Genomic DNA, 109,722 nt, shown 5'->3' with positions numbered 1-109,722 from the left:
AAGGCAAGCACTCTGCCCCCAGTACTATCTCTACGACCCTTTTATTTTATTTCAGGGGTAGAAATTGAACCCAGATTCTCACACAATTTAGGCAAGTGCTACCACTGTACCACTGGACCACATCCCCAGCCTTTAGTTGCACATTGTTTTTGTGCAACTAATATAATCCTAATCCTGGGGGCTCAGAGTTTTCCTTGTTTTATCACTGAATCCAAATAGGGAGGAGTAGGATGGGCGCATAGGTCCCCAACTTCACAGCAGAGCCTCTTGGCACTATAATATATGGTTAACATACACTAGAATAAACGAATTACTTTTATAATTCAAAAGTTAAAAATAGACTCTATGGAAAGGTATGGAAAGCCGTTAAAAAAGGCGGAGGGAGGTCATGGGACAGGGAGGAGTAGGCCCTTCTCCTTCCCCCGCCTCGATAGGACTCCGATGACGCCACATCCGGCCACTGTGTACTTAAACTCCCACACGGCCACGATCCAGAGACACACAAACGAATCTCAGACCGAGCCACTTGCTGCAGTGATCTCTTCAGATCCTAATGATTAAAAGTTTAGAATTCCTAGAGCCACACAACATATTGTATCCATAACAAGCAATACAAAACACATTGTCTAGCATTGCATTTTCGGCAGGTATGTGGGGTAGTGGGACTGGTCTTGAAATATCTAAGGTGGGGCTGGAGTGATAGCACAGTCCCCTGAGCTCTGCCAGGAGTAATTCCTGAGTGCAGAGCCAGGAGTAACCCCTGTGCATTGCCAGGTGTGACCCAAAAAACAAATATATGTATATATATATAAAAGGTAACTAAAATAGAGAAAAAAGTATTATGCAAATTATCTACCACCACAGGCAGGGGGAGGTGTGGAGGGGGGAATATTGGGGATTTTGGTGGTGGAAAACGGGCACTGGTGAAAGAATGGGTATTTGATGACTGTATGAAAAGCTCAAACATTAAAGTTTTGTTACTGTACCAAACGTGTAATCAATTTAAAAAATAATAAAATTTAAAAATAAAAAGGGGGGGGCGCTGAGACAGGAGTAAACCCTGAGCATAGCCAGGTGTAGCCCCAAAACAAAACTATTTGCTCCACTAAATTAAAAAAAAAATAGAAAGGGAAAAATACATGCTTCATCAACCACATTCTGGAGTATATTGCCAAAGGATATGAAAAAAGATTTGAAAGCATATTTGCACCTCTGTGATCACAGCAGCATTAATCACAATACCAAAACATTGAAATCAACCTAAATGCCCATCGTCAGCTGACTGGATAAGGAGATGTGATATATATCTATATATATAGATAGATATGTAAATATGCGCAGATATATGCACACATGTGTCTATATAGTGTGTGTGTATATATATCCTGTACAGTGGGAAAATGCTATATAAACTTACATATAGGACCATGGAGATGACTCAAAGGGTTTTGCATAGGGGAGCCCTGGGTTTGATCCCCAGGACAATATGACCCGTAGCACTGTTGGGTGTAGCCAGTGTCCCCCCAAAAAAATTATAGCATATAATATAAAAACATAGCATAAAATCATCCTTGATTGAAAGGAAAAGTAGAAGATGAAATACTGTTAAATTGGTTGAATTTATGTTTATTTTAAATGTTTTTGTATTTGTGGCCACACCAGGCAATGCTCAGGGTTCACTCCTGTGCTCAAGGATCACTCCTGGCAGTTCTCAGGAGACTATACAGAGTGCCAGGAATCAAACTTGGGTTGACCAAATGCCCTTCCCACTGTACTATCTCTCCAGCTCTAAATGCTTATTTTTTGCGTGGCCAAACACAGGAATTCACATGCAAGATCTATGCTCTTGAATCAAAGTATATCTCCAGCTAAACACATTTTCTCAACCCCCATTCATTCTCTCACCTCTCCCCAAATTTCATATATAGTCCTAATCCTACCTCTGGACAAAGAAAAAACAAGAATTGCCTCCCTCCTCCTAATGCCCACCCAGGGATCCCAATTTTCCCTGAAAAGCCTCCTTCCCTCCAACACCCTGAGCAATCTCATAGGGACCTCCAGGCAGGGCCCCCTTCCTGGGACAGGAGTGAAAAAGCAAAGAAACAGCAATTATCACAGTCACTTTATTGCACCCAGAACATGTGAGAGTCCAAACTACCTCTAGCTGCAGCCCCACTGAACTTCATATTGCTAGAGCTTTGCAGTTTTCCCCTCTGCCTGTAATGCCCTTCCACTTCACCATCTCTTCACCTTTCCCAGCCCAAGACCCTGAGCATTCCAGGCGGCACTGGTCAGTCCCTCCTCAATGTTTCTCCCCTACTAGCCATTTCTCTCCAAAAGCCTTTATCATTCTGCATGAAGCTGCAGCCCCAGCTGATGGCCTGCCTCTGGGCAGAGGCATGGAAGACTGTCTGGATAGCTGAATGGGGTACAAGGGAACCAGGAAGAGGGCTGGGAACAAGATATGTTGGTTGGAGAAGCCCCAGTGAGGAGATGTGGGGCCCACTGGGCTAGTGGCTAAAGAAGTACAGGGCACCGGGTAGGATCCATTCCCTCCTGGCTCACTCCTACCCTTGGGGACTATAGCTTCGAAATTCCAGACTGCAGTTCAAGAAACGGTAAGATATTGTACATATCTGGGGCATAGCAGTGAAATTTGGATAAAAGGAGGTTTGCTGAGGGGGCTGGAGCGATAGCACAGCAAGTAGGGCTGTGCCTTGCACACGGCCGACCCGGGTTTGATTCCCAGCATCCCATATGGTCCCCTGAGCACTGCCAGGGGTAACTCCTGAGTGCAGAGCCAGGAGTAACCCCTGTGCATCGCTGGGTGTGACCCAAAAAGCAAAAAAAAAAAAAAAAAAGTCTGCTGAGGAGGGTTTATAGTTTAGCTCAACTATGACTCTGGCCTAAATCCCACTTTACCCCTTCTAGATAATCTAGAAACCCAAACCCTGGTATCCTTGCCCAAGCAATACCCCCATCCTCACCCTGAGTGAGAAGCAATGAGGGGAAGCAGACAGGGTGGCCCAGGTCTTTATCTCTTTCCCTCTCCCAGAACAGGGAGCTGAGGCAGGCCCAGAAATGGACGCCAGCAGCTCCCAGCGAATTCCCAGCTCCAAGGACTGGCCATTGCTGCCCCAGCCACTGAGGAGTATGCAGTCATCTCAGGCCAGGCACAAAAAACTTAACTAGGCCTTCCCATCTGGGGACAAGCCCAGACCTGTGTACCCCCTCTGTACATCCCTCCCTATCAGCCCCCACGCCCATTCACTGGGTCTTCTGATGGAGCTTGCGTCGTACCAGCTGGCTGAGAAGGAACGCGGTGAGGACACTGCTGCCCACGGTGAGCAGAAAGAGACCCGAGAAGTTGTGAGGCCAGCGGGTGTGCAGAGGCTCATAGATGGGCCGCCGGGCCTTGTAGTCCAGCGCCACCGCCTCCAGCTGAGCCAGTGTGCACAGCACCAAGAAGACATGGAATATTTGGTGGCCCTGCCCAAAAAGGTGGCAACTGCCAGGGAACCAGCGCTCAGGCATTAAGGCTGAGAAGAAGGCGGCAGCCATCAGGAAGAAGACCACTTGGCACTTGTGGTAAAGAAGAGCTGGGTCATCTGTGGCAGGGCTGGGGGATACCAGGATGCGGTGCACCACGGGACTGATGTCCAGCGCATAGGCCAGCGCCGAGGGCATCTCCTGGCAAGTGCGACCCAGCAGGCCGGGTTTCTGGCTATATTTGCTGTAGCAGGAGCCAGCGCAGGAAAGCCAGGCGAGAAAGGCAGCCATAGGCAGGAAAATGGCCTGCACCTGAGCATGCCAGGCAGGTTCAATGGCGTAGTAGAAGTGCACCAGGGCGCTGCCAAACTGGTACACAGCCACGCCCACGTAGTCCAGGAAGAAGAAGCAATAGTGCCAGAATTCGGACTTGGCCTGCAGGAGGTGAGCCAGGGTACTGAAGGAGAGGTAGGTGAAGGAGGCGAAGACAATGATGAAGAGGGGCAGGGCATGAGGGTCTCCCCAGAAATCCACGGTCCCCACAAAGAGGACCAGCCGCAGCAGCAGGATCAGTGCCGCCAGCAGGTGGGTCCACACGTTCACCGCCTCATTGTGCTGCTGGAACAATGTGCGGAAGTAGAAGCGCCAGGTCTGGTGCAATGGCCGGTAGCCCACGTAGATGTAGGGCTTCCAGAAGAGGGGAGGCACCGCAGCTCGGTCCACTGTGAAGACAGACTCTGGTTGTGCGGGTGGCTGGGGCTCCTGGCGGAGCTGCTGCAAGCTGAGCTTCTGGGCCACCCCAGTGGCCATAGCTGTGGATCAGGGAGGGAGCTGAGAGAACAGAGCAAAGTCAGGTGGCTGGTGTCCAACCCCCTCCCCCCCCAGAAACAACCTCTGAATGGTTCTGGTGCCAGTTCTTCTCTCTCTGTCTGACTGTCTGTCTGTCTGTCTGTGTCTGTCTGTCTGTCTGTCTGTCTGTCTCTCTCTCTCTCTCTCTCTCTCTCTCTCTCTCTCTCTCTCTCTCTCTCTCTCTCTCAGCTTACTCCTGGCTCTCTCTCAGCTTACTCCTGGCTCTGCACTCAGGAGTCACTCCTGGCTTGGGCCTATATGGGGTGCCAGGGTCGAACCCAGGTTGGCCACGTGCAAGGGAAACACAATGCCTGCTGTACTATTGTTCCACCCCTCTGAGGCCAGTTCTTTCTTCTCTTCTCCATGTTGAGTTTAAGAGGAGGGGTGTCAACCTGAAGGACAGTTTAGCAGTCACCTCAGGACTGCTTAGCCCCTCACACATCCCACATGCCTAGAACAGTGCCTGGCACATAGCTGGTGCTCCACTGTGTGGGGATGCATTCACCTATGGGCTCATGACCCTAGTCATCCCTCCCCAGACCTGATACTAGGCCAGCAAGCCCTGTTTTTCTCTTCTATGTTCAGGCTGTTCACCAGTGTTCACCTGGGGCAGCACCAGCAGACTTCAGGCCTCCACCTTTTGACCCTGCAGAATGACCAGGGTCTCTCACTGCCCTCCATTACCTGACAGGGTCTTCTTCCAGTGTTATTACTCAACCACAATGCACTTCAGATAGAGCCACAGTCTCATCAAACACCACAGTATTCTTTACACAGCTATTTCCTCTGCCTGAGACATGTCCTTGTCTATCTTGTCTATCTGGCAAACCCCTATTCATGATTCAAAACCCATTTCTTCTATGATATTTTCCCTGGCCTCCTGAACCTCCAACAGGAAGTCTTCTGCTTGGGGCTAAAACAATAGTGCAGTGGGTAGAGCGAGCATCCCATATCGTCCCCTGAGCACTGCTAGGAGTAATTCCTTAGAAAGCAAAGCCAGGAATAACCCTGAGCATCAGCAGGTGTGGTCAAAGAAAACAGTCCTCTGCCTTACTGTCTGCCTTCAGGTGCCCATCCTATGACCATTAACACTTCTCAACCACATGGCATTAAAGTCGTTGATGTGAACTCACAGGAGGTAGGCAGTTTATCTCATTGTTTTATGAGATAAACGATGTGTGAAAGCATTTGCTGAATGAAAGAACATATAACAGCATCTCAGAACATTTCACACTTAGGAAGGCTCACTCAGAAAACTTTTTTTTTTTTTTTTTCAGAAAGCCCCCAGGAACAATCACTTGAGTCTATAAAAGCAGCCCTTTCACTGGAATGTGGTGTGTGTGTGTGTGTGTGTGTGTGTGTGTGTGTGTGTGTGTGTGTGTGTGAGAGAGAGAGAGAGAGAGAGAGAGAGAGAGAAGAGAGAGAAGAGAGAGAGAGAGAGAGAGAGAGAGAAATAAATTCAGGTTCAAACAAAAAAAAACCGTTTCCCTCAACAACACCCCCTCTCAGGAATGCCCCTTTCCAGCCTTCCTCCCACACCCATAGCTGTGCAGTATTTAACCAACTCTTAATTCCTCACCTTAGGGCATAAAAAGAAGAAAAAAAGACCTACTCCCACCCTCATTTCCTACCTAACCCAAACAGTATACTCATGCCAACTTCCTTTCCTCCACTGAACGCTTTTAAAGGCAGTACAAGCTGCCACCACCTCCAGGGGACTCCTTAATGCTCCCAGCTACCCCAACTTCCCTATGTGGGTTTTTACAACATAGCACTGGAAACAAAGTCATTCCTTCATTTAACAAACATTTTCTGAGCTTCCTCTCTGTCCTGTCCTATTCTAGGGGAGGACAGAGGGAAAGGGCGTGCTCCCTGCTCTTGGTACATCTGCTACGGTAGGGAGTATAGAGAAGAAAACCTGCTTCCATAGTACTTGTTATGTGCCAGCATTTGATTGTAATTGACTCCTTTATGCTTCATAATCCCCTGTGAGGTAGGTACTAGCATTATTCCCACTGGGGGGGAGTGGGCGGCTCCTCCCACAATTCTCAGTCAACCAGGTCAAACATTTAATATGAAGGATGCTCAGGTCCTGTGCTGTGGGGATGACCTGGGTCATGCATTTGATGCTCAGAGTGTCTGGAGCTACACACCTTGCCAAGTATGCTAGGCTGCACCTGGCAATGTACAGAGTACCACGGTGCAAAGGTGTTAAACACCCGGCAAATCATGTGCTTTAGCCTTAACCCCTATACTACTTCTCCAGTCCTTATTACTATTTTTTTCTTTTTGGGCCACACCCAGCGATGCTCAGAGGTTACTCCTGGCTCTGCACTCAGGAATTACCCCTGGCAGTGCTCAGGGGACCATATGGCATGCTGGGAATCGAACCCGGGTCGGCCGCATGCAAGGCAAAAGCCCTACCCGCTGTGCTATTGTGCCAGCCCCTTATTACTATTTTTTTGAGAAAGGAAACTGAGACATAGTGAAGTTAAGTACTTTGCCCACCCACCCAACTAGGGAGCAGCAAAGCCACCACCTCATTTTTGTAATTTTTTTTTGGGGGGATGGGGTGATGGGCCATACCCAGCAGTGCTCAGGGGTTACTCCTGGCTTTGGCTCTGCACTCAGGAATCACTCCTGGTGGTGCTCAGGGGACCATAGGGGATGCCAGGGATCAAACCTGGGTCTGCTGCATGCAAAGCAAGTACCCTATCCACTGTACTATCACTCCGGGCCCCCATTTTGTTTACTGTTACCCTAAAAAGCCCTCTGAAAAATGATGTGACCAGTGCTATTAATCATTTCATAATTCTATAGTTGTTGTCTAGTACTAGCTGCTTAATTAGATTTTCATTACCATGTCATTCATTAATTATCTACTATGGCTTGCTCTTCAAGCCTGTCTTCTTCCTTGAACACATACCTTGCTTACTCATCTCTATTTTTTTGCTTGCCTATTTCCACTCTGGAGAAGGCTGTGTTTTCTCTGGAACACGTATGTCTCTCTCTCTCTCATTCCCCTCACATCTTTCTAAGCAAGTTTCATTCAATAAAAGCTATCTTGCTTCACTAAATAAATATTTACTCAAAAACTAGGACCTGCTGGGCTGCTCCCCTTCCTCAAATAAGCTTAAGGCCTAGGAAACTAGGTTTTCTGTCCTTGGTTCATCATATATTTATTGCAACTACCTTTATACCAATCACTATCAGAGGCAGGAAGATCTAGGCAGAATATTCTAGCATTCATGTTCCCTGATACAGAACCAGCCACCCAAAACACACAAACACACACACACACACACACACACACACACACACACACACCATGTAAATGAGAGGTACTTGCCATGCAAAGACAGCAGGCATGAAGAAAGCCCTCTGCCCACATTCCTCCATACCCCCAGTGTGATTTGCAACTCTGTTTTGCACCTGATCTCTGGCCTTTCACAGAGAGAAGGCAGGAGTTATGCCACTCAAGGGATCTGGGCAGATTGCTCTAGCAGGCATGTGTGGACCATCTCCTTCCAGCTCCAGACAGCCTATCTCAGGGCAGGGTAAAGGAGCAGGCTGGGACTAATTAACAGGGCCGTTTCTGTCCAGACCATGGGATTCCCTAGAGTTACATGCTGGCTGGGGAGCCAGCACTGGATTTCTCCTCCCCCAAACCCTGAACTTCAGCAGCCTCAACTATCTGCCCTCCACACTCATCCACAGCTTTGTCTTTCACACTCAGAACCTCTGGGGCAAAAGAAATCCTCATGCAACCCCCTTTTGTTTCACACTGAGAAGGCAAAACCCCTGAAACAGCAAAGCCTTCCCTAGAGCGGCTCAATCCAGTAAAGTTTACATTCTTCCAGGAGGATAAAGAACAAGGAATAATAATAGGTGGTTGCTGTCTAGTCCCTGGTCACCATGCATTGTCAAGTTCAGTCCAGTGCTCCATACCTGCACTTGGAACTTCTCAAGCATTTCAGCATGGTAAGGAAACCTGCTCCCCTGTGTTGTCCTTGCATTTATGTGATCAAGCCTTCCATTCCCAGTAATAACTACAAGCTGAAATTTTATACAGCTCACTTTGTGCTCATTCTTCATAGCCTTGTTGCAACTAATTCTCATCATCTGTCAAGCAGGTATTATTATGCCCTTTTTTTTTTTCTTTTTGGGTCACACCCGGCGATGCACAGGGGTTACTCCTGGCTTTGCACTCAGGAATTACTCCTGGCAGTGTTCAGGGGACCATATAGGATGCTGGGATTCGAACCCGGGTCGGCCGCATGCAAGACAAACGCCCTACCTGCTATGCTATCGCTCCAGCCCCTATTATGCTCTTTTCATTGTTGAGCTTAATGTAATTCAGAGCAATTAGAAAGTCCTTACCCAAGGTCAGAGAGAAAGAGAGTGAGAGAGAGAGAGAGAGAGAGAGAGAGAGAGAGAGAGAGAGAGAGAGAGAGAGAGAGTCATGATTTGCACCCAGTTCTCTGGCCTGCTTCCTGTACCACCATTCTGCAGATCACAGAACCACTTTGGGAAATGCTGTCCAAAAGCAAACAACCACATCCATCTTATAAACTTTAAACAAAACCTTTCTTATAAACTGTTTCCCTAGCAACTGACTTGCATCCGGGAAATTCAGCATCTCCCTGTGGCCAGTTACTCACATGCTGGGTTTGGCACTTCTGTGTTCCCCAATTTGGCACTTCTGTGTCCCTCAGTTATCCACACACTAAGCACCAGTGAAGCACTGGTTCACAGCTCCCCCTGGGTGGATGTAGTTCCTGTCAGCTCCCCCAGATACAAGGGTCCCTTGGCCTGGAACTGCAGGCAATATGCTGGGAAAACACAGGTCCTGCTCTCACGTTTTAGTCGAGCTTCAGCCAAAGTCCATTCCACCGGAACAGTCTTATCTTCAATATGAGTCCCCAGGTCCTGACAGCATGGAAAGGGGCTCTGACTCCAGGAGAAAGGAATGGGGGTGGGGGGGATAGGGGGCAGGAGGGTGGAGGGAGGCAGAACTAAGCATGAGCTGGAAGGATGAGGGTGGTATCCACAGTAAGCCCTTAAAGACATCCTCGAAGGAGTGCCCACCTTGCTGCCAGGACCAACTGGTCCCCAGCAGCCCAGTCCTGCCCAGCATAGTTCTATGGCCTCCCAAATGCAGGGGTTACCTAGGGATTTGCCTTGAATCTGGGGATTGATGACTTCTGCTGTGGGATGAGGAAAATTCTCCAGATGCCAAGCACTGAGGGGCCCTTTCACCGGTGAGGGTCACTAGGGGCGGGGCTTTCAGAGACTTAGGGGGCTTGTGTGATGTCACCAGAGGGTGGGGCTAAAGACCACCCCCAGGTACACTGGTGATGGGTGTGGTATGGGGGTTGTGCCTGATAAACCATTATTTATGGCATTGTAAGCCATAGAATCTAAATATTTTTTTTAAAGGTGTAATGAGGGGGCTGGAGCAATAGCACAGTGGGTAGGGCATTTGCCTTGCACGTGTCCAAACCAGGTTCAACTCCCAGCATCCCATATGGTCCCCCGAGCACCGCCAGGGGTGATTCCTGACTGCAAAGCCAGGAATAAGCCCTGAGCATTGCCAGTGTGACCCAAAAAGCAAAAAATTTAAAAAATAAAAACAAACAAAAAACAAAGATTATCTGGATTATCTGGTCTTTTGCAGAGGAGTTTTCTATCCGTGTTCTAGGTGGATTAATTAAGTAATTTTAAAACTCTTAGTAATAATCAAAAATAAAGACAACCTCCACACCATCCCACTCTTCCACCTCCCCACTCCCACACTGCTCAAGTTCAGACTAAACTGTCCCCCTCGCCAGGTGTCCACAGAGAAGGTGCCTCCCATTACCTTCTGCAGGAAATAACTGGGCAGAGGGGAAGCCAGCTGAAAAGTGGGGACTTACCCAAGATCACACAGCAAAGCGGGCAGAACTGGGCTGAGATCAGGTGTCCTGGTCTGGTGGTTGGCTGTCAGGCAAATTTGACTGACTTCTGTCCCCTACTCAGTGAGAAGCAGAGTGGAAGGAAGTTAGAAATAAAGAAGAAAATAGATATATAAAGATTTTAGATTTGGACAAGTCAGATTTAACTCCTGATTTCGTAAAGTATCGACTGTGTGACCATACTCAAGTGACTAACCTTCTCTGCTCCCACATGGTGATTATAATAGGATCTTGCCTCCTAACCTGCTGCAAAGATTAAACTTACGAGCACCATTTACGAACTCAATAGCTGCTATTATAATTAGCAATGGTAGAAATATGTGAAATATATCCAGTTTGAGAGATTGTTTGGTATTGTCTAAAACACTCAGTTCTCTGGGCTAGAGGGCTGGTTTAAAGGGCTGGAGCACAAGCTTTGCTCACAGGAGCCACCAGGTCAATACCTGAATACTGCTGGGAATAGCCCCTAAGCACTGACCCAGAAGTAGTCTAAGAGTACGACCAGGTATAACCCAAACACACACACACACACACAAACACACACACACACACACACACACACACACACACTCCTCAGTAGTCCTGGGGCCGGAGAGTGGATAACTAGTAGAGTGGGTAACTTGTAGCTTGGCATGGGTTCAACCCAGGTTTGATCAATGGCACCCCATATGGTTCCCTGAGTGCCACCAAGAATAACCTGAGTGCAGAGCCAGGAGTAAGCCCTGAGCACTGCAGAAAAAAGCAAAACAAAACAAAAAAAAATAGTTCTCTTTTACACCCTGAATAGCTGGTTCCACTAGATTTGAGGTCTTAGAAAATTATTCATTTAAGTTTTAGGGCCATAGTCAGTAGGTGCTCAGGGTTTTACTCCTGGCTCTGCACTCAGGGGTCATTCATGGATGGGCTCAGGGCACCAAAATAGGTGCCAGGAACTGAATCCAGGTTGGCCGCATGTAAGGCAAGCACTTTTGGGCTGTCCTGTCTGATCCCATCTCTGTCTCTTTAAACATACCCCTTTCTCTAACGGTACATTTAGGAAACAGGATTTCAGCTGAAATTTAGACTTTTGGGGACCATTAACAACACTAAAAAAAAATAAAAGTCCTCAACAAAGAACCTTCAGAATAAGCCCTCTGGGGCCACAGAGCCTTTAAGATTTTCACTCCAAGATCCAAGTGAAGGAAGGGGCTGGGGAATGGGATTCTCAGAAAATATGCTTTAGTTCCAGTTGCTCCACCTCCAGAGGGAAGGTAGAGGGGGTAGAACATGCTAGCAAGTCATCCAAAAGGCATGTGGCCCGACTGGGCTTGTCTACATCGTTGGCTGGCTTCCAGGTTGGTTGGGCCTCGTTATGGAGGTCTCCAGAACCCTACTGGGACTTCCTCTCTGAGTCTGACTCCCTGCCTCCTCCCACTCCCACTCATAATCCCCCTTTCCTTAACTCAAGGCCAGCCAACTCACTTCTCAAGCAGAGTTTGTCACCCCCACTTCCTGCAGGTCTCCACCCTCAGAGTCCCCTAACCTAACGGCTCTGGTTGCAAAACAAGAGGAGGTTGTGGGGATGAGACAGTAAATGTGATGTGGAGCAGAAGAGCCCTGGGTGATTCTCATTCCTCGTTGCTCACATCTGACCCCAGCTTACTATATCTCAGGTCCAGAGCTACAAGGCTGGGGCACATCACATGCAGCACATCTCTCTGCCCTGTAGGAGCTCCCCCACACAACTGAGAGGCCCTGCACCCAGAAAAATCCAGCCCACAAGGAAACTCCCAGGAGGCCATAGTAGAGCACTGAAGAGAGAAATCCGAATCCCTTTTTTTGTTTAGTTTTGTTTTGGGGACACACCTGGTGATGCTCAGAGCTTACTTCTGACTCCGCACTCAGGAATCACTCCTGGCAGGGTTTGGGGACCATATGAGGTATCAGGGATTAAACCCAGTTGCCAGCATGCAAGGCAAGCACCCTATCCACTGTACTATCTCTCTGGCCCTAGAATCCCCATTTTTATGTAGGATGGGATTTTAGGTCTGATTTTAAGAGCTATGTATGTGACTTTGCTGAAATTCTGTAACCTAATGGGAAACAAAGAATGACTACCACTAGAGCTCCTTTGAAAGTAAAACAAAGGCTGACTTCTAGGTGTTGGCGCAGCACTGGCTTCACTGTTTTTGTTGTGTTCTTGCCCTGGTTCAGCACCTCCCTGTCTGTGTGACCTTGGACAAGTCCTTTCCCATCTTGGCCCCATTTCTCCAAACGTCAAAGAAAAGAATAAATTTACCAAAGAGTTTAAATATCACCCTCATAGAACTAAAGCCCAGCTATAGTAAAGGTATTAAAATCTGCCCTCTTGGAACTTAATAGCCTACTACCTAACTATTCCAAATATTATTTGGTTATAATTTTACTTCCTCTTTCGCCCTTTCCTAACATGCAAAATGTTCATTGCTACTCCACAGGGGACCCCCATTGTTCAACATTTTCCTTCAAAGATGCTTTATCTTAGCATGGAAAGCAATATTTAACCTCATTAGATAAAAATGTTAAGCAATAACACAGCGGGTAAGGCGTTTGCCTTGCACGCAGCCGACCCGGGTTTGATTCCTTTGTCCCTCTCGGAAGGCCTGGCAAGCTACTGAGAGTATCCTGCCCAAATGACAGAGCCTGGCAAGCTATCCATGGCATATTAGATATGCCCAAAACAGTAACAAGTCTCACAATGGAGATGTTACTGGTGCCCGCTTGAGCAAATGGATGAACAATGGGACGACAGTGCTACTACAGTGCAGATAAAAATAAGGTCAAAACAACATTAATCCTGGGATGTCAGGAATAAAACTTGAGGGGTCCTGATCAGGGCAACATAATATGGGAAAACCTGAAATATCATCCATCTACCAGGCTCTCCCATTCATGATTCACAGTAATGTGTTACTGGCAAAACTCTTCCGTGCATTTCCCCTCTCCCTTGCAGCAGCTTTACTTTCATGTCAGCTGGTGTCACTGCCCTGACTACGGAAAAGCACAGGGCACTTGTCTGATTGCAGAACTAGTGGTTTGGCCTTTTATCTGCTGTGGTCACTCCCAGATACCCAGTGTGGGGGTGGGGCGAAGGGATACACAGATCATATAAGCAAAGTTTTCAGCTCTGGCTAACCCCCTGATCTTAGCCATCTCCCTTCAATGCAAACCAATTCCCTAGCTCCATACGAGGTGTTTAAGCCCCTCATCATCTTCCAAAACTAAACAGGAAGTACTTTGTGGCTTCTTTGGTTCTATTTTTGTAATTGCACTTTGGCCCTCCATATTGAACCTTTGGACTTTTATCATGAAACTGCACCATTGGAAAGTATGATCAGAATTTAATAAATAACTCCCACAGGGACTGGAGTGATAGTACAGCGGGTAGGGCATTTGCCTTGCACGCGGCCGGCCCCGGTTCAATTCCCGGCATCCCATATGGTCCCCCAGCACCACCAGGAGTAATTCCTGAGCGTAGAGCCAGGAGTAACCCCTGAGCATCGATGGGTTGACCCAAAAAGCAAAAATAAATAAATAAATAAATAACTCCCACAGGAAGCAGCTCTCAGACTCAATTGCTCTGGCGACAAGGAAGAACAAGAAGAGCAGGTCCTGAGGGGTCTGGTGAGCAGGCTACGGTTCATACCCCGCACAGGGAGACAGGAGTTACCCAGACCACTGAGAAGAGCCTGTAAACACCTGGTGTTCTCACCATCCACACCATTACTACAAAGCCCTGAGAATCCAGCAAACTCTCTGGACCACCCTTGTCCCCACCAGGCTTGGTCTGAGCTGTCCCTTCACTCCTGCCAGATCTGGGGATGCAACCCCAACGAAGCCTGGTGTGTGGGGGGGGGGGAGGCAAGGGGGGGTCCTCAAAGCCTGCAAGCTTGAAGCAAATGTGTGGGTCTCTCTTCCCCTTCCCTCAAGGAGGCCGCTCCCCACAGGCCTAGGCGCCTTTGGAGCAACAGTTCTGCGCCCCACTGGTGCCACTTAGTTTCTCATCTCGAACCCCGCGCATCACCCAGTTCTAGTTATCCCCCCCAACATACCCCCCACGTCTGTCTGCAATGTCCCTAAGATTCATAGGGGGCGGGGACCGCAATCTTCCGGACCACCAGCGATCCTCAGCCCTCCCCTCTGCCCACTCCCTCGCAGATAACTCCCCTCCCGCCCAGCTCCCCGTCTCCACCGCCCTCCCCCGCTTCCCCCAGAAGCAAGTCCCCGGGGTCCCTGCTCCCTCTGGGGGAGCCCCTCCCGCTGACTGAAGTCCCCCACCCCACTCTTAACAGAGCCGCTCCCCGCCGCTACGCGGTGCTGCTGCTCCTCGCTTCCTCCCGCACGATTCCCGCCCAGCTCGCCTCCCTCCCGGCCAGACGAAGCCCGGGAGCCCGGGTCCCGCCGAGCGCGCAGCAGCCCCGCGCCCCGCGCAGCGCCCCTCCCGGCCGTGTACCTGCGGCCCAGCGGCGCGGGGACAGGCAGCTCCGACCCGCACGCTCCCAGGCCTGCCCCCTAGCCGGCTGATAAAGGGGCATAGGGCGGGCGCCCCGCCCCGAACCGGGGGCGGGCTGGGCAGCGGCGGGCGGGCCTGCGCCGGCTCGGGGGATGCGGGCCCGGGCGAGCCCCTGCGGCCCGCGCGCAGCAGCCGCGCCCAGGCGTGCTGCCCGGCCGAAGCGCGCGGGACACCCACAGCGGCCGCCACGGAGCCCGGGAGCGCCTGCGGTCATTGGGCGGCGGGAAAACGGGGCGCCCTGAGCCCCTTGCTCGCTCGGCGGGGCCGCTGCGGAGGCGACCCCTACCCCTGCTTGCCTGCGCCTGAGTTCCACCGGAGGGGCAGGTGGGATACTAGCGGGGACAAGCTTCCCAGCTCAAGCCGTGTACACACAGGGACTCAACCCTGCCAGCGAATTCTGGACGAGAAGTGCTAGGCCAGAGGAGCTACACCCCAGCGCTGCAACCCCATTTTGGGCTCAAGTTCCCATCCAAAGGTCTCAGCTTAGACAACTTCCCCTCATCCGCCCTGTCCAAGGCCCTATGTCTGGACACCTGTGGCAGCCACCCCCATAAGGCTTGGGGTGTGGCCCAGCTGCAGAGCACTTGACTTGGCACGTGGGAGACCCTGGATTCAAACCCTGACGCCATGGAAACTGAAAACTCCCGCATCCTACTCCCTTGTCTAAAAGCTCCCCTCTAATGACCTGCTGGGCACACTGGACAACAGTGGCACTGAGTGACCTGATCTAGGCAGAGAGGGGTTAGCACACAGCCTGGGGGAGGAGGGGAAACAGCCTGGGTGGGGCCCTCTCTCTGTCTGACTGCTCCTAGGTCATTCAGAGAGTCCATCCGGGGTAGGGCACCATGATCAAATTAAGTCCAGATTTCAGGTCCAACTCAGCTTGGAACCTTTGGCCAGACTCATATTCTTGCTGGTTTTCAGCTTAATAAATAATTAAAATGTTACCTGAAGTGGGGCTGCAGCAATAGCCACAGTGGGTAGGGCGTTTGCCTTGCACGTGGCCGACCCAGGTTCGATTCCCAGCATCCCATATGGTCCTCTGAGGACTGCCAGGAGTAATTCCTGAGTACAGAGCCAGGAGTAACCCCTGTGCATCGCCGGGTGTGACCCAAAAAGCAAAACAAAAACCAAAACCAAAATGTTACCTGAAGCTGGGAGATAGCCCAGACGGCTCAGAGGGCTGGAGCATATTCCTTACCTGCTATTTTACCTACAGAGGCTCAGGTTCAATTCTAGGCATCACCACATGCTTCCCCAAGCACCACCAGAGAGTAGCCCCGGAACACTAATGAGCATGGCCCAACCCTCCGAATGCTACTTGTAAAATGGAAATAATAAAACCCACAAGTGAAACCAACAGGACAGAGTTAAAAGAGTCAAGTGGCGGGTATGAAGGCATTTTATTGCCTACAAAATACTGAAGGCATGTATACTGCTATATTATAATAAAATTTTAGAAAAATTAGAATGTGACAAGATGAAACCTGTCTAGGTTCAGGCAAACCTGTAAGAATTAGCTAGGGGCAGAAGATGTAGCTCAAGCAGGAAGAGCAGATACTTGCATGTATGGGGCCCCAGCTGCATGTCTACCCCCCCAACCCCAACCCCCAACTATACCTAGCAGTTCCAGGTATAGGCCTCACAGCACCAACTAGCAGGAAAGGCCCTGAACAAAATATTGTTAGCAACTCTCCATTACCCAAACAGAAAGGAAAAGTAGCAGAGAAAATCCAATCATTTAGAAGGTAGGGTAGTATAAGTGTGGAATGCCAGAAGATTAACTCTACTCCTGTGTAGGTGTCACCAGGCCCACAGAGAGAGAGAGAGAGAGAGAGAGAGAGAGAGAGAGAGAGAGAGAGAGAGAGAGAATCACCCATATCTTGAATTAAGAGGAAACAGTAAAGGACAACAACAAATGGTCAAAGTCATTGGAACGAAGATTTTTGTCTATAGAACTCGGCTTACGTGGGGAGGGTGCTGATGGCTGGAACTTAGTGTTCCACCTGGGGACACTAGTGGAGGGAAGTGTACTCTCTGGTGGTGGGTGTGGTGTCAGAATGATGTATGCATGATGAAAAGTATGAAAGAGTATTATAAGTCCTAGCACCTCAATAAAAATAGTAAAAAAAAAATTTTTTTTAAAGAAAGGTAGGGTATAAAACAGGACATTGTAGAGATGATACTCTGATGAGATCTATTTTGTCGTAATGAATAAAATTTCAGAATTTGAAGGTTATTTGACTTTGAAGTCTATTTTTGGAATGCCAGCTCCATGCTGAGCTTGGGCTTGTTTTTAAATCTTACAGTTTTAATAAGCTCTTGCAGAGCCTTGCATTAGACAGTTACCATGGCAACCCCCTTTGATCTAGAAAACCCTCTTAACCCATTTTCCAAATTGGGGGGATGGGGGGGGGAAATGAGGATAAGAAAGGGATATGATCTCATTTAGCCCCTTGAATTCCTGCAAGGCAAATATGATGTCCCCCCCCCCATTTTATGGCTGAAAGAACAGAGGTCTAGAGGGGAGAGATCATTTATCCAGGGTCATGCAGTACCCAGCAGAGTTAGGTTCTGAGAGAGACCTGGAGAGACTGACTCAGGGGGAAAAGCCTTTAACCAAGAAGCTTGGCTGAGAAAGCTGGATGATAAAAAGTATTGAAAATAAGCCCAGAGGTGAGTCCTGCAACACTCAAGGTGTGCCGGGATTCATTGCAGAGCCCGATAAAAGCCCTGCAGGCCCTGTGGGGGCTCTGTCATTATCTCAGTTTGTGCTGGGGAACAGGCTTGGGAGGATGTTCCTTGCCCAAGGCCAGGTAGTTGCCTGGTGGTGGGCCTGGATCCAAGCCCAGCTCTTATCTACCCCAGCAGAACTGGTTACTAGGAGTGAAGCCGCAGGGCCTGGGCACTTGCTACTCTGCTCTGCTCCAAATCCTTTCCCTGAGCACTGGCAGGGTAAGAGCAGCTGTGGGCACCTCCCTTCTCTGCCCTCCCCCAGCTCTTCCCACCTTCCTGAGGCCGAAGAGCTCCTCTGATGCAGAAGCCCAGAGGACCAGATCCAAGCAGTAAGGGCGGTTGTCCCGTCATCTGTGCAGCGTCTGGAGGATATCGCAGGTGCCTGACTGGGCCCTGGGGGAGCAGGGTCTCCTCGGAGACTGGCTTCCAGGGCAGATCTTGATCAAGAGTCTGAACAGCATCAAAGGCCTTAGAAGTCTGTCTCTGAGCTAGGAGACCATCAGCACGGGTTTCAAGGGATGCCGAATAAGAGAAAGGATGAACATGTGATGCCCGAGAAGTCCTGAACACTCCTAGTCATTCCCTCAACCAAGGACATACAGGTGGCTCGAAGGGCAGAAGCGTGGGTTTTGCGTGCAGGAGCTCTGGGTTCAATCCCAAGCCCTGCCTGGTCCCTCAAGCACTGCTGGGAGCAGCCCCTGAGTACTGCCAGATGTGGCCCCTCTAAAAAGCAAAGACATCAGGGTCCCATGGAGGTGGCTCAGAGGGCAGGAGTGTGTTCTTGCTTACTTGCTTACTTACTTACTTACTTACTTACTTACTTACTTACTTACTTACTTACTTACAAGAGCATCTACTTACAGGAGTGTGTAAGTAGAAGTTCCTGGGTTTGATCCCTAGCACCCAGGTCCCCTGGGCACCCTGGTGGCAACCCCTCAGCACAGCCTGAAGTAGCCCCTGAGTGCTGCCTGTCGTGTGATCCTGGGAAAGTTGTGTGACCATTATGGACATCTGTCTCCCCTTGGTTGTTAGGCCTGCGGAGTAAATAGAATATAAGTGCATAGTGCATGCCACACCTGGTGACGCCTATGGACATCTGTGGTGACATAAATAGATGCCAGCTATGGGGCTGGAGTGATAGCACAGCGGGTAGGGCGTTTGCCTTGCACGCGGCCAACCCGGGTTCGAATCCCAGCATCCCATATGGTCCCCCGAGCACCACCAGGAGTAATTCCTAAGTGCATGAGCCAGGAGTGACCCCTGTGCATTGCTGGGTGTGACCCAAAAAGCAAAAAAAAAAAAAAAAAAAGATGCCAGCTATTGCTTTCTTCCAGTTCTTTACCCCCTCCCTTTGCCAATGAGTGCCTCCCAATTCTACAGTGGGCTGTAACAAGACGGAAGCAATTCCTGACTCATATATAGCAGAGCCAGCCCTGAAACCCAGGGATTGGACTCAGGACCGGTAAAGCCATGGGCCTGGTGGCTGGGAGCACAGAACAGGAGGAATGGCTCTTCTGTCCTTTTGAGTCACTGCCTCAGGCCATGGAGGGTGAGGGTGACAGGATGAGACAGTTGGCTTAGCTCTGAGGAAGGGAAAGTGCAGGGATGTTAGTGGTGGGGTAAATTTGGGGGTATGAGTGAAGGGGTATAATATTTGGATGTGAGTGGTGAGGTAAATAAATCTAGAATATGAACCCTCAAAGTGTGTGGGGTGAAGGAGACCTGGGGGCAGCAGATAATGTTCAAAACTGGAGGTCTTCGGGGCTGGAGTGATAGCACAGCGGGTAGGGCGTTTGCCTTGCACGCGGCCAACCCAGCCAGGTTCGATTCTCAGCATCCCATATGGTCCCCTGAGCACCACCAGGGGTAATTCCTGAGTGCAGAGCCAGGAATAACCCCTGTGCATCGCCGGGTATGACCCAAAAAGCAAAAAATACAAGAAAAGAAAAGAAAACTGGAGGTCCTCAGACTTGGAGCTGGGAGGGCCCGGTGGAGATTGGAGTGACAGAATGGAGGATTTTCCTTGGGGACAGTTTCCTTGGGGACAGAAGGGAAGGTTTCCTCACCTGACAAGCCTCATGAGGGGGCTTTGAGGATGGTGGGTCCATCTTCAAAGTCCAGGAGATGATGGGTGTTCCCTGTAGTCAGTGCCAAGAATCCAGGGGAAAGTGGCCAGGGCAGCAGAAAGAGGGCGGCGGTGTGAGGCCCAGCAGGCCGCAAAGAGAGAGCGGCCTAGGCGCCTGAGAGTCAGCTGGGCCAGGAGCCTCCAGAGGCGGGAGGGGGCGGCCTAAGCCCCTGGCAGAGCTGCGGCAGTCCACTTCAAAGGGCCTCTAGTTCAGAGGGTCCACAGTGGCTGTACCAGAGTGGGCCAGGCCACACTGCAGGTGCACTCAACCGTGAGGGAGAGACCCACGTGGGATGGCCCAGGACGGTCCCAGCAACCCCCAAGCAGTCAGTTGGACCTAGGAAGGACCCTGGCTCACTGGGGTGTGACGACACCTCTGGCCTCCTTGACATGTCCGCAGTCGGTCCCAATGCACTGCCTCCCTCCTACCTCAGCCTCCCCACTCCTTCTGTCACCTCTGGGAGCCTTTCCCAAGCAACCCCCTGTCTGCTTTGTTGGGGAAAGTGGGTAGACTTCCAGTAAAGTGCCCCCCAACAAGAAGAAATCCATTTTAGCTCCTTAACATGCCCAGAAAGCAGGACTCCTGGCTGGCGACAGTCAGGACTCATCAGGCCTTCTTTGGCCTGCTGCAGGGCCTCCAGTGGCCACCCTGAAGAGGTGGGTACCACAGAGGAGGGTCAGGGCAAGGCTCAAAGGGCAGAGAGATTGGAGCCTACTATAGCTACTTTCCTACTCCACACTCAAAACTGCCAGCACATTCCTACTTTCTGACCTTTGTGCTTGATGTTCTTTCTGCCTGGACCAAACTTGGCCTCAGAAAGGAGCGGTTACATAATTTCTGGGTCCCTACACAAAATGAAAGTGTCAGCCTTTGTTCAAAAATGAAGAATTTCAAAATAGCAAGAGCAAACATTGAACCAAGAGAGATACCCTCTGCACAGACCACTGCAGGGCCTGGGTCTTCACAGGCCAGGGTACTGGGGCTGGCTCCACATTACTGAGCATCTTTTGAAGTGTTCCCTTTGTAGAGAGCCTTTCCCTGCCTCCCTCTATAAAAATGGCACCCAGTGTGCATGTTTTTGTATGTGTGTGTGTGTGTTGTATGTTTGTTGGGGATGGGGGGGCAGTGCTAGAAAGGTAGTACAGACAGTAAGGCACTTGCATATGACCAATCTGGGTTCAATCCCCGGTACGCCATATGGTCCCACAAGCCCTGCCAGGAGTGACCCCTGAATGCAGAGCCAGGAGTAAGTCCTGAGCATAGCCAAGTGTGGCGCAACCCTCCCCCTCCAATAACAATAAATAAATCCATCATCCGGCACCCACTCCCAGCCCATTCCTACAAGTTACCTCTAAACTAGCTTTCCTAGCCTCCCCCGCACCCCCGTGCAGCCCCCCTGCCCTGTTGTGCAATCTTCCCGGCAGAGCACCAGCCCCTAAGGTCATCATTGTGTCCGATCTCTGCTATGTCACGAGACTGAAGCGGTCCCTGACCAGGAGGAGATGCTCCACAAGACTCAAGGGAGGAGTAGCCTGGGGTGGAGGGGCAATGGAGAAACTGTGTCTCCCCTTGGAAGAGTCTGAGGCTGGAGAGAGGAAATCTCAAGAAGTGCCTCTTACTCTCAATTATTCAAATGAAACCATTTTATTACTTGGTGTTTGTTAAACAAAATTTTAAGGCCTGAAGATGTGGTTCAGAGGGTAGAGTCTAAAGGTATGGGTCATGAGTTTGTTCCCCGCACTGTCCCACATCACCAAGTGTGATTTGGTGGCATTGCCATTGTGATCAGCGGTACCACAAGTATATGTTCTTGGACATAACACAACCGAATGTGTACCCCAAGCAAAGTATGCGAACACCACAATCCAGTGTACAACCCCCAGACATCAGCAACAAAAGAGAGGAAAGGCTGACAAAGTCCCAGAGTTTGGGTTAGAGAGGCAGTATAGGGGTGAAGGCACTTGCCTTGCATGTGGCAGACCCTGGTTCAACCCCAGCGCTGCAGAGAGTCCCTGAGCACTGCCAGAAGTGATCTCTGAGCACAGAGGCAGGAAGATCTGAGCATCACCAGCTGTGACCCAATATAAATATATAGTAGTTTTTATATGTATATATCATGTATAATTGAATTAAAATTTTAAAGATACAAGTTTATTCAGAGACATTTATGGTCCTGCATTGGAAGAATCAATATTGGTGGTTTTTTGTTTTGTTTTGTCCACTCCCAGCAGTGCTCAGGGGTCACTGCTGATTCTGTGTTCAGGGATCACTCCTGGAAGACTCGAGGAACCACATGGAGTGCTGGGGATAGAACCCAGGTCAGCCACTTACAAAATAAGAGCTCTGCCCATTATACTATTGCTCCTGCCCCAGAACCAATATTGTTAAGATAGCAATTCTCTCCAAACTGATGTAGATATTGAATTCAATCTCTACCAAACTCCCAGTATTTTATTTTTTTTTGCATTTTTGGTCACACCCAGTGATGCTCAGGGGCTACTCCTGGCTTTATACTCAGGGATTATCCCTGGCAGTGCTCAGGGGACCTATGGGATGCTGGGAATCAAACTCAGGTCGGACTCGTGCAAAGCAAATGCCCTACCTGCTGTGTTATTGCTCCAGCCCCTCCCAATATATTTTTTAAATGGACAAGCTGATGCTAAAATTTAGATAAAAATGCAAGGGACCTAATGTAAATCAAACAATTTTGAAAAAAATGGAACAAAGTAAAAGGCTTGTACTTTCTGATTTCAAAATTAACTGTTGAAATACATTACCCTAACACTGTGCTGTCAGCATAAGAATAGATGTACAGGACTAAGGTGATGGTTCACTGGGCTAGCACATATGCTCCATGTAGGGGGACCCAGGTTTGATCCCATCGCCAGTACCACATGAACCCCTATGCACCCAGCTGGGGTGTAAACCAGAAACAAACAAACAAAAAGAACAGACTTATAAATGGATCAGAATTTCAGTGTTCATAAATAAATCCTTACATTTATGATAAATTATAAAATATAAAATTTACAGAGAGAAATAAATTAAGGCTGGAGTGATAGTACAGCAGGTAAAGCACTTGCTTTGCATGTGACCAACCTGGGTTTGATCCTCAGCACCCCATATGGTCCTCTGAGCCTGCCAGGAGTGATCCTTAAGAGCAGAACCAGGAGTAAGCCAAACAAAACCAAATTGCATATGTTGTATATTTATAAAATGGCTCCTATCTAAAATACATAACAAACTCTTATAATTCAATAAAAGATAAGATTTTAAATGGACAAGGCTTGAATATATATTTTATCAAAGAGGAAACACAAATGTGCAAAAAGCCTTTAAGAAGATTCATCACTAGTCATTGTAGGAATGCAACTCAACCACAATGAGTTATCATTTCATATCTACTAGAATGGCTATAATTACAAAGAAAACAAATAGTAGGTGTCAAGGATGTGAGGAAATTGGAATCTTCATGCATTATAGACGGAATGTAGAATGGTACAGCCACTTAAAAATAATTTGGCAGTTCCTCAAAGAGTTAAACATAGAGTTACTATATGACCCAGCAATTCCATTCTTAAGATTCTACCCAAGAGAACTGAAAACATATGTCCACACAAAGACTTCTACATAAATGTCCATAGAAACATTATTTGCAAATAGGCCCCAAGGTGTTAATAACCCAGATGCTCATCAATGCTGAAGAGATACATAAAATGTGATCCATTCATATAATAGAATACGCTCGCCCTAAAAATAGGAGGACCCGGGCTGGAGCTATAGCACAGCAGGTAGGGCATTTGTCATTGCACGAGGCTGACCCGCGTTCGATTCCCAGCATCCTATATGGTCCCCTGAGCACCACCAGGAGTAATTCCTGAGTGCATGAGCCAGGAGAAAACCCTGTGCTGAATGTGACCCAAAAAGGAAAAAAAAAAAGGGACATGGATGAGTTTCAGAAGCATGCCAGTGAAAGAAACCAGATGCAAAGAACGCATGCCTTGTGATTCTGTTTATATGGAGTGTCTAGAAAAGCCAAACCTTCAAAACAGAAAATAGTACGATGATTGCCTGAGGTCGTAGTAAGAACTGGCAGGATAGATCTTAGTGCAGCAACCTAATATTCAAAAATGCAGTTATAGTGATCAGTTCATAACTCTGTAAACCAGGGCTGGAGTGACCGTACAGCAGTAGGGAGTTTGCCTTGTGTGTGGCTGCTCTGGGTTCAATCCCCAGCACTCCATATGATTCCCGAAGCCCAGTCAGGAGTCATCCCTGAGCGTAGAGCCAGGAGTCATCCCTGAGCACCGCTGGGAGTGGCCAAAAACAAAACAAAACATAACTCTATAAACCTACCCAAAATCAAAATGGTGCACATAAGAAAGATGAATCTTATGGTATAAAAAATCATGTCTCATTAAAGCCATTAAAAATAACATTGCAAGGCTGGAGTAGTACAGAAGGTAGGGCGTTCGCCTTGCACACAGCCAATCTGGGTTCGATTCCTGGCATCCTATATGGTTCCCCGAGCCTGCCGAAGTGTCCTGGGCAGAGAGCCAGGAATAAGTCCTTAGCACCGCCGGGTGTGGCCCGAAAAACAAACATGTAATGAATTTCTTTGAAAACTATTGTACCTTTACCACCTCCCTGGGATGAAAGGGATGATTTTTTGCTTTGCTATCTGATTTCTGAAGTTCTGAGTCCTACCAGCATTGGTTTCATGTCTGGGCTCAAAATAACTTTACTTTCCTTTTAGAGATGAGAGATTTCAGATGTTTTTACAGACTGGGCAAATGTAGGAGGGCTCTTTGGAAACAAAGGAGGTTCAGAGCTGTAGGAACTGAGGTCCAGAGAGGGACAGGGTCATGTCACGGTCACCCCAACATTTGGCAGTGGTTCCTGCAATACAGGGTATCGATTGGCCCTCATAAAACTGCTCCCAGGGATCCAGTGCCAGAGGCTCAGTGAACACAGGTGGCCCATGATCCTTCTTACCAGTTTCTCCGAAGGCTCAGGGTTTCCAGGAAGGACCACTTCTAGGATACATGGCCAGCCAGGCTGGTAGTTGAATGCCAGTGCCTGAGGCTGTGATGCTGCCACTGAGGCCACCAGGGGATACCCAGGGCCTTAGGGACCAAGAGCTACCAGAATCCAACCAGGTCAGACACAGGTGCCCAGGAGTAATGACTGGGCATCACTGGGTGTGACCCCCCAAAAAAGAGGGTGAAGGGGTGAGGAGAAGACTCATTCTTCAAGCCTGTATTCTCCCTTGAATACATCTTGCTTGTCTGTTTCTTTGCTTGCCTTATTTCTCTCTCGAACACATACTTCTTTTTCTCTCCTCTCACAACTTTCTAAATGTTTCAGCAAAAACTGTCACACACACACACACACAAAAAAAAAACAACTTAGTATCATTTTCTAGATAATAAAAGGCTGACCCTGTTCACTGTGCAGATCTGTCTATTCCCTCCAAACAATCCCGCTGATTCTCAGGGGAACAGGTGGGTGGGACAGACCTTTGGGGATGATGCTGACAACAGGCCCCAGTGTTGGGACACTTTTCCAAGGGGCTCCCCATCAAGTAGGATCAGGCTCATGCCCACCTGCTCTGTCTCTGTGGACACCCAGGAGCACAGGGTCTATTTCAGACGAGGGTGGCAGCCCTTTCCTTTCCACCACCCATGTTCTCTTGGCAGCCAAGAGCCTGTTCCCCTAGAGCCACTGCTTGGTGAGTGCTAACCCTCCATATGAATTACTCTGCATCTTTTGGGTTATTTCTTGTTTTGCTCTGTTTGGGAACCACACCCTGCAGAGCTCCTAGTTCATTCCTGCTATGTTCTGAGGACTAGGCAGGGCTGAGGATCAAGCCTTGGGTTTCAGCCTGCAAACACATGCTCAGCCCTTTGAGCTCTCTCCCTGGCCCATCTCTCTCTCTTTTTATTTTTGGAACCTTCCCAGCAATATTCGGGCTGCCTGCACGAAAGCCAACAGTACTGTGGAGGAGAAATGTGGTGCCAAGGGGTTGAACTCAGGGCCTTGTGCATGCTAGGCATGAACTCCATCCCACTGAGCTAGCTCCCCTTCGATCTTTACAACAAACAACCAAATAGGTAGTTATTTTTATCCTGCACACCCACCTCACAAACCCGGGCACAGCAAACATGCTTGATATGAGAATTCCAGTTTGGGGGCAGAGACACAATACAAGAGTTAAGGCACTTGCCTTGCATGACACTGAACTGGCATTGATCCTCAGCACCACAAACAACCCCCAGGCACCTCCACAAGTGATCCCTGAATGCAGAGCCAAGATAAGCCCTGAATACCTGGGGTGTGGCCCCAGAATAAAACAAAATAGAAAACTGTGCTTGTCTGATCCAAAGTCCTTTTCTTTCTTCCACATCACATCCTCTGGGACAGACTGAGGTCATTGCCATCACTACAACAAATATTTAGAGAGTACCTGGTGAGAGGCAAGGGGGATCAGGCAATCTGGATGGATGAGAGCCCCAAAGTTGGGCAAAGGGCAGGAGCGAGAGGGAAATGGGATTGCTCAGCTGAGTGCTGTGCTGCCCAGGCACCCAGAAAAGTAGATCTGGGGATAAAGGCCCCTGTGAACTGCAGCTCAGCTGATGAGCAGCCAGAGATAGAGAGGTATCATTAATTCAGGCTGATAGCTGACTTCCAACCGTTGTATTTTTGGCAAATGAAGTCAACCAGAGATTTTTGTTTTGTTTTATTTTGTTTGGGGGCCATACCCCGTGATTCTCAGGGCTTACTCCTGGTTCAGTGCTCTGGAATCATTCTTGGCAATGCTCAGGGGACCTTATGAGCCAACTCAGGGTTGGCTGCCTACAAGTTAAGTACCTCAACCCTGTCCTATCTTTCTGATTCCCAGAATTATTGGTGTGTGTGTGTATGTGTGTGTGTGTGTGTGTGTGTGTGTGTGTGTGTGTGTGTGTGTGTGTTGCCAGAAACTGAACCCAGGTCTCATGCACTCAAGGCATGTGCCTCACCCCTGAGTCACATCCCCAGCTCCTGGCTGGTGATCCCTTAAGATACCATGCCTGGAGCCTACCCCTGGGTCTTCTGATCTGATTCTACATCAGAACTTCATGACCCATGGTCATGTTTGTGGTCAAGACAGGAAGTGGAGAGGAGGGGTGGACAGCTCTGTGGAAAGGAAGTGGCAATGACAAAGCCTGGGAACCAGACGTTCTTAAGACAGTGGGCGACTGCAGAGTGGCTCTAGGAGAGAGCTAAAGGACTGAAGGAGGGAGAGAAGAAAAAGAGAACACACACACACACACACACACACACACACACACACACAGAGTCACCCCGGGCAGGCCATGCAGGGAGACTGAGTCTATTTTTGGCCACCACCTGTCTATGGAACAAATATCTTCCCCTTCTCTGGGCCTCCGTTTTATCCCCCTGGAAAGGGGGTTTGAGCTTGATTGACCCTGGGCAGAGGCTGCTCCGGGCTCAGGGTAGGAGGTGTGTGTAGGCCCCAGCCCGCTGCACCTCCCATCTGCAACCGCCCCTCAGTGAGGCCCCCTGGGTGCTCTCCTCCGGGCAGGAGGCAGGGCAGGCAGTTTCCTCTGCAGCCCAGATACTCCTCCACAGGCTTTGTGGAAATTTCCTCTGGGCCCCGCAGCCCAGCCGGGGGAATGTGGCTGTCCTGCAGCTTTCTGTGGAAATTTCCACTCTGCCCTGACAGCTGGTACAGGATGCTGTGGGGAGCCGGAGGTTAGGAGAGATGAGGGGGGGCCATGGGGAGATGGGGTTGGGGAATGGGGAGACAGTTCCTCACAGGCCTCGGGGCTGTCTGGGAGTCTGATAAGCAACTGTGGGCCTGCAGGAGGCTGTGCTGGGCTGAGGTACAGAGAGGCCAGACCGCGTGGTCCCTTTGTGGGGGAGGGAGTCCATGTGCTGCTGAGAACAGTGTGAGGAAGTGGGGAGCCTGGTGGCTGCCAGGAGGGGGAGCTCAGCGGGGGGCCTTGCTCCTGTGCTTATCAGGGGCCCAGTAAATGTCAAAAAGCCTGACTGATCCCGGCCAGGGAGAGTGGAAACTGTGGCATTAGTTTCCTGCAGGCCTGCCCTGGCCTCCGGATGACCCTTGGAGCTCTGCCCAGTCCCAGGAAGTGTGTGCGTGTGTGTGTGTGTGTGTGTGTGTGTGTGTGTGTGTGTGTGTGTGTGTGTGTGTGTGGTGCGGGGGGGGGGTGTGACAGGTCCTGACATTTGAGCCCTTCCCCAACTGCACGGTTATCACCCTGGCCCTCCTCTACAGGGCTACAGGTCAGCCGGGGGTGGCATGCCTGGCCACAGGGATACCAGCACCTGTGTACCCCCTGCCCTCCCCATTTGGATGCTCATGGGCATCAGGAAGCAGCAACAGGCATGAGTGAGGACAATTGCCAACAGGACATGGTCTCTCCCCTCACCTGCTGTCACCAGCTCAGCCGCCACTAGGGAAGGGGAAAGTGGGAATAAGGGAGACAGAATATTTATCTGCCACCCCCCCTCCCCGCCCCAGGGCAAGGCAGCTCCAGTTTCACCCGATGTATCTATTTGGCCCGGTAGTTATGCCCAAACATGAACTGCTCCCACCAGAGAGTCCTTAGGCCAGTGTCTCCCGGAGAGACATCAGGAGGTGGCGGGGGACGTCCACCTCGGCTGTCTGCTGACCCACCTCAGCCGGAAGGGAGGGCCGAAGCATGGACTCACCCAGCCGGTGTCCAGCAGAGCCATCCTCCTGGTAGGCAGGGATCGGCCTGCATGCTGTGGGCCCCTCAACAGTTCCAGTTCCAGCGTTTGGGGGACACCTGCATCATGCTTCCAGACTTAGTTGAGGGGCTGCGGAGGGATGACAGGCTTAGGGCACTTGCTTTGCACACGGCCGATGCTGGTTAGATCCCAGCACCACATGTGATCCCGAGCGCAGTAAGCCCTGAGCACAGCGGCTCTTGGTCGAAAAACAGGAATGAGTCCTAAGTGCTTTTGTGACGCGTCACAAGACCTGGACCCCAGGAAGGAGAGCTGAGGCTGGAGGAGCAACTGCAGACACGGACCCCTCACCGCCAAGGGGACTGTCAGGGCCGTAAGCACACACACCCTGTTCCAGGACAAAACGGGGCAGGGCAGGCAGCAGGGGGCCCCTCAGCCGGGTGCTGTGACCTGGCGCCCCTTCGGTCAGGATTTCTTTCTTTCTTTTTTTTTTTTTTTGCTTTTTGGGTCACACCCAGCAATGCACAGGGGTCACTCCTGGCTCATGCACTCAAGAATCACCCCTGGTGGTGCTCAGGGGACCATATGGGATTGCTGGAATTTGAACCCGGGTCGGCCGTGTGCAAGGCAAACGCCCTACCCGCTATGCTATCACTCCAGCCCCACGGTCAGGATTTTCAAGATCCTCACAAACCACCAGCAAGCCAGTCCGGACAGCAGGGTGACCTGTGCTAATGTCACCGTGCCTCCATCCCCTCTGGGCAGCCTCACTGCTGATGTCTATTGGGGGCACTCTGCTCAAGAGGCCAGGCTGCCCCTTGGGCCACCTGGAGCTTGTTGCAGAGGGAAAATGCCAACTCTTCCTCCCTGCCCACCTGATACGGGACCCTCAGGACAGGCCACTGCTCTGGTTCTGCCCATACAGGTCCCATGGATGTGACCATTCCCAAGTTTATCATGATGCTCTGTGACCTCAGTCCCACGATTGGCAGCTCTGTACGGTCACAGTCCCTGTGAGGGACGATGCCACGATATCTTCCTCTACTTATTTTTTGTGGAAGTGGGGGTGGGGGACATGGGGACTCTTCCAAGGTGCCGCAGGCCCAGGGCCACCCCTGGCGATACTCGTCTGGCTGTGCTCGTCTGATGGTTCCGTCTCCAGGCTGGGTCAGCAGTGCTGGGGGTCAGCAGGGCCACCCTGAGCCACTTGGGTATGGAGATGAACTCAGGGCCTCACGCATGGTAGGCGAGTACCTGAGCCCCTCCTTTGCGGTTGCATGTGGCAGGTCCCTGCACTGGAGTGGAGGACCCGTAGAGGCTGTGGCAGGGCCAGAGCAGGAGCTGGTGTGAGGACTCCCCTAAAGAAGTCTGTGAGTGAGGGGTCTGGGGAAGGAGGCCCGAGGGGAGAGGGTGGGAGCCTGCCAGGCCTGTCCTTCTACTCTCAGATCACTGACCGTGCCTCCTCCCTCAGAAGGCACCTCCTGTGTGAGCAGAACCCCATTGTTATCATTCCAGCATTCCTTCCATCCCCGAGTGCTGGGAGCGCCCCGCGTATCTACCAGGGCCTGCCCTGCTCCCTAGGGGCTGCTAAGTCAGGGTGAGCCCCTTGTCCTGACTGACAAGGTCTTGCATGGCCTTACAGCTTTGTCCCCCCCCCCTTTTTTTTTTTGGCTCTTTGGGTCACACCTGGCGATGCTCAGGGGTTACTCCTTGCTCTGCACTCAGGAATTACTCCTGGCAGTGCTCATGTGGAGGTGCTCAGGGGACCATATGGGATGCCAGGAATTAAACCCAGATTGTCTGTGTGCGAGGCAAACACTCTACCCACTGTATTATCGCTCTGGCCCAACTTTGTGCCTTTCTAGAACCCCTTCATCAAGAGATAGCCACACCCATGTGCTGCCACCTGGCCTCTCTCAGCCTTCTACTCGCTGCTCCCATCTGGGTTTGAAACACCTACTTTTATTATTATTTTTTTTAACCAGCTCAACTCCTTTGGAACTCAGCTCAGGTGCCAAGATTCCTCCAGGAATCTTTCCCTGACTACTGCCCAGATCTGACTTGATCGTATCTAGGCTTATTGCTTCTTTTGGCCCCTTTCGTATTGTGCCAGCACTCATCATCTCATGACATATGTTACTTACTTGCCCCCCAGCCTTCCACCTGGGTGGGGTGTGCTGTTTCCTGACTTGTTCTGTATTCCTTACACATAGTGAAGAAAAGTCTTTTCAAAAAGAATAATGAATGAATGACCGGTGCTAGCGAAGCGCTAGAAGTAGACAGAAGGACCAGAGAGAGAGAGAGCCCCTCCACTGCCCTCCATCAGGAGAAAAAGGAAAGCAGGAAATGGCTCTTCAAGCAAAACCAACAAAGATCTGGGGGAGAGACTGTGAAATTGGTCCCTGGAGGGAGCATTGGAGGCCACAGAGCTTCTGGAGGCAGAAAGCCCTGGGTTTAAGTCCCACACAGCCTGCTCTCTAGCAAAAGCTGCTTATTTGCCTTTCTACAGAACAAATAAGAATAGCACATCAAGGGTCAGAGCCATAGCACTAGGTAGGGTTCTTTGTTGCATGCAGCTGACCCAAATTCAATCCTCGGCATCTCTTATGGTCCCCACAGCACCGCCAGGAGTGGTTCTTGAGTGCAGAGCCAGAAGTAGGCCCTGAACACTCCAAGATTGACTCAAATACAAACTAATAGCACATCTTTCATTGAGGGCGAGTGCAACCCAGTAACCGGTTCATAGACAACACTGGAGAACTGTGTTGACTTTTTGTTTATTTTTTGGTCACACCTGGTGGTGCTCAGGGCTTACCCCTGGCTCTTTGCTCGTGCACATGCATCCCTCCTGGCAGGGCATGGGGGACCATCTGTAGAGCCAGAGATTGAATCTGCATCTGCCATGCAAGTGCCCCTTCATGCAGTACTATCGCTCTGGCCCCAAACTATGCTGACTTTTAATCTGTGGCATAGTGGCTGTGGGTAAGGCATCCAGTGAGAGTAGACATACCACCTTCACCAACTTTGGGATCAAATCCACAGTCTAGAAGTCAGGTCCTCTTTGTATTTTTTTTCATTTTTGGGTCACACCCAGCGATGCACAGGGATTGCTCCCGGCTCTGCACTCAGGAATTACTCCTGGCAGTGCTCAGGAGACCATATGAGATGCTGGGAATCGAACCTGGGTCGGCTGTGTGCAAGGCAAACTCCCTACACGCTGAACTATCGCTGTACTATCTTTTTAAAATCTTTTTGGAGGTCCTCTTTCTAGATTATTGGAACAGTTTAGTAATCTAGAGGGTAAATTCCTTGGGGCAGGCACTATTTTTGGTTTTTTGGTGGGGGGAGATTCATTCTAGGCAGTCCTCAGGGCTTACTCCTGGTTCTGTACTCAGGAATCACTCCTGGAGCGCTTAGGGGACCATATGGGGTGCTGGGGATCAAACCCTGTCAGCTGCATTCAAGACAAGCACCTAGGGGTTAGAGCGATAGCACAGCAGGTAGGGCATTTGCCTTGCACGAGGCCAACCCGGGTTTGATTCCCCAACATCCCATATGGTCCCCTGAGCATCGCCAGGAGTGATTCCTGAGTGCATTGCCAGGAGTAACCCCTGAGCATCACCAGGTGTGACCCAAAAAGAAAAAGAAAAAAAAAAGACAAGCACCTACCTGCTGTACTAGTTCGCTGGCCCCAAGGGCAGGCACTCGTCTGTTTTCACTGCTAAATCTCAGTACCCAGCATAGTTCCTTCTACATAGCAGGTCCTCAATAAATATCTCTTGGGTTCAGTGATTGACCAAATTCTTAGTTTCTTCCCTAAAGACTTAACCAAATAGCACAGGAGTGAGATAGACCAGAGAGATAGCACCTGTGGTTAATTCTGCTTCGATCCCAGGAGCCATGTATGAGCACTGACACGAGTAAACCCTGAGCACTGCTGGTTGTGGTCCCAAACCCTGAGATAACAAAGAAATCTTTTTGAATAATTCAAATTGTAATTGATAGTCCAAGTAGTACATCATTTCTTTCTGACAGTTTACCAAACATTTTTCCAATCTAAAGAAAAGAGAGAGAGAAGGAGAGAGAGAGAGAGAGAGAGAGAGAGAGAGAGAGAGAGAGAGAGAGAGAGAGAGAGGAACCTGTGTGAGAGAGTACAGGAGGTAAGGTACTTTGTACTCACCAACCTCGGTTCAATTCCCAGCACCACATATGGTCCACCAAGTACCACAGGAGTGAGCATAGAGCCAGGAGTCAGTCTTGAGCACAGCTGGGTGTAGCTCCAAAGCCCTCAAATAATGAAGTCAAATAAAATTTCTTTAGAAAAACCTCAACTCAAATGCAACATGATTCCATTAGCTATAATTTCTTTCAGCAGCAAACAGTGAAAAGCCATAAACAGTGACTTAAGCAAATAAAACGTTTAATTTGCTTCCCACAAGAAGCGTGTGGGAGGCAGATGGGTATGTCAGCTCAGTGATACTTCAAGGACTCAGGCTCCATCACTCTTTCCGTCCAGCATCTCATCACATGGTTTTAACTCTTGTGATCAATACACTGCCTCTAGGTCCATGTCCCTATGCAGCTGGCCACCTCCCTACCCCACACCCCTCCCCAGCCCTCTTCATCTGAGCACATGGCAATTCCGCTCACTCCCAAGGGCCATCCCTCACTCTGTAGCTGCCATCCAAGCCATGTTGGTTCCGCTGTGAGTTTGATCTTCAATCTGACCTTGTGTCTCCATTCAGGTCACCACCCCTAATCCTAACACCCATTCTCATTTATGGGAGGAAGGATCAAAAGCCTGTTTACAAATACAACTTGCTTATACCACTCTCTGCTTATAGCCCCAGGTGCTTTACATCTTACACAGAACATAATGGAACCTCTTTGGCCCCAGACCTGCATGACTGTCCACCCTCCTAGCACCAGAACCCCTGCTGTTTTAACCAGACAGGAACCTTGTTTATACGCCTCCTCACACCAGCTGGTTCTGCTCTTGGGCCTTTGCATCAACTGATTTCCTCTCCTAGGAACTCACGGTCCCCTGCCACACTAACGGCTTATTACATCACCACCTGCATTTTCTCCTCGGCACTGGGCATAGACTTGCTTAATGACTGTCTTATTATTGCTTAATGTCTGTCTCTTGCACTAGGAAATAAACTTCTGAGATCGTGAACTTGTCTGCCTTTGCACAGCGCATCCTCAGGATCCCAAACTGCACCTGGCATGCAAGATGATGGAAAATGCTTTTGTTCTGGGGACAAATGAAAGCATGGAGAGGCTGGTTTGGAGCAGGCCTTACAGAGCTTTGCAGCTTTTGGTATAAACTCTTGTTCAGGGGTTACATTTATTTAAAGAGGAAGGACGAGAGGAAGGAGAATGGGCGTAGAGGATGTGAGAAACAACCAGGCGTCTCTCTACCCACCAACACACAAATCCTCTTCTGTCTTCCTGGACTGCACAGTTCTACCAGCAGGAGCAATTGGGAGGGCAGAAGTCAAAGCCCTTTTGGGAAAACAGGAAGGAGGGAGTGAGCACCCATGATCCTGAACCCAGTGACTTTGGCCGAATGACCTGGCCCATTGAGGGCGCCACCTGCTGGCCTTGCCTCTGACTAGCTTAAGGGTCAGGGGACAACTCAACCTATTTCCTGTTATTTACTCCACAGGGAATTTTTGGTGGTGGGGCAGGGGAGACACACCTGGTGACGCCCAGGGGTTACTCTGCATTCAGGAATTACTCCCAGCAGGCTCAGGGGACCATATGTGATGCCAGGGATTGAACTCAGGTCAGCAGATGTAAGGCAAGCATCCTACCTGCTGTGCTATTATTGCTCCAGCCGCAACAGGGTGTTTTCAAGATTGAAGATGGAATTGGTAAAATGTTTAAACATTGCGTGGCGTGGCATATAGCTCTCAAACAAGCTTAGCCTGCTCATCTCACAAGCTCCAAGCCCTGGGTTACGCGGTTCACTGACACCCAGTCAGACTCAGTCCTCAGGCACCCACTTTACAGATGGGTGGTTAGAGGCCCAGTGCCCCTGAAGAGCTAATGCAACTGAGCTTGAGCTCATTATGTGTGGCTGCCAGCCCCACCCTGCATCTGTCTAAGAACTTAAAAGCCTGGGTTGGAGTGATAGTGTAGCCCTTGCATTGCGTGTGGTTATCCCTGGTTCAGTCCTGGCATCCCAGATGGTCCCCCAAGCTGGCCAGGAGTGATCCCTGAGTACAGAGTCAGGAGCAATCCTGAGCAGCGCCAGGTATAACCCCAAAACAAACAAACTAAAAAACCTATACATGGGGGCCCCACTCACTGGCAAACTCTGCTGGCAAGTGCTTTCTCTGGTCTCGAATTCTTCCTCTTGAACCAGAGAGATAGTATGGTAGGTAAGGAGCTTGTCTCACATCCAGCCAACCTGAGTTTAATCCCTGGCACCCCATAAGCACTGCCAGGAGTGATCTGTGAGCACAGAGCCCGGAGTAAGCCATGAACAACACTGGGTGTGATCCCCCATCTCTAAAATAAAGCAAAATCAATGTTTTATTCTTCTACATTTTATTGTTATTGTTATTATTATTATTATTATTTTGCTGGGGGTGGAGGGCAGTGCTGAGCATTGAACCCAGGATCTCACACATGTGAGCCAAGAGCTCTCCTGTGAACCCTTGCATCAACCCAAGTTTTTCCTCCAGACAAGGAGGGTAGGCCCAGGGTGGCTGAGGGCCCTTCCAGTGGGAGATGATATTCTCTGGATTCTAAACAAACGCCTCCGCAGGCTGAGTCAGGGCGAATGTCTGCCAGAGATCCCTCCGCCCTTCTAGGGAGCACCCCACGCTGAATAGAGCCTGGCCATCCTTTGGAGAGGGGGGTTCAGCCCTGCATGTCTCGGGCTCTGGGAGCCCGGGCCTCTGCCCACCATGCTCTCTGTGGACTGAGCTCAATGATTTAAGGAAATTAAATCAAATAATGTATCAAGCCTATTTGCCCCCAACCCTGGAGGCTTTGTGAAGTGAGAGGTCAAGACTTCAGGCCAAAGTACTCAGAGTTAAAATAATTTTGTGAGGCTGGAGTGATAGCACAGCGGGTAGGGCGTTTGCCTTGCACACAGCCGACCTGGGTTCGATTCCCAGCATCCCATATGGTCCCCCGAGCACCATCAGGAGTGATTCTTGAGTGCAGAGCCAGAAGTAACCCCTGAGCATCGCCAGGTTTGACCTCAAAAAAGCTAAAAATATAATAATAATAATAATAAAAGTAAAATAAAATAATTTTGTTTTTATATGCCAAGAATTCAGACTCTTGCTCATGTACTAGTCATGTACTAGAGAGTGAAAACATTGTGCAATGTTCCCAATATTGAGATACTGCTTAAAGCCCCTGAGCTACTTCACATTTGCAAATGGTACATTAAGGCTGGAAAATTTAAAGGGCGCATGCTCTGCATGAAGGAAGGCCTGGGATTGGCTCCCCAGGCTGCAGGGATGGCCCCCCAGCACCTCCAGAGTGATCAATTACTGAGCTACTGAGCCAGGAGTAGTAGCCCCTGAGCACCACTAACTGTGACCCAAAAACTCCAGAAAAAAGGAGGGTTTTCCATTATATGTTATACATATAAAAATGTATATTTTGTGTAGACATATAAAATACATAGACATATTTTATATAGCACTGTAGCACTATACATATAAAATTTTTCGATTTTCATCTAGCTTCCTTTCACAGTCTCTCCTCCCCCTTCCCAGCCTTCTCTCTGCTGTCATGCTGATGACAGGGGCTGTGACCCCCTGAGAAATTGCCTGGATGCAGAGTGCAAGCCTCAACTCGATGGGTACCTTCCTCCTCTTCCAGTCCAACCCTTCATTTTATATGCTCAAGTGGACACCAGTAAGGACTCCATTGAGAGAGACTTGTTACTGATTTTGGCACATCGAATACATGACAGGAAGCTTGCCAGGCTCTGCCATGCAGGCAGGATATTCTTGGTAGCTTGCCGGGCTCTCTGAGAGGGATGGAAGAATCAAACCTGGGTCAGCCACATGCAAGGCAAACACCCTACCTGCTGTGCTATCATTCTAGCACGACGTACATCTTGATTGTATCCCTCTGAACACAGTCTGGGAAACACCGTCTTTGTTATTTCTTTAAAACATCTTTCAATTTCTTTAGGTAGAATAGATTTTCTTTTTTTTTTTTCTTTTTGGGTCACACCTGGCGATGCACAGGGGTTACTCCTGGCTTTGCAGTCAGGAATTACTCCTGGCGGTGCTCAGGGGACCATATGGGATGCTGGGGATCGAACCCGGGTCAGCTGCGTGCAAGGCAAACGCCCTACCCGCTGTGCTATCGCTCCAGCCCTAGGATAGATTTTCTATAGAAACATCCCACAAATTTTGAGCACAATGCTCAGTAAACATGGGCGAGAGGTCCTCTAATTTTATATAGAGAGAAATATCACTGTCATCCCATTGCTCATTGGTTTGTTCGAGCGGGCACCAGTAACGTCTCTCATTGAGAGACTTATTGTTACTGTTTTTGGCATATCCAATATGCATGGGTAGCTTGCCAGGCTCTGCCGAGCGGGCTCAATACTCTCGGTAGCTTGCCAGGAGGGGCGGAGGAATCGAACACGGGTCGGCCGAGTTAAAGGCGAATGCCCAACCGCTGTGCTATCGCTCCAGCCCATAGAGAAATATAGAATATATAAACATATATCACTGTCACTGTCATCCCGTTGCTCATCAATTTGCTCGAGCGGGAACCAATAATGTCCCATTGTGAGACTGGTTGTTACTGTTTTTGGCATATCAAATACGCCACAGGGAGCTTGCCAGGCTCTGCTGTGCGGGCGAGATATTCTCAGTAGCTTTCCGGGTTCTCCGAGAGGGGTGGAGGAATCGAACCCAGGTCAGCCGTGTTCGATGGTCAAGGCGAACACCCTACCCGCTGTGCTATCGATCCAGCCCTATATAGACATTTATAAATATATTTAATATGAAATATGTAAAATATAAATATATGGGGTGGGGTTTTTTGTTGGCTTTTTGGGTCACACCTGGCGATGCACAGGGGTTACTCCTGGTTCATGCACTCAGGAATTACTCCTGGCGGTGCTCAGGGGACCATATGGGATGCTGGGAATCGGCCCCGGATTGGCCCCGCATGCTAGGCAAACGCCCTACCCGCTGTGCTATCTCTCCAGTCCCCGGTTGTTGTTGCTGTTGTGAAACAAGGCAGTTTTCTGTCGAATGAAACTGGCTTAGAAATACTTGAGGAGGGAGGAAAAGAGGAAATACATGTTCAAGAGGAAGCACGGGCTTCTCCAGAGTGGAAAAAGCAGAATTACAGAGGCAAGCAAGCGAGATCCAGGTGTTCAGGGCAGAACACAGGCCCGAGGACAAGCCTGTCATTTTTTTGAGCTGGACTCCTGACCTCACTGGCAGGCTGATGGTGCTGTTGTCATCCTTGCCAGCTCTGCCACCTCGGAGAGCTGCAGAGGGCACATGTCGCCGCGAGGGGGCAGCAGCTGCCAGAGCCTGCTGACTGCGTCTGGGTAGGGAGAAAGGCCAGGGCTGCCAGACCCCAGAGATTCCTCAAGATAAATCCGAAATCAGATTTTCAAGTGGAATTAACTGTCATCTAATTTAAAACTCTAAAATATGCCATAGGCTGAAAACAGCATGCCTGCGGACAGACTCTGGCTGTCTCCAGACCTAGCCGTGCCTCTCTGCAGACAACCTGCAGAGCTGGTGCACAGCCTCCCCTGCTCCTTAGAGAACCAGCAGCTTCATTTAGGGTCTACCCAGGGCAAAGGTAAAGTAGGTGCCCCAAGGCGAAACAAGGAGTGACCCTCTCAGATCTACTCCGGCAAGAATTCATTAACGCACCGTGTGCCAGGCTTGTTCCTTACTGGATCTCCCGTGTCGAGAGACTCAGGCCCTTCAAATCATATATATTTATATTTTATATACTTCATATTAAGTATGATCCCCCTGGATCTCCCCATGCTAAGAGGCTCTGGCCTCTGTTCTTGGGGGTCCTTTTTCTATCTGGAGGTATGTCTGTAATGACTGCATGGTAATATTTAGGGTACACTAGGACCTGCCGCATAACTCAGGGTGGAGAGTTTGAAGTCTCTTTTCATGGCCTCTTTCAGTTCTGTCCCAGGAGGGCAAACCATCTGTCTCTGGTGTCTTTATTGCTCATGAAATGGTCATATCATCCTCATAGCATGGTTCCTGGCATAGAGATCATGCAAATAATTATTAGCTGTGGGGAGTGGGATAAAAAATAATAATAGTTAGCTGCTCTGTGATATACTAAAGTGTGAGAGCATTTCAGCTTGCTGGGGAGAGACGGAGAGATAGTACCATGGGTAGGGTGCTTGCCTTGAACGCAGCTGACTCGGATTCAATCCCTGTCAATCCCTGGCAATGCATATGATCCTCTGAACGCAGACAGGCATGACCCCTGAGTGCAGAACAATGGAGAAAGCACTGGGTGTGTCACAAAAACAAAAAAGTTTATCGGGGAGTCCTCCTTCACACTCTCCCCCTTGTCAGGAAATACTGGGGTCTTGCTAGAGGGGGCCAGAAGCCTGGCTTGGAAGCCCAGGCCCAGGATTGCTCAGTGCCTCTGTGCCACCATGCTGGGGCAGACCCATGACATCTGACCAGTCTGCTACGTGGGGGTCGTTGCCCAGCCCACTGGTGTTCAGGGAGGGCAGCGTTTTAACCATACTGAAAGAAAGCGGGGCCTTTCTGGCCTGGCCTACACCCTCCGCAAGGAGGTCACTGCATCTTGAAGTGCTTCAATCTTACACCAAAGTTTCCAAGCTTTGAGTGCCTATCTAAAGTGGGTCAGAGAAGGGGCAGGAGAGACAGTACAGCAGATGGGGCACTTGACTTGCACAGACAACTCAGGTTTGATTCCCAGCTAGAAGCAAACCCTGGGCACCACTGGGTGTGTCCCAAAACACACACACACACACACACACACACACACACACACACACACACACACATAGGTGTATATATATATATTTTAAAAATAAAAATGACAGGGTCTGGATAGTACAGTGGGTAGGGTACTTGCCTTGTACATGGCCAACCTGGTTTGATCCATGGCATCCCATATCCCTCAGCACTGCTGGAAGTAATTCCTGAGTGCAGAGCTAGGAGTAACCCGAACATTCCTTGCTGGGTGTGGTCCCCCCCACCACCAAAAGATTATAAAGTAAAAACCAGTCAGAAAACCTTCCCTGTGTCCCTTGTAATATGGCAGAGGCGTCCCCGACACAGCAACCTGCACCCGAAGAGGAATGATGCAGACAGCAGGCTTGAGTAGCAGCCATGCTTCTGGCCTGACTTCAGCACCCAGGGGAATCCTCAGTGACTATCCATGGTCCCTTGTCTCCAGAATCTGCAACCTCATTGGGGGTTAGTCTTGGCTTGAAAGCAAACTTCTAGGGCATCAAATCCAATCTCCTCCCTGAGGGAAAAGCTGCTCTGAGCGGGGCCTTCAGCTTTCATCTGCTCCAAGTCATGGGCTCAGACCACAGCGCTCAATGAGGCAGTGAGACCATGATCCGATCCAGCAGGACATTTCCTGAGGCACCAGAATATCCCTGGTAGTCAGAACTCCCCACTGGAAGAATGGCAGGGAAAAGAAGCCCCTTATTATAACGGGTAGTGAGTGGGGCGAGATAGTGAGAGCTGTTCAAGTCTCTTTGGAGGAGGGCAGCACTGGATGAGCCGGGGAACTGAAGGAAATTGCTCAGGATATGAGGAGGGGGACTTAGCTGCCCCTGGCCCAGTGCTCCTTTCGCAGGGTGGGAGCCAGAGGACCTAGGCAGAGCCTGACCAACTTAGGGACTTAGGCCAGTAAAGCGTCTCTGCACAGCCCACACTGTCACGCTTCTGCAGGGCATCACCAAGTGCCTGGGTTCATACCAGCCTGCTCAGGGAGGGGCTGTCTTTCCTCTCTGATGCTTCTCAGGCAGCTGAAGTCTGTGCTTACTCCCCCACCTTCCAAACCCCATAGCACACTGGATTCTACGAGCTGGTGGAGAACACACTCTCCTTCCTGCTCAAGCGTCAGCCTGTCGAGTGCAAAGCTCCATTGCACCTTTTCATCACCGTAGACCGTAGAGATGTGTCTAGACCGGTTTGCCAAAGTGGGCAATACCACCCCTCGGGGGCTACTGAACAATTCGGTGGTAGTAGTAGTAGCCTCTGGTGCAATGTGGGACTTTGCTCACTTAGATTAGATTTCTGGGGCCAGAGCAATAGTACAGCAGATAGTGTAGTAGGGGGCTTGCCTTGCACACAGCTGGGTTTGATCCCCCACCATATAAAGCCCCCCAAGCCCCATCAGGAGTGATCCAGGAGCACAGAGCCAGGAGTAAGCCCTGAATACTACTGGGTGTGGTCCCCAAACAAAAATAAATGGAGATTTATTATTATATAGCACTGTAGCACTGTCGTCCCGTTATTCATCGATTTGCTCAAGCAGGCACCAGTAACATCTTGTGAGACTTGTTAGTTTTTGGCATATCATGTACGCCACAGGGAGCTTGCCAGACTCTGCTGTGCGGGCAGGATATACTTGGCAGCTTGCCGGGCTCTCTGAGAGGGATAGAGGATTCGAACCCAGGTTGGCTGTGTGCAAGGCAAACACCCTACCCGCTGTGCTATTGCTCCAGTCCATAATCTCTTTCAGGAGACTACATACAAAAATAAATGGGAAATTTCTAAAGCTGGCCTTAGTACAGGGTGTAAAGTGCTTACTTTGCATTCAGCTGACTCTGGCACCATAGATGGTCCCCCTGGCACCAACCTGTGACCCAAGCAGAATCAGGAATAGCCCCTGGGCAATACTGGGTGTGGTGTATAGATCCCAAACTCCGAAGAGTTAAAAAAAATATAAGGGAAAAGGGGGTGCTGGAGCGATAGCACAGTGGGTAGGGCATTTGCCTTGCACGTGGCCAACCCGGGTTTGAATCCCAGCATCCCATATGGTTCCTTGAGCACCACCAGGAGTCATTCATGAATGCAGAGCCAGAAGTAACCCCTGTGCATTGCTGGGTGTGACCCAAAAAGAAAAAAAGGGAAAAGGGACTGGCAAGATAGCTGCATGCAAGGGGCTTGCCTTGCATGCAGCTGACCCAGGTTCTATCCCTAACACCCTATATGGTTCCCCAAGTGTCATAAATGATACAAGTGTAGAGCCAGGAGTAAGCCTGAGCACAGCAGGGTGTGGCTCAAAACCCAAGCCAAATCATTTCCATCAGTGAGTGATTTTTTTTTTTTTTCCTGGAAAGAGGTGGTATGCCAAATTAGTTTAGGAACTTCTGGTCTAAACACAAGTTAAAATATGGATTTAAGGGTGGACTGGAAAGCTACCTCTCTCAAATACATCTCCTCCCCTAAAGCCAGTTAACCACTGTGTCCAAGCACAAAGGCCCTGGGAAAAGACCCTCCCCCCATTTTCCATTAAGCCACGGGGGCTGCGTGTGCTCCAGAGTGCATGCTCAGGTTGCAACAAGAACCTCAGCGTACAAAACAAGACGCCTAGGCTGAGGATAGTGACAGATGTACACTCCAGAAGGTTCTGAACAACCCCTGCACCCTTCTAAGTTTCATGCAAAAAACTTTGGAATGGGGGCTGGAGAGATAGCACAGCGGGTAGGGCGTTTGCCTTGCACGCGGCCGACCCGGGTTCAAATCCCAGCATCCCATATGGTCCCCTGAGCACGGCCAGGGGTAATTCCTGAGTGCAGAGCCAGGAGTAACCCCTGTGCATTGCCAGGTGTGACCCAAAAAGCAAAAAAAAAAAAAAAACCTTTGGAATGGAGGGTACTTAAACCTAGCTCAGTCTTCTTGTTATCCAGGAGAAAGTTGAGGTCCAAGACTCAACTCTTCCCGTTTCTTCAACGAGCTGAAGTGAAACGAGAGCCCAGGCTTCTGTGGTTATACCAGGCCCTTTCAGCCTGGCTGCACAGCTCCAAGAGGCAGGTGCTGAGAACTCATTGGTTTGGGGGCCACTGTCAGTGGTGCCTAGAGGCTTGTGGCAGTGCTCAGGGTACCGTGTGGTGTAAGGGATAGAATCCGAGGCTTCTGTATATGGAGCATATGCATTAGCCCTTTGAGCCCTCTCCAGCCTAGAGGATCTTTCTGATGCTGAATCAGGGCCACACCATGGATTGTATCAGTAATGCATCCTCCCTCAGTGCATCCGAATCTTTCACTTGCTTTTCCTCAGGGAATGCCTCAGGGAATGGAGTATACATGGTATACAACTAAAGCCTCCCATCATCTGTAGGATACTGTTATTTCAAACTTCCAGTATTTCTCTAGGCTTACTCAGAAGTGTTCTAAAGATTCTTGTAGACTCCATCCCACCCATGCACCAGATCAGATCAAGGATTTCCTGCACACAAACTCCACTTTGTCTCATCTGGTTGTCTGAACCTATCATATTAGACTCCGTGATTTCTTGTTCTCCGATATCTTGTTGGAAAGATAATGCTTTCCAACAGGAGTATTTCAGCTTCTGGAGCATGATGTAATTGTTGGTTATAACTCCCCAGTCAAACAGTATTCCACAAAACAATTTTCTTAATATTTTCTATGGGAACCGCTGTACGGGCAGTTTCATTAATAGTCACTGTCATCCCGTTGCTCATCGATTTGTTTGAGCAGGCACCAGTAACGTCTCTCATTGAGAGACTTATTGTTACTGTTTTGGCATATCCAACATGCACGGGTAGCTTGCCAGGCTCTGCTGCTCGGGCTTGATACTCTCGGTAGCTTGCCGGGCTCTCCGAGAAGAATCGAGCTCAGGTCAGCCGCGTGAAAGTAAAAAAAAAAAAGTGTGTGTGTGTGTGTGGGGGGGGGGGTGGTGGTAATTCTGGACACATCTGGCATGGTACTCAGGGGACTATTTCCAGGAGCTATTATGGTGTGTGAGGGCTCGAGCCTGGGCCTCCAGCATGCTATCAGCCCTCAACTGTAACATAAACCTAAAAAATACCAAATATTTTTTGTATCTCATACTAAATGATCCCAAGACTTTGTCTAAACTGTTCTCGCATCATCATTAGTCTTTTTACAGGCACAGGGAACAAAACAATGTTTGTTTGCAAATAAATATCTAAAAGACTATCACAACAGCTGATCTGGGCCAAGGCATTATAACAAAGTGATGATTGTGGGAGAAGACAATGCAAACAAGTCTGGAACCAGAAACTCCTAGGGCAGAGAAGTTGCAGTGTTGAGTGTACTGGGTGTTTCTGCCAGGCAGAAGCCCGTCAGGAACAAATATAAAACAAGGACTATTTATTACCTGCCGCTGACTCCTGCACAGAAAGAAGTCACCGCCAACAGCACTGTGCAGCTTTATTATAACCATTCAAGTACAGTAGCATCTGGTAAAATTGGGACGGAATTGGGATTTAAAAGTGAACAGATATTCAGCATCTAATAACAGTTTGAAAGAAGCCACTACATACTCTTCACAAACATGTTTTCACAGAGCCAATACAGTACTAGCCATTAACTCAGTACACCAGGTGTACTGAAGTAGAAAAGATGCAACAAGAAAAATAGCTACATTAGAAAGACTTCAACACTTTAGAAAAAGAGTAAAACACTTTTCGTTTCTCCCCTTAGCCCCTAAAACAACATCATACAGTCTGATCTACCTATACAGTCCTACATCAGCTTCTAGAATATTTGTCAGGAGGGCAAAAATAAAATGACACTGGCCAGTACAGTCTTTGGATATTTAGGAAGGGGAGGGGGAGAAGTCAGTTTTCAGAACAAATTAGTCAGCTTCAGTCTCATCAGCAGGATCTTTGGATTCTTTGTTCTTCCGCACTTCTTCAACATGCTTGTCCTGTAAAGAGATTGTATGTCATCAGTCACATAAAAAAGCTTGCCCAGTCACACTTCCAAAAGCTGCCCAATGCAGCCTCAGCCATTTATCAGAGCTATGGGAATCATGGGAAACTGAAAGACATGTTTCTGTCGTTTTTTTCTTTTGCACTGCTAGGGATTGAACCCAAGGCCACATACCTGCAAGGCCAGTGCTCTATTACCAAGCAATGACCTTGACCCTAAAACTTCATCTTTGACTTTCAATCATGATCTGGATTATGAGTCTTTAGTAACTCTTCTGAAGAACTCACATTTACGCTGGAAAAAAAAAAATCACTGACTATTCCATTCTTATTTTAAAGTAAGATCTCTCTCACCGATCATCAATTTTTGATAGAGACATCAAACAACTCTGATAAGGTCATCGGTCCCAGCCACTTCACTGGTATGCCTAACTTCAAGCTCTTAACTCCCCTAGAAGCGAGGATCTGACACCCACCTTCTCTCGCAAACGCTCCAGTTTGGCAGCCATCTGTGCCTCTCGATTTTCTTTGTTGGCTTCCATTTTGTGGGTCAGTTTCTCTTCCGCCATTTTACTGAAGTTGTTGTTCTCTTCTATCGCTTTCTGAAGCACTTCTTTCTCATGCTCTCGCTTCTCAGCAAGCTGCTTCAAGACTTCAGCTTCATGGGACTGAAAATAAGTTAAAAACAGGCCAGGCTCTGAAAGGTATTCAGCATTAGTAAAAGCTGCAAAGAAATTAAGAAGACTGAACGGAGGCACAAAATTAGATCTCTTTAGATACTGCTGACTCAGACCTAAGTTACCTCTATCATAAAATACTAAAATCATGATTGGTCTAGTGTGGTAAACTATCCACATTCAGAGATTCTTGCACAATGATTCTTTAAAAAAAATCTTTTTAAGATGTACTGGCTAACGGTATCCAGATAATACTAAGGAACAAAATTTGATTTTAAAGAGTTTTGTCTATTTAACTTAAAATGAGAACCGAAGGTCATTATAAAATCTGTAACTACACTAATCAAAATACGCCAAGTGATAGTTTTAGATTAAGCTTCCAGATTACTATGAGACCAAAGTCCTTAAAGAAAAGCTACTAGATCTTCTCTATGCAAGCTTCATTAATGTCCTTACCACTGCAGTTATGACCACAACTACCTTCTTCATCACAATCAAAATAGCTTGCTACCAAACTGATCCAGATGTGTTTGGAAGCACCGAATCACATCCAGGGCCTCAGCCACTGGCCTGTAACTATCTTCTGCAAAATACCAGCTGTGGCAGGAGTTTCACCAGTCATTATGTAAAGTGCAGGTGATGACTACAGGAGAGGTTTATCTAGTAAGGAAAGTCCTCTGACCACGCCTTTGCACTGGTGACTGCTTCTATAAACTCCAACCACAATAGAAGAGTAGGCAGGTAACGTGCCAGAGCAAACACTGCCACTCCTCTTGGGAGAGAGTCCCAGTGTTGTCAGAGCAGATACCCACGTGGCACTGAATGCTGTATGGCACATGTTAGAACAGCTTAAATGGGCGCTAATGACATATGTGTGCGGTTAAATATAATAGAAGACTTCACCCTGCTTTAGCTGTGTAGATCAGGAGGTTACTCCTTCACCCTGTGTTTCTTAGTTTTAGTCAATTTTAAAATCAAACCCACTCATCCCAATCAAGATTGCTGAATAGGGGCCACATGAAATCTGTTAAGTTCTTGATGAGTAGATTAATGGTACACAGAAAAAAACATGCCAAAATATTAACATGCCAAATATTAACAATTATTTATGGGAATCAGGATAACGGATATTACTAACTTCCTACTAATAAACTTCTTTGGTTCTCAATTTTTCAACAACAAATGTATTAGAAAAATTTTTTTTTAAAGAATGGCTCTTTGTGATAGAATTGTTTAGATAAGAGATCTGTGTTGAATCTCCGACATAGCACTGAGCTATGAGCACCAGGCAGGGAGCAGCCCGAGTATCACCAGGAGTGACCCCAAACCCACAAATAAATAAATTTTATTGCACATCTCTCAAAACAAACCATATACAAGCCAAAAAAAAAATCAAATTTCCACCTCTGTCCTCTGCCCCAACCTAAAGACACAGTACGAGAGCATCCACTGACGCATCTATTTATCAGAGAAAAGATGACGCAGTAACTTGGTTTCAGAGACTGGAGCTTGAATTTTGATTCCAACACTCCTTAGCTAGATGGCTTTGGAAAAATGAATATCCCTAAGATCATTTTTCAATCTCTATCTCAGAAAATACCTACCTCCCTTTAAATTCAATCTATTAAAAGAGAAAAATCTAAGCAAAGGAGCTGGTGCCAACAGACAATAAACAACAGTACGGTATTTTCTTGCAGCCATCAGCATATTTAATTTTCATACTGTTATGATCAGTTTTGCTATGCTTCTATTTAAATACTATTAATAGAAATACAATTGATTACACATTACATAATAAAAAAATGCTGTTTTGTATGAACTGTCATTACCTTGCGTCTTTCTTCTGCAGCTTCTAATTTCTTCTGGATTTCCTCCAGAGAAAGATCCTTCTTCTTTGGGGGGGAAAGGGGGAATTCAGGGACAGATTCTTTTGATCGAGGGCTAAGAATCAGTTCAAAAGCCTGGCCGGAGGCACGTTTCTCCAATTCTTTCACCTGGATATCTAGAGTTGATCATATTTTAAACGTTTTTAGCAACAGGAGTAGGGGGGTGGGGTGTGGTCTCGTCAAAATAAACTGCTTTTTAATTGTCTAAAAACCAAAATTTAATTTCATGAATAATTTTAGGGCTAGTGAAACTGTTGTCAATTAAGAAATACCACCTCCCAGAGAAACAAGCACAACAATTCTGAATAAATACCATTCTAAAAATGTCAGTATTTGACAATCCCTTTTTCATGAACAAAAGACTTGTGCAAATCTCCACAATTTTGCTTTACAGAGCCAAATCGTCTAATAATAAAACAATTATGAGGTGTCAGTGCAGTCAAGTGACAATCCTTTTGTCTTTTATTCAATTCATTAAAAAGAAAATTTAAACACAGGTGCCAAATTAAAGGCTTACGACCTGATCCATCTTCTAAAATCACAAGCCCAACACAATATCAGCATTTCCAAGTTGATTACCTACCAGAAGAAGCCATGGTGAAGAGAAGACAAGAGATTGGCAGTGTTATCTACTCAATCCACTGGCAAGGAAAGCCCTGAAAATGACGTTCAAAAAGCATGCAATAAATTTCCTTGCATTTTAAAATCAATACAAAGGAACCTCAAATGATACCGACACAAATCAACGTCGGGAAAAATTCCTATTCTGGAATTAAATAAGACGTCACCCGAAAGAACATGATCAAAATCTGTATATTTAAACACTGAGGAATATGAATGAAAAAAATATTTTTTTTAAGTCAAGTTGAGCTAGCTCCTTCAGAAAACTCACGGATTCTTTAGTCACAAGATTGCGCCCGCCCCTCCGCCCCCGCCCCCAAACAGTGAAAAGATATTGTAATATTCAAGCTCAACAGTGAGACCCGGAGCCATCTTAATACAGCCTACTACTCATTGTGCAAATGAATTACCCACCCCTGCTTTGTCTGTGACTGCCATAGTGGAAAACAAAACGCCCAAGCTAAAATTAACCAATAACGCAGCACTCCTATTGTTCTTGGAGCTTAAGCTCCTAACGGAGGGGAAAATGATTTAATAAACCTCCAGCTTTTAGATATTCGCTGCCTTAACGTCACGCGAAACCATACATTCCTTCTTGACATTTTTAAGGTCATAACTCTGTGGGCCCCAGACTAATACAAAGAACGCAGCACGACGCGTTCTCAACAACTGGAAATAACAGAGAAACCGTCACACCAGTGCAGCGCTCTAGATGCAACAGCCGGACCCAGGATGGGCGTGGCCCTGGCCCCGGGGAGAAAAAAAAAATGCGGCCGGCCCGCTCCGGCCAATCAGAGCACGCCCTGCGGCCGAGGCCCGGGCCCCGCCCCTTCCTCCCCGCGCCTTTTCGAATCTCCCTTAACTCGCAGCACCCAAGCCCGCGCGCGTGGGACAGGGCGGTGGGCGGGGCCAACGGTCCAATCCGGCTAACTCCGCCCCTCCCGGGCTCCCGGCGCGCGAAAACCGCCCCCTCCCTCATCGCTCCCGCCAAAAACACCTCGATGGCGCCGCCACCCCCGCCGCAGCTGGGCGGCCGAGGCCAGTCCCGAGAACAGGCCGAGGGGTGGCTCACGCCGCCCACCAGCCTCCTCCACCCCGGCTGTCTGCGAGGGCCCAGCGCGAGGAGACCCCTCGTGAGATGCCGGCCCCGCGAGCACCGGGCAGGGGCTCGGCCGCGCCGGCCAGCGGTCCGCTCCTAAAGCCGCGGCTCCCCGAGGGCGCCGCCCCTTTCCTTCAAACAATGGGACCCCAGCAGGGTCTCACCAGCAAAGCCGGCGGCGAGGAAGGCCCACGCCCCCTATTGTCTCCTCGGCGGCACCCCTGGGCTAACGCTCAGGGCTCGCGGGACTAGCCGCGCCCCCTCCCCTAGAGAGCCGCGCCCCTAAGGAGCGCGGACAAAGCCGAGGCTCCGCCCGAGGCACACACAAAGCAGAACGACCCCTGCCCACCCGCCCCTCCGGGGTCCGCGGCCCCGCCCGTCGTTCCCCGTGCGGAGGGGTGCGACCACGGTGCGACCCCTCCCGCTGGCCGCGTCCCGCGGCAGCCCCCAGCCGAGCCGCCGCCGCCGCCTGACGCCCCGCACCCACCTGCTAGGTCCGACCCGCCTGGCCACACTCTGAGCACCAACAGACCCGGGCGCGCACAAAAGCGCCAAACACGGGCACGTGACGCCCCCGCGGGGCTCCGCATTGGCTGGGCGCGGCGGCACGTGTCGCCCCCCACAGCCGGAGTGGCCCCGCCCCCCGGGGGCCCAGGAGCTCCTCGGGAAGTGTAGTCCTGGCTAGCAGGGTGGAGGACAATGCGGAGGGTCGGGGAGGGGGGTTGTTTGGGGGCGGGCCCCCGCAGGTGTGGCCCCGGGGTCGGGGCGGTGGTCTGACCGCTGCAGAGGGTTCTGCGGTGGCCTCTGGGCCGGTCCCGACCCAGCTCACCCACCCCTAGTGAAAAGGGCGGGGCGGGGTCCCTCCCCACATCTCTGCTGGAGGGGGTAGGGGGTGCTCTTGGACTCCACCTTGGTAAGTAGATCCTTGTGTCCCGCATGACCCCAAGGGCGGCACTCAGAGGACGCTGTGGCTCTTGCCGCACTCCGGGTCGTCACCTAAAACGCCCAAGCCCTTGTGAAGGGACAAAGCTACTGCCCGCCCCGCAAAACCTTCGGCCGCCAGCCAGCACCCTACCGTGACAATCGCATGCCACCTGTATTGTGACATCATAACCCTAACACAGCACTAATGGGTCACGGGCGTGGCCCATTCTCACAGTCTGCATTTCAGCTACCATTCTAGTGTCCCTGAGATGGTGACAGTCCTGGGTTTGGGGTGTAGGAGGGGCAGCGTGAGGCTCTGGAACTTGATCTTCTTTGGTCTAACAAAGTCACTTGGCTTAAATGCAGACTCCATCTGTTCTGCCAAGCCTTTGTCTGATTCTAGGGAAAGAAGGAGTGACAGCACTTCTAGACTACACAGACCAGTTGACTATTGCTTTTGTCTGAGTAGGAGCGCCCCAAAGCTCCCCATAGCAAGCAGGGTCCCTTTGTAGGAAAGGACAAACAAGCAAACAAATAAAAAAAAAAAAAGGAACCACAAGATCATCTCTCCACGTGGCTAGGAAGTATAGCAGCTGCACAAAGGAAATTGGTTTGATCCTAGCCACCTTCAAAATGCCGCCTCCCCTCTTCCATAAAAAGGCAGGGAAAAAAACAAATACAATGAACACAATTCCAGACTCACTGACCAACACTGGGTCCTCCCATGATGGTCATTTTGATATAAGGAAAGGAGGAAAATACTGATAGAACGACTTAGGGTGAGATTAGCAAGAGAACAGCCCAGAAAGAAATTCTGGATAATGGGTGTCAGATATGCAGAAGAGAATCCTCTTGAACACCCTTTTGAACAATCTGTTCTTCCCACAGCCCCTTTATCTTATCCTCTTGTTTGTCTTAAACTCAATTCAGAGTGATCAACTCCGTTCCTCCCCCCACTCCCCACTCCCGCAGTTAAAAGATAAAGAGGTAATTTTTTTTTTTTACCTTTCCCAGGCTTCCTATAACAAAGATACCCAAGCCTTCCTGCTCTGCCCTGCCCTTCCACTGCTCAAATAAAAAAATAATTTCTTTGGCTTTTTGGATCACACCCAGCAATGCTCAGAGGTTACTCTGCATTCAGGAAGTACTTCTGGCAGTGATGGGAGGACCATATGGGTGCTGGGCATTGAACCTGGGTTGGCCATGTACAAGGCAAACACCCTGCTGTACTATCTCTCTGGCCCTTCAAAATTTCTACTGAATCCAACCACCTTGTCCTATATATTCAGCTTTGGCTGCCAAAAGACAAAAGCCTGAGCTTTTACCCAGGCACTGGCTGAGACAGAAGAATGCTTTCATTTTCCTAACCAAAATGCTTGGTCTCTCCAAACCAAGAAACTCTAGTACCAATAGTCTTCATTTACTGGTGCACGCTTGAGCAAATGATGAACAACGGGATGACAGTGCAGTGCAGTGCTAAATTTTTATTTTATTTTTGGCAGGCAGGGTGGGGCTTCTAAGCACTGCACAGCTTCTATGGGGTCCAGGGGACCATCCCCATAGAAACTCTGTCAACCTCAGGCCCTGCAGTGCTGGGGTTTGAACTTGATCAGGTATATTACCATTGAGCTATCTCTCTGGCCCCTCAGTCCTAATTTTATTTTTTGGGAGGACTTTGGACCCACACGTGGTGCTCCCTAGCTCTGTGCTCTGGGGTTGCTTCCTCTGGTGCTTAAGGGACCATGCGATGTTGGAGATGGAACTAGTAAACTACAAGGACTTAATCTCTGTATTATTGCTCTGATCCCATCAATTAGAATGTTAAAAGACTCCACAGGACCACCTAGTGAGTACGGATATGCAAGATAAATACAATTAAAAGGTACTTGGGACAATATAATGGGATCATAGGGGCTGGAGTGATAGTACAATGGGTAATTTGCCTTGCATTCAGCTGACTGGGTTTGATCTCCAGCATTTCATATGCTCCCCCCTCTCTTCCCTCCCTCCCCCCAGCACTGCCAGAATTGATTTCTGAGTACAGAGCCAGGAGCACCCTCTGTCACAGGGTATGGCCCAAAAACAAACAAACAAACAAACAAACAAACAAACAAATAGGATCATCTAGCAGTAGATACCATGCAACAGCAAACAATTAGCAATGCACTGTTGCCTGAAATATGCTGCTGTGTCATTTTCTCTAACAATCGCCCTTCTGTGGGGTCAGCCTGGCTCCCGCCCACAGGGAAGTGGCTTTCTCTTAGCATGTGAGTAGGTTCAGAAATCATTTTAGTGCTGAACGCTGAAAGTCTCTTTCTCAGATTAAATTTAGCATGAATTGGCCAAAAATTTGTTGGTTTCTGAGGAAAATTTCAGAAATCATTAAAGGGAAGTTGGAGAGGGAAGGGGATAAGACAAATTAAAAAGACAGGCTGGGACCGGGGTGATAGTACAACGAATAGAGTGTTTTGTTTTGCACACGCTGATCGGGGTTTGATCCCCAGCATCTCATAAGGTCTCCCGAGCACCAGGCATGAATCCTGAGTTCAGAGCCAGGATTAACCCCTGAGCATTTCTGGGTGTGACCCAATGCCCTCCCCCCACCAAAAAAAGTGACAGACCAGGGGCCCAAGCAATAGTATATCAGGAGGACTTTTCTGCCTTGCACACAGCTGACCCAGGTTCAATTCCCGGGATCCCGTATCCCAATCCCCCAGGAGTAATTTTTGAGCAGAGCCAGAAGTAAAGTCTGAGCATTGTAGGGTGTGACCAAAAATAAATAAATAAAAAGTGACAGAATAGTAGGCAGCACAAATGAGTGAGGAACTTAAGGTTCATAGGTCTATTAGCCCCTGAACCAGCCTTTATCTTCAAGCCTTTGTATTTGATATGGAATTTTGCAAAGGAAGGTCCCACCTATTTGATGCATATTTTTAATACAAGAAATTATCATGCAAAAAAACTCACATTTTTGACTGTTAATGTTGTGACAGAAAAAAATAAATCCTTCAAAACACTGATTATTTTAAAGCACTTACACGGCTTCCCCCACCTTTTCTTTCTCCCTAGAGCAGATGTCTATTTCCATGGAAACCAGAGCAAGGAAGGAAGATGTTAGAACTCATGTAGATATTTAATCTTTTCAAAAGACACCACTTGGTTTCTTGGTTTGTTTTTAGATGCCTGGTCTCGCCTGTCTCTGTTGACAAGGATTTCATGAGTCCTCACTGATGCTTGAGGACTGAGGGGTAGGGGTAAGATTTTCCCCTAGATAGTCCTATGAATAAAAACTGTGCAGTAGGATGTTCCCTGTGCTTTAGGGTGGAGCCAGACCACAGCTCTTTATTGTTCAGTCTGTTCCCGCTGTTTCTATGTGATCCCTGAAAGAGGAGGGGCTTTCAGCTATAAGAAGAGAAAATGACTTTGGATTCTCTTTGGAGTGAAGGCAGAAACGCCCTTCTTGGAAGCTTCCTAAAACTGACTTCAAAATACACTTGCTCCCCAAGTATCAGCAAGGAGTTAATGTTCGCATCTTGGAACTGTCTCCCTTTGCCCATGAGAATTATTTTTGCCTCTGCTCAGATGGTTCAGTAGCATTGATATGAAGTTGACTGTGACTATGGATTAGCACGAAGTGAAATTGAGATATGGCATTCATCCAGCCTATTTGATCTGTGTAGACAGCAAAAGGACAGCACTTCAGGTTTCAAAGTCCAGAAGGGATGTCTACACCGATTAAATGAGTCGGGCAGTTGTCAGATCTCCTCTGTTCCCAGAGAGCACCAGCAGTCTTTGTTCATTGTTGGTTCTGAGGCTGCAGGGGGTGTTTCCCACACAGGAACCACTGAGTTCCTTGGCTGTTTACAAGGCTTGTTCTGGGCAAAAAATGGTGTCATGGGAGAGGTCTGCACCTTGTGTCTATTGCCTTTGCCCCTAATCCCTAAGTATCATGCACTAATTCTCTTTCCTGTTCAAAACCTGTCTGTGAATCTGCTATTTTACATGCCTGTTTTCCTCATCAGACTATTTTGTCCTGAAGACAGGAGTTGTGTCTTTGTCTTGATATCCCTGGTGCTCAGGACGGCACCTGACCCAGGATGGTGGGGCCTGGATGTTCACAGTTGAGTTTAGACATGAACAACCTCTCTCAGCCTTGGCTTTCTCTTCTGGTTTAGACCACTGACCACAAAGGTGGTCAGGATTATAGGAGCTAATGCACCGGAAGGCACTTAGCAAGATACATGGTACACCAGAAGTGCTCAATATTTACAGGTCACAGAGATAGCTCTCTAAGGGTTTAGTACATGCTTTGCATGGAAGAGGCACAGGTTTGATTCCCCATATCTAATGGTCCCCTAAGAACTTCCAGGAGCAAACCTCCAAGCATTGCTGGTGCAGTGCCATCCACCCTCCACCGATATAAAAACAACAACAATAAAAAAGGACTTAATACTTAATGACTATTCTCAGCTAGGGACATTTCTTTATTACTATAGGTTATTCAATAAGTAGTAGACTTTTGCCCTTTGATGGTCTCAGATAGTCACTGCATTAACTTCCCATGGGGTATTCAAAATTAATAAACATTTTGAAATAAATATTATGTTCACAGTTTTGAAATAAAGTATAAAAAGCCCTCTTTTTTTTTGTTTTTTTTTTTAATTTATTTATTTTTAATTAGAGAATCACCGTGAGGGTACAGTTACAGATTTATACATTTTTGTGCTTATACTTCCCTCATACAAAGTTTGGAACCCATCCCTTCACCAGTGCCCATTCTCCACCACCCGTAAACCCAGTGTCCCTCCCACCCTCCCCAATCCCATCTCCCCCCCACCCCACCCTGCCACTGTGGCAAGGCATTCCCTTCTGTTTTCTCTCTCTAATTAGCTGTTGTGGTTTGCAATAAAGGTGTTGAGTGGCATCTGTGCTCAGTCTCTAGCCCTCATTCAGCCCGCAACTCCCTTCCCCCACATGGCCTTTGACTACAATGTAGTTGGTGATCGCTTCTCTGAGTTGACCTTTCCCCGGAACGTGAGGCCAGCCTCGAAGCCATGGAGTCAACCTCCTGGTACTTATTTCTACAGTTCTTGGGTGTTAGTCTCCCACTCTGTTATTCTATATACCATAGATGAGTGCAATCTTTCTATGTCTGTCTCTCTCTTTCTGACTCATTTCACTCAGCATGAAACTTTTCATGCCCATCCACTTGACTACAAAATTCTTGACCTCCTTTTTTCTAACAGCTGCATAGTATTCCATTGTATAGATGTACCAAAGTTTCCTCAACCAGTCATCCGTTCTGGGGCATTCGGGTTTTTTCCAGATTCTGGCTATTGTAAACAGTGCTGCGATGAACATACATGTGCAGATGTTGTTTCGATTGTACTTTTTTGCCTCTCTGGGATATATTCCCAGCAGTGGTATTGCTGGGTCAAATGGGAATTCAATATCTAATTTTTTGAGAGTCGTCCAAATTGTTTTCCAGAAGGGCTGAACCAGTCGGCATTCCCACCAGCAGTGAAGAAGGGTCCCTTTCTCCCCACATCCTCTCCAACAGCGGTTGCTTTTGTTCTTTTGGATGTGTGAAAAAAAAAAAAAAGCCCTCTTTTTCTCTCCATCCCAACTTCAAAATTCTCTATCATCGCTGGTCATAACCATTATTATTAGTTTGTGTATCTGAGTTGCTTCATGCACACACAAGCAAATTTTTGGTATTTTTATTTTCCCTCCTAATACAAATGTTAGTATACTATAACTGTTCACACACTTAGCTTATTTGGGGGCTGGGGTCGGAGGGCATTTCTGGAGATCAAACCCAGGCCTTACACAATTCCTCTACTGCTAAGCTATATCCCTGGCCTTCTAGGCTTTTTTTTTTTGTTTGCAGGGCCAGGGATTGAACCCAGGTTGGCCACATGTAAGACATGTGCCTACCCTGAAACCACAGTCCAGCTCTGTATTTTCTTTTTATCTTTTTGGATCACACCCTGTCGGCGTTGCACAGGGGTTACTCCTGGCTCATGCAGTCAGGAATTACTCCTGGAGGTACTCAGGGACTATATGGGATGCTGGGAATCGAACCGGGTCAGCGGCATGCAAGGCAAACACCCTACCCACTGTGTGATTGCTCCAGCCCCTCAGCTCTGTATTTTCTGTGGGAGTGAGGGCTGTTTAGGAACAATACTTAATGGTACTGGGAGATACTTCCTGTGCAGTGTTTGGGGCTACTCAGGGGATCATGCTCTGCCAAGGATTGAATCAGGGACGCATGCCTGCAAAACATGAGCTCCAGGCCTTTGAGTTCTCTGCCTAGCCCCTAACTGCATTTTTTTCATTTAACAATACACATGTGGGATCCTTTCTCTGTTCCTGCCTCAAACTTTTCGTTGATTTAAGACCTACCACATAAATATTCTACATTCTATATTTAGCTAACTAGTATTCTATCTGTAGCTCTTTGGCTATTCCTAATATTTGCTATTTCACACAATGCTATAATGAATAGAGCTCTCTCTTTCATATATGTATTTCTTTCTCCATATATGTATGATTTTCTATGTGGGTGAGTAAATATTCACAATCTATTCCTTAGAGCAATGTTACAGGGTCAAAGAGTAAATATATTTGTAATTTGGATAGTGCTAAATGGCTTTCCAAAGTTGCATTTTCAATACTTACTGTGTGGTTTTTAATTCATTATTTCGAGTCATTCTAAAATGGGTTGAAAGCTTTTTCCTTAGAAATTTCAGGTAACAGGGAAGGGAGAGGGAGGAATAGAAACCCCAAGAAAGACATCACTATCGATTCTGTCTATAACAATAAATCCTATATAGACTTGACAAGCGGCAGCTGATCTCAGTCCTTCTCTGAGTTCACTGCTGCATTTGCTTCAGTCAGCCTCACAGCAGAAGTGTCTGCAGGCTTCTCTGAGAGATTGGAAATCTTTTGAAGGCAGGATCTTTTTCATACCTATATCCCCCACCTTATTCCTTTGACTGGATACAGTGCTGTCACTGTCACTGTCATCTCATTGCTCATCGATTTGCTCGAGCGGGCACCAGTAACGTCTCTCATTGTGAGACTTGTTGTTACTGTTTTTGGCATATCCAATATGCCACGGGTAGCTTGCCAGGCTCTGCCGTGCGGGTGCAATGCTCTGGGTAGCCTGCCAGGCTCTCCGAGAGGGGCGAAGGAATCGAACACAGGTCGGCTGCATGAAAGGCGAACACCCTACCGCTGTGCTATCGCTCCAGCCCGGATACAGTGCTGGTATATACTAATTTAACTAGTTCTAAGTTGTATGCCCCCAAAACACTTTGTGGAGGGGAGAGTTTGATTTTGGGCTTACATCCAGTGGTGCTCAGGGCTTTTGTGCTCAGGGATTACTCCTGGTAGAGCTTGGGGAACTCTATGTGGTACCAAGGATCAAATCAGGATGGACCACTTGCAAGGAAAGCAACTTATCCCCTGTATTATCTGTCTAGTAATTTCATGCCTCATAGTCAACAAATAGCATGTATAATTATTAACAGCATATTTTCTTAGTGGCACACAAATAATGGTGTTAAAATAAATGGCATTTTGCAATTGCCTTGCAAAATTACCTGGTTCAAATCCCTGGCACCACATATGGTCCCCTAACCCAGTCAGGGGTCACTTCTGAGCACAGACTCAGTAATAGTAATTGAGCACTGCTAGGTATGGGCCAAAAACCTGGGGTAAGGGTGAGGGCATGGAGGAAAAGGAAAGTATTTCTCAATCAATGGAATATGGTATAGTGTACACACATTAAATGTGTGAGTGGGATGGGCTAAGGTGTCACCACTTCTGTAGTCTTCTCACTCCATGTACTAACCTTCAACCCTCTTAGTTAAGTCCGTGTCTTTTTCTTTCTTTTCTTTTTTTTTTTTTTTTTGCATCATACCCGGCGATGCACAGGGGTTACTCCTGGTTCATGCACTTAGGAATTACTCCTGACAGTGCTCAGGGGACCATATGGGATGCTGGGAATTGTACCCAGGTCGGCCACGTGCAAGGCAAACGCCCTACCCGCTGTGCTATCACTCCAGGCCCAAGTCCATGCCTTTTTCTAATGATTCTTTTCATGGGAAAGACTCCTCTTGTCTCTTGGACTCACATCTCTCTTCTGATTTCCAAAAGCCACAGTTACCTCCTGATAACCCATAAGGCCATCAAACTCTAAATGACCCATATCCAACTGCCACCTTCCCACCACATCTGGATTCCTCCACCCAGCAAGTGACTTTGCTAGAGTCTCACCTTCTAGGTTTTAAATTTCAGGCTGACTAAACTCCAACCTCTTTCTCACCCAAATCTCTAATTACAAAAACAGTGTCTTCTAACAGGATAGCTTTAAAATGGCAATAGCTAAAAGAACAAATCTGAAATATTCACACCTCCTTATATCCAAGCTATAGGAATCAGGCCAGAGCATATAACACTGGGTAGGGTGTTTGTCTTGCACATGTGAACCCAGGTTTGATTCCATGTGGTCCTCTGAGCACTGCCAAGAGTGATTCCTGAGCACAGATTCAGAAGTAACCCATGAGCATCACTGGGTGTGGCCCCAAAACAAGAGCAAACTAATAATAATAAAGCAAATCTATAGGAATCAAGGGCTGGGGGTGTAGCTTAGCAACTGGCAGAGCACATGTCTTATATGTGAGTCCCCGAGTTCCTTTCTAGCACTAAAAACAACAACAAAGCTATCACTGTATCACTGTATTATTGTCATCCCATTGCTCATCGATTTACTCAAGCAGGCGTCAGTAACGTCTTCAGTCGTCCCAGCCCTGAGATTTTAGCAGCCTCTCCTTATTCATCTTTCCCAATGATTGGAGGCTCTTTCAGGATCAGGGGAATGAGACCTGGTATTGTTACTGTTTTTGGCATATCGAATACGCCATGGGGAGCTTGCCAGGCTCTTCTGTGCAGGCGGGATATTCTCAGTAGCTTGCCAGGCTCTCCGAGAGCCCTCTATGAATTTCCCTCTATGAATTTATGGAAAATGGGTAGGGTGTGTCTTATCATGTGTAGCATGGCCACACAAAGTGACCGCATGGTCCAGGAATATGTTCACTCATGCCTGAGGCTCAGCCCGAGTATGTGGAAAGTGGCCTAAAGCGTGGTGGCAGTTGGGTAGTGGAGGTCAGCTGCCGGGGCTGGGTCCCTTGGGGCGGGGAGGGCTCTCACCTGCCCCCCTCTGGGGCACCCCTAGTCGAAACAGCCTGTTACAGCATCCGGTGGCATGGTTATGGGAGCCTCATTTTATGCTCCCTTCCGGGAAAAGCAGCTACGAGATCTGGAGGGTGGCTGATGAGATTATTTGGCACTGGCAGGAGGTGGCTTATGGTGTGAGCACCAGAAACAGCAACAAAGCTGTAAGGAATGAAAACTGTGGTGTTGGCATGCAGCCAACTCCAGATCAATCCCCAGTACAACACGATCCTCTGAGCACCACAAGGAGTGACCCCTGAGCACAGAGCCAAAAGTAGTCCTTCTGTGTGGCCCCCAAACCCAGATAGATAAATATAAAACTATAAAATCCTGAAAAAAAAAAATAGAGACAAAATGCTTCATGATTGAATTTGGCAATGATTTCTTAGCTATGATGTCAAAGATGGTGGGGAAAAATAGGGTTTGAAAAATAGTACAGGGGGAAAGACTCTTGCCTGTACACAGCTGATCCCAGTTCACTTTCCAGCACTCAGGTGTGACCCCTGAGCATTATCAGTTGTAGCCCTATTCATGACACCTCCCCATCTAAACCCCCCCCTCTGCCCAAAGATAAACTGGACTTAATGAGCATTTATGGGCTTTTTTTTTTTTCAGTGCCAGGATCAAACCCAGGGCCTCAGACATGCAAAACTTGCCCTGACATACCGCCAGGTGACCCAGGGGTCCCTGGCAACACCTGAACAACACTGTGTCCTTAGACACTGGAACTTGACATCCTGCTCAGTTGGCTGAGAATCGCCAGGAGTGCCTTCAGGATGCACTGCTTGGGATGCCTCCGCCCAAAAGAGCCCATGGAATGGGAGAAAATATTTGCAAAATAGATATTTTATAATATATTAATATCCATTAATATTAATGCAGAGTCTCCTGTCCCCATGCCAGGCTGTCTTCACAGGGGCCCCTCAGAGGGGGGCAGGTTGAGTTTCCCTCCCCACCCTGAGCAGAGCCCTGGCAGCTGAAGACCTCTGGAACCCATCGCAGCCATGCTCAAGGCCACTCACGCATGAAGGAACCAGCAGAGGAATCCAGGTGTGCGGGACCTGGGGCTGAGATCTTCAAGCCTGCTCGAATCAGGACTGAGCCTCCTCCACCTAGATCCCCCATTTTCCAGTAGCTAGGCAATCACACCCACAAATTGCCCCCCACCCCATGTAATCCCATCGATTGCCAAAATCCAGAGACTATAAAACAAAGCTCTCAGAAGCTCACTGGCCTCGTATAGTCTACTTTTCCCTCTTGGAGAACTCTGCAACCTACCAAGAGTATCCTGCCCACACAGCAGAGCCTGACAAGCTCCCCGTGGCGTATCCGATATGCCAAAAATAGTAACAATGATGGGGCTCATTCCCCTAACCCTGAAAGAGCCTCCATCGCAGCACCGTTGGGAAGCGTAAGTAAAGAGAGGCTGCTAAAATCTCAGGACTGGGATGGATGGAGACATTACTGGCGCCCACTTGAGCAAATCAATGAACAATGGGATGACAGTGAATATCCATTAATATATTGAGAGGCAGAATCTCTTGCCCATGTGCCAGGCTGTCTTCACTGGGAGCCCTCGGAGGGGGTGGGTTGAGTTTCCTTCCCCACCCCGAGCAGGACCCTGGCAGCCGAAGACCTCTGGAACCCAGTCGCAGCCATGCTCAAGGCCACTTTCCACACACTTGGATGAGCCTCACACATGAAGGAATCAGCAGAGAAACCCAGGTGTGCGGGACCTGGGGCTGAGATCTCCAAGCCTGCTCGGAGCGGAATTAGGCCTCCTGTACCCAGATCCCCCATTTTCAAGTAGCTTGGCAGTCATGCCCATAAACTGCCCCCTGTGTCATGTAATCCCATCAACGACCAAGATCCAGAGACTATAAAACAAAGCTCCTGGAAGCGCACTGCCTCTTATAGCCTATTTCTCCCTCTCGGAGAACCTAGCAAGCTACCAAGAGTATCCTGCTCGCCTGGCAAGCTTCCCATGGCGTATTAGATATGCCAAAAACAGTAACAATGATGCATCTCATTCCCCTGACCCTGAAAGAGCCTCCAATGCAGCACCGTTGGGAAGGACGAGTAAGGAGAGGCTGCTAAAATCTCAGGGCTAGGATGGTGATTCACTAATAAAAGAGAGAGAGAGAGAGAGAGAGAGAGAGAGAGAGAGAGTGAGAGAGAGAGAGAGAGAGAAAATGAGCAGAAGTTGGAACCCCTGTGCACAACTGATAAGAATATAAATTGATTATTGCTGCTGTGGATAATAGTAGAGCAGTTATTAAAAATAACAGACTGGAGAGATAGTAAAATAGTAAGTACTTACCTTGCATGCAGCCCTTTGGATTTGACCCCTGGCACTCAATATGATTCCCGAATCCCATCAAGACTGATCCCTGAGCAAAAAGCCAGGAGTAAGCCCTGAGCACTATCACATATGACCCCCCCTCCCCCAACACACACACTGTAGCACTGTAACACTGTCCTCCCGTTGTTCATCGATTTGCTCAAGCAGGCACCAGTAATGTCTCCATTGTGAGACTTGTTGTCACTCTTTTTGGCATATCGAATACACCATAGGGAGCTTGCCAGGCTCTGCCGTGCGGGCAGGATACTCTCAGTAGCTTGCCAGGCTCTCTGAGAGAGATGGAGGAATCAAACCCACGTCGGCCAATGTGCAAGGCAAACACCCTACCCTCTGTGCTATTGCATCAGTCCAAGCAGTGAAGTAAAACAGATTTTATTTGGAGGATCTTTGAAGGGAAGAAGGAAGGAAAAAATGGGAGAGAGTGGAGAGTAAGAGGCAGAGTTACTCACTCAGGGGAGAATGCGGGCTTCCCTAAGGGTGGAGAGAGTCCCTATACACACCCCAGCATTAGATAGGAAAGCATAAAAGTACATATCTCAAGAGGGGAGATGCGGGCGACAAGTGCTTGGGTACCACATGCGCTTAGCCACACAGGCGCAAGCAGCACACAGGCTTGGGCAGCATATTCGCCCCCACACATACACATGAAAATTAAAATAGGGGGCTGGAACGATAGTACAGCGGGTAGGGCGTTTGCCTTGGACACGGCCGACCTGGGTTTGATCTCCAGCATCCCATATGGTCCCTCGAACACTGCCAGGAGTAATTTCTGGGTGCAGAGCCAGGAGTAATCTCTGTGCATTGCTGGATGTGACACCAAAAGCCAAAAAAAAATAAATAAATAAAAGAGAGAGAGAGAAAAAAAATTAAAATAGGGTCTAGAGACAAATGTGCAGCTTTCCTTGTATGCAGCCAATGAAGTACCAGGACAGAGTCTAGGCACTGTACCTGCACGAAGCACTTCTAAGAGTGACCCCTGAGCACTGCTGGGTATGGCCACCCTACTCTCCCAAATTAAAATTACAATTGCCATATTATTTTTCAACCTCATATCTGGGTGTACTTCCAAAATAAGTGAAAGCAGGGTCTTGAGGAAGTATTTGTATGCCCGTGTAAAAACAGCAATAGTCACAATGATTAAAACAAGAAAGCAACTCAGACAGCCACCCTTAGGAATTAGATGAGCAAAATGTGCTTATCTACAATGGAATATTAAGCAGCTAAAATTTTAATATTTTACTTATTTTGGGGTCACACCAAGCAGTGTTTGGGAGCTCCCAGCACAGTGCTCATGGATTATCACCTGGAGGTGCTGGATGAAGGTGGGGTGCTGCAGGGACCATGCGATACCCAGAATCAAATCCAGAGCTCCTGAATGCAAAGCACATGCTCCAGTCCTTTGAACTATATCTCCTAAACTAACATGCAGTCATAAAAAGAAAATACAGGACCAGAGACATAGTACAGTGAACAGGGCACTTGCACATGACTGACCCAGGTTTGATCCCCGGCATCCTATATAGTCCCCCAAGCACTGCCAGAAGTCATTCCTGAGCACAGAGCCAGGAGTAACTCCTGAGCATCAGTGGTGTGCCCCAAAACAATAACAAAATATAAATAAAAGAAAGTAGAGGGGCTGGAGTGATAGCACAGCGGACAGGGCGTTTGCCTTGCACGCGGCTGACCTGGGTTTGATTCCCAGCATCCCATATGGTCCCCTGAGCACTGCCAGGGGTAATTCCTGAGTGCAGAGCCAAGAATAAGCCCTGTGCATCTCCGGGTGTGACCCAAAAAGAAAAAAAAAAAAGAAAGTAGAATAGTCGTTTCCAGGGGCAGAGGAGATGGGGGATATAGAGGAATTCTTTAATGGGATTAGTGTTTCAGCCTGACAAGATGAAGAATTTAGAGCTGGATATGTTGATGATTATCCAGTCATCCGTGTACTTTATATCATAGTATTGTACATTGTAAGATGGTTTAAGATGATAAATTTTATACTATGCACATTTTTTAAAAGTTTATTTTTGGGTTTTTACTCACACCTGGTGGTGCTTAGGGCTTACTCCTGTCTGGTGCAGGGAACCATATAGGGTGCTGAGTAATTGAATCTGTGTCAATGCAAACAAGGCAAATGCCCTATCCAGTCAGTGTACTATTGTTCCAGCCTCTATTATGTGCATTTTAATACAATAAAATCATTGTAAATATTTTAATAGCCAATATACCCATAGAATGCTTACATGTGATAGGATCTGGTCTAAACAACTCTGTTTATCAGTTAATCCTCACAACAATTTCTGAAGCTATCAGCCTAATGGTAAACATTTGGAAATGTGAATAACCTCTTGCCCCAGTTTGTTCAAAATGCAGAATTTTCAGTTCTAGGACCATGCAAGTTTCAAGTAAACCAGGTAAACTGACTGCCTGTAGAAACAGGCCACAGACAGCAGCTTCCTTAGACTCATCAAACAGCATCTTGCTCTCAACCTTGGGGGTTTTTTTAGTGGGCGGGTAGGGGGCACGTTGGGCCACATCTGGCTATGCTCAGGGCTTACTCCTGGCTCTGAGATCAGGAATCACTCCTGACATGCTCAGAGGACCATTTAGGATGCCGAGGATTGATTTTTGGTCAGGTGCCTGTAAGGCAAGCACCCTACCCACTGCACTATCTCTCTGGCCCCTGCACTTTTTTTTTTTTAAGGTAACTAGTTTATAAGACTATCATTGTCTTAGAAGTACACTTTCAAACCTCTTCAAAATGCATGGTACCACAGCATAGCACCACCAGAGCAGTGCTACCCTCCTCCACACTCCCCTGAACCGCCTCCTCATGCACCTTCTCTCTCGCTGTGATGACAGCCTTGGTTCTGTGGTCAGAATCCAAGGGTTTGATTTGGTTTGGCTTTGTCTGTTCCCTGACTGTTTCTCAGGATCCCACCTATGAGTAGATCACCTGATATTTGACTTTCTCCTTCTGACTTATTTCATGTGGCATGACCCCTTCAGTTCCACCACGTTGTCAACAAAGGTGAGATTTTCTATTTTCTTATAGTAAAGTGGTTAGTTCTCCCTTGTGCACAGAGAACTGTGCGAATATATGCACTCCCCTTTTTTCTTTTGGTTTTTATTTTTGGGCTGCACACAGCAGTGCTCGGGGCTTACTCCTAGCTCTGTGCTCAGGGATCACTCCTGGAAGGACCCAGGGGACCATATGGGGGTGCTGAGATTGAAGTGGGGTAGACTCAGTTCAAGGCAAGCACTTTACCTGCTGTACTGTCTCTCCAGCTCAGCACCCCATTTTCTTATCTACTACTATTCTATTTTTTAGACCCTGCACTTCAAAGGGCTGCTCTTTGGCTCTCCTCCAGCTGTGGCCCTTCTCCAGGCAGGAAATCCCCTAGGACCGAGGAGAAATACCCATCTGGAGCCCAGGAACCCCTTCTAGACCACACTCTGGGAACCGAAACTCCAGAATTCCCAGTCCAAAGAGCCTGAGTTTACTGTCAGGAACTACTACTACCTGTCCATCCTCCTGGGGGCAAACTTCCCTGCTATTGACAGTACCACTGTAGCCAGGGTAGGTGACATGTCAGGTTGAGAGCTAAGCCTAGACTTGTGGCTGGGAGGTGCACAGGAGTCGGACTTAGGAAGAGAAGGGCACCACTCTGCCATGTTCTGACTAGAACTCCACCTAATTAAAAAATTCTCAACAGCAAACATAGTTTTTATCCAAGCAGAAGTATAGAAATATATATACATATATATACATACACACACATATATAGGGGGGGGGGAGAGGGAGAGGAGAGGGAGAGGGAGAGGGAGAGGCTTCTGCACTATACCCAACAATGCTCAGTGGTGACTTGCAGCCTGGTGCTCTGGCAGTGCTTGGGGAACCATGAGAAGCCTGGACCTGCATCAAGCCAGGACCTCCCAACAAGCAAAGTTTATACTCCAGTTTACTAAGCTATCTCTCTGCCCCTAAAAACCATAAAAACAACCCAAAAAATGTGTCAGTAGCAAATGTGCCTGTCTAGCAAGTGCAAGGACATGAGTTTGATCCTTCCTTCCTTCCTTCCTTCCTTCCTTCCTTCCTTCCTTCCTTCCTTCCTTCCTTCCTTCCTTCCTTCCTTCCTTCCTTCCTTCCTTCCTTCCTTCCTTCCTTCCTTCCTTCCTTCCTTCCTTCCTTCCTTCCTTCCTTCCTTTCTTTCTCAGGACTTACTCCTTACTTATAGGGGTCACACCTGTCAGGGCTCCAGGCAAGCACCCTACCTGTACCTGCTATACTAGTCTGGCCCAGTACTGATGTTTGGGAAGATCCCCAATGCCCCAATGCCACAACTCAGTGTTTAGAATCTAACACAAAGCAATCAAGCAATCAAGTGTGTGACCCCAGCAAGCACTGGAAACAAAATATGCAAGAGCACCACATCTAAAGAGTGTGACGCTCTGCTACCAACAAGACCGTGTGTATGACCTTCATTCACCTCCAACACCACAACAAAGGGAAGGAAAGCAGAAACAAAAAATCAGCTTGGCCGACCCCAGTTAGAATGCCTGGCACTGTATATGGTCCCTCAGCACAGGCAGGAGCAACTCCAAGTAGTGAGCTTGGAGTATCTCCTGAGTACCACTAGGTCTGTCTCCTTCCCTCCTACCCCTGCATAAATTAGCTTGTTAATTTGTTTTCTGACTCTGAAATCCTGAGACATAATGTGTGTGGGCTTCTTGTCTATACTGCCCTTGTGCGTACGGGAACTGCAAGCAGTAGACTGAAGGGATGAAATCACTGTCTGCTGATGGCACTGAGAAGCACAGAACTCTGCAGTCTGGTTCCAAGTCTCTGCTTTGAACTCTCTCTGAAACTATTTTATTGGGCGAACCCTCTTATTTTACAGATGGAGAGGAAGAGCCACAGAACTCTACACATCTGTCCAAGGTCTCCTTAGTAACTAGGTGATAATGGGAATGTGAGCCTGGTGCTCTCTAATACAGCATGGATGCTCCACCACTTGTGTAAACCTGGGCATCTCCCTTTCCCTTTCTGGGCCTGTGCTTCACTTTCTGTGCGAGGCGGGCAGTCAAAGTCCCTACCTGATAGGCTTGTCACAGGACTAAACAAAATAATGCATGTCAATGCACCCAGCATTGTGTCTGATGGATAATAAACCCTCAGTAAGTGACAGCTCTGGTATTGATCAACAAGCACAGCTCTAATCATGCCACTTTTCTGCTTGAAAACATTTGATGAATTAAACTAGGATACATCAGATGAGAAAAATTTAAGTTTCTAAGAAAAAAGTGTGATGACATCATCCTTGGATTACAGCCCAAGGACATTAGGGAGCCTTGGGAGGTAACCACCTTGGGCCTCACAATCAGCTCAACTCTGAGATCACTTCGTGGTGTCTTTGAAGATCTGTCATCTCAAAAAGGGACAGTGAAAGGGAAGCAGGAAATGGTACCTGCAAGAACTCTCTGGCAACTGGACCCAGTTAGCTCTTGCCTTTTCAAACTTGAATGAGATTTATGCCAAGTGGTATTTAGACAAAGATTAGTCAGCCAGTCATCAGGAATGCCAAAGAAGGGTGCTTGAAGCATTTGGAGGAAGGGAGATTGGGACCTCCTTTTATGCATTTTGTTTGTTGGGGGGGGGGTCACACTCAGCAGTGCCCAGTGCTTACTCCTGGCTCTGCACTCAGAGATCACTCCTTGGTGAGGCTCAGGGGACCATATGGGATGCCGGGAATCAAACCTGTGTTGGCTGCATGTGAGGCAAGTACCCTACCCACTGCACTATTGCTCTGGTCCACAATGCCTTGTAATTAGCTGGGAAAATATTCATGATATTATGTTCAACAAGGGCTGGAGTGATAGCGCTGAGAGTAGGGCGTTTGCCTTGTACGCGGGTTCGATTCCTCCGCCCCTCTCAGAGAGTCTGGCAAGCTACCCGTGACGTATCTGATATGCCAAAAACAGTAACAAGTCTCACAATGGAGATGTTACTGGTGCCTGCTCGAGCAAATCGATGAGCAATGGGATGACAGTGACAGTGACAGTGACAATGTTCAACAAAACAAATAAACAAAATTTGCCCAATTGCGTGGACAATGTGAGTTCAGGTTGGAATAAAATATGACGAAGGGGGACAGAGATGTGGCAGATCAAGCAAAAGAGCTCATGTGCTGCATATAGGAGGCGCCTGAGTTTGGTTTGAGAAATCGCAGGACTCACTCCCTAACAACAAACATGGCTAGGAGGCAGCGGGGTCAGGGAGAGAGCTCAAAGGGCTGGAGCACAGGCTGTGCATGCAGGAGGCCTGGGCTGGGCCTCATACGCACCAGCAGGAGTAACTCCTGAGCACCACTGGGTGTGGCCCTAACCAAAATCAAACAAAAACTACCGGGAAGGAAATCTACTGAAACATTTGTTCTGGATGGTAAAATAGTGAATTTTGTTTTCTTTGTGCTATTCTGGATTTTCCAAACATGGTAAAATGAATGCGTAATACATTCCATAATGCTAAAACCATTATACTTTTATTTATTTATTTATTTATTTGTTTGTTTATTTATGCTTTTTGGGTCACACCTGGCAATGCTCAGGGGTTATCCCTGGCTCTGCACTCAGGAATTAATCCTGGCGGTGTTCGGAGGAACATATGCGATGCTGGGAATAGAACCTGGGTGGGCTGCTGTAGGATAACATAGCCTCAGGTAGTTTAGGTTTATTGGGTTGTTTCCATCATAGTGCTCCCTTTCCTCTGTGCTTATTTGTAACTTCTTTCTTTATGCTCTGTTGACTTGTAAATATTGTTTTTCTCTTCTCCTTAAGTCCTTTGTATAGTATGTTCAGAGCAATGTCCTTTTTGTATGGGCACAGGAAGATAGTAGTAAATGCTATGCTTTTGTTATGTGGGAGTCATTTGCCTTTTTTTTTTTTTCTTTTCGGTCACACCTGCCGATGCACAGGGGTTACTCCTGGCTCTGCACTCAGGAGTCACTCCTGGCGGTGCTCAGGGGACCATATGGGATGCTGGGAATCGAACCTGGGTCTGCCGCGTGCAAGGCAAACACCCTACCTGCTATGCTATTGCTCCAGCCCCAGGAGTCATTTGACTTTAAATGATACTTTCCTCCAGGGCATCTGTTCTCTCCACCCAGCCTCAGCTGCCCTTACTTCCTAGCATCCCCAAAAGCAGAGTCTCTAGGAAAGACTGGATGGACCCAGGGCAAGCAGTGCACTATGTGCTACCCTGGAATCGAGATGGGCCTGGCCAAAGTGCCTAATGCTTAACTGTAAATTAAGAGCTTGGTCATGGACAGATGCTGTCATGATCCAAAAACAAATAACTAGATTTGGACCCTGCTAGGGTTAGGAGTGATTAATCTGGCCTGAACTCTGTAGTCTTTGTCTGTGGCAAGATGTTCTCAGGAGAGCTGCCCTACAAGCCTCAATGTACCTCTTACTGATACAAAAATAAAGGAGAAAAACACCTTAAGTGGTATTTTGTCCATGGGCGGTCAGGAAGGGCTTCCTTATATTGATTTTGCTTCCAGCCCAGGTGAAGCTTGGGCCCGGAGGGTAAGGTGGAGAGATATAAATAGGGAGGGAGAAGTTGAGGGGGTCAGAATCCAAGAAAAACAGCTGAAGGTGGGGGGGGGGGCGGGTTAGAATCCAAGAGAAGCAGCCAGGGGAGGCAGAATCCTAGGAGAAGCAATGGGGGTCAGAATCCAAGAGAAGTAGTGAGAGGCTGAATCCAGAGAGGCTGAATCCAGAGAGAGCTGGGATTGAGGAATGAGGGGCAAGGAAGGAAGAATGCATGAGATGGGCGAGACAAGAGATCGAATAAACGCGGCTTGAGAGCACCAAACGTGGGCAGTGAGAGAGAGAGAGCTGCCCGAACACCCTACTCGCTGTACTATCACTTGAGCTCCACCATTATACTTTTAAAATAAAAAATGTATTTTGTCCTTATTGATCTTTTATTCTCCTATGTCTCTTAGGACTTTGCTGTTCTCTATTCCCACACCCAGTTCCACTGTTTTGGTGGTTGAGGCCACTCCCAGCAGTGCTCAGGAGCTATTCCTGGATCTTTGCTCAAGAGTCACAGTTAGCAGTGCTCAGAGACCATATGAAGTATCAGGGCTTCAGTTGTTATTCACAAACCAGGCATGCATCTTAGCCCCTGTATTATGGCTCTGGTCCCAGTTTCCACTTTATCAACTAGTTCCTGAAAAGTCAAACATCAATAAATCTTTATTGTTTTTGCTTTGTTTTGTTTTGCACACTTGGTGGTGCTCAGGGATACTTCTGGCTCTGTACTCGGGGATCACTCTTGGCAGTGTCTGGAGGAACATAGGTAATTCCAGATGCTTTCAAGGTATGCCTCTAGCTTCTCACACACCAATATATCCCAGAATTTGCTGATGCCAACCCTTAGCATCTTGGCTTCTGTCTTGACTAAAATTCTCTCCCAGGGCTGGAGCAATAGCACAGCAGGTAGGGCGTTTTCGTTGCACGTGGCCGACCTGGGTTCGATTCCCAGCATCCCACATGGTTCCCCAAGCACCACCAGGAGTAATTCCTGAGTGCATGAGCCAGGAGTAAACCCTGTGCATCGCCGGTGTGACCCCCCAAAAGAAGCAAAAAAAAAAAAGTAAGAAAAGGCTTGTGTTTAGGGCTGGAGTGATAGCACAGCGGGTAGGGCGTTGCCTTGCACGCGGCCGACCCGGGTTCGAATCCCAGCATCCCATATGGTCCCCTGAGGATCGCCAGGAGTAATTCCTGAGTACAGAGCCAGGAGTAACCCCTGTGCATCTCCGGGTGTGACCCAAAAAGCAATAAATAAATAAATAAAAATAAATAAAATTCTCTTCATCTTTAAGGCCTTGATTCATTTCTCTGACCCCTGCACACCATGTAGGTATTGTAGCTATCCATACACAGATTTGTCTCCTCAGGAAGAGTAAGCTCTTTGAGCATAGGATTCTGTATGATTTTTTAAATTAAAGGCTGTCTCCAGCATGCTCAGCCAGGGAGTATAGATGTGACTGTTCAGTGCTTCATCAATGCTCATGGGGACATGTGGTTCTAGGTTGAATTCAGGGTCTTGCACATGGTGAACATAAACTCTCCCATTTGAACTATCCCCCTGCCCCAGGATTCTCTAGGATTTGTCTTGGTATCCCTATAGAGTTGTGAATAGAGAGGGAGTAAGTGCTGAGTCACCAGCTGATATCATTTTGGCAACAAAACAACACTTAGAGAGAAGACAACGGAGGCTCTATTCTGAAGTCCTGTCCCTTGCAATTAAAAAAAGAAAACTATTGTTTTATATAGAATCATAAAGACTCTAAGTAGCCAAAACAACTCTGAGAAAGAACAAAACAGTAGGCATCATACTTCCTGATTTCTAACTATATTTTAAAGCTGTTGTTGGGCAAGAGATAAGTAATTCTGTGGCCTGCTGGAATGTACACAAGATCAATCCATTTTCTAGACCTACTGAAAAAGAAGTGAAAAGGAATTCAAATATAACACTAAAGGAAGATGCTAAAGCATAAAAAAAGGAAGAAAAAAACAAATAAAGAGGAGGGCCAGGGAGGTGGTTCAAAGGGCTGGAGGACATGCTTTACATGTGGGAACCCCAGATTCAATTCTTAGCACCACACGGTTCTCCCTGAGCACCCATGGGTGTAGCCTTCCCGTGCAAAACAAGGGATAAAGCAAAGAGAAGAAAATAATAGAAAATTGGGAACTGAGCAGTTTGCTGCAGAGATGCCTTCGGACTTTGCAATAGGCCATTTTCGCCAGGCTACTCCAGACGGGAGCAGGTGCTGTTCCTCCGTCTGCCCCCTAGGAATCCCGGTGGCCACCATCTCCCAGAACTCAACAAAAAGCCCAGATATGCAGGAGCAGTAGTGGCAAGCACCAGGCCTCAAGAGAGAGGGGAGGAGCCCATCCCTCTCCTTCCCCCTGCCCCAATGGGACTCTGAGATGATGCCCACGAACTGCCCTGGCTACTTATTAAGCTCTTAAATAGCCATGATCCAGAGACACACAAACAAATCTTGGAACCAAGCAGCTCGCTGCAGAGATCTTTCCAGATCCTAATTATTAAAATTTTAGAATTCCAGGAGTGTGTGGCCACTCTTGCAGCTGCATGACATTTTATACTATTCATAACAGGCAATACAAACAAATTGTCTAGCATTGCCTTTTCAACAGGTTTTAGTGGTGGTGGGAAAATCCCAAATAACATTGGTGGGACTGGTGTCAAAATATTGAATGTAATCAAAGTAAAGAGAGTATTGGGGAAATTGTCTGCCATAAAGGCAAGGTGAGGACTGGGATGGGGGGTGGGGATACTGGGAATTTTGGTGGTGGAAAATGTGCACTGGTGAAGGGATGGGTATTTGATCATTGTATGACTGAAACTCAAACATCAAGGCTTTGTAACTATGTCTCACGGGGATTCAATAAAAAAATATTTTTTTAGAGAAAATAATAGAAAATCTAAAGAACAAATCACTGTATCGCTGTATCACTGTCATCCTGTTGCTCATCGATTTGCTCAAGCGGGCACCAGTAACCTCTCCATTGCGAGACTTGTTACTGTTTTTGGCATATTGACTACAACACAGGGAGCTTGCTAGGCTCTGCCATACGGGCAAGATACCCTCGGTAGCTTGCCAGGCTCTCTGAGAGGGGCGGAGGAATCAAACTTGGGTCATCCGCTTGCAAGGCAAATGTCCTACCCGTTGTGTTATCGCTCCAGCCCAAGGAACAAAGACAAACTAATTTTAATGCAAATAATTAAGTGGCAATAAATATATATTTCAAAATTACACTGTGTTAATAGACTAAATTTACCAATTAAAAGGTTGAGAGTGCCCGAATAGAACAAAAACCAACTATTTGCTGCCTACAAGAAATCCATGTTAGTTTCCAAGACAAACATAGACTCAAAGTAAGAGACTAGAAAGCAATTCTGGCTCTGCATTGAACTCAGGAGGCCCATTCCGCTGCTTCACAGGTAGCAGGAACCCCGCCTTTGGGGGTCGGGTGGGGAGCGGGGCCGTTAGCCATCCAGCTTAGCTCTATCCAGCTATGAAAAACAATTTATTTTTCGTTGTTGTGAGGGCTGTGCCCAATAGTGTTTGGGGATCATACCAAGGATCTTACACATGCAAGGAATGTGATCTACCCCATCAATGATAATGTGATCTACCCCACATCACTCATCCAACAATTCTCTCTTCCTCCCTTCTTTGCTGCTGTTTTGATGAGCTGGAGTCACACACACTTGCATGCTAAGTGCTGCACTCACTGGGGTCACACACTTTGTTGTGCTATGCTGGACATGACACGTTTTTGCTGCAGCTTTGAGGATGACAAACAACAGTATTGCTGGGATCATCCTCAGCATGGGGGGTAGTACCCGGGACCAAACTCCCGGCCTCATGCCTAAAGTCAGCCTGCCACAGAGCCATCCCAGGACCCCGGTATGGAAGACTAGTCTCTAAGCAAAGGGTAACTATAAACAGACAGAGTCAGCTCTTTGTAAATTAGATAAAATAGATTTCTAGCTAAGATGGATAATAAGTGCTAAGATAAAACTGCGGCACTGTAGCACTGTCGTCCTGTTGTTCATCGATTTGCTCGAGCGGGCACCAGTAACGTCTCCATTGTGAGATTTGTTGTTACTGTTTTTGGCATATCGAATATGCCATGGGGAGCTTGCCAGCTTCTGCCGTGCGGGTGGGATACTCTCGGTAGCTTGCCGGGCTCTCCGAGAGGGATGGAGGAATCGAACCTGGGTTGGCCGCATACAAGGCAAATGCCCTGCCCACTGTGCTATTGCTCCAGTCTATAGCAATCAAATGGTATGAGACAAAATAGGTCAGAGACATAGTGTAGCGGGTAAGATGCTTGCCTTGCATGCAGCCAACCTGGGTTTAATCTTGGCACCACTATAGCCCCCCTAAGCATCACCTGGAGTAATCCCAAAGCACAGAGCTAGTCGTAAGCCCTGAGCACCACAGGATATGGCCCCAAAACAAAAAAAAAGGGGGGGGGAGCCCTAATAAAAGAATACTTGAAAGAAAAAAGATGTTTACTTTAATAAATGACACTGGGAAAACTCAATAGTCTTTTTCTGAATGGGTGCTGGTGGACCTAAAAATAGTTACTAGTTTCTTTTAATTCATTATATTTCTGGGCCATTCCATAGCCCAATTTGCTGTAACAGGAGCCTGTTCTCAGCTACTTACAAAAACTTCCAAGCAGTTGGCATTTACCAACAATCTTAGCAATTCAGTGAGAACAGAGGTTACAGCTGTCACAGGAAGTTGAAACCCAGGCTGTGGAAATCACACTCATTCCCAGGGGGTGAAAGCATGCACTCAGTAGAATCCAGGCCCAGCCGGTGGGGGTGGCTGGGGAGATGGGTGGAGAAGGGAGGGTGGGATGTTGTGCGAGAGAGAAAAACACAAGGGGCAGTAAAGGAGCCGATGCTGGGATTTGTGGCTGATTTCCAGACCTGCAGGGGCTTTTGCTAATGGCCGCTTGGATCAGTAAGTGTCTGAGCTGCAAGGCTTCCAGAGCACCCCCGCCCCCACCCCCACCCCACACACAGCACACACATACTCCTCTGAGTTCCCACAGCCAAGTTGGGCTGCCAACTGCTTCTTTCCTCAATTCCATGCTCAATGTGCCAACTCTACCTCCTCAGAGGGGTGAGCATGAGCTTTTCTCTGGGGCGGGCCTGAGGACAGGGCAGGCCACTGGTTGTTTTAGCACCAGAAATCTGTTATTTCCTTCTCACTCTCCCTGGGCCCTGAAGTAGGAATTCAGGTGATGGCACAGTTGGTTCCTTCTGAATCTTGAATCACTCAGCCGTCCTGTGTTGGTAACTCGCACTCTCCCTGTGTCTTAACCTTACTTTCGTCTGTGGCTAAGACACCAGTCATCTTGGATTAAGGCTAGCCCCCAGGACCTCATTTTAAGTTGATTGTCTACAAAGACCCAATTTACAGACTAGATCACATCCATGGAAACATGGAAGCTCAACATCAAGTTCTTTGGGGTGACCCTGTTGCAGACAGAGAGAGTGGGGTGGGGAGATGGGAGCTGGTAATATCTAGTGGAAAAAACACTATCTGGAACCTAATCTAGTCCAAAGGCACGAAGGTCTTTGAGACACAGGATCCAGCTGAGGAGACTCAGATAGGCACCGAAATGCACCGAAATGGACCCTGGGCAGACTCCTCCTGGGAGTCTGGGTGGGATTCATGTTTCCCACTGGCAAGACTTGTCTCAGGCATCTCAAGCTAAACGTGCCCAGAACCAAACTCATCCCCTCCCCCTGTTCTTCTCATTGTCCTATATCTTTAAAGGAGGCCAAGTATATATTTATTTATTTTCTGTGCCCCCCACTCCCATTTGACTGTGAGATTCCTGAGAATAAGATTAAAATAAAAGAATAAGAATAAGAATAAGAATAAAAGATTCCCACTTTATTATCACAGAACAGTGCTAACTCACAGCTGGGTCTTCACACACATTTGGTTCATGACTGAATTGAGCACATCAGAGTCTCAGGGCATATGGTTAAGAGTGTGGATTCTGGGGGCTGGAGTGATAGCACAGCGGGTATGGTGTTTGCCTTGCACGCGGCCGACATGGGTTCGATTCCCAGCAACCCATGTGGTCCCCCAAGCACCAGGAGTAATTCCTGAGTGCAGAGCCAGGATTCAGCCCTGAGCATCTCCAGGTGTGACCCCCCTCAAAAAAAAAGTGTGGATTCCGGGGGCCAGAGAGATAGTACAACGGGTAAAAAAAAAAAAAAAAAGAAAAAATCACTTGCCTTGCATACCGCCAATGCAGGTTTGATCCCTAGCACTCCTGATGGTTCCCAGATCCCATCAGGAGTGATCCCTGAGCATGGAGCACAAATAAGCTCTGAACAGTGCAGGTGTGGCTCAAAACCAAACCAAAATAAAACAAACACCAAACACACACACATATACATATACATAAATATATATATATATATATATATATATATATATATATGGGTTCTGGGGGTCAGAGTTAATGAGTTCAAATCCAGGTGAAGGGGCTGTAGAGATAATACAGTAGGTAAGTGCTTGCCTTGCATGTGGCTGACCTGGGTTCAATCCCCAGCATCCCATATCCCCCAAGCACTGACAGGAGCAATTCCTGAGTGCAGAGCCAGGAGTAGCGCTGAGCATCCCACGTGTGGCAAAGGAAAATAAGTCCTGGTGGAGTCCCCAGAGTTTCAGAACCTGAAATCCCTAGCACAAGGACCAGAGAAAGCAACTGCCCTTGGGAGGGGACGGGGCGATAGTACAAAAGTACAAGCAGAGGACACTTACCTTGCTTGCGGCCAACCAGGTTTGATCCCCTGCATCCCATATCATCCCCTGAGCACTGCCAAGAGTGATTCCTGAGTGTACTTGCTCTAATGGCCTGAGAAGAAGGGGAAGAGGGTGTCTAGGGATCTTTTGGTGAGGTTCTGTCCAGTTTCAAATGGTGAGTCTGGGCTCTGGCCTGGAGAGCAATTAACCATGAATCTTAAAGAACGTTCATGAGGGGCAAGGATTTGGGGATACTGACCCCACAGATACAACATCACGGGCTCTTTGAGATGAAGGTTTGATGGGACACACAGTCATTTTTAAACTCCCCCCCTCATATTTTATTTGTTTGGGGGGAAGGAGATTGGAGCCATATCTGATACTGCACAGGACTTAATCCTGGCTGGGTCAGGAGTCGCTGCCTGCAGTGCTGTTCACATGCAAGGGAACCACGGCAGCACCATACTATCCTCCTGGATCCTCCCTACTCCCACATTTTATTTATTTATTTATTGATTGATTGATTGTCTGGGGCACACTTAGCTGTGCTCAGGCCTTACTCCTGGCTCTGTTCCTAGGGATTACTGTGCTAGAGAGCTATCCATGTTGGGTGCTGGCAAGCAAACAGGCTGCCCAGGGCACTGTCTCTCCAGCCCCAGTGTTTCCACATTTTAAAAGGCTAAAATAGGGGCCAGAGCAATACTACAGCAGGTTAGGTGCTTGTCTTCCACACAGTCAACCTGAATTCGATCCCTGGCCTCCCATATAGTCCCCTGAACCACCATCGTCCAGTGTAGTGCCAGGAATAATCCTTGAGCATCATCAGGTGTGGCCCAATAAATGAAACAAAAAACAAACTAAATAAAAATAATTTTTTTGTTGTTGTTTTTTGGGTCACATCCGGCGGGTGCACAGGGGTTACTCCTGGCTCTGCACTCAGGAATTACTCCTGGCAGTGCTCAGGGGACCATATGGGATGCTGGGATTTGAACCTGGGTTGGCCGCGTGCGAGGCAAACACCCTACCTGCTGTGCTATCACTCCAGCCCCAAAAATAAAATTTTTTTTTTTGGTTTTTTGGGTCACACCTGGCGATGCACAGGGGTTACTCCTGGCTCTGCACTCAGGAATTACTCCTGGCGGTGCTCAGGGGACCATATGGGATGCTGGGATTTGAACCTGGGTCGGCCTCGTGCAAGGCAAACGCCCTACCCGCTATGCTATCACTCCAGCCCCCAATAAAAAAAAATTATTAAAGGCTAAAATAAATTCTGAAAATACAAACGAGAAAGTGTTAATATTTCCCATCACATGGAATTAACCACTGTTTACATTTTGACAAGCTTTGTTTCTTGTATTTTCTTTATCCATATACAATTTAAAATTCCTTAAGTAGGGGCTAGAGAGATAGTACAGCAGGTAGGGCATTTGCAAGTAGTTGACCTGGGTTTGATCCCCAGTCTCCCACATGGTCCCCCAAGAGTAATTTCTGAGTCTAGAGCCAGGAGTAATACGAGCACCACTGGGTGTGGTCCAGACCAAAAATAAATTTTAATAAATAAAATAAATTCCTTAAGTAATATATGACTGTCCAGTCATTTTAAATTTTTATTTATTTGTGGCTGGGGTCCAATCCTGGTCTCATGCATGACTGCTAGGCCTCTCCCAAGTTTTTTTTTTCAATTTTTAAATTTTTAGGCAAGGTGATTTATAATACTCTTAATGATAAGGTTTCAAACATACAGTGTTCTAACACCATCCCCTCCCCAGAGTGTTGCTCCTTTCAACTTACTCCACCCTATCATTTTTGTTTGTTTGTTTGTTTTTGCTTTTTGGGTCACACCCAGCAATGCTCAGAGGTTACTCCTAGCTCTGCACTCAGGAATCACTCCTGGCGGTGCTCGGGGGACCATATGGGATGCTGGGAATCAAACCTGGGTTGGCAGTGTGCAAGACAAACGCCCTACCCGCTGTGCTATCACTCCAGCCCCCCACCCTATCATTTTTTTAAAGGGAAAAAAATATAGGATTTCTCAAAGAAGGCTGATGTGTTCCTTTCATCTCCATTTTCTTTCAGATTTAGTTTTTGTTCTTGGGCCACACCCCATGGTGCTCAGGCCTTGTACCTGCCTCTGTACTCAGGGATTATTCCTGGTTGGGCACAGGGGACCTTATAGAATGCTGGTGATCAAACCCAGGTCTTCTGTGAGTAAAGCAAGCGCTTTATCTACTATACCCTCTTTCCGATCCTCATTTTCACTTTTTTTTTTCTTTTTGGGTCACACCCGGCGATGCACAGGGGTTACTCCTGGTTCTGCACTCAGGAATTACTCCTGGAGGTGCTCAGGAGACCATATGGGGTGCTGGGAATCGAACCTGGGTCGGCCGCGTGCAAGGCAAACGCCCTACCTGCTGTGCTATTGCTCCAGCCCCATCATTTTCACTTTCTATCCCAACATCCAACCCATCTGCCCAACTTCCCAGAGATAACTGTGCTTATTTAAAAAAATAATAATAGGGGCTGGAGCGATAGCACAGGGGTAGGGCGTTTGCCTTGCACATGGCTGACCCGGGTTCAATTCCCAGCATCCCATATGGTCCCCCAGCACTGCCAGGAGTAATTCCTGAGTGCAGAGCCAGGAGTAACCCCTGTGCACCACTGGGTGTGACCCAAAAAGCAAAATAATAATAATAATAATAATAATAATAAAATAATACATTTTAAAAGAACTTTTTTTTCTTTTGCACCATGATTTACAATACTGTTCATGCCTACCAAGTGCTAACACCACAACTTCCACATGTCTGCTTCCCTTCATCACTGTCTCAGGATACTTCTTCTTTTTTTTTTTTTTTTTTTTTGCTTTTTGGGTCACATCCGGCGATGCACAGGGGTTACTCCTGGCTCTGCACTCAGGAATTACCCCTGGCGGTGCTCAGGGGACCATATGGGATGCTGGGAATCAAACTCGGGTCGACCGCGTGCAAGACAAAGGCCCTACCCGCTGTGCTATCGCTCCAGCCCCACAGGATCCTTCTTCTTAAATTACAAAAAAAAATTTTTTTAAGCTTTGCATTTGTTGAAATGAATTATAGAAAATCTGTATTCTCTGAAATATAAAATCTGTATGAGTTTCTGTGCACTATTCTTTAACTCTCTGCTTTTACTTAATATGTTTAGTTCTATCCATGTCTGCATACAAAGTGAATCTATGACAACAGATTTCATTCCCTCTTGCCAGTGACCTATTTAAACCATACTTTATTTTGATTTTCCCTATTAATAAGCAGCCACTGAGCTATATTTCAATGATTTGTAACAGACAACAGCCCTGTCCTAGGCATGCTCTCGCACACGTGCGAGATTTTCTCCCGGGTGGAACCCAAGAAACAGAATGGCCGGGGCCATCCCGGGATGAATATTTTCAGCTTTCCTCGAGAAGAACAAATGCAGAGAATTCATTCCCTCCACCTCACTCACAGCGCTTTCCCCGCATTTTTATACCCGACTGGGCTGGGCGGGTCCCCGGTCTAGAACCTCGGAGCCACGTGGGCTAAGATGGACCCAGGTCACCTGCTTCCTGCAGCGCCGACCACACCCAACGCCACCGTTTCCCCTCTAGGTCGTGCTCCCTGGGAAATCGAGACAAGACCCCAGAAGGAGGGGTGGGCAGGGAGGAGCAGGGACGGGAAGGAGAGGCACCGTGCTCCGACCAGGAGAAGGAACCGCTGCCCGTGCACCCGGGCGCGTGTACCTGCCGCTCCCGGAGTGGGGACCGCAGTGACGTCACGCGCACTGTGCACTCGGCCTCGAAGCATCTCGGGCGCGGGAGAAGGGCAGGGGCCCACAAGTCCCCCTCCCTGGGGACCCCGTCTCGCTCGCTGGACTTGGAGTACCGAGCCCGCGGTGGCACCTTGGAGCCCCGGAGGGTGCCTGCTTTGCAACTGTTTTGCAGGGCCTGGGAGCCGGTGGGCTGCGCTGGCGGGGCTGGAGGGGAGCCCCGCTGCGGAGAAACTACTAAAATCTCCCGCGGACCTCCTGGGCCAGGGCGCGGGCAGCGGCGCCCACCCGGCTCTGAATCTGGGCAGGAAGCCAGCGCCCGCTGTCAGTTTATCGAGTGACCCAGGGGGACGGGGTGGGGGAGCGCCGTTTCTCCGTTCACCTCGCATCCACCCTCAGATCTCGGCGACGCCGAGGGAGCACCACGCGGGGTGAAGCGGGGTGAAGGAGCCTGGCCCCTTCACGATGCATAGGGTCCCAGCCCACAGACGCTCTGAGAGTGTGGCATCTCTTTCCCTGCAGAAAATAACGGCCAGGCTTCCTTTTCTTCCCCTGGCCAGGCAGGAATGAGCATCACAAGAATTTGCCGGGGAAGGAAACAACCAAGACCCCACCCAAGCTACTTTTCAGGGCCTGCAAGGGGGCCCTTCCTCCTCACAATCGGGATGACTGGCAGGGCTGGCATATCATTTCCTTAACAAATTGTCCTCCTTGTTACCACCTTTTGAACCCTTGCTATGTGCCAAGCACTGTCCTGAGAGTGTTAGCTCATTTCCTCCCCGTGACAGCTCCAAGACTGCAGGCTCAGAGAGGAGAAACCTTGCCCAAGGTCAGACAAAAATAGTGCAAACTTAGGATTCGGAAATTCTCCCAGATCCTGCGTTTTTCCATTGTTTTATATTGAACGTTTTCAGAATGAACTCTTTGCTCATGGTGGCTAATCTTCCACAGGCTCTTTTTAAAGAAAAAATGACAGCAGCAGGGCTGGAGTGATAGCACAATGGTAGGGCATTTGCCTTGCACATGGCCAACCCGGGTTCGATTCCCAGCATCCCATAGGTCCCTCAAGCACTGCCAAGAGTAATTCCTGAGTGCATGAACCAGGAGTAACCCCTGTCGAACGCTGGGTGTGACCCAAAAAGAAAAAAAAATTACAGCAGAGAACTAATGCTACAAATGTCACCTTACTATTTCTTACTCAGTGGCAGGAGTGCACAGGTATGTTTATTTCTGGTGAGAGTGTAAATAGCAGTTTGATCCCTTGTGTCAAGAGCTTTCAGAACTGTCCATCCCGTTAAGTGGGGATGTGACCAGCCCCTGGGGGTAGCTCCAGATCCCCTGTGTCATCCCTGCCACCCTGCAGGTCCCCTTATAGGAAAGTATTCTGAGCTGGGAGCACAAGCACACAGAGAAAATGAAAGGATATTAATTATTGCATTGTTCAAAGCAAGAGAGGAGGAAAGCTAAAAATCAATATGATTGATTGTTAATTATGGAACATCCATTTTAAAAAATTCTATGCAATCGTTTTGGAAAATGAGACAATTTCTCTTTCATATATGGAACAATCAAGAAATATTAAGTAAAAAGAAAAATACATCTCACATGCTATTTCTATACTTAAAGGATATACGTGTACACAAATGCATACATACACTACACACACACACACATACACACATACACACACACACACACACACACACACACATCTTTTTCCCCTAAGAAAGATACTCAAGAAACTAGGTAATACAATATGAAGTTACTGACATTAAGGAGAAAAACCTTTGAGGGACAAGTAGGAAAGAGGCTTTAAAAAATTTTTGTAACCTTTTGGAATTTGTATCAGTATAATTATTAGCAAGTCAAAATTCACCTCGTAACAAATAGGTTCCCTGAAATCCTATTTCTTAACCCAGTGATTCCCCTTTTAGGAGCTTATCAGATTCCAGACAAAGATTTAAGCAAAAAAGATCTCCACTGAGCTGTGACTATAGTGGAAAAATGCAGGTAACTCAAAAGTCCAATAAAAGAAAAATAGCTAAGAAAATTATGAAAAGCATTTATAAATCTATCATGGAGCCAGGTATATATAAACTTATTATGAAATCTGTTCTACAAAAATATTTGAGTAACATGGGAGATGTTCTTATCATTCAGCAAAAATAAGGTAGATAGAAAAAATCTACTTGGTAGATCTGATGACTGTAACAAAAGCTAGAAAATCATTGCAAGGAACACACCCCACAGTGAGCAGTTATGGCGGCTGGTGGAGGATCTGTGAGTGATTTTATTTCTTCCCATGCAGCTTGCTATATCTTTCCACGTTTTTTGCAGTGAGCATCATGTCTTGGACTATTTTTTTTAATCAAAACCTTAAATATGAATTCCCCATATTTAGAAAAATTAAAGATATACAAACACAAATTTAACATCTCTGCTTCTAGAAGCAAATGTGTAAATAGATGCTCAGTTGCTCAAAGCATAGGTATGAATAACAAAAGATTATAAACAACTTATGTCTTTAGGAGGAGACCTCTTACATAATACGGAAAATCCAGCCTGCAGATTATTTAGCAGCAGTCATGGAAAATTAGGGAAGAGAATCAGCATTGAAAAAAAAATCTACAGAATCACATTATTGTGACTGGACAAGCAAACTCACAGAGCACTGTAGATGTTATGATTGCATTTGTGAAAGAAAGGGAAAATGCAAGGTGGCAAGCAGAAGCATATGGAGGATTGTAGATTGTTAACAACTGTCTCTGATGGAGGGGATAGACGAAGGGCATTTGCTTTTTTTCTTTTCTTTCAGTGCTGGGAATCGAACCCAGGGCCTCATCCATGAAAGGCATGTGCTCTATTGCTGAGCTGTACCCCTACCCTGAGACTTTGACTTTTGATTCTACATTTAACATGGCGTTTGCATCTTTTACTTTAAAAGGTACTCCTTTATCATTGGTATAAACAGCTTCAGCAATAACAACAAGAAGCAGAGGGAGAAAGGATACACATTGAGAAAGAGGTGAAAAGATGCAAGAAAAGAATCAGCGTTTTTCCAACAGGGATAGATGGGGCTTTTTTTAGGTAAGGGGTCATTTTCTTAGTTTCCTTCATATATGTACTTGGCATTGGCTGTTTCCTTTAATCACAGCCACACTAGAACTACCCTCATAATTAAAATGACGACATCCAAAGCCGGGCGGGTCCGAAGCAGCCTCTGCTTTTCTCTATTCTTTGCCTTCTCCCAACGACTCCGTTCTCTTAGATGAGGAAGGACCAGACCAGCCTCATTTTTCCTCCCAAAGTGACAAAAGAGACACTGAGTTCAGCGTCCAGGCAGAGCTGCCAGGAAAATGGACTCAGGTGACCTGACTCCCAGGCCAGTTTCCAAAGATAACCTGCGGAGGGGGGAGCCCAGAACTGTTCCCCCCCCTCCCCCCAGGAGAGAACAGGAATTGAAGCCACCAATTACTGATATCAGTGCAACATCAAATGAGGGAACAATAAACCTCATCATTTGTCCCTGGCTCAGCTTCAAGAGTCTTTCCCAGACAATGGCTGGTGGAGTCCCTAAACCACCTCTGCCAGATTTTCCAGAGCAATGGTGATAGAACACAGGTCCAAATTAGCCTCTGGTGGCCAACACGCTGGGATACACCTCTAAGGATTTATCCTCTCCAAGGAGGGAGCTGGGAACCCTCCCAGGGCGCAGGAGCTCAGCACTGGAAAATCTGTTTGTTCCAAAAGCTGAGCAGGAGGCTGGAAGCAAACCGGCTTTCAGGGCCCGGCACTGCCATGGCTCCTTTTGTGGCATTGGTAACTCACCAGATCCTGGGTGTGGGCCTTGTGGGAGCAGTCAGGAGCCTCCGTATCTGGGGGAGAAGTGGGGTGTCGAGCCCCTCCCCCACAGGCAGTCTCAGAATCCTCCTCAATGCTGGTGAAGCTGCTGAGCCTGCTTCCCGCACAGCTGCCGCCTGTCTGTCTCCATGGTAACCAGGCCAAAAGACTAATTTGCTCGGGTCCAGGCTGGAATCTTACCTTGGAGCTAGGTTTTAAACTTCTCTTTCTGGAAGCCTATCCTTTCCCACTCCTAGGAGCCTCCAGGACCAGCCACTGGGTGAGGGACACTGGGCTGGCCAGTAAAAGCATTCATCTTGGGTAAATCTCCACTCAGAGAGGAAAGACCAATTACTTCACACCCAAGGGCCTTATAAAAGCAGGTAATTTGTGTTTCAATGACCCCGTCTCTGTCCCTACTTGCTCTGGGCTGCTAGGAAGGGTTTGCAAGGACAGATGGTTTAGAGAACAGGTCACATGCCACCAAGGTTCCCAATCTTAACGCCCTTTCTGCTCTGTCTGTTTCCTCACTATTCTCCAGCAGTCTTTGGCTGGGTCCAGACTCCCGCTATGACCGGTCTGTTCTTGACAAGCCTGAAAGAATATTGATCACTTTTCTCAGGTCATAGAGGGTCAAGGAAGTATTAAGAGCTTACAGATCTCTGCCTTGGACATAGTAATATTTGCCTAATTGTATTGGCTCCTGCCCTCAAGCTCCACAGGGCCATTTAAAACCAGAGGTATCTTTTTCGATTTGACCTCTGGCTCTAAATTTCCTAAGGACAGGGTTTATGTGGCTTTTCCCAGGATAAGGATTTGTTCTTGCGAACATCCACTAGCACAGCCTCGAACCGAAGAGCTGTTCTAGGCTGAGACGTAACTCGCATGCAACTGGGAGCAAGTCTATGGCCTCATTTGGGCCTCACTCTTCAGATCTGTGAAGCTGGACTGTTAATTCTAAATGTTTCTCCTCAGTTCCAGTCTGAGGGAGAAAATAGCCAAGTGCTTCATAGGATAAGCTAGGTCAAGATCAGGGGTCGGGGGGCCGGAGTGATAGCACAGCCGGTAGGGCGTTTGCCTTGCACGCGGCCGACCCGGGTTCGATCCCCGGCATCCCATATGGTCCCCCAAGCACTGCCAGGAGTAATTCCTGAGTGCAGAGCCAGGAGTAACCCCTGAGCATCGCCAGGTGTGACCCAAAAAGAAAAAAAAAAAACAAAAAACAAGATCAGGGGTCGGGCGAGAAGACAGCAGGTAGGGCGTTTGCCTTGCATGCAGCTGACCTGGGTTCAGTCCCCGGCATCCCATATGGTCCCCCAAGCACCACCAGGAGTAATTTCTGAGTGCAGAGACAACCCCTGAGCATCACTGGGTGTGACCCAAAAAGCAAAATAACAACAACAACAACAAAACCAAACAAACTAGGTCAAGATCAGGATAAGTTAAAGCAGGAATAAAAAACCCTCATGAAATGGCAACTTTGGACGCTCAGGCTCCAACTGGAACAAACTCAGAGAATAAATATTGAGGCCTATGCAGATTAAATATCATCCAAGAGAGAGGTTGTAGAGAGCTAAGGCCACCGTCATGGTCCCTCTGAGGAAGGTGTCCTGAGGTGTTCTCTCTGCCTGAGGTTGCAGTGGGTTGCTATTCAACCCAGTAAAACCAGTACTAGTTAGACCTAGCATGGTGCAGGCTGGGCCCAAGGGGAACAGTCTTTCTAGGTGGTTCGGCTGAAAACCCTGGCCCAAGGAGTAAGTCAGCTCAACTGCAACCCACACAAATGGTGATCTCTCAGGAACCACCCAGAGCAACACTGGGTGTTCACGTGCAAGGAAGGAGCTGGCGCTCAGGGTGTTCACTGTAGAGCATTTACCGACATAGGAACAGAGGGAGACAAAACGTGGCTGACTCAAAGCTGAGACTGCTTAAAATCTCTCTTCCGGGCGGGAGCAATAGTACAGTGGGTAGGGACTTTCCTTGCACGCGGCTGACCTAGATTCAATCTCCAGCATCCCATATGGTCTCCCGAGCACTGCCAGAAATGATTCCTTAGTGCAAGTCCAGAGTAACCCCTGAGCATCACTGGGTGTGGCCCAAAAACAAAACAACAACAAAAAAATCCGTTCTTCCCTTGGAACTGCGTAGCCAAGTTCCATCATTGAATTTCATTGCAGGGACATGCACACTGAACATGCTCTAAAGAGAATCTGAGTAACTGATGCGTCACACTGTACCCCAAAGAGACAGCCACCAGACTTCCCTCAGATACCAGGTGCCCCATCAACACTCACCATCGGCATCAGCTCTACGACTACTCAGGCTTTCTCTGCCGGCCTCTGCCCCCTTCCACCCAGCCTCCCCTTGCAGGGCCCTTTCTGACTCCAATTAGTGGCCACTGCACCCACTTCTATACTCCAAGCCTCTATGCCCCCCTCATACTTCTGCATTCTAATTATTTGTTTAGATTGGTGTCTCTTCCCTTTGGGTTCTTTATAGTACTGGGGGTTTTCCTGGCTCCCCAGTACTCTGCAATGTCTGTCATGGCACAAGTGTTCAGTGAAGAATTTTCCAGCATTGAGTGAGCAAATAAAGGAACTGAAAGAGAAATAACCAAGGAGTACTAGCCCTCCTTCATGTTTGCCTGTTTCTATGCTTTTACCACTGCCACAGCATTTCTCACATTGCTTCTTTCCTTCCCATACTGAGAGATGGACAGCAAGAAGCTACGTGATATTGCAAGGGACCCACGAGGGTCCCAGCTCCCCACTCCAGAAACTGTTGCTGGGGCTCACTCCGTCCTGACTGGCTTCCTGAAGTCCCTGTAACTCCCCCTGGAAAAAGAGGGATGTTTTGTGTCTAAAGAGCCTGTGGTCCTCTGGGGGAACCTCTCCTTTGCCAAAGCCTGGATACCTGCCCCGGGGGAGGGACGCATCCAGACAGACTGTGGCAGCTCAGGCCTTGGAACCAGCAGCGCTGGGCCACTTATGGGATCCCCACATCTCATCCTGTGCTCTTGGATGTGCTGTTTCTTCTATGCCTTTGTTTTCTGAGAAGTGATGGGTGCCTGCTTCTTTTTATTTTTTTCACAATATTTGATTACATTTACTATTTGAACACCAATCCCACCACCATTACACCTTCCCGCCACCATAGTTTGGATGTTTCCATCCTGAACCCCAACCGCTGCACCAAAGCAGAACCAAAAAAATGTATTTTGTATTGTTTGTTATGAATAAAACACTGAAAATACTTCAAAAAAACTTTATTTAGAAGAGAGTGTGTGAAGATTGTTGTATTTCACCCAGGGGTCATTAAGCCCTTCTATAAGAGATTAGTAATATGTTGTTAAGGGTTGAGCCTTGTGTGTTTGTGTGTGTGTGTGTGTGTGTGTTTATTTCCTCTGAGATTGGTTGCCTTCTACTTTATTTATTTATTTTTATTTTATTTTTTGGCTTTTTGGGTCACACCCAGCGATGCTCAGGGGTTACTCCTGGCTCTATGCTCAGAAATTACCCCTGGCGGTGCTCAGGGGACTATATGGGATGCCGGGGATTGAACCTGGGTCGGCCGCATGTAAGGCAAATGCCCTCCCTGCTGTACAATCACTCCAGCCCCATGCCTTCTACTTTAAACCCTATCAAATGTGGTGGGTTCCTCTTGGAGTATGAGTGGTGTGAGGTATCAGATGTCAGGCGGCATAAATGTGACAGAGCAGTCCAGGGTTAGGTTTACTTATGGGTGAGGCTCGGCCTGAGTGTGTAGTGGGCATGGCAGCAGTGGGCATGGCAGCAGTTGAGTTCTGGAAGTTTTTGGCTTCCAGGGCGGGGTCCCTTGGGACAGGGAGGAGCCTCACCTGACCCGGAGTCTACTTCTTGGAGCTATTATAGAATCTGTGGGATCTGAATCTAGAAGGATGTAGGCCCTGAAAGGTAGCCATGCCTGGAAGGGAAAGACAAAGAGGGCAAGGCAAAGACAGGCAGGTCGACAAGCTCTTGAGTCCCAAGACAGCCTTCAACTGGAGCTCTGTGGGCAGCAGAGCCACTGGCACAGCTCCTGGGTAGGGGGCACACCACCCTCTTTCCCCCCACCCCACCCCACCCATCCCACTGCTCCCTCTGCCAATCCATGTCCAGCCTGGGGGGGGGGGCAGGAAACAGGGTTTCACTTCAACCCAAACCTGCAACAAGCCTTTCTCCTAAATTCTTTGATTCCACACAATGATCTACTGATTGCTTTATCTATTCCTCAGGCTCTGACCAATTTTTTTTTTTAATTTGGGGCCATATCCAGTTGGACTCAGGGTTTACTCCTGGCTCTGCACTCAGGGATCACCTCCTGGCAGGATCGGGGGACTATATGGGATACCAGGGATCAAACCTTGATTAGCCATATGTAAGTGTCCTACCCACTGTATTGTCTCTCTGGCCCTTGTTTTGGTCATTTTACCTCCTTTCAAATTATGTTTTGGGTATTTTTACCTCTTATTCCCCATCCCCACCCTGAGGTGGGAACATAAAACGTAATAGTGAGGCCACTGAACAGTGCAACGCTGAGCTGCTGGCCTGTCGGGAGGGCTGAGGGCTTCCTATGCACCAGTGGCCTTTAGAGACAAATATATTTTTTTTCTTTTTTGGACCATATCCAGCAGTGGGGCAACTTCTTGCACAGTGAGTGCTCAGGGTCCCTCCTGGATGTGCTCAGGGGAACAAGTGGTATTTGGCCCCCAGGGTCTGGATTTAAGCACTTCTTCCTCTTCTTTCAGTATTAAGAATCAAACTCAAAACCTCACACAGACAAGGCAAGTGGTCTACCTCTGAGCCACATCCCTGCCCTATGGACAGTTGTAGCACTGTCGTCCCGTTGTTCATTGATTTGCTTGAGCGGGTACCAGTAACATCTTCATTGTGAGACTTGTTACTGTTTTTGGCATATTGAATATGCCACGGGTAGCTTGCCAGACTCTGCCATGCGGGTGAGATACTCTCAGTAGCTTGCCAGGCTCTCCGAGAGGGACAGCTGAATTGAATTCGGGTCAGCTGCATGCAAGGCAAACGCCCTACCCACTGTGCTATCGCTCCAGTCACTGGACAGTTACTTTTGCTTTATTTTGTTTTTGTTCTGTTTTTGTTTGGGGGCCATGTTGTGCTCCCTGACTGTGCTCAGGGCTTATTTCTGTCTTAGTGCTCAAGGGTCACTCCTCGCAGGGTTCAGAGGATTCTATGTGGTGCTTGAGGGTCGAACCCAGGTCAGCTGTGTACAAGGCAAGTGCCTTATCAGCTATACTATCTCTCTAGCGCCTACTTTTTATTAAAGTCCTAGAAAAACCACTCACATTTTATGAGTTCATTATCTTGTGAAACCTTGTGGAGTATAAAATGGAATCTCTGGCTTCTGTGACATTTTATACCATCTCCCTGGGAAATGACTGACCTTAGTTATCTAAGTATTTCCAGTGACCAGCACAAAAGGCCGAGCACATTTAGGCACTTAGTAACCACAACCACTGTTTATGCCACACTGTGCTATGTGTACTTCCTTACATGCCGGCTCAGGTACTACAACTTATTAGGTAGAAATAATATATTATCATAATATATGACTTCCATGTTTTTGATGAGGAAGCCGAGGTCCAGGAAGACAAAGTAAGTTGTCCAGGGTAACAGGGCTAATAAACAGCACATTTAGGATTAGTTGGAAGTGAATTTAGAATTAGGTGAAGCCCAAGTTTGAGAGTCCGTTTTCTGGCCTGGCTGGTTTTGTGGTTGGCTGGCAGTCACTCACCTCCTTCACTGCTGTGGCCTTGCCTGCGTAGTGTTTTTTTTGTTTTTTTTTTTTTGCTTTTTGGATCACACCCAGCGATGCACAGGGGTTACTCCTGGCTTTGTACTCAGGAATTACCCCTGGCGGTGCTCAGGGGACCATATAGGATGCTGGGAATCGAACCCCGGTCGGCCGAGTGCAAGGCAAACGCCCTACCCGCTGTGCCATTGCTCCAGCCCCCTAGAGTGATTTCTTTTGTTGTTTGCTTTTGGATCACACCCGGCAGTGCTCAGGATTTATTCCTGACTCTGCATGCAGGGATTCCTCCTGGCAGGGCTCAGGGACCATACAGAGCGCTGGAGCGCTGAGGATCAAACCCAGGCAGGCCACGTGCAAGGCAAGCTTCGTATCGGCTGCACCATCTCTCTGGTCCCTAGAGCCATTTCTGAACAAAGAGGTGAAAGCCAGCTTTCTCCTCTCTCCTTTGTCTCCTCTTTCTGAGGTCCTTTCTGCCCTCTGTTTTCCTGGACAGCAGAATGGAGCACTTACTCTTTCCCTTGGTACCTCCTCCTTATACCAAAATTCTGGGGCAACAAGCTTTGTTATCAAACATACATGGGAGGAGCTGGAGAGATAAAACAAGGGTTAAAGCACTTGTCTTGGGGCTGGAGCGATAGCACAGCACAGCGGGTAGGGTGTTTGCCTTGCACGTAGCCAACCCGGGTTCGATTCCCAGCATCCCTGAGCACTGCCAGGAGTAATTCCTGAGTGCAGAGCCAGGAGTAACCCCTGTGCATCTCTGGGTGTGACCCCAAAAGAAAAAAAGTAATAAAGCACTTGTCTTGTGTGCAGCCAACCTAGGCTCGATACCTAGCACCCCAAATGGTCCCCTGGGGGCTCAAGAATCATGTTGGGAATGTGAGCACAAAGTCAGGTGTGAGCCCTGAGCACTGCTGCTTGTGGCCCCAAAACAAAAAAAAATGCATGAGGAAAATTCATAATAATAATAATGCCATAGAGAGACACGCAGGTTTTTGATCTGCCCTCAGGGCAGCCTCCTACATTAATCTGAACCACCAAGTCCTTCTCCATCATGAAATGGTGACAACTAGTGCTGCCCCTTCTTAGGAGAAGACGGAGAGGCAGGAATGGGAGGGGCTGGATTTGGACGGGGATCAGAGAGGGAAAAGCATATGCTTCCGGCAGAACTAGTGCATGCCCGCCCGTCATTCCCCAGGAGCCAAGAGTCTCTCTTATAATTGATGTTTATCAAACTGTTTTTCTGGACTTGAACTTTACTAGTTTCTCTGGGTTGAACTTTACTCGTTTGTAACAAAGGCCAGAAGGGGATGACTCAAATCCAGAAGGTGTTTAGATCAAGTAGTTTTGTTTTGTTTGTTTTCTTTTTTAAACCCTTTCTTTGGAGGTGGGGGAGGCATCAGGCAGTGCTCAGAGCTACTCCGGCTCTGTACACCAGGGACTCAGACTGGTCTGGCAGCATGCGAGGCAAACAGTTTGAATCCCTGCACTATCTCTCTGGCCCCAGTTTTCCTTTTTTTAAAATTCAGGCGATGTTGAGCCTGGTGAAGGCTGACAGTTGGGTGTTGTGCTAGATACAAGCCTTTGCAGGAGAAACTGGAAACAAAAGCTCACCAAGCCCCACAGAGGAATGAGGGCTGGTGAAAGGAGAGGAACTGTGACAGCTTGGGAGGCGGCGCCACTTAGCTGCAGGTATCCTGATCATTTTCAGAGGGAGACAAACAGGTCATGGGGAGAGAAGCTCGCTCTGAGCAAGGGCGGGTCCCTCCAAACCTGGCTTCCCTTTGGGTCCAGGCATGGACTCCAAATCAGACCCTCATCTGAGAACCTGTGGGCTTAGCAGAGATCAAAATGGTGTTTAGCAGAAGCGAGAAAAATGTATTCAACTCCCAGCCCAGTTATGATTTAGACGCAGCCGTGGGTAGAATAGCAATGAGCTCCTTATTTTAAGCAAGTGGTAGAGAGATGAAAATAGATCGTGTGTTGAATCAATTCAGGATTTTGCAATCAGTGAACTAGATTGAAGACCACACCTTTATCAGAGAGGAAAAAGAAAGAAATGTAAGGAAAGGAGTGGTGTATGAGTGTGTGTGTGTGTGTGTGTGTGTGTGTGTGTGTGTGTGTGTGTGTGTGTGTGTTGCCAGGGATCTGTCTTTCTTCGAAATGAAACCCTTTGTTTACAGACAGCACTGTTAGTAATGCTGCAGAGTAACTTCCTTCTAAATGTCACTAGAGGGTTAAGCCTCATCTTGCTGCTAGGCTCAGGAAGGGAAACAGACTCTAGTTCCCCTGCTAAGACCTCTGCATCCGAGAGACAGTCTCTGAAAATAAGGGAAACTGGACTGGGTGAGGTGAAACCTGAAGTCATCTAGCAAAAATGATTCCCGTTGACGTATTTAGTGCCAAACACTTTGCACATACCATTTCATTCTAACTTCGGCAACATCCTCATAAGACAGCTGCATTTATTACGTGCTGTCAGTGGAGGATCTAAAGCTCGAAATCAGGGTCCAGCACCACAGGCCAAGCAGGAAGAAATAGAGAACCAGGATTCAATGGAGTTTGTCTGCCCCAAATTTCTTGTTTTTTTTTTTTTCCATTGTCACAGAGGCCCCTTTGCTCGCTTTTCACTCCCAGACTAGATGTCCAATCACCATCAGTGGACATATAATGCTCTCCCTGCTTGGTGCTCACCTGCCCCCACCAGTTTCTCCTCACAGAACTTCAAAAACACCCGACCTACTCTGTATGAACTTGCACAGTTTTCATGTCTGTTTTCTTCTCCTAAAACCTTGGCTCCACGAGGGCAAAGATTCCTATCTCTCTCCCTCGGGCTTAAAACAGTGTCTGAAAAATTAATGAGTATTCAGTGAATAAGTGAAAGTTGCAAAACCTCTTGCCTGATTCTCATCTGGAAAACTGACCAAGATGCATACCGCTTTTGATAAGCAGCAACCCGGTGATCCTTTCGCAAAGATGAAGGTTCTAGGCTGATGGAGTGAAAGGGAGATGAGCAGATGGCGAGCCAGTGTTTTGGGAAGAAAGGGCATTTATAGAAGAAGATGGCAGCTAGGCTGTCAAAGTGGGTGAGCTGCAGAAATGAGGCGCTAGTTCACAAGTTAATTTGAGTGCACACAAGGATCTGTGAAAAAGAAAATAAAACAGGTAATTCGAGGTGCCAGAACAGACAAAAGAGCCCAGTCTGCAGGAAGAATCAACAAAGCCATTTCACAGCTTCGTTTGGCAAGGATTGTGTGTGTGCTGATTGCCAATAACGCTTTTCTTCATTTAGGGAGATAAAAGGGGGTAGGGCAAGACTTCCCCACAGCACAGATACTGAGAATATCAGAGAGGAGAGTGATGACCATTACTTTAAAGCTGGGTGTTTTTTTTTTTTTAACTTGCCCAGATTGATAATTGGGGGCAAATTCCTTGACCTCAGAGGGGATTAAATAGAAATAATATATGTAAAAGGATTGGTAGTAAGCCTGGGACATAAAGGGCATTTGACATTCTCTGTTAAATGGATATTCTTTTATGCAAATCTAGTTAAACCTTACTAACTCGCTCTCAAGAAAAATGCACATTTGACCAATATGCTTAAAACTTTGCATATAATTTCAGGGGGGAAGGAGAGACTTCTAAAGGTCCACTGAAGCAGAGACTGAGAACAAGTGCCTTCAAGGCACAGATGGGGCTCCTCAGCCATTAGCTTTTGGCTCTCAGTGGAATATTTCACCTACATAAAGCAGCACTGCGCTGATTGGAACACGGGTCAGGAGACCTTGGAAGCATAGAATGGAGAGTTTAAGAAAAATAGCTGTGTCCAGTCTAGCACTGCTAACATGGGTGGGACGCTTTGGTCTAAGAACCAGTGTGTCTGTCCCCACGTCAGTGGCCCCAGCCATGGGGATGTGCACAGAGGCCTGAGCCAACTACGGGTAATGTTTGGATCATGTCACTTCATCCCCCTCATTGTCATCTTCCAGTTATAACTAGACTGGGCTGTCGGAGGGGCCTCTAAAGGAAGCTCTGGTGGATGGAGGGGGATCTAGTCTCTCCACTCACATTTCTCATTCCAAGTTAGCCACCCACATTTGGGGTTTGTAGAACAGTTTGTCGGTAAGGCTAATGCCCTTCCTCTGCTGACATGCACATCAGTTTTCTCTGCCCATGAGGCTTCTGGGGGCGAGAGCCAATGAACCCCAATATGATGGGATTGTGGGGCTGGAGAGATAGCACCGCGGGTAGGGCGTTTGCCTTGCACGGGGTCGACCCGGGTTTGATTCCCAGCATCCCATATGGTCCCCTGAGCACCGCCAGGAGTAATTCCTGAGTGCAAAGCCAGAAGTCACCCCTGTGCATTGCCAGGTGTGACCCCAAAAGCAAAATTTAAAAAAAAAAATATATATATATATATATATATATATATTATGGGATTGAGAGCTCTATTTCTCACAGAATTTTCTCTTTTGTTTGTGGTTTTGTTTTCTTTGGATTTGGATTTAGGACCACACCCAGCAGCACTCGGAGAACCATCATTGTAGTGATTGAATCCAGCACTTCCTCATGGAAAGCAGATACTCAGTCCATTGAGCTCTCGGGTCCATTTGACTGGATTCTCTTTTGAGTCACTGTCACTGTCATCCCGTTGCTCATCAATTTGTTCGAGCGGGCACCAGTAACGTCTCTCATTGAGAGACTTATTGTTACTGTTTTTGGCATATCCAATACGCACGGTTAGTTTGCCAGGCTCTGCCGCGCGGGCTCGATACTCTCGGTAGCTTGCCGGGCTCTCCGAGAGGGGCAGAGGAATCGAACTCAGGTCGGCTGCGTGAAAGGTGAAAGCCCAACTGCTGTGCTATCGCTCCAGCCCTCTCTTTTGAGTACTTTCTATTATAGCAATCTGCCTGTATAAGAAAAACCCAGGGGTCAGAGAGATGGTACAGTGGGCAGGGTTCTTGCCCTGCATGCCGCTGACCCCTGGTTCAATCCACGGCACCTCATATGGTTCCCTGAACCTTGCCAGGGTCAGTGCAGAGTCGGGTGTAAGCCCTGAACACAGCCAGGTATGGCCCCAAAACCAAAAAAAAATAAAAAAAAAAAGGAAAAATTGAAGAAAAACTGGCTTTCCTTCTGAGTGTCTCCTTTAACCCGTACCCAGAACACTTCATTTTTGACACTCCTGCTCACCAAACATGTGGAGGTGTGCCCACACCCCGTGGAATCTAACCCTGTCTTGCTGTGTGCAGGAGACACTGCAGCCGGAGAGCTCCCTGGGGCCAGCTTCAGCCTCGCCTTCCCATGAGGGAGAGGAGGAGGGTGTGGGCTGAGACAAAGGACTGGAGAGCAGCTGCCAGTCCCTGCAGGACACAAATGAGGGCAGAGTCTGGGGCTGGAATCTGCCTGGGCTGGGCCCTGGCCGGCTCTGCTGGACACTGTGCCCTATCTGATAAAAGTACTGGCCCTGGTCTCCAAGCAGGACAGTGTGGCAATGCCAATTTGATACAAGTCGAATTCTAGCATGGGACACTTTTTTTTTTCAGTTGTTGTTGGGGGAGGGGGGCCACACCTGGCAGGACTGGGTGGCCAGGAGGTGTGTGCCGCTGGGCTGGCGATTGAACCCAGGGGCTCACATCTGCAAGTCCTGTCCTGTGCGCCCAGCCATGAACCATATTCCATGCCTGGCACGGGAAACATCTTGATAGAATTGAGTCGAATATAAAATTACTACTTAAAAATGACCGAGTTGTTTATGAGACAAATCCGACCCTTACTCTATTGTTTGCCATACCTGACTTTTCATTCTATGACTGACCTAACTCCATTCCTGATTTCCATATCTGATTCCCTCGGCGCTGTGGAACATTGGCTAATTCCCAGAGTTGACAGCTGGCATCACATGGAACTCAAAGTGGAACTGAGAACGTGGCTTTGGGTTTTTTGTTTGTTTTGAGGGGTCACACCTGGCTTGTGCTCTGGGGTTACTCCTAGTGGTGTTCAGGAAGCCATGCGGTGCTGGGGATCAAACCACGTTTGATCGCATACAAGGGAAGTGCCTTAACCACTGTGCTATCTCTCTGGCCTTAGAAACCTTTTTTCCTACCACTTGATAGGAAAAAAAGTTATGATTTGGTATTCGGAATAAAAGTCCTTATAAGAATATTGCAGTGTCAATGCATCCGAGAGTCAAGGACTACTTCAGACTGTGAGACTTCAGACTCTAAGACTAAAAGATTTTAGGGCAGGCTCCCAAGTGAAAAGCCAGAGGTCCCAGAGGGGAGAGAAAAAGGCACCTCTTGCAGAGTATGAAATATTTAGTATCCTTAAGAAGGTGGGCTGTCTGCCTGGAATTCAGCCATCCCACACTGTTCTGGTAAGGTCAGGCACAATCTCCTGGGGACAGAAGAGGGCATCATGGCTCAGAATGGCCCTCCTGCCCACAGTGTCCAGTCCGAGAGGTGGACATGCTACAAGCAGAACCTGCCTCCCTGCATGAGATCTATGGCAGGGCCCTAAAGCAAGCAGCTCTGAAAGCTTCCCCCCAGGACTGTAGACCACACAGACTGAAGGAGTCTGGGGACTGGTGGGGCTGACCCAGCTACCTTGTGGACAGTCAGTCACCCCATCTCAAACTTTCCCTTTTTTAGTTCTAGGGTTTGGGGGTTGGTTTTGGGGCCACACCCAGCAGCACTCAAGCCTTTCGCCTTGGCTCTGCACTCAGGAGTCACTCCCGGCAGACTCAGGGAACCATCTAGTTGCAGGGGATTGAGCCAGGGTCTGCTGCGTGCAAGACAAATGCCCTACCCTCTGTATCTCTCCAACCCCTTGAACTTTCTCTTTCTGCCCAAAGCTCTTTCTGCTTCAGCACCATCATGTTTTCTGTCAGTTGCAACTAAAAGACAGAATAGAAATCTACACGTCCTAATGTGAGCAGAGGCTCAGTTAGTGATGGCTCTCCGTGAGCCCTTTAAGCTCTGCTACCTTGGAAGGGGGTCTTGATAAATGCAGTATTCCAGGTAAGATGAGGGCTATGTTTGCATCAGACAGGATCCCCATCCTCAGCTGACTGAACTGTGGAATCAGCAGAGATCTAGTGGCGCCGAGAGATGAGTCCAGATCTCCAAAGCATTAGTCACCGGCTGCTCCCACTCCCTGGGGGCCAGTGGGGCTGCGGTTCCAATTACATGGGATTGATGAGGGACCTCTAGGATGATGAAAGGGGGGGAGAGGAGATGTCAGGGCACATGATAAATCACCCAGCCTGGAGAAGATGGGGCCAGTCTTTACATTTCTGCGGAGGTGGAGCTGGATGGGGCGGGGTGGGGGGGGAATAACACAAGCGCAAGGGCTGGGAGATAGCAGAAGGATTAAGGTGTTTCCCTTGCATATGGCCAACACTGGTTTAAAACCCAGCACCCCATGGTACTCCCAATTCCCCGAGAACCACTGGGAGAAGTCCCTGAACAGAGATATGGGAGTACCCCTGAGAACAATCAGGTGTGGCCCAAAAGCCAAAAAAAAAAAAAAAAGACTGAACAATAAATTCAAGACTCAGGGCATCTGGGACTTAGACCCTCATCCTAGCTCTGCCATTAGCTAGTAGCGGTTTTTGGGGGGTGGGGGTGGGAATGGTGGGCTTGGTGTGTGGCTCAGTAATAGGAGTACAGACCTTACATGAATAAGAGCCTGAGTTTGATCCCTGACACTTCAACTAAATGAATCTAATAAAAACAAACCTTGTGGGGCTGAGGAGGTAGCTGAAAGGGTTGGCGTGCATGCCTTGTGTGTGGAGGCCCCGTGTTCAGTCTCCAGTACTGCATGGCCCCCAATCTTCCTGCCCCCCGAATCTCTAGGTGTAGCCCTGAAGGCCCTCGGCACTGCACTGCTGGACCTGCACAGCCAGGCTCTCCCAGCAGTGGCCGCTGGGCCCCTGTGAGCATCACTGCAGAGCAGCCCCACCCAAAACCAAAACAGCATTGACTCAGCTTCTTAGGACATTTACCGAGATCAAATTGGGGATGATTTTAGCCCACAGAGGGTAAAGAACAGATTCTTTTTTTGTGAGGTAAGAATGAACAGGAGTTATGAGCACTAACTTTGGAACCTAACTGTTTGTTCCAGTCCTTGCTCCAGCACTTCCAAGTTGGGTGAGTGTGGCTACACTAGCAAATCCTTCTAAACCTCTTTTCTGCTCTGCTGTGGGAGGATAACATGGCACTACCTTTCAGGAATGCTGTCAGGATTAAATGATACAACATGTGAAACATTTATCACAGTATCTGGCACGGAACAAGTGCTCATTAAGTAGTAGTGCACTAAGGCAAAAACAAAATATGGCACTTTTATTATTAATAGCAACGAAGATTTGTCAAGTGCTTTGTCAATTACAAAATGCTCACTTCTAACACTGAGACCCCGGCTCCCACCCTCAAATCCTCAAATGGGCAAATCAGTGACCCCATTTTGCAGAAAAAAAGAAAGTCTCTGAAGGGTCCACTGGCTCCAGATCAAATGGCAAAAGAAAAGTGTCAGAGTCTGAATTCAGCCCTGGATGCAACTGCATGAAGATGAGTAATTATACATGCACACTTGGCAGGCCAAGCATCTAGGGACCATCTGGCTTAGCGGGCCGAGGAGGACTGTATTTCTGAGCAGCTTCTTTTTTTAGATGAAAGCAAGATGGGGAAAATAAGCTGGCAAACTGCTTTCCCTCGCTTTCAATATTGGTGTGGTTTGTGCTCAGTTTTGCTTCCTTCTAGTTTGCAAATGTACATGTCCAGGATTCTTGGTTTGTTCCTTGACTGCTGTGTCACTGGCTCGGCCCTGAGCCCCACAGCTGGGACCTGGGAAAACCAAAGGAAAAGGAAGCAGGGCAGCTGGAGACATCAGAGGGCTGGGAAAACACCAGCTGTTCCAGAGCCTGCTAAAGGGCCGCAGGGGGTCGAGGGGTAAAGGGGAGAGGAGACAGAAATCCCTCTTCCCCATGTCAGTCAACAGGAGGATGCCTTTCTCATCCAACAGATGGGTCTTGCCCTGGAATAATACAATAAAGTGCAATACTAAATATGGCACAGAACATATTTCTCTTGGGGAGCAGGAAGCCAAGAGATCAAATGTTAGTTGAAATTTAATTAAGAAGGCTTTCAAAGAAGGTTCATGGAGTGAGAGGTGGGCCTACAGGATCAGCAGTATTTGTGTGGAGAGAAAGGTTGAATGAGCCTTGCAAACAAGAAAACACCTTGCTGTGATGGACAGAATGTGAGCATCCTAATGAGTCTAGTGTGATCTCTCATGTTCCTCTGTCATACTGTAGGCACAGGGATAAGTGGTAACCTAGAAGGAGAAGGGGGAAGATAAAGGTCCCTGCAAGGATATGTCATGAAATTAGCAACGGACACTCTAAGAGCCTAGTAATCCTGAGGAAGGCCAAGAGGGCTAGCTGTGTTAGGATGCCGACTAGACAGGAGCTATGGGCTGTGTGGTGCAAAGGAAGAACTCAACCAGCTTTAGTTTGACTTGTCAGAAGGAGGAAGGATCTAGGATCTCTGTCTAATTTACCTTCCTTCCTAAATGCTGCACATTGTGTGAACAGAACTTCACAACAGGCCACAAAAAGGCCTTCATGGATAAAGTCCTATATTAGGAAGAGAATAAGAAAATGCAAAAAAGGACTAGAGAGTTAGTACAGTGGATGAGGTGTCTGCCTTGCAAGCAGCCAAGCCTGGTTTGATCTCTGGCACTGCATATGGTCCCCAGGCATCAACAGGAGCGACCCCTGAGCACAGAGCCAGAAGACCTCCACGTATCTCCCTCCCTCCATCCCCCCCCAAAAAAAAACCTGGAGAAAATACAAAAGAAACCCCAATATATCTTTGTTTTTGAAAATAATTGCTGGGATGCAATTTATTAACACATACCAATCAATATGCAGGATTGCCTACCTTACTGAAAAGTCATTTATCTGGTGTCTTCCAATTCCCTGGAGCTAACTGAAAGTAGGACAAAGGATCAAAGATAGAGGTAGTACTTCTAAGCAGTCAAAGGAAGTTCAAGCACAAAATTCAGTGTATTTAAATTTCAATAAATGAGTCCCTAAAGTGGCTGGGGTGATAGTATAGCAGATAAGTTAGCACTTGCTTTGCACACAGCCAACCGAGGTTTGATCCTGGGACTCAGAGCCTGCCAGAGTGATCCCTGAGTGCAGAGCCAGAAATAAGTCCCGAGCACAGCCAGGTGCCCCTGACACCCACAAAGGAGCCCCTAAGCACTGGACTATGTGATTTTAAGTAACTGTAAATAACATGACACATCACACCTTTGAAGGAAGCAGTGAGCTGCTAGGAGTTGGCACGTTAAAGGCAATCAGAGGTAATGGCTGGTAGTCTGTCCACAAGGGTGACAACACAGACTATGGAAAGCAACCAAAGAACTAAAAGGACAGATGATGTGGACCACAAAGGAGATGAGCAAAACAGCTCCCACATCTTCCCGGCCCAAAAGTGCCGATACTCTGACCTCAGACTTGAGCATAACATATTTTGGTTCTCTTGGGATAACAGAATGTGAGGTATGGTCGGGTGATTTGCTTCAGCCAATGACATGTGAATGGAAATAGATCACTTCTGGGCAGGAGCTTTAAGAGGTAGTAAGATTCATCAGAGCCTCTTCCAGTACCATCAGTGTGACAGCAACTCTTCCAGGGAATGGCTGGTGTGCCTGTCAGGGACCTCAAGGTAAGATAAAAACAATGAAAGGCCCACAGAGAACTAGTCATAACTTTTTGTTGCCTTTTTGGGAACTGCCTGCTGCTGCATCTCTGAGACAGCCTGAACAGTTAAAGGAGGTTTGTGAGAAGCATGCACATTACTGTTCTTGCATTTTACCAACACCATCAAATATTCTATTTTGCGGCTTAAAGGATCATGTTCAATTATATGGAAGATTCACCTGGACAAATGAGTCATCACCAGAACTGAATGGATCCAGTTTCCAAACAACTTCTTTCTCGAGGATCCATATTTATAAAAATACCTGCCTTGCTTATGGGTCCAAGGTAGAAAGTGGGTCTCAAAACAATGTTTCCAGAATTTTTCCTCAACAATGTTTCCTTAACACATTTGGAACCAGCTCCGGACACAAGGGGTGGCATCGCCTGCTCTAGCCACCACTTGGGGTGAGGGCTCTGTTATGTATCTAATTGTGCTCTCAATAAAAGCTAATCTATAATGTGTCACTGAGTCAAACAGTGAGACAAGGGTAGTCTTCTAAGCATCTATGGCACATTTACAAATTTGACCTCACATTCAGTCAATGAGTCAGTTTTAGGATGAAAACCATTATGGGTCATTTTATTTAAGCAATTCAAGCAGCTGGAAAAAAATCTCCTATGTTTGAAGGTAAGAAATATACTTTTAAACTGCCCCTGAGGTGGTGCTTTTTTTTACTTTATTCTCCTGAATTATTGATAATACTGATAATCATTTTATTATCAATAATTATTGATAATCATTTTAGAAAGGCAGGGATGGAGGGGCCAAAGAGATAGCTTAGTGTGTTGAGCATATGCTTCGCATGATGGAGGTCCTGACGCGACGACCCCTACAAGGCATGGTTCCCGGAACAGCACCAGATATGACCCCAAACACTGAGCTGGATGTAGCCTTGAGTACCACTGGCTATTACCAGAAGAAAAGACAAAAAAGAAAAAAAACAGAAAAGAAAAGCAGGAATCAAGAGTGGAAAGAAGAAATGGATTCAGTTAGCAGTTGGTGGAGCTAAGACTCAACCAGGTGGTAAAACTCTATTCTCTAGACTAAGTCTATGTCTCACGAGTATTCACATGCCTTCCCCACCCAGCATATGATGTTTCACCTCTGAGGAAGAATAGCACCTAAGACCTCATCCCAGATGTCGTTGGTGGCAAGGTGGACTGATTGTTATTGTATAGGGGTATCTGTCCCTTCTGCTCTCACTCAGTTCTGCAACTTGGAATGATGTGAAAGTCTAGCAGAGTGGAGAGAAGCCTTTCAAGCTGAGTTTCCTGTTCAGCTCTGAACTAGGTCCCTAGGAAGACTTTCTTCTAAGGTTGTTGTTTTTTTCCCTACGTGGGCACAAGTGATAAGTGATAAGAAAGACAGAAGGAAAAGTTACTTCCAGATGGCTCTCTTCATCTTGCGCTAATGCAGATAAACTATTTTGACATATTGTTGGATAAGCACAGGTTTTGGGTGATTTTGGAGGGAAGAGTGGGAGGGCATTGGCCACACCCAGTGGTGCTCCGGGCTTCCTCCTGGTTCCTCACTCATCAATCACTCCTGGCAGAGTTAGGGGGCCATTTGTGGTGCCAGGACTGAACCTGGGATGGCCCTATACAAGGCAAGTGCCTTACCCACTGTACTATCTCTCCAGCCCATAACAAGTATTAATATTATTCATACTTATGAATAGGGCCAACTCAGTCTGTGTCTTGACTTCAATTTGAGGTCAGGGCCTCCAAGCCAGAAGACAGATCACTACATCTTACCTCAGATGTCATGAGTAAACTAGAGGCTCCTGACATCAGCGGTAAGAAGCTAGACCAACCTACATGCTCCTCTCTCTCAGGGTGGCCTCCTAACCTCTTACTGACCAAACTCCCTCTCCACTCTGGCGAGGGCTACTTAACACCATGGGTTGGTTTTGTTTTAGCAAAACTCTAAGAAAACCAGAGCTCTTGAGGTTCCCCTTTCATACCTCAGTTTCTCTCCCTATGCTATGAGGACAATGCTGTCTGCCCTCTCCATGGACTCACATGGGTGTCAGCCCAGAACTATGTGTCGGGCTATGAGAAAGTTTGAAGAAACAAAAAAATCAGATGACGGTCATGCAGAAAATTAAAGTGCTCAGAACTCACCAAGCATCCCTGGGAGGAGAGAAGGCTGAGAGGCAGGAGGAAAAAGGCCAGAATGGGCTAGAGGTTCTGAAGGTGGAAATTTCACTTCCTCCTTCAGCTTCTTTTCTTCCACTGCAGAAGCTATGTTGGCCCCAAGTGAGGGAGTAGACGGTTTGAGATAAAAGAGCTCAGTTTAAATCTGATTCACTCCCCGGCCCCATCCCACTGCTTGTTCCCCACAGCATCAGGGTTCAGGCCACAAGAAGTCAGCCTGGCAATCAGTAAGTGATCCAAGTCCCAACAGGAGTTCAAAATCAACAAGTTCAAGATCAAAGTGTCCATTATCCAATCACCAGTGTGATTACATCCTCTCAATCTGTGAAGAAAGGTCATTTGACCATGTTCTGAAAGGAGACTATGGTGTCCAGGGGCAGGCTCCAAATGGGAACTCAGTGACCTTTCACAAATGGCCAGTTACACCTACAGGCTGGACAGGCAGTGTGGGGCCCCTGGGATGAGCGATGGTCCAATGCCTTCAATAAAGTTGTTCCATTGATCAAAGTTCTCTTCCAGATCTGAATGGGGGAAAAAAAAAAAGGAAGCCAGGTAAATTGTTGTAAGTTAGATCACAGACTAACTACCAGGGCAGAGAGATAGTAAAGGGACTAAGGCACTGGCCTTGCACACAGCTGAGCCTGGTTCCATCCTAGGCACCACATATGGTTCCCACCCCCTGCACCGCCAGGAGTAATCCCTGAACACAGAGCCAGGCATGATCTCTGAGCACAGAGGCAGGACTACAAATAGGTATGACCCCTAATTTTTTTAAATAAAAAATTTAAAGTTTTAAATTTGATTTAGCGGGTCATTCTGAAGAGGGGACCCGGGATAGAGAAGGGAACAGGTTATGACGGCTGATGTTGGCTGGGAGCAGGAATGCTGACAGCTACCCAGTATCTGCAGAATGTGCTTCACAAATGTCTTGCTTCATCAAAAACAACTTAATAATTATAATAATAGATGATGACATTTATTCTTTCAGGACAATTTTTTCATTCTAAATACTGTGCTGAAAATGCATTGTATTCTGTTTTGGTTTTGCTTTGGGGCCACACTCAGCAGTGCTCAGGGGCTACTCCTGGATAGGCACTCAGGAATCACTCCTGGTGGTGCTCAGGGGACCATATGGATGCAGGGATCCAACCTGGGTCATCTGTGTGCAAGGCAAGTGCCCTACCCACTGTACTATCACTCTGGTCCCAACATGCTGTTTATCATTGGAATTTTTCCAATTCCCCTGGTGAACTAAGTTCTATTATTAGCTCTAATTTACAGTCGAGGAAACTAGAGAAGTTACCTGATTCATCAAAGTCCATTATAGCTGGAAAGTGACAGAGACAGAATTCAAGTTCTGGTTTCTTCCTGGTCGTTTCTAAAAGAGTGAGGAAACTGCAAGCCTACATCCAGGCTCGGGGATGTTGAACAAGTAAAGGTCCTTCACCTCCCAATCAGTGGGCACAAGTCTACTGTCAGGGCACAGGAACAGGACAGCAACATGGGGCAGCAGCATAGCCCTAAGTATGATTCCATGGATGATCTGGGATTAGAACCAGACAGATGGTTCAACAGTCAGAAAGGGTCCAAGTCCTCAGGCTATGGGAGGAAGGGCCAGGAAATGAGGATGTCTCTGGTCAAATCAGCACCTGGGACAAGAGGCAGGGACCCCACTATCATCTTTGAATCTCCAGTGCCCCGCTTGGGATGGAGTAGGCCTCCAACAAGCCAGTGTGAATATTCACAAACTCCACAAAGCCCTGAGCACACCATGATGTTCCAGTCTGTTGGTGGTGCTAAAACACATCCACACCCAACAGGAGCTCTCACTGGCATTGGGCTCACCATGCAGCAGCAGAGGTAACAATAGAATTCGTCACACAGGGTGTGAAAGGCAGCAGTGCTACATGCTAGGGACCTGAGAGTGAGGAAAGGAGTTTAGGAAAGGCAACAGGGCGGGCTGGGCTGGGAAGGTGAGGCCACAGCCGACTGGGACATGAGAGAGTCAGGTGACGACAGGCCTGCCTCGTATTGGTGGGCTTCACTTACTGCATCCCTGTGGCTCACAGAAACTGCATTTGTGTTTTTCACAAAGGGCAGGTCTGTGCCAACCCGTTGTTCACCAAGTCCTCCCTTGTCATTTTCCTAACACTGTATGCTCACTTCATGTCTCCCTGTGGTTTTATACCATGAGGTTTTATACATGGGCTTTTAGACATAGTGCTCTGGCGTATTTTAGACAGACGATAGAATAGTATAAATACAATTTTATAATGCCTAGGAAACCAAACTTTTCGTGTGATTTTTTTTGGGGTGTGTGTGTGTGGGGTCACATCTGGTAATGCTCAGGGTTTACCTCTGGCTCTGTACTTCGAGGTTACTTCTGGCAGTGCTCAGGGACCATAGGATTGAACCCTGTAAGGTAAAAGCCCTCCCTGCTGTGCTATCCCTCTGACTGTGACTTTAGGTGGCTCTATACATTTGGTGACCAAACTGGGGACAAGCTGGGAAGCTGTTCGCAGGGGGATGGTATCTCAAACTACATGATTTCAGGAAATAGAGATACTGAAGATGTCTCTACATGAGTCCCAGAAACAGCAAAGACAGATGATGACAGTCATTCAGAGGGGAGAAAAGCCACACAGCATGGTACCTGGGAGGCAAAGATGGGACTTCACGAGCAGTGAACCTTGATTCTGACAGAAGCTGCTGAGAGTTGCCGTGAGACGAGGAATGAGAAATAATCACTAGATTCTGGAAGTGCTGGCCACTTTGTCAAAAGCAGTTTTCACAAACCCTGGGTTGCAAAAGCCTACTTGGGTGGACTTTTCTTTTTCCTTTAGTTTTGCTATGGGGCCACATCTAGCTCAGGGCTTACTCCTGGTTCTGTGCTTAGGGATCACTCTTAGTGGGGCTTCAGAGGACCACATGTGGTGTCGGGGTTTGAACCCAGGCCCACTTCATGCAAGGCAAGCACCTTACTCAGTATACTATCTTTTTGGCCTATGACTGGGGTGGTTTACAAGAGCTTGGGAAGAGAAGAATCAGAAAAATCAGGACAAACATATTCAGCGTAAACCTGAACAGGTACCTTTTCACAAATCCTGGGAGATTTAAGTAACTGGTCATCGTGGGGTTCATTTTCACTTAAAGTTTTCTTTCTCTCCCTACTGGCACCACTTCACCAACAAAGTGATATTGACCCCCCTACATTCACCCCAATAAAATAAAAAAACTTTGATTAAAATGGAACAAAATCGGAGGGGGTAAAAAAGAAATTAAATTAAGTGGAAAAAGAAAAAAGGCAAGGGCCAGGCTCATGCATTCCCTCTTGTAAGTAACAAACCTCTATTGTTTCTAAGTTTGCTGACGAATGTCTTGCAATCATACTCAGAACACCAGGACCCACCAGTCAGGGCACTGATTATCAGTAGGCTAAGACCGAAATTAAACATTTGTTTTTCTTTATAGGAGTCACCCAGCAGTGCAGGGGGAGGGGGAGCAGGTGGCACTCCTGGTGCTGTTCAGTCCAACAGTGTGACGGTTCAGTATGGACTCAGTGTTTGACCCTGCAGTGCAGTGACTGGGGACTTCCTGGGACAAGCCAGTGGTGCCAGGGGTCACCAGGTTTATGCCTAGCAGTGTCAGGGTGAGTGACATGCAGTGCTACGACTGAGTTCAGGATCATTCACATGCTAGCATGTGCTCATACCTAAGAGCAATCCACCCTGCCCAAGAAAGATACTTATGGAGTCATGGAGATAGTATGAGGTTAGGATGCATGCAAGGCATCACATGTCTGCCACTAGCACTGCCAGGTACAGCCCTGGAGGCCCCTGAGTGGTCCCTTGTGGGGTCCATTTGGCACTATATTCTGGGGCCCTTGCATTACATGAAGCAGAGAATGTGGGGAGGTGGAGAGGTTTGGGTCACACCCGACTGCTCAGAGCTTACTTCTGGCTCTGCACTCACTCCTAGTAGGGTTCACAGGACCATATGGGGTGCTGGGGATTGAACCTGTGTTGGCCACATGCAAGGCAAGTGCCCTCCTGTTATACTATCACTCCTGTCCTGGTCCTCACATTGAAGCACTGGCCTGGTAAGCCAAGAAATTCATGAAGTGGCCCCAGGTCCATAGGGCATCACTTAAAAGACCCCTTCCCGCAAAGAAAAAACAATGTTTTTACTGTTGCAATATAATTTAATCTAATTATATAAAATTTTAAATTACTCTTCTTTGTTTTTAAGAGAAAGGTTATACATAATCTCATTATTCAATTTTCCAGTTTTGCTTGTTTGTATTTTGGCCACACCTGCCAATGCTCAGGGTTTACTCCTGGCTCTGCCACAGGAATTACTCCTGACAGTACTCAAAGGACCATATGGGATGCCGGGATCAAACCCAGGTTGGCAGCAGGCAAGGCATATGCCCTACCCTCTGTAATATCTCTCTGGCCCAATTTGTCACTGCTTCCTTTAAATGATGATGACGTTTTTACATCCTGGTGAATCAATTTAGAATTTCTATGCAACACCTCAGATTATATAAAATGGAAGCAATTTTTAAAGCTTTGTGGAAAGTTTTCATGTTAAGGCTAAAAACATATTTTTAGGGGCAACTTTGGATTATAGTGTACCAGGTTACTATAACTTGGTGCTCACTGAGAATCATAGACTTCGAACTGGCTTCTACTCCTAAAAACTGGTAAATACTAATATTTAGGTGACAACCAAAATTTTCTTTCACTTCAAAGTCTTCTGTGTTTTGAGACGGAGAAAGTACAGTGAATAAAGTGATTGCCTTGCATGCTACTGATCCAGATTCAATCCCCAGCCCCTCTGAGCTCCATTAAGAGTGATCCTTGGGCTAGAGCAATAGCGCAGCGGGTAGGGCGTTTGCCTTGCACGTGGCCGACCCGGGTTCAATTCTCAGCAACCCATATGGTCCCCTGAGCACCGCCAGGGGAGTAACCTCTGTGCACTGCCAGGTGTGACCCAAAAGGAAAAAAAAAAAGAGTGGTCCTTGAGTACAGAGCCAGGAGTAAGCCCTAAGCACAGCCAAGTGTGATCCCCAAAACAAAAAATAACAAGATTTGTGTAACTAGTAATTTTCCATAATGGACAAAAACTATGGTAATATTGGTTCAACTATAATACAATTATATTAATATTTTATATATTATATAAACACTTTACAAAAAGTTATAAATTTTCTATAGGAATATTATACCTGGACTTGGTACCAAGCTGACAGATTTTAGTTTTGCAAAGAAAAGCAGGCTTTCATGTTACTATAAGCAATAATTTATACCAAAACTTTGATCCCAAGGATGAAAGATAAATCCGTTTGGAGTGGGGGAGTTTGGGCCACATCCTGTGATGCTCAGAGGCTATTCCTGGCTCTGTGCTCAGATACATCTTAGCGGTACTTGGGGACCAGATGTGGTGCCAGGGACTCAAATTGGGGTCATGGCTACCACAATCGCATGCAAGGCAAGTGTCTTACTTCCTATCCTTAACCTCTCGGGCCCTGAAAGGCATTTTTTCAAGGAGAGATTTCATCATGAAATGAACTGGCAGAAAAGGAAAAATGAATGACCTAAGACATAAAGGAAAACATTGCTGGCACAAATGATGCTGGCAGAAAGTGAAAACTAGGTGACACTCATGTGCACTCGAAGGGGTTAGCCTGAGGCGGGTGTGGAGGGGGGCTAATGGGCAGTCAGCACCTGTGCAGAGGGTGGGCGGCCGCCGGCTGGGCGCCAGAGGGGTGTTTCCATGTCTGAAGAGGGGAGACAAAGTGAATCATCTGAGAGATGGGATAAAGGCAGAGATGCCAGAGGTTTGAGAAGGGGAAAGTAGCAACAGTCCTCAGGAGAGGGGGCGTGGGAGGAACTGGGAACAGGAGCCACTGTAGTTACTACTGCAGTGACACAGGGCGTGGGACACAGTGGGAGGAATTTCTTTAGGAGTGATGAGAGGTTCTGTGGAGCCACCTCTACTTATTTTAGTTCCTCACCCACCACTCCATAGGGCAGGAGAGATAGTACAGCGGGGAGGGTGCTTTTATTGCACACGGTCACCCCAGGTTTGATTCCCGGCACCCATATGGTCCCCGACCACTTGCCAGGAGTGGCCCAAATATCAAACCTAAAAAACTTCCACTGTGGTCACCAAAAAGCTCTTTTCTCTTTATAAAGCAAATTTCCTCAGCTAGAAACTGTCCCTTTTTTCAGACTGTCTTATCTCTCATCACTTGTACCCTTGAACACTGTGAGATTCTCCCCCGTTTGAGCATGACGCAAACACAAGGCACGTGGTGAAACTTCTGCTGAGCAACAGGTCTGCGCAATCACATGCTCTGTCCTTAGTGAACATGTGAACTTATAGAGCTGCTGACTGCCCACTTCCTCACCGCTGGCTTCCAAGTAGCCTCTATCCAGAGCTCCGGGCACGCTCAACACCCAAGCAAACTGCCCAGTCGCACCCAAGCCTTTGGGCCTCAGGCCCCTATCCCACCTGGGTCAACACCATTCCTCTTAAGGGAGTGACTGAAGCCTCGTTTCACTTTATATTGAACCACTAAGTCTAGGGGAGAACAACGCTACCTTCACTGTCATCCCGTTGCTCATCGATTTTGTTCAAGCGGGTACCAGTAACGTCTCTCATTGAGAGACTTATTGTTATTGTTTTTAGCATATCCAATATGCACGGGTAGCTTGCCAGGCTCTGCCGAGAGGGGCAGAGGAATAGAACTCGGGTCGGCCGCGTGAAAGGCAAACACCCAACCGCTGTGCTATCGCTCCAGCCCAACACTACCATCACTTATATGAAAGGTGGTGAAAAATAAGCACACCAGATCATCAGAGAGGGCACCATTCGTGAGTAATGAAATATTAAAAAGTTAAAGAGCTGTCATGTGTAACGGACTGATGGGTTCTCTGATTAGCATTGAAGGGTGAGTCAGAGCAAATGGGAAGGAGTTACAAAGCATTAAACCTAGGTCTTAGGTAAGACCTTAAAAATTCAGGCCAGTCTAGCCTCTTTCTGTTTTCTGTTTGTTTTAGGGCCACACCCAGCAGTGCTCAGGGCTTACCCCTGGGGCTGCACTAAGGGATCACTTCTGGTCATGTTTGGGGGACATTTTGGGGTGCTGGGGCTCAAATCCAGGTCAAACACATGCAAGGCAAGCACCTACCTGCTGTACTATCACTCCGGCCCCTGCCCCTTTCTGTTTTGTTTGGGGGCCACATCCATCTGTGTTTTGGGCTTACTCCTAACTCTGTGCTCAGGGATTAACCCTATTGCTCCAGGGACATTATGAAGCACAGGGGATGGAACTGGAATTCTCTCCTGCCCACCTCCCTTTGTTCTTTGTTCTTTGGTTATTCCTGGCTGTGTTCAGAGGACCACGTGATTCTGGGAACAGAACCTGGGACTCCTGCATGCAAAGCCTGCACTCAGACTACTGAGCCAGCACCCAGGCTCTGGCCCCTTTCTGAAGGAAACTGCCCTTCACACCCCACCTGCTGACGATTGAGCTTCATACAGAGAACAAGAGCCTGCAGAACTCTGACTGGATCAGGAAGAGGCAACCAATCACGAGAGCTCCTGGCCTGGACTGGAGAGTGGCTCCAATGGATAGTGGCAGGTAAAGATGAGCAGATACGATCAAATTGCCACTCTTAGGAGTTGGGTATCAGAAATCTTGGGAAATGCAGCAGTGAGCAGCAGGAGCAGAAGATGAAAAGATGCCACGAGGTGGAGAGAACAAGCCTCAAGAGGCTGAAATCAATCAAAATGATGAGGAAACAGATGCTACCAGCAGGAAAAAGGAATACAGAAAAGCAGCGTGAAATG

General features: G+C 47.9%; 3 protein-coding genes across 8 annotated transcripts in view; all 3 read right to left on the bottom strand.

Moving 5' to 3' along the window:
* Positions 1–1,623: 1,623 nt before the first annotated feature.
* PAQR7 (progestin and adipoQ receptor family member 7) lies at positions 1,624–32,700 on the bottom strand. Of its 5 annotated transcripts, XM_055139386.1 has the most exons (4): positions 32,599–32,687; positions 28,419–28,547; positions 10,254–10,348; positions 1,624–4,320 (listed from the first exon to the last, which is right to left on the bottom strand). In XM_055139386.1, the coding sequence occupies exon 4, from the start codon at positions 4,297–4,299 to the stop codon at positions 3,268–3,270; it is 1,032 nt and encodes a 343-aa protein (XP_054995361.1). In that variant the 5' UTR covers positions 4,300–4,320; positions 10,254–10,348; positions 28,419–28,547; positions 32,599–32,687; the 3' UTR covers positions 1,624–3,267. The 5 variants fall into 5 exon arrangements, with proteins under 5 accessions (XP_054995361.1, XP_054995360.1, XP_054995362.1 ...); XM_055139385.1 differs by lacking the exon at positions 28,419–28,547 and having other exon boundaries at positions 32,599–32,700; XM_055139387.1 differs by lacking the exon at positions 28,419–28,547 and having other exon boundaries at positions 32,603–32,617.
* An 11,091-nt stretch (positions 32,701–43,791) lies between these two features.
* STMN1 (stathmin 1) lies at positions 43,792–83,145 on the bottom strand. 2 transcript variants are annotated; one of them, XM_055138622.1, is made up of 5 exons: positions 83,121–83,145; positions 47,466–47,538; positions 46,826–46,998; positions 44,796–44,987; positions 43,792–44,315 (listed from the first exon to the last, which is right to left on the bottom strand). In XM_055138622.1, exons 2-5 carry the CDS (start codon positions 47,476–47,478, stop codon positions 44,244–44,246), a joined length of 450 nt encoding a protein of 149 aa, XP_054994597.1. In that variant the 5' UTR covers positions 47,479–47,538; positions 83,121–83,145; the 3' UTR covers positions 43,792–44,243. The 2 variants fall into 2 exon arrangements, with proteins under 2 accessions (XP_054994597.1, XP_004603517.1); XM_004603460.2 differs by lacking the exon at positions 83,121–83,145 and adding an exon at positions 49,090–49,174.
* A 17,223-nt stretch (positions 83,146–100,368) lies between these two features.
* PAFAH2 (platelet activating factor acetylhydrolase 2) overlaps positions 100,369–109,722 on the bottom strand; it is a 34,180-nt gene continuing 24,826 nt past the window's right edge. Inside the window, exon 11 of the mRNA XM_004603461.2 lies at positions 100,369–102,383. Coding sequence (XP_004603518.1) covers positions 102,289–102,383 — 95 coding nt within the window. The 3' untranslated portion in view covers positions 100,369–102,288. The remainder of the gene's footprint in view (positions 102,384–109,722) is intronic.

Source organism: Sorex araneus, chromosome 5, assembly GCF_027595985.1.
Source record: "Sorex araneus isolate mSorAra2 chromosome 5, mSorAra2.pri, whole genome shotgun sequence".
Taxonomy (NCBI): domain Eukaryota; kingdom Metazoa; phylum Chordata; class Mammalia; order Eulipotyphla; family Soricidae; genus Sorex; species Sorex araneus.
This window is presented reverse-complemented; position numbering and strand designations above follow the sequence as displayed.

Coding starts and splice junctions, on each gene's coding strand:
- PAQR7 (XM_055139385.1), bottom strand. CDS start 4,299: ATGGCCACTGGGGTGGCCCAGAAGCTCAGCTTGCAGCAGCTCCGCCAG.
- STMN1 (XM_055138622.1), bottom strand. Junction 44,988..46,825: donor CTGCAGAAGAAAGACGCAAG/GTAATGACAGTT, acceptor ACTTATTTTCAG/TCCCATGAAGCTGAAGTCTT. Junction 44,316..44,795: donor TGGAGCGTTTGCGAGAGAAG/GTGGGTGTCAGA, acceptor ATCTCTTTACAG/GACAAGCATGTTGAAGAAGT.